General features: G+C 44.9%; 1 protein-coding gene and 1 pseudogene across 1 annotated transcript; one reads left to right on the top strand and one right to left on the bottom strand.

The window, feature by feature from the left end:
- Window positions 1–25,127: 25,127 nt before the first annotated feature.
- LOC118356902 lies at window positions 25,128–119,024 on the top strand. The gene is made up of 5 exons (XM_035727154.1): window positions 25,128–25,330; window positions 111,493–111,614; window positions 114,011–114,247; window positions 117,065–117,112; window positions 118,981–119,024. Exons 1-5 carry the CDS (start codon window positions 25,128–25,130, stop codon window positions 119,022–119,024), a joined length of 654 nt encoding a protein of 217 aa, XP_035583047.1.
- Window positions 119,025–141,301: 22,277 nt separating this feature from the next.
- Window positions 141,302–142,114, bottom strand: LOC113917066 (annotated as a pseudogene).
- Between the last annotated feature and the right edge of the window lie 2,065 nt (window positions 142,115–144,179).

The following is a 144,179-nucleotide window of genomic DNA, read 5'->3' as shown; positions in this document are numbered from 1 at the left end:
TGGGGGGTGGGGGGGGGGGGGCGTGAGAGCAGCCTTCTGTCTTGCAGAGTGGTGAGGCCTCTGCGGTGGGCTTAGACAGGGAGGGGAGGAGGGCACAGCTACAGGACCCTTGTATTTGGGGTTCTTTGCTAACACCGTGAATCCCACTGTGCTCTTAACTACATGCCCACTGTCATCCCCAGCAGAGACTTCCGATGCTAATGCTCTTCGGCTCTTCTCCTGGTCCCCCTTCCCCTTCTCCAGGTGGTAGGAGAATCTGAGATCTAAGCAGATGCTATTGCTCTGCAGTGCTTTCTACGATGGCCAAACCTTCCCCCACTCTGGACAGCAGGACCACCTGCTCTGTCTCAGGGAAAGGTGGTACTGAGGACAAGGCCGATAATTCTGAGGATTTTGTGTTTCAAACTTTATTTTTTTAAAATCTAGAATAATATAAAATGAAAGGGAGAGGTTACCTTGTTCCATGTACCCCCTGCCCTTTCTATAAAGTCCCTACAGCCTGGGCTGCAGTGTGAGGAAGTATAGGAACCGGAGGGGAAGAGCCGGCTTAGATTCTAGGCGTTCCTGACCCCACAAGAGAGCTGAGTGTTATTGGAGAAGGGACAGCAGGACCCCCTCACGGAGACGGGTCATCTGAAAACACACGCTTGTGTCCTCCTCCTGGGGAGAACACAGGCACGTGCCAAGGACCCAGCGAGTGTCCCAGGCCTGAGTAATTCAGGGAAGGGACACAGCACAGAGAGCTGGCCTTTCCTTTCAGGAAAGGCACTGTGGTTAGACAGGGAGGAGGACCTGCCGTCCAAGGCCAGACAGAACTCGCATGTCAGCGGACACCCCAGTGCAGCTAGAGAGAGGACAGCAGTGCCATCCTGCCTGTTGGTCTCACCCCAAGGAACGTCGAGGCAATTCTGCACCAAGAAGAGACAGGGCTCTGAAGTGACAGAAATAGAGTGGGATGGGGGCTTAGCATAAAGTTGAAGTTGTTAATCAGGCATAAAGAAGGTTATGTTTCTTACAGCCCAAGTTTGCAGTTTGAGACTCACACGCACTCCATAGGTCTTGTCTTCCTCTTCCCTTCCACTCTCCCATCTCTGGCATCCCCTTGTTCATTTTCACCTCCTGTATCAGTTAGGCTTAGGTTAGCTGCATGTAACAGAAAAACGCAAGTTATCAGTGGCTGACACAAGAAAGAAGTCTATCTCTCTCTCTCCCCGAGAGAGATCTTGAGGTAACAAAGGCTGGCAACATTGTCCTCAGGAAGCCCAGCTCCTTCTGGGTTTGTGCTCCATCATCCTCAGCACTGACTTCATCCTCCAGGTCAACCTATCATCCAAGATGGCTGCTGGAGCTCCCGCTGTCACAACCAAATCCCGGGGTGGTGTAAGGAGAAAGGAAGCGAGGACAAAACAGCATGATGAGTCAGATGAACCAGCATCCTTTCAGGGGCCTTCCTGAGAGTCCCACACTCAACTCACACTCTTTAGCTCATTGACTAGAATGCGGGCTACACCCAACTACAAGGAGAGTTGGGTCATGTGGTCCTTTGCTGAGCACTGCATTAAAAATTGGGTCTGTTATTAAGTAGGAAGGGAAGATGGATATTGGATGGTACCCAGCAGTTCCTTTCAAGCCACCCCTCTTCCTTCCCTACATTTTCTTTCTTCCTCTCCTTTGTATCTCTCTGGGCCTCATCTCTTCCTGTCCTGCTCTGAGTTCCAACCTCAGTGCACAGCACCTGAAAGAGCCACCAACCTCCCAGCCCTGGTGTACGTCCCTAGCTCTGCACAAACGCGCATTGTCTGCATTGCTTTCGCCAAAGCTGGCAGAACTCACGGTGCTGTCATGCTTGCCTTGCCCACATTTGTTCAGTTTCATGAGGTTGCAATGGATACGCTTCCTTCCTGACGCCGATTAAGATTTCAGCCCATCTCCTATTGCCCATTGTATGGGGTAGTCTATGTGTGGACGCGTGCCAAGGAAGTCATTCCAGAACCTCCAGGAAAGTGACCACATGGCCCAGTGAGCCAGAGCTGACTTTGATACAGAAAGCCTGCAGTGCAGGTATCCTGGAAAATGCTGAAATCTCCCCTTTGCTAAAGGAAAGGGAGAAGAGGGGAAGGGACTGACATTTTTAAGGGACTGTCTCATACCAAGTCTTGTGGTAATAATTCCCAAATGTGATCTGATGTGTTTTTCTCTTACACCAAGACTATGAGGTAAGTAGGTACGTCTCTTCATTTGGCTTCCACCTAAAGCTGACCTGAGGTAAGGATAGGGGTGTAGGTGTTTGTTCCAGCAGAGACGCCAGGAAGGACGAGTGAAGAAGTGGTGTGTGGTAAATGTGTATCCACTGGTTCTCCACCAACAACAACCTGCTGTGTCGCGCTTAGTGACCCCCATGGTGTAATATGCCGTCATAACCTCACTAAAGACAGAGTTGGAAAGAGATGCGCACTTGGCTCTCAAACCCGTGCAAGGTGGCTCCAGCGAATCAAAAATGAGGTAAAGGAATAAAGCCAGTGACAGATGCCATAAATGAGCAGGTCCCCGCTGTGGGCCAGCAGAACACATTGCAATGGTGTGTTCTGTGGACCAATGTGAAGCGCACCTTGGCATCCGGCCACAGGGTCTCTGGGACACTTGTCAGACTCCCTCCTCTATTGGTTGTGGTTGCCCCCGAGTTCTTAAGCCTGCTCACCTGCAGGTAGGCCTTCAGGCCCTCGAGCAAGCTCGAGCCTTTAGACAGAGAAGGGGGAAGCACAGGGCGGTGAGGCGGGAAGTCGTCACGCTGGAAAAAGCCTTTGCCCATAGCTGCAAGTGAACTCAGGGGGGCCCGGAGTACAGGGGATGGGGCAGCAATGGCAAAAGCATGTGCGACAGAAGGAGCCCGCACACTTTGGGAAAGGACCAAGTAGTAAAAGTTTACTCTCTGGCTTTGCATTCGACATGTGGGCTCTGTTGCATATTCTTCTTTGTTTCTTTTGTTTATTTTATCACCCTTCAAAAATGTGAAAAACATTCTTGGCTTGTGGGGCTGAATAAACTTAAGCTGAAGAGCAGCACCTGCAGGACCCAGAGCTGGTCAGAAATGCAGACTCTGGGGGCTCCATCCCAGGTCAGAAATCACAGCCTGTGCACAGGAAAGGTTTGAGAACCCCTCTGCCACTACACCACTATATTCGTTATACCGGTAAGGAAACCTAACCCCCAGAGAAGTTGAGTCACTTAATAAAAGTCACACAGAGCCAGGACTCAAGCCCAGGTCTGACTGATCCCAAGGCTAGGTATAGTTATAAACAAAGCATACACTAATCATTTTTAAATTACCATATTTAAAGTAAGCTGGCTGCTTCGGAACAATGCGACAGAGATTTATCAACTGATGTCATTGAGGGAGCCCTGGATGGGGGGGTGGAAATGAGTCTTTTCAGCATTCAGTTTGCAGGGAGACAAGCAAGGTAGAGATCCAAAGGGGAACTTCTGTGTCTGTGATGACCATCTTTCTTATACAGGTTCTCAGATCTCTTAGGAGTATTCTGCCTCCCTCAGTAGATTGGAACCCCTTTGAGAGTGGGAACAGGGTATTCGTTTCTCTTGATGACCTCACAGAGGATCAGTATATTGATCTACAATGGAATACAGACAAAAAGGGGTTTACAGACTCCCGCTGCTGGATTGACCTCAGTGATACCCTTTCGGCAGGATAGAGACCAGTTTAAGAGAATCAACCTCGGGACTAATTCTTCACAAGGCACGTGCCGATGGTGTCCATTCTTCTACAAGTGACTGATGGTGCAGAGGTGAGAGCGTAAGTCAGGCCCTCAAGTTGACTTCCAGATAGTCTGATCTGTTTTCTCTATCTAGAGGTTCTATTATATGTGTGTTAGATCTTATGGTCTTATCATTTTTAGTTCTCTTTACCTCTTTAATCTTTTTTGCAGAATGATTAAAGAGAAGTTCGCAAACATATTTATCTGATCTTGGTTTTCTGTAGTATCCCAGGAAAGACATCACTTCAAGGGTGAGTGTGTGTGTGTGTGTGTGTGTGTGTGTGTGTGTGTGTGTAACAGCTTTATTGAAATATCTTTGATGTATAAAATCTCTTGCATTTTTTAAGTGTGACACCCATCTTTGGTTGCCTGGGTGGCTCAGTCCGTGAAGCGTCTGACTTCAGCTCAGGTCGTGATCTCAGGGTCCTGGGATGGAGCCCTGTGTTGGGCTGCCTGCTCAGCGGGGAGTCTGCTTCTCTCTCTCCTACTCCTCCTGCTTGTGCTCTCACTGTCTCAAATAAATAAATAAAATAAACAAAAAAACAAACAAATAAATAAATGTGACATCCATCACTTTCATCTCCATCCAGTCTTTTTCAGATGTTGATTTATGTTTTTAGTTCATGACTATCTGCCCTCATTTCAGAGATATGATATTCCTTTGAGTCATGTTGAAAATACTAATGATAGGGACACCTGGGTGGCTCAGTCGGTTAAGCGTCTGCCTTTGGCTCCTGTCATGATCTCAGGGTCCTGGGATCGAGCCCCATGTCAGGCTCCTTGCTCAGCAGAGAGTCTGCTTCTCCCTCAGCCTGTCGCTCCCCTGCTTGTGCTCTGTCAAATAAATAAAAATAAAAACTTTAAAAAAAAAAGACTAATGATAAATCACCTCATGTTTAACTTTTTGTCTTTCATAAGAAAACATTTGCTTATTGTTTCAAGTTGGTCCTCTTTTCACTGCCACAAATAGTAATCTCTGTTTCTTTGTTTTCTTGTTCTTATACGGAGTAGTCTCTCTTTGTGAATTATTGGGAGCCAGGATGGGTTCTTTCAGAGACTTTGTTAACCCATGTCTGAAGCATGGATACTCAGATGAAGGGAAAAGTGCATGTGAGGTAGAAGCAGTAGTGTTAGCAGTCTGGACTCTTGCCCAGGGTCAAGTTCCGGCACTGCCACACCCAACTTGTGTGATTTTGAGTCATTTGCTTACTTGCTTCAAATCTCAGTTTCTTCATCTGTTAAATGGGGATATTAATAGTACTGACCTCCTGGGTATGTCATTAAGATGAAATGAGCCCAACACATGGTGGTTAGAAGAGTGCCTAGCACCTGGTAAATTCTGAGAAAGTGTCATGCCATGTCATTGCCATGGTGCTGGTGGTGTTGGCGGTGGTGGTGAGGATGGTGAGGATGACATCAGCAGTCATGGTTATACCTCATTCATGCAGACTCTTCGGCTTTCTTTCCAAGTTCATTGTTTCTTTGTACTCAGGTCAAGCTGGTCCTTGAAGCATCTCATATATTCATTGCATTTTGTAGAAGTTCTTCAGGGTTTCAGGCATGTGGATCAGGGCCCACTCCCTGGTGTAATAATGTGGTAAATTTATTATTTTTATTCAGAGCAAAATCTACCCGGCTATGAAGGACCTATTTTTCTTGGGAGATATTTTAGTCCACATTCCATAAGAAATAGATCCCAAGGCAATGCTTCTTTGGCAATGCTTTGTGGGAGGATGCCATCCCAGATCACAAGAATGAGGGAGAAAAGAAAGGAAGTAGAGAAGGAAGGAAAGCAAGTGCAGATCTGCATTGCTGAGCCAGCCCAAGATGCACAGTGAAGCCCAGCAGGTGGATCATGGGGGGTGTATGTCCACAGAGGGGTGAGCAGGCAGATCATGGGGGGGTGCATATCCACAGAGGGGCGAGCAGATGGATCATGGGGGGTGTATGTCTGCAGAGGGATGAGCAGGTGGATCATGTTGGGGGTATATGTCCGCAGAGGGGCGAGCAGGCGGATCATGGGGGATGTATGTCTGCAGAGGGGTGATGTGGCATAGTGCAGCAGGAGAAGGAGGTACAAAGAATTTAAGAGCTGGCTCCTTCACTCCCAAGTCTCTGATTGGTCGGCGTCAGCCCCACGGGGCACTGACCGGTTGTGTTATCCACACCCAAGCGGCTGTGGAGGAAGTCAGATTCCACGCCAGGCTGAAGCATGCTGCTTCTCCTGCACCTGGAAGCAGTGGAAGAGCCAGAGCCTCGGTGGGGCAAGCCAGTCCTGGACCCCCCAGTGGGTGTGACGGAAGCCAGGTGACAGCTTTGCCTTCCCTCCAGGGGTGACGGGGCCACTGCAGGGGTTGAAGGAGGGAGCCCTGCATATGGATGTGGGCCTTCACGGTTAGAATCATGAGAGGAAAATGGTATCTTCTCTGGTACAGCACATCCCCAGCCATTCAAAAAATATCTGCTTTCACTGGGACATGTTTTAGCTTGGGTTGCCTAAAGACTGAAGCTTTAGAATTGTGGGGCTGAGCGAACATAGGGAGGCCCATAAACTGGATCCCACACCATTCAAGTACCCAAGGAGGTTCACATATGTTTATTGAACTGTTTTTGTTTTTTGGTTTTGTTTGTTTTTAAGGATTAAATTCAGGGCTGTGTTTTTTTGTGGAGTAGGGAAGGTAAACAGAGGGCCAGAGTGGAATTGCCAAGAATGGTGGGAGTTGCAGGGTGGAGGTGGTGACGGGGAGGGGGCGAGGCAGCCATCTCCTTAAGACAGACCCCAGGAAGGACAAAGAGGCTTTTCCAGGAATTTCACGAAGTTCTGTTTGTTTTGTTCTATAAATGTTCTTTCTTGTTTTTCTCGAGGTCATGAGAAACATCTACATTATCTGCAGTGTGTTTCAAAGTGGACTTATTTGGGGCAGAAGCATTAGTGAAAGGGCTGAGTTCAGCCTCCACGTGGGCACAGGGTAACTTTCCCGGCTTTCACTGGGTGCCGCCTACCCACTCCCCTGAAGCGGTTGGGTTCTTGCTTTTATTTTATTTATTTTTTTAAAAGACTTTATTTATTTATTTGACAGAGAGCACAAACAGGGGGAGCTGCAGAGGGAGAGGGAGAAGCAGGCTCCCCACTGAGCAGAGAGCCGGATGTGGGGCTCGATCCCAGGACCCTGGGATCATGACCTGAGCCGAAGGCAGACACTTAACTGACTGAGCCACCCTGGTGCCCCGGGTTCTTAATTTTAAACAACAGAAATTAACTCTTCATTCCTTCCATGGAAAAACGAACCTGGAGGACACTGGGGACTGCGTGTTTGAACATGGGCAGGAACCAAGGCAGCGCCCACAGATAATCAGCAGGAGGGCCCGCAGTGGGTTTTAACGGGAAGCACCTGTCTGGGATGCCACCGCTGCCAGGAATGAATCAGCCACCCTGTGGCTTTGCCTTACTCCCCACAGAGGGAGAGTCCAGCTAGCTTGGCCGGTCCCACAGGTGCACATCCTGCTTGCAGAGGGAGAGCAGGGAAGCAGCCCAGTCCAGCCAATGCGACCACGGGTGGAGAGGGGCAGTTTCTTCTTGTGATTCCACGTGCAGAGGCAGAGACTGCATTGGAGAACACGGTCGTTCAAGAAGTGGATTCTAGGATCAGATGGCCTGGATTTGAAGCCAACATCTGCCATTTGTTCACTAAGTGTGCTTGGGAAACTCACTCGAATTCTGTTTCTCCATTTCCTTGCTTATGAAACGGGGGCAAAATGAGTCCTTAGCTTCAAGTATCCTTATGAAATGAAACGGTTAGAGCTCGCATTTCTAGGGCCAAATTTTTAGGGCCAAAAGTTGTTCAGCGACTTGTATTAGTGTCCTGTGGCTGCCATGACCGATTGGCACAAACTGGGTGGCTTAAAACAACAAATGTATTTAGAAATCTTGGTGATAACGTTTGACAGCAAAGTGTCAGCAGGGCTGCACACCCTCAGGGCAAGTCCGTCCCCTTGCCTCTCCCGGCCCCTGGCAGATCCTGGCATTCCTTGGGCTGTGGCCACATCACCCCCGTGTCTACTTTTTTTTCACATGACCTTCTCCTCCTCTGTCTTCTTTGTCTGTAATGAGATCATTTGTTATTCAGTTGGGGGCTCACCCAGATAATCCAGGAGGATCTCATTTTGAGATCCCAACCTAATTACATCTGCAAATACCTTTTCTTCAAAAACGTTCCAAGGTCACACTCATGGGTTCTGGGTGGACATATTTCTAGGAGGCCATCATTCAACCCACAACAGGACTCTTTATCCTTTTTCTCAAAAATTGCGGAAGGAGTTGGCTCCCGGATAACCAAAGCAGTAGAGCCTTTATTTATGTGCTGATAATCCCAGCGCAGGGTGGCTGTTGGGAAGGGAGGGGGCTGTGTGACCCAAGTTCGTCACATGGATCTGTGCCATCAGTATAGTTTTGATGAGAATCCAGGAGGGTGTTTTTGGAGCTCGTGTAAGAAAGGAGTGAACACACAGAAATGACAGATCATTCCCAAAACATACTGTTTCCTGCCTTAAGACCCGAGCTGTCACCTGGATAAGTAGCTCGGTGATTGAGAGCTTTTCAGCCTTTGTTAAGATGACTGAAAGGCTTAAGACTGGAAGATAAACTCCATGGTAAGACTTCAGTGACCATGGGCCCTCCCAGGCCGCAGTAAAACTTCACTTTCTTGCAAAGTGAACCCTGTGTTCTGGAAAAATAGGATTCCCTTGGAAGAACCTGAAAGGGGGGAAGGAAAAGTCCAAAGACCCCAATTTTGTTCTGTATGTACCCTCTCGGGTGGTGGCAAGAGAGAGAGAATCTGAGATCTTTCAGCAAAAAGGCAGGGACAGTGAGATTATCTGTGGATGTCTTAGCTTTGTACCATCAAGACCCGGCCTGCCTCTCAAAGGAGTCCAGGTGCACCACTGTGATATAACAATTTTTTTGAGCAGAAACCATTTGAGTGCCTGAAATTTCTTATTGTCTCAAAGCAGAGCCTCTCAAAAGAACTCAGTTGTTGTAAATCCCCTCCCCAGGAGTTACCAGAGAATATTGACTCATCACCAGAAATTAGAAGTCTCCATACCACACCAAACAGACGTTGTGACAAAACTATTATATCTCCTATCTGTTCTCCTAATAGCCCACTTATCATTTCCAAAAAGTCATTTGTTTTTCAGCAGGTGCCCTGGAACCCCAAATTCTAACCACACCTTTGAGTCACATTTTTCTATGAACTTCCATATATACAGGATTAATTCTGTTTTTTCTCTTGCCAATCTGTTTTTGGTCAGTTTAATCGCAAGCCCCCAGTCTCTAACCTAAGAAGGTAAAAGATTTTCCTCCCTGTCACTTTCATACACAGTGCAACACAGTTCTCTCCTCAGGAGAGACTCTTGGTTTTTTCTCTCATGTCCACGTGTGTGTGTGTATAAGACAGCCCCAGTGGGAGGTGTGATTCATTATTCCATAAGAATTTATAATATTCTTAAAGAAAACACACATATATGCGTGCGCGCGCGCGCACACACACACACACACACACACACACACACACACCACCCCCAAACAGACTCTGAGACAGGATTTAAGTACAGGTTGTTTAATTGGGAGCCAATCCCACTAGGAAAGGGGGCAATGAGACAGGGAAGAGAAGGAGGCCAATTATGTGCGTTGCTGAACATCCTATCACTGTAGACAACTGGGTCTCAATCCTGCTGGGACTTTCAGAGAACGGGGTAGGTCATCCCTCAGAGTTAAGCCACCCAGGGGGGCGAGGAAGCTGGGTATTTATCCTCCAACTCTCATTCATCGTTGACTAAGGGCTGCTCTTGCATGGCTCTGTTCCCCAGCACTTAGAGCCCCGCATGCGGCAGGTCACAGGTTCTTGCAGGGACACCACAGACATGTAGGGACCGTGACAGCCCGCAGGATGTGGGTGGGGCACCATGCTCATGACTGTGGGCTTTGCAGTTAGAAGGTCCTGGCTCCAAATCCTGGTTCAGCTAACCATGAGATTCTGGCGAGTTCCTTATCAATCTGAACCTCATTTTCCTCCTTTGTGAATTGAGGATAATAATAGCTACCTCACAATGTTTTGCTTCAAAATGAAACACTGATATGAAATGTTTGGCATATGTCTGGTGTGAGGGAAGCAGTCATGGCCAGGAACTCCTTTGTACTGTCATAAGATGAACACAGCACCAACACTATCGATCTCATTTGAAGGGACCCTGAAATTCCAGAGAACCCTGGCAGAGGACATTATGTGGTGCACACGTGTTGGTACGTCATCATTTACATGAGTCCTGGAATAACTACATTCTTGGGTATCAGATTGGGGGTGAGTACCAGCATGGTGTTCTCCAGTTTAGCTCAATTCAAACATTATCTACCTGCAGTTAGCATCAAACCCCATGGGTTAAGGGGTCAGTCCGACAAGCCTGTCACCCATTTCAGATGCCAGTTGCAAGTAGTGGGTCCCCAGGGTACTCACATTTCTGTCTAACTGGACTAGAAATTGGGAGGTTCCATGATCCCTTCCTCAAGTTCAGTAATTGGCTATAATGGCTCACGGAACTCAGGGAAACACTTAACCTCCATTTATCAATTTATTCTAAAGAAAGGATATGGTAAAGATACAGATGAGCAGCTACATGAAAAGTTACAGAGAGTGAGGTCTGCAAGGGTCCTGAGTGCAGGAGCCTCTGTTGCCATGGAGGGAGAGTGTGCCTTCCAGCATGTGGGTGTGTTCACCAACCCGGAAGCTCTCCAAACACCATACTCTAGGAATTTTTGGAGGCTTCATCATGTGAGCGTGACCAATTATTAACGCAGTCTCTAGCCCCTCCCCCCTCCCCAGAGGATGGGGGATGACGCTGGAAGTTCTAAGCTTCTAATCATGGCTTGGACTTTCTGGTGACCAGCCCCCAATTTAGGAGCCCACCAAGAGTTGTCTCGTTGGAATAAAAGACACTCCTATCACCTCTGAAATTCCAAGGGATTTAGGAGCTCTGTGGCAAGAATTGGAGCTAAAGACCAAATATGAGAACAAAACATGCTTCTAGCACCTTTATCATCTCGGAAATAACAAACTTTTGAGGAGCTCTGGCCAGGAGCTGAGGATGAAGACCAAAATATATATTTTTTATGTATCAGAGTATCACAGGGAGTATGGTACGTAGCCCCTTCCCTTTCCGGGTCCTGGTCTGCAACAAGTTAGGACAAAGCAAGGAGGTATTCAGCTATTCAGAGGTTTAAAAGGCCAAGGAGAATGAAAGAGGAACCACAGAGGAGACTGTCAGTGTGGCCATCTGAGGCTGTCCATCAATGCGGACTGACAATTACCATGGAGGCCGAGCCTGAATCATCCCGTGGCTGCTCTGAGCGTCTTTGCCCTGCTAGACGTCAGACTGTTTGAGAAAAGGACTGTACCTTCCCTCCCTTCTAAATATTAAGAGCCAAAGAGAAGGGCTACATGCGAAAGGCTTCCTAAACAGAGCTAGCCTCAAGCATGGTACAAGTTTAATCCTAACTTAATCCTGCATCACATAAGGTTTCTGCTGGCCATGAAGTTCTTCAAACATATTATTCTTAGGATTCCAGTCTCTTTCGGGAGTCCTGATGCTAGCCGTCTTAGCCCAGATTCTTTAGAAAACAGAGCCCAAGGCAGATGATTCTATGCTAATCTTTTATGGGGCAGTGCAATCCGGGGGCAGCTAGAGTGGGGGAGAATGGGGATGAGGCGAGGAACAATAGACAGCAAATAGGAGAAGGTGTGTACCTAGTTGGCTAGAGGAGAAACCAATTGCTCTGTCTCCAATCACCATCGTCCGAGAGACAGTGTGAACATCTCCGAGGTCAGTGTGCTCGCGGGGAAGGACAGGGAAGAATTTACCCTTCAGCTCCTGTCTCCCACTGGTCAAATGGTTACTCCATGGAGTGTTAACCCCCCGGAAATACACATTTCCAGGGGTTGCACATGGGGGGGTACAGCGGGGGGCATAAGGTACCTCAGCAGCAATAGTGATGCCCCCAGCAGGAGGGCAGAAGAGGGCCCTGTGAGCATGAGGCAGGAGCTTATTTAAGTTATGCCGTGTTGGTGGTGAAGACTGTCCTTGACCAGGCTCTGATCCTCTGGACATTTTTTTTTTTTTTTTGACTAGACTCCGTCTTTGGGCAGGTCCTCAACTGCCCCATTTTAGCAAGAATCCTGCCAAATCAATTTTGCCAGAATCCCTCATCCGTTCCCCACTCCAGGTGATACCTGATCCCTGTGGCCTGCCTTCAGCCAGAATCTTGTTAGGTCAGTTTATCAGAGAATTACCTTACCCTCTTAGTAATTTTCCATCTACTAATGCCCCCTTTACCCCTGCTCCTTGGATATAAATCCCCACTTTTTCTTGATGTATTTGGAGTGTAGCCCAATCTCTCCCCTACTGCAAAGGCCCATTGTAGCAGTACCCTTGGATAAAGTCTTTCTTGGCACCTTTTTTTTTTTTTTAAGATTTTATGTATTTATTTGAGAGAGAGAGAGCACATGAGAGGGGGGAGTGTCAGAGGGAGAAGCAGACTCCCCGATGAGCAGGGAGCCCAATGCGGGACTCGATCCCGGGACCAGAGGATCATGACCTGAGCCGAAGGCAGTCGCCCAACCAACTGAGCCACCCAGATGCCTTTAATGAGTGATGGAATAAGTTTTTCTTTATCAGACCACACAGAAGTGGTTGCCCCGGTGAGTTCAAAGTCCATGCAAGGTGCCTGATGCACTAGCTTAGAATCCATTGCTGTAGGAAAGAACGGACTCTGGGTAAGAATTTAAAACCAATATTTGTTGAGCCTCTTTCAGAAAGGAGATCTGAACACCAGGAGTTCTAATTAACGAAGCCTAGATCACTTGGCTAGTACTACCAGAGCCTGACTCTGAACCCAGGTGGACTAGTTCCACACCCCACCGTCCTACCTGTTGCATTTAACAGACACAAAAGAACCTTATAGCATACAGAAGTATACGTGGGCTCCATCTCTTATCAACCATGTGATCTAGGGCATCTCTGTGGCCTTGGTTTGTTCATCTGTACCATGCAAGTGGACATGCATTGGGATCTTATGGGAATAAATATTTTGAAAGAGGTCACTGAAAGCATTCCTTTCCATGCCCAGCTCCACATAGACATACACTCAATTGTCTGTGTTATTATTATCAAATAACTTTGAAGCGTTTTTTCCTGAAATGGTGCTTACTGAACACAGTACACTTTTTTTTTTTTTTGCACAAAGAATCACAATTAGCTTCTTTCAAGTTTTAATTTTGGCCACCTTTACCTCCCCAAAGTGTGCCATGCATGCATATAATACGGTGTGTTGGAAGGATTAGTGATTGAGCATGCGGTGACCCCATCTACTTTCTGTGAAATCCAAATTGAGTGAGCTGACACACCACAGGGACAGAAGAGAGCTGTTTGGATAATTGCTGATCATTCATGAGGATAAAATAAACCTTTGCAGGAGACCTCATCCTCAAACGAGATTATTATAATGCTTAAGCAAAATCTCTGCCTTTAAAAATGTCTTATAAATTTAGCTTGAATGCTTGTATTAGGTTTAATATCATCTTATTTTTCTGTTTTATGAATCATGTCAGTTTTTCTCTGGAGCTTGAAAGAAATGCTATCCATTAACAGAAGGGAAAGTCATTAAATGACTCATCCTGTCACATCAGTGGGAGATGTTCACCCCAGGTTTGTTTTATGTGCTCATTTGGGTGTGGGATACAGAGATACTAATCCCACAGCTGACCCTCAGCCCTGCTCCTTTTGAAACCCTCCTGAGGCTATTTCCACCGTGTTCCTTATCAGCACACACATCACTCTCCTCTGGCTTTGGTAGGCGATTTTGCATAGCCACACATCAGTAGTTCATTGATCGGCCGAGTAGGAAAAGGAAGAGTTCCCCAAAAGTAAATTGGTCAACTAAATGGAGCTTATCCTTTGCAAACAACACATTTAAAAATTTTAATCATACTTGAAAGAAATGCTTCTAGGAGGTATGTGTCCTAGTCAGAAATTATTTGGTAGTAAGTCACCAAAACCTAAGACTAGCTTAAGCAGAATGGGGGATTTATGGAACAGATACAGAGGCCTCTCATGGGATCCAGGGCAAAAAAATGACCAAGGCTTCCTAAGGGGCAAGTAAATTAACACTCCGTCACTGGTCCAACTCATACCCTGGGGGACCGTTTAACTACTGATCTCTGATTCTCAACAAACTATGATGGACACATCCTGATCGAGGAGGTGGGGAGCTGGGTTTGGGTACCAGCTCTGGCTGCAAACAACACAGTCACATTAAACATTTGCTAGTAGTTCTTAGCCAAAGAAGGGCATCACTCCCCTCTACCCAAAAGAAGTATTAGAAAATAGATTAGAGCATTATTGATTGTCACAGTGACTTGGAGAAGAGATAATATGGACATGTAGTGAGCAGGAGTCGGGATGCTTGATGTCCTCCTGTGTACATACCAGCCCCACAAGTGAAGAATTGGTCTTGCTTCACACCACTCCCTCCCTCAAGCCACCAGATGCCAGTGGTGTCCTGAGAAACAGGGAATTCCTGTGAACGTTGATTTCGCTTCCTCAAAATGAATGGGTTTCGCTCTTGGGTCCATTAAATTTATTTATTTATTTTTTTTTTAATTCTGTGACCTAACCACGACAGTATGATATCTTAGTACAGAGAGGCCCTCTGGTAGTGATTTGTGCTGTTAGGCACACATTCCAATCATCCCCATTCTGAGCACACAGAAGGGTGGGAGCCTGTGACCAGCGCTGGCCAATGAGCTATGACACAGAAAGTATGTCCCTTCCAAGGGGAATGATTAGTTGTTGATGAGTTATCTATGAAGGTGCTCTTCTCCCTTTGCCATGGTGACATTGTGATAGATGGTGGCTGCTCCGTGAGCCAGGGGTCCCAACGTGAAGATAGTCCTGATTCAGAGTAAAATCACCTGCTTGTTGTTGATGGACAAGAGTATGAGTGAAAAATAAACCTCATTATTTCAAGTCATTGAGATTTGGGGGATTGTTTGTTACTGCAGCAAACGCAGCCAATCCTGACTGATACAGGCTCTCAGAATTGCTATGTGCCAGGAATTCTTCTTAAGTACTTTACAAATATTAACTCATTTGATGCTTACAGTAACCCTATGAAGTAGCTGCTGCCCTTATCCTCATTTCATAGATGAGAAAAGTGAATTGCAGCTTGAGTAACATATGCAGGTGGCAGTAAGTGACAGTGCTGGGATTCAAACCCAGGCCACTGGGCTCCAGAATCCAATCTTAACTATAGTGCTATACTGCCTCTCATGTCTCATGTAGCAGTTGCCCCTACACTAAATGACCTTAAACTAAAGTGCTTCAGTTATCTAACGTCCCCTTTGAATATTTTTAAAATTATATACTTTATCCCTGTTATCTGTCACTTTTTTGCCGTTGCCAACATACCTGCCTCTAGCAATAACCACCCCTGCTCTTCTAATATGCCGTTTCTAATCCATTATGGACTAGGAAACCAGATAATTAAGCTTGTTACATATGTTATAATTGTGACTAATTGAGTCTGGCCACCTTGAGAGTCAGCATCGCTCTGTTCCACACCGACTTGCCTTGCTCACTCTCTGGTAATTGTGTGATTGGTGGCTCTTGTATCTGTCGCCCTCTAAACAGCATGCTCTTTCGAGGGAGGGTAATGAGCTTAATTCACCTCTGTGTCTTTTTGTTCCCTTTCCCCAGCACCTAACACAATGCTTTGCATATGTTAGGTAACTAATAAATATCCGCTAAGACTATTAAGTAATTAGGTCCTGAGTAATGGCCTAAGAGCTTGCCTATTAGTTAATTAGATGGGCTTTGCCACTAGCCTTTGGGACATCCGTTTTAGCTCTCTAGAGGCCTTTGGGACTTTTTTATTTGTGTCTTGGATACTTAAGATTATGGGACCGAGAGATCAATGCATTCCTTCATTTAGTCCCCCAGTAGATATTTATTGAGTTTATAACATAATATTAAAAAATACTAGCAGCTTGTACATCCTGAATATTTACCAGGTGCCAGGGAAATGTTTGAAACACCTTATAAGTATTAATTCATTCAGACTCAAAGCAGCCCACTAAAGTAGGTGCTATTATCATCATCCCATCTGTCAGCTGAGGAAACTGAGGCACAAAGAGCAATTTTCCCATGGCCCCATAGCTAGTAGGAAGTGGAGTTAGCCTGGTTATTAGGTGCTAGGGATACAGATGGACAAAATAGAAAAGGTGCCTGTCGTCATGAGGTTGGCATTCTAATGGGAAAGCCAGAAAAGAAAGAAAGAAGTATCTAAGTCTATAAAATATTTATAGGTTATAATAAATGCTCTAAAAGGCATAAACAGAGTGCTGTAATAGAAAACAAAGCAGTGGCATAAGAGTGTGATCCAGGAGGGCATCTGTGATAGAGCATATTTGTTCATTTATTCCTGTATAAAAAATTACCCCAGGGGTGCCTGGGTGGCTTAGTTTTTAAGCATCTGCCTTCGGCTCAGGTCATGATCCCAAGGTCCTGGGATGGAGCCCCGCATTGGGCTCCCTGCTGAGCAGGGAGCCTGCTTCTCCCTCTCCCTCTGCCTGCTGCTTGCCCTGCTTGTACACACTCTCTCTCTGTCAAAAATAAATAAAATCTTAAAAAAAAGAATTACCCTAAAACTTCATGCTTAAATTAATAAACATTTATTATCCCGCATTTTCCTTGGATCAGGAATTTGGGAATGGCTTAGGTAGGTGGTTCCAGCTCAGAGCTTCTCAAGAGGTTTTAGCCAACATGTCAGCCGGGGCTGCAATCATCCAAAGCCTTGACTGGGGCTGATGGATCTGCTTCAGAGACAGGGCACCATGTCAGACACAGCTCCATCAGACAAGCAGGAGAGAAGTAGGTCAGGGACTTGTGGTAGCTGGTTACAAGGCTCTCCCCAGGTCTGATGCGGGAACCTGAAATCCAAAGAGCAGCACCAAACTGGAAGATCACAAGCAGGCTAAAATCCCACGAGCCCAAGCCAGACCCCACAAGCACAGGCTGAAACCTATGTTCGTTCCCGATGACGACAGAACACTACAGTAGCCCCGGGCCCTTCAAGACAGATCTGAACACACACATTCGGCCCAGCTCCTGCTTCACGCCAACCAAGATGAGCCAGAAGACCAGCAACAAAGCGTATATGGTACCAAATTCCTGCTTCCCACCTTCCAACCCACCCAAGTCTCCAAGAATCCCTATCAGGAAATATACAGAAAAGGGACTTCATTTGTTCACCAGAGTCAGGTTGACACATTGCAAAGCTGTCACACCATCCCACTCTCTTCTGTGGCTGTTCAAGGGTCTCTTGACAGGAGGCCTCAGTCCCTCGCTGCAAGGGCCTCTCATTAGGGATGCCTGAGTGTCCTCAGGTCATGGCAGCTGGCCGCCCCCAAAGTGAGTGATCCAGAGAGAGAGAGCAAGGAGAAACCTGCAGCATCTTCTATGGCCTGGTCTTGGACGTCCCGTGTCACTCCTGCCATATTCTATTCATAAGGGGTTCCCTGGGACCAGGACACACTCAAAAGGGGGATAATGAGGCTTCATCTTTGGCATAAAGCAGTGTCAAAGAATTTCTGGACATATTTTCAAAGGCAGCAGCTCAACCAGCACAGAATATTTGGGGCAGAGGTGACATCCAGAAGCCCTGAAGAGCTTGACGTGAGCAGGTCCCTTCCTGAAGGTCACTGTGGCCGAAACTTCAAGGGCAAGCCCCAGGGAAGAGCCGCCTAACCTGTGGCCAGGCCTTCTCAATCACCAGGCAGAGTTTGTATTTTATCCTAAGTGCCATGACTAGAAGTCATGGTGAGGTCTTAAGAAAAGTGTCCGATTTACATTTCTGAAGCGCTCCTGGGTCCACTCAGGTGTGGGGTCTGAGTCGAAGCAGGAGCCCACAGGAGCATTGAAACACCCGGGTCTGTTCTTGCCCTGGCTCTGCCATTGATTTGATTGGTTCACTTCATAAGCTTTCTGGACCTCACTTTCCTCCTCTGTAAAATGAAGTGACAATTCCCCATCCTTCTCCCAGCACGACAGCAGGACACACAGAGAGAACGCACGTGGAGATGTTTCATAACTTCGAAGTGCTCTGCCGTCAGGGAGATTGTGCCTGACACGCTCTGGGTTACCACCACTTCCAGAGTTCAGGGATTTTAACTCCACAAGTGCACAATGGTCATGAGAAGACTATGTTAGCTTCACTAAGTCTATTTGTACAGTTGCTACTCAGTGTTTTAACAGAGTTGATACCCACTGTGCTGGTTAATTTTATGTGTCAATTTGGCTGGGTCATGAGCACCCAGAGATCTGGTTAAACCTGACTCTGGTGTGTCTGTGGAGGTGTTTCTGGGTGAGATGTGGTAAACTGAGTAAAGCAGATGGCCCTCCCCTCTGTGGGTGGCCCTCATCCAATCCGTAGAGGCCTGAACGGAACAAAAGGGGAGAATTCTCTCTCTGCCTGACTGCTGAGCTGTGACGTCAGTCATTTCCTGTCCGCAGACTGGAACTAACACCATCGGATTCAGTCTAGAACAGTACTGCCGGCTTTCCTGTGTCCCCAGCGTGCAGATGGCGGATGGGATGTCTCAGCCTCTGTAGTCATGGGAGCCAGTTCTGCTTCTCTGGAGAACCTCGCCTAGTCCACCCAGCCAAGTATTGAACTAACCAAAGACCATTATGTTGTGTGTAGTGCCTCCAGGTCATAGCAGCATCCCTGCAACCATCCACAAGGACTCACACCACCCTGGCCACGTGGCATCTGCTGTCTTTGTTCAGTGTCCTAGAAGCAGAGCCTAAGATGGGGAGTTTGGTGCAAGTGACACAAAAAGGGGGTGCTCTCAAAAGACACCTGTGGGGAAGTGAGAGAAGATGATAAAGCAGAAGGAACAGGCAGATGTGGATTCAGAGGCCCGGCCTGTGCATGATCCCACAGGGAGCTCTGGAGCAAAAACCGTGCCTCATTGTCTTGTCCAGAGGTGCACAGGCCTGGCTGGTATACAACATCCTTGCCACTTGAGTCACAGGTGACCCAAGACATTGTGTTTTTAATCAACGGTAACCTGTCTGCACACCCATGTTCATAGCAGCATTATTCGGCCCAGCCAGAGGATGGGAGCCACCTAAGCATCCATCGATGGGTGACTGGATGAACAAAATGTGGTCTGCATGTACCATGGAGTCTTTTACGGCCTTAAAAATGAAGTTCCTCACAATATGGATGAATTTTGAAGATGTTATGCTAAGGAAAAGAAGTCACACAAAAAAACAAGTACTGCCTAATTCTCCCCGGGGTAGAGGAAGTCGTAGAGACAGAAAGTAGAATGGTGGTTGCCAGGGCTGGGGGAGGGGAGAGTGGAGAGTTGTTTCCTGGGTACAAAGTCTAAGTTTTACAAGATGAAACAGTCCCGAAGATTTGTTGCCTAACTAAGTGGATATACTTAACTCTACTGAACTGTATACTTAAAAATGTTTAAATTGGTAAATTTTATATTATGTGTTCTTTACCATGATTAAAACTAAAGTAAATTTTAAAACAACAGTGAGCATTTATTAATGGTCACTATGTCTCTAGGTCACACATGTGGGAGTGGCTTGGCTGGGTTGGGCTGTTCTGACTTAGGGGCTGTCACAAGGTGGTGGGGGGAGGGCAGCTGGGGCTTAGGTCCCGTCAAAGCTTCTTTCCTCACGTGTCTGGTCCTTGCTAGGAGAACACTTGAAGGGCCAAAGCTCCTTCGCGGTGGTCTCTCCACACAGACCCTCCCGTGTGGTGGCTTCAAGGTTGCTGGACTTCTTACACGAGGCGTCAAGACGTGCAGTGGCGCATGTTCCGAGACAGAGACAGAGACAGAAACAGAGGGCCAGACCCAAGCTACATCTTTTCTTATAATCTAACATCAAAGGGTGCACATCTTCAGGCTGCCATAACAAAGTACCACAAACTGGGTCACTGAAAATGACAGAAATTGGTTCTGTCACAGTTCTAGAGGCTAAAAGTCCAGAATCAAGGTGTTGGGCCACACTCCTTTGGAAGGCGCCAAAAAAAATTCCTTTCTAGCCTCTTCCTAGCTTCTGGTGTTGCCCATGGTCTGTGGTGTTCCTTGATTTGTAGACACATCACACCAATCTCTGCCTTTATTATTCATGACACTCTCCCTGTGTGTATGTCTGTGTGTCTGAGTCTCTGTCTCTCCTTATAAGGACACCAGTCATTGGACTTAAGGCTCACCCTAACCAAGTATGACCTTATCAGACCTTGATTATACCTGCAAAGACCCTAATTCCAAATAAGGTTACTGGGGGCTACTAGGGTTGGGACTTAGACATAGATTTTTGGGGAATACAGTTGAACCCAGAGCAGAAGGCATGCATCACTTCTACCTCATCCTGCTTCTTAGAAGTAAGGCATTAAGGCTGGCTCATCTTCAGCAGGGAAAAGAATTTGGAATCTGCCTTTGGATAGGAGGAATGGCAAAGAACTTGTGGGAAGTGTGTCATCTGGATTGTGTCCAGATTTGGATTTGGACATCCATTTCTGGATCTGCGTCTCCTGCCAGCCATGGGCCAGGCTTCAGGGTGGGTACAGGTCTGTTCCAGCTGCCTGGTGGGCACTCTGGTCTGGAAATGAAGACCTGGGAGCAGCACCAAGAGCACCTGCTACAGAGATGTGACCACCAGCCCTTTGCAGACCGCACCTCCCCTTGAATGATGTGCTACAGCAAACTCTTCTTCCATTAGAAAAATGGGACAGCCTTTGAAGTGAAAGAACATTTTAAAATTCTCTTCACTCAAATAATAATACTCTCCCTAGTAAAGCATTTTGAGTGGATTGGATACTATTTCGAGGACTTTTTAGACATTAACAGGTTTAATCCTCACCACCATGGGAGGTCAGTACCACTATTATTCTCATTTTACAGATGCGGAGACTGAGGTCCAAAGAGGCTAAATAGCTCGTCCAAGTTCACATGGCTGATAAGTGGTGGAACTAAAATCAGAAGTTCAGCATCTGGATCCGTAACCTCTGCTCTTAGCCACACTACCGTACCGCTGTTCTATAATAGAATCCAGTGAGAACACAATAAAGCAAAAACAAACTTGATCTTCTACGACATAATCACTTAGATTTATAATTGAGTTGAAACATAATTCCAAGAAGTCGAGGACCAAACAGGTTTACGACTCCCCTTCCCAAGAAACTCCATGCACTCAGGCATGACCCCAGCATAAGCACTTCTTCCAGAAGAAAGAACCTGGATCAGTCAAACCCAAGACTGTGTGGGCTGAGGCAGAGGTGTTTTGGAAGAGCACATCTGATGGAGGTTCCAAATTCCAGCATTAGCAAACCCCTCAGCTGTAACTAATCTGCAACAGAGACATGATGGGGGAGGTGGGTGTTTTGCAAGCAGACCCTGTCTCTGGTAGTCAGATGAAGTAAATCAACTGATTTCCCCAATGAGATATGTTTTCTGTTGGGCTTGTGCTTTCAATTATCCAGATGAAGAAAAATTCCCTTTTTTTGGCTCTTTACCAGATCTTGATTTTCTTGCTCATTTCCCAGCTCCTGGACACTTCCTCTTCCCAAGCTACTTGGAACTAGAGATTCTGATATTTCTGCTTAGTGGACTCTGTGTGTGTGTGTGTGTGTGTGTGTGTGTGTGTGTGTGTGCATGTCTTTGGAGTGGGGTAGGCAGGGGTGGTACAGCACTTAAAGCAGTCACGGACTACCAGGTAAAATGCCCTTGATCTGATAGGTTTACTTCAAACCATCAAACTGCATCACTCAACAATCCAGCAGCCTCCAGTTGATGGCATTTGCAGAAGTGCTCAAGGATAATTGGCATTTTAATGGGAAAATGCCATGTTCCCAAGTGTCAGAATAGCAATAAGATACCCCAAGGGCCATTAACACAGTTCTTGGGTAATTAAAGTTGCTCACCCGTCCGTCTTGGTCTCGGAACTGATCCCATGCTTGCAGTGGCCTTCTGGGGACACCCCATTCTCACAGACCACTAAATTGGAACTCTCATGATCAACTGGCTTGCGCATCCAAACACACGCATGCAAGAGGCACTGAGGAGCAGCTGTCGCTCTGTCTGTCCCTGCCTTTCTTCTGCCCTGTCTTCGGCCCGGGTTAAGCTCAGGTGAGAACTTTGAGAGCTGCGGGTGATAGAAAGAAAATCCTCCTCTCTAAGTCTTCTTGAATCAACTTACTGAAGCCACATTTCAAAAGGGAATTTTGGTCTAATGCAGCCACCATTTTGTGAGGGTTTCCAGATGCCAGGTACAGTGTGTATGATAGGCCTTGGCTTGGTGAGGAGGACAGTTTCCCCTCCATCCACCCCCTTGGCTGGGCACTCTGGTGTCTGCACCGTTGCATATGCTGGTCTTTGCTAATGTTGAATGAGCATTTATTATGCACCCAAGCATTACCTCACTCTACCACTGTCATTACCCATGTTGATGAGGAAGTAGAGGTGGAGACAGGGAAAGTGGCTTGTCCAGGACCACACAGGAGTTGGAAATCAAGCTCAAGCTGACTCCAGAGCCCAAGGTTTTCCACACCACACCACCCTTCTCTCATTCACTTTTCAAAATTTGCAGGTGACTCATGTCTGTTCTTGTTACAGAAGGACACCTTCGTAAGAAAGAATTCTTAATTCTCATTTTGCCCAAAGGCCCTTCCCACCACTATCTTGGGAGTGCAGATGGGGTTCAGGTTAGAGCGTGAGGACAGACTGAAGGCTTTGAGAAGAGGCTTACGTCTTAGTCCAGTCAGGCTGCTAAAACAATAATACCATAGACTGGGTGGTGTAAACAACAAACATTCAATTTCTCACAGTTCTGGGGACTGGGCAGTCCAAGATCAGGGTGCTGGCAGGTTTGCTGTCTGGCCAGGGCTGCTTCCTGATTGATGGCTGTCTTCTCATGGGATGGGATCCTCACATGGTGAAAGGGGTGACAGAGCGCTCTGGGGGCTCTTTTACAAGGGCCCTAGTCCCATGCACAAGGGTTCCACCTTCATGACCTAATCACATCCCACAGTCCCCACTTCCCGGTACCATTATATTGGGAGTTAGCATTTCACCATGTGAATTTGGGCAGGGGGGAGACACAGACGTTCAGTCCATAACAGCTGGTGCAGTGCACTGGTGCATTCTTTCCCCCAGCAGGGACAGTCTCCAGTAAGAGAGATGCAACAGTCAGAGTTCAGACAGGAAGCAGATGACTCACTCCAACAGGGTAGTTTGTGGGCTGTTTAATAAAGGGACTCTGCAAAACTGAGGCTAGGGTTGAAGTGGCTCAGGAAGAGGTAGGAGAAAATTCTAAGTCGGGCAAAAGTCAGAACTATTACCTCCTGTAGATATGAAGGGAAAGGGGAGCATCGTTTCAGATCTCCAAGGAGGGTGGTGCATGGCGATGGCTGCCTGATAGGAGCTATGGCCTGCACTAGAGGGACAGAGCCAAGCCCCTGTGAACTGGCACAGAGAAACAAGGGATAACCCCTCCCCACCAACCTCCTTCTCTTCGCAGCTTGTGCTCTCCCGCCAGTGCCTGCCATTTGACCAAACCCAACCCAGATCCAAAGGGCACAGGAGCCCCCTTCGCAGGGGTGCTCTTCATGGGGGCAGCCCCCCTAGGCACACAAACAGGTGGGCCAGGATGGAGCTGGATCTGGAGTGGGAAACAAAGAGACCCAACAGAGGCGTGTAACAGGACACGGAATAGGACTAACTTGTTTCCTCAGAGCTTACTGCTGGGGAAAATTCTTATTCCCCTGCTTATGTTTTAGTTGGTCGGTTGGTTGGCTTTTTGTTCGTTGTTATTTTTTTCAATGAGGAGGACCTTGGCTTCCTTCTCCCGCTTCGTTTATTCATTAGAAGAGGAAGAATTAATTGAATGGCCAGCTTGCAACAGACCAGGCATGGTAGGCCAGCCCCTTCCCTATATATCCCCCTTGGGGACCTGCCTGCCTGCAGAAAGTATGCATTCAGGTCTGCTGTCAGCCAGGCCGTTATCTTAGCAATAAATCCCTGCCCCTGAGGAGAAAGGCCTATGATTTTCAGTGTTGTCTGAGACTGGCTAGGTAGATACATCAGATTCTAGGGTGCAGTATTAGTGAGTCATTTGGCCAGATCTAAATACATCTCTGCTCTAGCTTTATCAGAAATAAAACTGGTATTTTAATCTTTACTTCCTTACATGTTTGTCATTACTCAGTTTCCAACCTAAAGTGGAAAAGAAAAGGCTATATTTATTTAACCTCAAAATTAGCAACTGGAGGGGCGCCTGGGTGGCTCAGTCTATTGAGCATCTGCCTTCAGCTTGGTCATGATCTCAGGGTCCTGGGATGGGACCGGGTTCAGGCTGCCTGCTCAGCGGGGAGCCTGCTTCTCCCTCTGCTGCTCACCCTGCTTGTGCTCTTTCTCTCAAATAAATACATAAAATCTTTAAAAAAAATTAGCAACTGGGGCTCAAAGTTGAAGACAAAGAAGTGTCAAAGAGGTACCAAACAGACACATCACCAGGGCTTATTAAGAAGCAGATGACCTGGTCTGCCACCAAGCAGCAGTGCCCTTCCTGTGCCTCCTCCTCCTGCATCAGCCTGGGGTCTTTGGAGATGTCCCTTACTGGTGGGTACCTAGAAGGCAGCATTGCTGCATCTCCCATCCCTCCCCACGGACGACAGAAGGGTGGTGCTTCATTCCTGAAGCCAATAAAGGGGCGTTAACAAAAGGTCACCACAGAATTGGGCAGATGGTAAAGAATCGGAGAGAGATGGGAAGAGAGGAAAGTCCACCGTGCAGCAGTGGGTCATGTAGATGCCAAAAATTGTGGCTCCATCTGGGCCATTTTGCCACTAACCCACCCAAGGAATGACTCCAGCACCACGGACAGGAATCAGAGGGGGAGGGGCTGGTGGTGTTCGCTTATTACCTGTTGCTCCGTAACAAACCAGCCCAAAACTTAGGGCTTCACACAACAACCATTTTATTCTCTGTCCTGACTTTGTGGGTCAGGAATTCAGGCAGGACTCTGCTGCTGAGGCTTCATCGGCTCCCCGTGGTGCTGACTGTGATCCCCTGGTGGTATGCAGTAGGTGAAGGGGCTGGTCCGCTGATTTGGTGGGACAGCCGGGTGGCTGGACTCAGACTCTTGCTCTGAGCACCTCCGCGTTGCCTGGCCAGCAGGGCAGCCTCAAAATAGACTTCTCACGTGGCAGCTGCGGGCTCCCAGAGAATGTTTCAAGAGACCCTGGCGACAGCTGCAAGGTTTCTTATGACTGAGCCTGAGAAGTCCCAGCCTGTCCTTTCTATTGTGTACTCTCAGCCCAGGTTGAAGGCGAGAGGAAAGAGATCCCTCCTCTCCAAAGAAGTTGTAGGAAAGATTCTGCAGCCATCTTCATGTACCCTGGAGACGTTTGGCAGATGTCTAGCCAGAAGGTATGTCTCAGGTCAGGGAAATGCGGGTGGGGAGGCTACTCTCCCAGGGCCTCCTGTATAACTTAGTTATCTGCCCCAGGAGAAAGCCTATATTGGCTGCCAGCACAGCAGAAGGCACTGCCAGAGAAGCCAGGAGAGCCTTAAAGAGAAACGAGGGGACCAGTTTAGAGACGGTTGTCCCTTCTTCCCCCGTCTACCTCTCAATCCTTGCCGCACCAGCGGAGGGAGGGTAAGAGATGGGGGAAACAAGCGAAAGGAGAGACCATGCCGCCGGCCCTCGCAGGACCTCCTGGGTGAAAGCCATGCATGCCTGGGGCTGGAAAGTGAGAGTTAGCATGGAGATGAGATGGGAACTTGAAGCTAGCCTGGACTGGACTTTCCAAACCTGAAAATGGCCTAGACACGGAAGGGACATGTTGAACTTTCATTAAGCGAGATTAGACATAGCACAGTTTAAGGGGGCAACTGGAGAAAAGAACACAGTTGTTTGTCCCCTTCCCGAATCCAGACTGTTCGGTGAACTGGTAACATTTGCTTAATAACACATGGGCGTTAGGCAGCTAGCCAGAGATGGGTTTATAAGACAGGATGGTGCTCCTTTCTCAAGAAGGTGCAGGACTTACGGCTCTCCCACGGGAGCCACGGTGGCGGCCGCACCACCTCCCTGAGATGGAGCAGGGACATGGCGGAGGTGAACTCAGACCCAGAGCAAGGCCACTGGGAGACGCTAAGGGCCACGGGACAGCACAGACAGAGGAAGGACTCCCGGATGCCTGAGGCTGGCTGCCTGGCCGGGAGAAGGAAAGGGCTCACGTCGCTCATCATCTCCCGGGCTTTGTGTGTGCTTCAGATGGGCCCTGAACAGGAATGTGGCCTTCTGATGAGGGACATGGGTGGCAGACCCTTCCTGTGCTGCTTGGCAATGCTGGGCACTTCGGTCTAACACAAACCAGGAGCATACATACCGGCTCCGAGTTTCCGGGCGGCCCAGAGGAGCAGCGCTCACTTAGGAAAAGAGATGAACGCAGAGGAAGGAGTACCAAGGGTGTTAATAACTGTGTCGGTCGGGGTTGTGACAGGACACAGATGGCACGCTCCTTGTGGGTCATTTGAGGAGTGTTTAGTCAAGGGACTATTTATAAAGTGGTGGGCGGGAAGTAGGGACTTGACAGTGGATAATGAGCCCTCCAGGGGCAGTAATAGGGAGCTGTGACCCTCACAGAACGTCACACCACCCTGGAGGTGGCAAGGGCATCCTGGCATGAGCTGGGACCTTTAAGGGATGCTACCAACCCAAGACAACTCCAGAGAGGGGAAGAGGGGATGAATTAGTGACACCCACCCAGAAACTGGAGGACAAGGAAGTCAGCCTCCTGGGGGCATGGAGCAGGGAAGGGTACTTGGTGAACAGTGGATTGAGAGCAGAAAATGGAAAATATCTAGCACAGTGACAATAAAATATAGTATCAGTGATTGCTAGTGGCCAGATACTCATTAAATTCCAAATCTAGGGCTGATTTAATCCTCATGATGTTATCAGGACAAGTTTCTAGGAATATGGCCCAGATCCCAGATGATGGAAACAGGTCTCAGAGAGACGGAGTGAGCTGTGCAGTGTCACACAGCTAGGAAGGGGTAGAACTGGACCCAAACCAAAGCCTGTGCCCCTGACCCTGAGCTATACTGCCTCTTCTGTACAGGGAAGCAGGGAGTCCTAGGCTTCAGGACATAGCATAAGCCCCAGGACTCCTAGAGATCGAACATCAGCTTCCAAGAGGAAAAGAAATGGAAGCAGTTACCTCTCCCCAAATTCCCTGGACTCCCAAAGGCCGAGACCAGTCAATGAGAGGACAGGATGTGCAGGGCGGGAGTAGGCGCGGGTGGCCTGTGTGAAAGGGAAACACTTTTGAAAAGTCAAAGTCATGATTCTTATGCACATAAATCATGAGCACAGGTCAAAGATTTTATTTCACTCATTAATTAATGAAAATAAATAGTTAAGTATTTCAACCAGTTCAAAGAAGAATGAAAAAAAGCAGACCAATATATAGGTAGGCAGAAATGCTGATGTGGGTTTCTGTTAATAACACCATCCACTTCCAAGCGGGGGACGGAGGGGGGGCAAGAGGGGGGATCACTTGCATCTCCACTGGACAAAATTTATTTGCATTATAGCCATATAATTGATTTCCTGCAATGTACAGATTTTGAAATAGCTCATTAAAGACAACGGAAGGGACAGACCCCGACAGAATCTGATAATCCACCCAGAAAAGTGCATCTTATATTCCACTGAAGGAACATCAAATGATTTTATTTTTCCTTCTTAACCTGTATCAAAGGCTTTCCCAGCCATTCTTGATAATTAAGATGGCGGTCCTCTGAGACTTCGAGCAGTCATCTCTGTGCTTACCCAGATCTGGGGGTGAGTGCCTCACGGGGGAAGCAAGAAAGCCAGCAGAGGGGAACTTCACTGCCCCTCGGACTGCTCCCAGACTTTCCTTCTCCTTCATTTCTAGGGAAAATCCCACCCTCTCTTTCCTTTCTCTGGCTTCTTCTCCCCTCTTATCTTGTAACAATAAACCATGATGTCTAATTCATTCACAACCCAGAAACTTCTTTTCTCCAGGGCAGCTTAATCTTCAAACTTTCTGGGGAGAGTGGAATTCTTTGCATTCCATTCTTCAGAGCTGCAAAGGAAAAGAAAAGAAACAACAACAACAAAAATTTAAATTTCCATATGAAATTAAAAAGTAAACTAATGGGTAAAATTGAAATTGAAATTCCACACTAAAGCGCTCCTCCCGTCCAAGTCTTAAATCAACGTCACGGTGGACGTCCCTGACTCCTGTTGCGGTTGTGACCCCACCATGCCCACTCATCTTGTACCCCCTCCTCAGCTCTAGTTTTTGTCATCTGTGAACTCAGGACTTACTTATTTTTGGAGGGACTCGGAATATGCCACCTCAAGATCTGCCACTTTGGCATAAGGAGTATTTTGGGCCAAAGGCAATTAAGAAACAAGACACAGGAAGAGTTCTTGGTGCTCCTGCCATCTGCCTAAAAGTAGGGCAGTGATTTCCCTTTTGTAAAGGGAAATTTCCATTTGCAAATGTTACCCCCCCACACTCCTGTACTGAAAAGAGGAAGATAACTCTTATCATTAGAGATGGAACCTAGATGAGTATGCATAAACAGCCCTCATCAGCCATAATCTTCCCCCCAGCATGTCCTAGTCACCTGCCCACATTTATCGCCCCCTACCAAGCCCAGACCCCCTTTTCTTTTGTCTAGTCACTTCTCCACAATTCCGCCCTTTGTTAAAATGATGTATAAGCCCATAGGTCTAACTGCCTCTTTGGGTTTTTTTCATTTCTTTTTTGTGAAGCCTCCCTGCCTCTAATAATATTAACATCTGTATGACTTTTGTCACTTAAATTTGCAGGCCCCAGTGAAATCACCTAAGAGGATAGAGTAAAAGTCTGCCCCCAACACATTGTCTCCCCTTTCTAGAATATCACTTCCTTGAAGATAGTGATTTTTATCTCTTTTGTGTGGTACCTCACCCCCAGCACCTAGAACAATGCCTGCCACATAGTAGATGCTCAATGAAGAGCTGAATGAATGAATGAATGAATGAATGAAAATAGTCTGAACATTCAGATCCTTTCATACCTGTTTCAATGGCTTGAGGGTCCCGGGCTCACACTGCCTCTCATGTAACCATTGTAGTTCCTTTCTTCAATTTCTCCCTTCCTCCTCTGTTTCACTTGGGCTCTAACTTTGAAAGCTGCCTGAGATCCTGGAGGAGGACATAGAAACTGAAAGTTCCAGAACTCCTGTTATACAAATCAAGCTGCATGGGGCCCAGATTCTCAGAGCAAGATTCTAGCTCTCTCTCAAATACTCTCAGGGAAGATCCAAGTTTTGTCAGAGCTGAGGCTTATACATTGGTAGGGGAGGCTGGTTGGGGGCAGGGGAGAGGGTCCTTGAAGAAAAAAATAAAAAACTAGATTTGAAAGTGTATAAATGAAAAAGCATCATGGGGCATTACTAGTGCCTTGGAGAGGCAGGTGTCCTTCTGAGATGGCGTTGGGCAATTTCCTAGGAATGCTTACACAGAAGTACTTATACAGAAGTGGCTTACTCATTGCAACCTGCCCACTGTTCTGCTCCGGGTTCAGTGGCCCAGCAGCAGGGGCACCACCTGGGAGCCTATTAGAAATGCAGAACCAGGGATGCCTGGCCAGCTCAGTCGGTGCAGCATACGACTCTTGATCTGGGGGCTTTAAGTTCGAGCCCCATGTTGGGTGCAGAGATTACTTTAAAAAAAGTGAATTAAAAAAAAAGAAAAAAAAGAAACAGAACCTCAAGCCTCACCTTAGACCCACTCAATCAGAAGCTGCCTTTTCACGAGGCCCTGGGGGTTTGGTTCATATGGGTTGTTGACCCTGACTCAGAACCCTATAGTGCCCAGTCAACTGACCAGTACCTCACAGGGCCCGTGCATGCGTGAGAGCCTTGGAACATTCCATCAGCTTCTGGGTAAATCCTCCTCTGCTCCCCAGGCTCTGGGGTCACGCTTGCGGCTGGCTAATGCTGCCCTTGTCAATCTGAGGGACCAAGACACCGGAGTTCTGACCAGGACACTGACAGTATCCACCTGTCCTTCATTAAAGCACCGTGGTGCATGACATGGGAGCAAAGGTCCTCAAACAGATGATGAGCAGCCCTGCATAGGATTTCTGACACTTGTTGGGGTCACAGGGAGGCGGGGGGAAGGTAGCAGATGTGGGCTATCTGTGTAACACACTGACCATCACTATACATCTCTCCCTGAAGACCTTCTGTAGCAGCTGGAGCCCCTCTGCCCCCAAGGCAGGCTGCAGTCCCAGCGAATGAACACCCCAGCCTCCCCCTCCCCACCTCAGCAGCTTTCAGTCAATGAGTGATGAGACTGGCAGTGTAGGGGCCCCACTCCCTCCCTTCCAGGGGGTGACCCTGGAGTGCATGATCTGTGTGGGCTCCTGGACCCCTCAGCGGGATCATGCTCACACTGCCCACGGCGGTAACTTACCTGAGATCACACCTCACCCTGGCATCCTTCCCTTCCCTTCTCCCATTCCCCTAAAGTGCGTCCTGGGGCTTCTTTTCAGATCAGCTACTTGTGCTTCTATCCTTGTCTTGGGGTCTACTCCTGGGGAAACCCAACCTAGGACAGGGAAGAAAAGGTTGCAGTGAAGATCCCAGGCTCATTTTTCTTCCTCTGTTGACTATGACAGCATCTGGAAAACCAGACCACTTCCTGGGGCACAATTCAATTCTGCATAGAACAGCAGCTATGGAAAAAAGTAGAACAGGGCGCTCCTGCACACTGAACGGGGCAGGCCTTAAAATCCCTCTTGGGTTAACCCAGAGATTCCCAACCTGGGCATTTCAGACTAGATAATTCTTTACTAGGGGCAGGGGACATTCTGTACCTTGTAGCAGGTTTAGCAGCATCCTGGCCTCTACTCACTAGTTGCAAGTAATGCCACTTTCTCCCCACCGTGCGACAATCCAATATGTCTCCAGACATTACCAAATGCCCCCCACACCCCCCCCCCCGTTGCCAGGGTGGGGAAACAAAAATCGCCCCCACTGAGAACCACTGGATTAGCTGAACCCTTTTTCTTCTGAGCAGTGGCAAGCAAAAGTCAGGCTCACCATTTTCCACCTGCAGTAAAACTTGAAGCAGTTTGGTTCACCTCCGCCGCTTCTGCCCTCTGCCCCGCCTCGCCCCAAGCCCTCATTATAAAACCCATTTGTCACTGCTCCTTTCTGAGGATGGATTTCCAGATTGTCTGCTGATGGTTAACTGGCTCGTGTTTCCGGTAAAAAGGCCCAACAAATCCGCTCCCTCCTTGTCTCAGGATTCCAGAGTGCCCTCAAGTGGCAAGAAGCCGACATTACCTCAGGCTCCCCTTCAAATTCTGGCCACTCTGGAAAGAATTGGGGGAGGGGGCAAGGACAGAGCGGGAGAAACAGAGACCGTCTCTTTGCTATGTCTTCTGGAAAATCTTCTTCCTCACAGCGTCTTCTCCAGGCTGCTTTGCCCTAGAGCTTGTTTTTGAGTGTCTCCGTGGAAGGTTTATCCTGTGGGATATGCGTGTTCATGGGCATGGGCATTCTGAAAGTCTGGTCAAGTAAGGGAGGAGTGCAAATGAGGTTAAGTCCGGAGAGAAGAGCCTGCAGGCCACACTGGATTGACCTGGGCATGTGGAAGTCAGCTGGGGGTGCAGGCAGAGGACAGCCAGGCCCCTGTCAAACTGTCGGGACCACGTGGGCTGCCGAAGAGAGCTGGCCTGCAGCTTCAGATGCCCGCAGTTTGGGGCTGCCAGGTCCCACGGACCCTGTGTTCTCTCTCGATTTGTCAGTTTGAGCACATGGCAGCTGTAAGAAAGAGGCATATCCGTTCTAGAATTTTCCAGGCCTGCCTCAGTTCATCAGAATGCCCCTCCAGGAAGGAATCTTCGGAGGATGGGGGACGAGGGGGGCATGCCCAGTCGTGAAGCACACACCATCTAGCTTGTAGGGAGCAGGCGTGTGCAAACTGAATGAATATTCCGAGCTGAGGAGCGAGTCAGGCTGGGAGGAGGGAAGGCTTTGGGCACAGCATGGCATCCCCACCTGCCAGTCAGTCCTTCCAGCACTAGGTGAGGCTCACTCTGCTCTAAGGAACATCTTTTAAAACTGCTACAGCTTGGAGAACTCAAGGCGAGCTTTTCACCTGCGTGACACCCCCACAATGCCAGTGCATGTGGGCAGTCAGCCTGGCCCGCCATCACTTTCCTGTGGGTGCCCACAATCAGCTGCCTGGAGACTGAGGGGAAGCCTCACAATACGGGTGTCGTGCATCACTGTCCCCGGATCCCCAGTGCACACACAAGGAATGGCCCATAGAGGCGCTCCGTCTCTGTGTGTTGAATGAATGTGTGAGTCAGGCATGAGTAGCATTTTGAAATGCAGAAGGGAAAGGAGAGGGAATTCAGGGTAAGGATCCAGCATGATGCAGTGCGTGTGGAGAACAGTAAGAAGACTCATTTTGACTACAGGAGAGCACTCATGACATGAGGCAGCAGGAGATGGTGCGAGAAGCTTGCCCAGGTAGCCAGGGTCAGAACAGCTGTTCTGCATTTCCTAAGTCAGTAAAGGGTTCTCTAGTTGTCAGCCAAGAGTTTCACCTTTTTCTTAAAAAGTAACTTGTAATGCCCCTTCATCACCCTGAAATGAAATTCTTTTTAAAAATATTGCTTACATCATTGAAAAAAGTATGATGGCCCAGCTCTGACGCGAAGGAATAAAAGAAATGCTATTTATAATATCATGTGCATTTCAATATGTAAACCTCAGGCATGGATTCATATGAGACATAAGGAAGTAGTCAGAAGCTTGCGGCTTATAGAAAAGTTGGGGTATAAGAAATGTAGGACAGTATTCAGCCGAATATTCAAATTCATGAGGAATCACTGTGGATGCGGCATCTGCAGATGTAGACTGTTATGGGTGTTTGCTGACTCAAATACCTTGAGAGGTCTTCTACGGGTGATTATTCTTCGGCAGAAAACAACTTTTGATAAAGGCTCAAACAAAACAAAGTGCAACTCTCCCTTGATTTACACAGTAGTTGGATTTCTAGAAATCCAACTATAAACAATTCATCCAGAAACATCCATATATATTAAAACCATGCAAAAAAACAAATCTGTGCTTGTATGTAGGTGGAATTAAATTGTTTGCTCATGTATTAGTTATCTCTTGCTACACGACATTAGCACTCAAACTTAGTGGCTGACAACACAAATAACCACGTATCATCTTTCACAGTTTCCCAGGGCCAGGAATTCAGACAAGGCACGAAAGCGACAGCTTGTCTTGAGTCCGTGATGTCTGGGGCCTCGGCTGTAACACTGAAGGGTGAGGGCTAGAATCGCCTGGGGCTGGGGCATCCACTTCCTTGGTGGCTCACTCCCATGACTGGCAGGTTGGTGGCGGCTGTTGGAGGGAGGCCTCCGTTCCTCCCTGTGCAGATTTCCCTGCAGGGCTGTCTGAGTGTCCTCACAACATGGTGACCAGCTTTGCCCGGAGCCAGTGATCCAAGAGTCATAGGGACAGACAGAAGCCATCCGTTTGATAACCCAGCCTCAAAATTCACATAGCATCACTCCTGCCGTATTTGTCTCCTCAGCACAGAGTCACTAAGCCTGATCCCCCTTCAAGGAGAGGGGCATTAGGCTCCATGCTTTGAAGCGAGACGTGGCAACCAATATTCAGACATCAGTACAACCACTATGGCTCCGGTCACACCGGTTTTTCACCTCCATGAGCCCCCCTTAGAAATTGTGTGGGATGGGGCACAGAATCCGTTAACTGGAACAATCCCACATAGTACAGGATGTCTGAGACTCTGTCACCCACCAAAGGCCAGTAGCACTTCTCTATTGTTGGGACAATCAAACACATCCCCTGCATTTCCATTATCTCCTCACCTTGAGAGCCACCTGATGGGATCACTGAGAGCAACAGACAACGGGGGGCAAGGAGGCAACAAAATCAGACCTAGGCTTGATGATGATTCTAACAAAAACACACAGGAAAATCTCCCAACGGCTTATCAGATGCAGGAATCACCCTGGGCCACTGCTGCAGGCTCACTCCTCCTCTGCCCTTCCCCTGGCGCTCTGCCCTCCACTCCCACCAGCCTCCTCCGGGGCCGCCCCCGCTGCTCAGCTCCCTCGCAGCTCAGGGCCTTTGCACCTGCTGCTCTCTTCTCTAGAACATCATTCTCGTCCTCTCTTTCTGTCACCCCTCTTCACCTCATTCTCGGCATTGCTTTGAATCTCCCTTCCCTTTTCCCTCCAAAGACATCAGATTCCGCTGCAGGTACAGCTTGCTGACTTGAGCACTCCTTGCTGCTTTTCCTTACGGATTTGTGTGCTTATTCGTTCCGTTTCTGTCTCGCACGCACACACGCAAGCTCAAGAACAGAGGTGGCAGGTGGGGAAGGGGGAGGGAAGGAGGGGAAACTTTTACAAAGGCCATGGAGCTGGACGGCCTCGGGTAGTAGAGAAAAGTTGACTCTTCCTTTTGGGCTCCCTGAATGAGCAGCCCCACATATCACCGGGTGAAAGGGAAGAGTGGGGAGGGCCCAGTCCCTATTGAAATATCGGTGAAGATATGTATCTGACTGAGCCTGTGCACACATAAAGAGGCATATTATCTCCCCAGTTCGCAAGGAAAAACCACAGCTGCTAATGGTGGTGTTGCTAGGTTGTTCTGTGGAGCATGATTTTCTGTTTCAATTACTGCGGTGGTGGTGATTTAGCGGCCAGACCGTCAGAGAGGTGCTCCTGAGAGGTTAGCTCGTAACTGCCAGGAGGAAAGCGATGGCCTGGGTTTCACACCCTCGCTGTCTGTCTGTCTCTTTTTCTGTGTGTCTTTCTCTTACACTCCGTCTATCTCTGTCTCTCCCTCTCTCTCTCCCTCCCTCTCTCTCTTGCACTCTATCTCTGTCTCTCCCTCTCTCTCTCTTTCTCCATCTGTGTGTCTCTCTGCCTCTCACAGAATAACAGGAACATTAGCCTTTGCTGTCCACCCAGATAGACCCTCCAGTTTAGGCTTGGTCAGACCATCACTGTGGGTGAGCCGCGGCTTGTTGGAGGGGCGTGTCGTGGTCGAGGTATACTGGCATTCACCACTACCCTAGAGCGGCGCTGGTCGGTCTGCAAGAGACCTCAGCATAGCGCCAACACAGAGAGAGAATTTAGTGTGCGGCGGGCCCCCTGGGACATGGCGTGCTTCCTGCTGCTTGCCTGGGATGCGGGCTCATTCTAGCCTCACCGCAGCCCCAGTGGCTGCAGGCTTTGGGTAACTTCCATGGTGGAAGGGTACGGAGGGCGCTGACCCTGCTAAGTGGAGGTGAGATGACACTGTCCCACTCCCTGGAGAGGCCTTCAGTAAGAGCACAGGTGCACTCTCCATTTCAATGCCCGACCCCTGAGAGTCCTGTAGAAGGCTGCTCTGGCCTCCTGCCCTAGGAGGACAGACCCCGCCCCCCCTCCATTGGAGAGAACTTCCATATGGATCTGCCCAGGAAATGAGGCTAATGACAACAGTCTCTTCCTCATGAGAGCCCTCACATAGTGCTTCCGTGGGCATTATTTACTCATGGATTGAATGTTCTGAGTCTACTCTCCGGCTTCCTGGGGCATGAGTGGCGATTATGGTGGCACCAGAGGGTGTCAATCACTGAGGCTCTCTGAACCCTGGACCACACCCTTGGTAATGCCCTTGAACTCTGGTGTCCAGTTGTGCCCCTGACCTTGCTCTCTAGCCCTCGCACTCCCAGTGCAAGCTCCCAGGGCCTGCATTCCATCCTTTGCTGCTCCAGATACCTGGAGTGGTTCTGGTTTCCTGAATCCTAACTTAGAGACTCCATTTTGAGCCCAAGACCTTGGCCCTGCAGCAGTTCCTTCCTTTCTGAGAGTGCCATTCCCATTCCTTCCTTCTCTGCCATTCCCCACAACATACACCAGAAGTTTCTCTTTCTCTCTCTCGTTCCTTTTACAGTTTGAGTTTCTTTGCCTTGCAGCTAAAGAATCAGGATAAATCACTTATATTAGCTCATTTAATTCTCTTAAAGTAGGCATTATTAGCCCCATTTTGTAAATAAGGAAATTGAGGCTCAGAGCATTTGAGCAGAGGGCTCTGTTAGCTCTTCGGGTACCTTGTGTGAATCGGGAAAGGGAGCCTCTTCTTGGAGAATCAATTTCAAAATGGCACCCACTCAGCAAATGCCTTACAAAAGGGCACTCCTTCCAGGAAGATGGAGACTGAGCACCAAACAGCTCAGCTTAGGGAGTGGCATAGGGGCTGATTTCAGCCCTACATGCCTTCTAGGCCAGGCACAAATGATGGGACAAAACCTGCCCAAATGTGCTTGGGAGTCCTCATTAAGTGTGTCACCCAAGGTCACACGGCTCTGAACCGTAGGGCTGGGCTCCAGACCCAGTTCTCCTTCTCTTCACTACTACACTGTGTTTCTGGATGATGGCCAACTTGTCACTTAGCATTTGTATGTTTTTGTGTCGTTGCTTAATGAATGCTTCGGGTCTATATATGTACATTTATGGATATCTCTTCTTACTGCCTGCCTGGTGCTGTGTTTACCCTTAGTAGATACTCAGTGCTTATGAAAGGAATGAATGAACAAATGTTGTGTTTCCTCAAATAGATTGTAAACACGTGACAGGTAGGGAACTATGGTTTATACCACTTTGACAATTCTGTGCCTAGCACTGTGCATTTTTTTAAAAGATTTTATTTATTTATTTATTTGAGAGAGAGAGAGAGAGAGTGTGTGTGTGTGTGTGTGTGTGTGAGGGGGAGAGAGAATCTGAAGCAGACTCCACACTGAGTGTGGAGCCCAACCAGGGGCTCAATCCCACAACCATGAGATCAGCACTCGAGCCAAAAGTCAGAGTCAAGACGCTCAACCAACTGAGCCACCCAGGCGCCCCTGTGCATTTTATGTATTAGTCACTCAATAAAGATATTTTGTTAATGATGAGGATGATTGCACACTATAAGTGCTAGCAGAATTTGTGCTATTGTGTCAGAGAATTAACTTGAGAAAGTTCCATGTAGGATGTGGATCCTGATCCAGGCTTACAGAATAAGATTTCCAGAGAAAAATGGGAAGGGTATCCCAAGTTGAAGGAATGGCCTGGACAAAAGTGAGAAAGAAGGTCAGGCATGATGAGTTTAGAAGTAACTGTAAGACTGGCCCAAGTAGGAGAGAGGATGTGTGTCGGGGGAGTGGTTGGAAGTTAGATTGGCTGATATTAATCCCAATCCCACATCCAGCTCCACCATATGCAATTAACCCAGACCTCTGTTTACAGAGAGGAATTTGAAGCAAGGTCACAAAACCAATATATCACAGTTCCCAAGGGACTCCAACCACAACTGATGACATGAACAACCATCAGTGTTCTTCAACTCTAACTTGGAGAGACCAATATCCATAAAAGACATCCTGTAATTAAAACTGTCAACCACCACTACCCATCCGATATTTCAGGCTCTGTGGGAGAGCATGGGGGTTGGGGAGGGGATGTATGCCATGTGTTTGTTTGTATGACTCATTTTACAAATTCTAACCAGCCTCTGGCCATCCATTATACCCCTGACACTAACAGACTTGTTCTTTATCATACATATTTGTCACGATATAAATATGCAGGATAAGATCAGATAAATTGGTTGGGACCCTAACTGCCAAAATAAAATCCATTTGGAGACCAGATTAGGTCCTGAAAGATACAAACTGCCAATAAAACCAAGGAACTCATCTTCCCAGTGTGTAACTTCTGTGGTTTGGTGCCCAAAAGGGCATGCCTAAATGTTACCCATTATTGTCCCCTCAATTTGCCTGTCTGTGAAAAAGGGGGAAAGTAAGCATTATTCTAAATGAGGTAGACATTGCAAGGCTCTTAAAATAGTTTCTATCGTACAAGTGACAATTCTGGAGTGACCATAGTGGTTGTTCTTTTCTTACTTTTCCATTCTCTAGCATGGCAATCTGGCCATCTTCTGGCTAAGAACCTATTTATAAATGATGGGCAAGATCGGGGAGCAGCTAGGGATGAGCAGGGAGCTCCAGAAATGCCAGGAGTCTGGCATTGTGCGTCCATGCTTTGGGAATGTGCTGCGTTCTCTACCTTCTATGGTACTTCTGCTCATCTTCACTCTCTCTGCCTCAGGTCCACTCCTTGCCCTTCCTGGGCTCCGATTTGTATCTCAGGGAGGCTGATGCACAGGGACTGTGTTTCCCAGGCTCCCCTTTCAGGTGATTTCACCTAAAAGTCATACAGAGGCACAGGTGGGATACTGTGCAGAAGCAGAAGGAAGGGAGAAGGCAAGGTACTTGGCTCTGCTCCCTGCTCAGGCTACAGCTTCTCTCTCTCCTGACCCTGCCCCTGGCTGCAGTTCCCACCAGCATACCTGCCATGATTCCAACTTCTGCTGAAAGATCCCGGAGCCAGGTCCCACTAGCACCTCTCCTCTGTGTCCCTGTAGCGTAACAGCGGTGGTGCCTTCCTGCACCTGCTCATCTCTGGGGCTACCTCACTAAGTCCTGATTGCCTCTTTGTCCTCTTCTACGTCCTGTGGATCAAGTCCTCCTACTAAATGGCCTCTGTTTTAAATACCTGGAGTGGAGGGGTGCCTGAACAGTGGGTTAAGTGCCTGACTCTTGGTTTCGGCTCAGGTGGTGATCTCAGGGTCCTGAGATCCAGCCCCACGTCGGGCTCCACACACAGCAGGGAGTCTGCTTGTGTTTCTCTTCCTCTGCCCCTCCTTCCACTTGTGTGCATGCCCTCTCTCTCTCAAATAAATAAATAAATAATTAAAAAAAAATACCTAGAGTGGAACCCCACCTGATCCAGCCCCAATGGAGAGGCTTTAGTGCAGCATCTTCATTAGGACCTCTGGTTGCAAGCATAACCAGGACGGTTTTGCACCCCAATTCTGAGGTTGGGGCGGGTGTCATGTTTTTTTACAGTTTAATTAATTGGCTTTAAACTAACTCAATCTCCCACCTGCATGGCTAGAGGTCCCTTATCAGATATCACTGGGATTTATCTCCGTTCTCTGTATAAGAATCTCAGTCTCACTCTGTCTTTGGGGAACTGGTGGGGATCTGGTCCTTGATCCACCAAGCCCCCTATTGTTACCATCACTCCTTCTGCTTCATGACCACACTGTCAAGTTCAGGGTCTCCATCACTTATCAGACTGCTTTTCTGGGTCAGTCACAGAAATGCCCCTCTCAATAGTCTTCTCTGCCCACAACAGCCTCAGCTACAAGGGAGCCATGACAAAACATTCAAGACTGTCGGGTCTAGGGTCCCCCCTCCCTGGCACCCCCTTCAGAGTAGCACCCCCGCTGCATAGGACCACCCCAGCTCTCATGGAAGCCACCACCCTCCATCCCATCAGTTTCCTTGGGTCAGGCCACACCTCCCACTTGGCCTGAGTCCGTCCACCTGACACACTTGCACACTGTCCCAGCTCCATCATCCAGGGGCCTAGAACACAGGCCTCAAGCCAGAGGGCTGCAGACAGGTCAGTGCCCAGGGACGTGCTCTGTTTGGTGCTCAGGGTGTTTGAAACATGTTAAAAATTATCTGTAACATTTTCAAATCAGTAAATTTTACACAGAAGTTCTGGCTTCCCTCTTCTCCTGAAAAATCAGAAAAATCCAGCCCCAGTAATCCCACCCTGATGCCGAGAATCATGCAGAGCTGAGTAGCCAGTGTCCCTTCAGAAGGGCCCTCGCTCCTGGCTCACTGCTCTCGTGGAGTGTGACCTGTCTGCTCCTAGCCTCCAGGCTCGCGGGCTCCAGCTTAGCGCTTCAGAGCAAAGGCCTGTTCGTTCTTTCCTGGCGCAGTGCTCCAGGACCCAGAGTTTGGACAGTCCTGGGGAGAGGGAGAAGAAGCCCCTCTCATTTTGTCTGTGTGATTATTTTACTAGTTTTTAAAATCAAGACATAATAACTCATCAAACTGGTGAGTTTATTATGGAAGAAACAATAAACCCATTCATACTAGTTTGGCAGAAAATGGAAATTTATAGGGATATACCGGTGTCTCGGAGAACTCAGAGGTGAAAATGCTCATGGGTACCAGGAAGGGACTGGAACTGGCCTTTAGAGAATCTGGATTGTCTTCCCATCTCTCATCTCTGTTCCTACATTTCTGCTATATCCTTTCCTTCTCTCACCAGAAGATTCTTTTCTACTTGTCAGCAAAAGATAACCCACTCACAGCTGTCAGGCACCCCAAGGGAAGGACTCTCTCCCAGGGTTCCATTTCAGCAGTGCCAGGGAAGGGACTTCAACAGGACTCACAGCCCAGTGTGAGTCAGGAGCCCACTGCAAACCAATCACCGTTAGCCAGAGGAGGGGCTGCATGTTATCACGTGTGACAAAATGGCTTTGAACTAAGGGGTGGTGCCTCAGGGGAGTTGTCGTGAATGGGGCAGACACTTGGAAGGTGCCCACTATGGATGACACTGAAACAAGTGGAGAATAACATCATGGTCCCACCCTCCACCCCAGCCTGTCTCTCAAAACATGTGTGCCAAAGGTGAGGAAGCCTTGCTGTTGAAGTCTTGTGGTCTCAGAATCTGGCATGGAAAATGGCACCATGAGCAAGCCATGAAAAATTCATTAAATGCCTGCCTCTCTGTGAGGGAAGTGATGCCAAACCTCATTCATGCTCATCATTAATTCAGACTCAGGCTGGACTCTTTGGCTCAGTGCTTTCTGTTTAAAACGAATGAGCTTAGATATACCGTCGGCCCATGGTTATCTGCAGGTGATCTATGCCGATGCGGGCTTCTCTCTGGCAAACCCTCCTTTCAAAGTTATTGCCAGTTAACAGATTCCACGCAGCCCTAACTACCCCTCGGAGGACATTTGGGGCTCCAGATTTGCAGTTAGCACCTTTCTCTGCTTAATTACAACATTATGGATATCTCTACACCCTCTGTTTATTTTGCCTGCTGAGATGCTTGCTGAAAGCCAAGCGCCACCTGCCTGGCTCCAGGGAAGGTTAGAGATGAGACCTTTCATCAAGCAGAGAATAAATTGTCTACCCCCAGGGAGAAGTGGCTGGGGGGAGTGGAGCCAAGGCCAGGTGGGAAAATTGGCTCTTGGTTCTCTGCCTCTCCAGAGTCAAGTCTTTACTGAAGCGTTTTTCTTTTGTTTTGAGAATATAAATAGTAGCTCAAATAGAGCTCTCATAGCTCTTACTCACTTAGCTCTTACTATGTGCCTGTCACTTTGTAGTGGCCAGGTCTCCAAGATGGCCCCCAAAGGTCCTTGCTTCCTGGTACCCACGCCCTGGGGTTGTCCCTTCACATAATGAACCAGAGCTGATCTGCATGACCAGTAGAGTCACACAGAAGGGACCATATGTGACTTCTGAGGTTAGGCAATAAACGACAGTGAAGCTTCTGCCTTGGCCTCTTGAGAGCTTGCTCTGGGAGAAGCAAGCCGCCATGTTGTGAGGACACTCGAGCAGTCTTCTGGAAAGGCCCATGTGCAGAGAAACTGAGGCCTTCTACCAACCCCCAGCACCAACTTACAAGCCATGTGTGTAAGCTGTCTTAGGAATGGATGCTCCAGCCCTGGTCCAGTCTTCAAAAGATTCTAGCTCCTAGGCTTCGGGTCTTTTGACTGAGGCCCCACACATCATGGAGGGGAGAGAAGCTGTCCCAAGTGAGCCCCATCTGAATTACCCACACAAACTGTGAGGTACAAGAAATGATTATTGTCACTTTAAGTCGTTAAGTTTTGGGGTGGTTTGCCACATAGTAATAGACCACTAACAGGTTCTATGGGTGCACTCTAGCATGATTTCACTTAATCATCCCAACATTCTATGAGTTAGACACTATTGTCAGTCGTTTCACAGGGAGGGAAGCTGAGGCAGAGAGAGTCCACGTAGCTAAATACCAGGTGGGCTGGCAGCTCATCCATGTCCCCTCAGTACTCATCCTTGTAACCCTTGCCATGTCCTCCTGTAAGCACCTGCAACTCTCCACCCACCCCCACACGGGGCAGGCTGGAACTGCCAGGAGTTAATGCTTCTTGGAGCAGGTAAAGGATATGACTTAAAGGATTAAACACCCCGGCTTCATTGCTTTTTTAGGTAGCATCACTCTGAGTTGTGTTTCCCATGGTCTCTCAGATTCCCCAATGGGATGGAGCCCCGGTTGCCCAAAGTGGGAATTTGATCAATAACACACCCTTTATCAGCCACCTTCCCTTCCCTGTTTTACTCCCTGCTCTCCAACAGTACTCTTGGGATCACCTCCCAAATTAACTACTTGCTGGCAATCCTTTATCTCAGGGTTAGCTTCTGGAGGGACCCAACCCAAGACAGCTAGGTAGTGGCAGTGCTGACTTCCAAGCCAGCTCGCTGAACCATGACACCATCGAGCTCATGCAAGTCCAACTCCTTAGCATCAGAGATTCCAATTTTCAAATGCAAATAGACCCAACACCTAATAAGACTTTGAAATTATCTGCCAGTTGGGATTAGCCACATTTTTTAAGTTTCTCCATTCATGTAAATCATTGAGAATTCACTAGGTAAATATGAGGCAGGAGAGATTTTATTCAGTGCATGTTTGTGTTTTCCTCCCTAGCATTGTTCAGGCTTGTACCTGAACTCTGGCTTCATGTTTTCAGGGCCAAAGGGATGAATTAGCCCAGAGAGCAGAGCCGGTTCCTCTGAGTTTCAGCCAGGGATTCCTCCTGTCTTAGAGGGTTGTGAGCTGGAGCAGCCCAAAGCCCTGGAGAGCAGTGATGAGCGGTTGCCATATCAGTCATCTGGAACAGAGCTGCCCAGGCTCATTTTTCTCCTTCTCATTTGCTCTTTTGAAAGCATCAGTGCCTTTGGCAGCCTCACGGGGGTTGACCAGGAAGCCACAGGCTCTGAAAAAATCCACCTGGCTCTGGAGAAGACCCCAAGCTTTTCATTCTCCTCTCCCCAGAGCCCTCTGCCCCCATCCTCCTGCCTACCTGCTTCCCCCCTACTGAGCTCTGGCCTCTCCTCCTTAACTCAGGACTATTCTCACACTTCACAAACGCCATCCCCACCTGCCTACACCTCTCCCTGCCAGTGAGGCTCAGAGGCATGAAGTCTCCCCATCCAACACCTGTCCCCTAATGCCACTTCCAGAGCCTACTCAGGAATACCTTTCCCTTTTTCCCCCCGGATGGAAAGAAGTAAGTAGAAAGGAAAGTAGTAGTGGAAGAGATAACTATCTAGTGGACCTGTCCTCTAAGTTAGCATTTCCACAGGCCCCCAGTGCCTGTAGAGATGGTAATAAATGTTTTATAGTTAAGTTTCTTTGGGAAACACTGCACATAAAACCTCTTCTTGAAGATTAACAATGCACATTGGCACATTAAAGGCTCAAATATGTCCTGCAGTCAAGAGTTTTAACCTAGCATTTAAAAAAAATATATATGACTGCACATCACTCCCACTTTTAAAAACAGAACACCTATTAACATCTGGTGGAGCACTCATTCTTCCGTGAGACAGCTTGGCAGTCGTTATCCTAAATCTTACAATTACTGCCTACAAAAGGATGTTTCTGATACCTGTTCATGTTGGGCATCTTATGTTTGCAAGATAACAAAACAGATAAGGCCATTGTTCTTTGAGTACCTGCCAACCTTTCCAGATTGCTGAGAAGATTATGTGAACCTCTGTGTGTTGGGCAAAGTATAAAGCATCACAGATGTCTCTTATTATCACTGCTTATAAACTCTCAATTGTAGTTTTGTTTGTAAGGATTGATAATAAGTGAACTTCTAACAACTGTGGTAGGTTGAGTACCAAAAAGTAGACTCTGAGATGCAGGGTGTGCCAGGTGTGTATGAGGGAGTGCTCCTGGTACCACCACCTGAGGAGAAGAGAAGGCAGCAGCATGGGGCAGAGGGAGAAGGCGGGCCATGAGGCATCCCAGTGATAATTTAAGCCGACCCCATGGGGCACAGTGGAGCTGGGCTGGCCTTGCAGACTTGGCCTTAGTTGGGCTTGGGGAGGCAGGTCTTTATGGCTGCATATTGATCAGTCACTGGACACAGCCACCTCTGGAAAGCAACATGGCCTTGGGTTAGGTGGCTCTATTCATCAGAGGCAAGCTCTGCATTGGACTGCCAGCAGTTGGGGGAGTAAATTCTTCATTCCGGACGGAGGACATGGGTGGCACACACTCATGTCCACTCAATAACATTCCAGGAGATTCAAGGAGATTGGTGTTCCACGTCTTGACCCCTTTTAGAATACCAATTGGCAATCCCATCACTGCCCCTTTATTGATTGGGGGAGTGGATTCATGTCTTGCCTTTTGGAACTGACCTTTCAATATTGAACAGGCGAATTTGCGGAGAGACTCCAACTCAAAACCTCCCCTTGATGTATGGTCATCCAGGAATGCCAGAGTGCCCCTGTCAATGGGGCCATTTCCCCCTCAACTAGCTAAGGGCCTCATGGCATCTTGCTTCCCTCCCAATGGGTTTCTGTCCCCTTCTTCTTTGTAGGTAGTTGTGCTGGGTATTCTCCAACTTGTCCCACCCTGTTCTGGGCCTCAGGAGGGGCTGACTTCCATGGGCTGTATCAATGGGCTCCCTTGCTTGCCTTCTAATTCTATCTGGATTCAGCTAATGGGAAGCACCAATAGGAAAATGGAAGTGGGGGGGGAGCAGACAGAGGTTGGGATGCTTCCCCCTCCCAACACCCCATTCATAGCCAAGAGCAGTGGCTACATTCCTGGTTCCAAGGCCACAGCTCCTACCAGCCTTTTCTCTCCTGCTATTTGCATTCCTTCCTCTACTTCCCCCGACAAGCCTTGGCATGGGTGAAGGGAAGCCGCTTCCCTCTGCTCTTAGCTGAGGTGTGCCTCCTTGTTCCCTCCTGCCTTCCCTAACACTGCCATTTGTTAGCTGAACCTTTAAGAAAGTCTCCCCAGCCATCCCTTTTGGGTGTTTTGTTTTGTTTTGTTTTTCCTGCCAGAACCCTGACTCTCTAAATAACCCCATTCATTTTTCTCGTACATCCAAACCTGTTGTCCAGAAATGAGGTGGCTTCGCCCAGATTCTCCGAAGACTCCTGAAAGTGCAGGAACCAGAGAGGATCCTGATGTCGTGGGTCTTGGAACCCCACACTGAGTTCACTGCAACTCACTACTCTTTATTTCTCCTGTCCCTCTGCTTTATCTTTAATCATCAACACAGTGTTTCTCAACCCTTTTAAAAAGGCATGCTGCCCAATAATAATCATTACAAGGTCTGCTTTACATGGACTTCCTCCTTGTCCTCCCATCATATCATTCTTGATAAATGTTTGTGGGAAGAATGAATGCCTTCGAGCCTCAGTGTCCTCATTTGCAAAATGAGGGTAATAACCTTCATACAAAACCTTATAAAGTAGGTGTCATTGTTACCACAATTTTGCAAGGGGGAAAGTTAAGGATCAGAGAGGTTGAGGAACTTGCCCAGGGTCACACAGCTAGGAAAGCACAAGATAGCAACACTCTAGGGCTCTTGATATTGCCCCCCCAGCCCACTACCCTTCCAGTGTAATGTGGATAAATCAGTGCACCCTTGAGCAGTAGGAAATTGAGATTTCTGAGACCGGAAAGGTATCTACCTTTTTCTCTTTTTAAGTATCCTTTGAAAAACCACAGCAGAAGTCTTCCCTGAAGCTCCCCTAGGATCTGGGCGGAAACATTCCTCTTCCCATTCCCATCATGGCCCCCCAGAAGTCCATTATCCAGTGGACCTTGTGCCTGTTCTCGAATTGTGCCAAGACCTTACCTTACCTCCCTGCAGCTGTGATTAAAAGGGTGAGTCACTGGGCCATTTAGAGGTGACAGAACATCCGTGGGTTGCAGTTCGAGCTCCACCGCTTGCAAAAGGACATGTTCTTAAACCTCACAGAGCTTCAGTTTCTTCCCTGGAAAATGGGTAAAAATATCTATTTCACGAGGTGATGGTAAGAGTCACGAAACGCAAATACCTAGAACAGTGCCTGGTGTAGAGTTGCGGCTGAGTGAGTATGACATCCCATCTGCACCCTCCCCGGGGTCAGCAGAGTATCCGAGTCTTGGGTGGGGTGTCGGAGGGGAAGCAGGGACCGGCTGCTGATTTACAACCTGGCTTTGGATGTAGCATTACAAATCAGCCAAGGTGTGGAAAGAAGTTATGTCAGGCCCTGTTGTGTGCCGGGGCATGTTCTGTTAGGTCAGGACACTGTGAGCAGGGCTTCAGATATCCCAGTGAGCGGCTCACCGGTGCCTTGTCAAACCCGACATCCACCATCTGATATGAATTACCTCGAGCCACCAAGAGAGAAACCACGCTCAGGAACTCATTCTGCAAGGGAGTCAGGAAATGGAAATGATCAGGAGAAAAGCGGAGCGTTCGGGGGGATTTCATAAGATGAATGCCAAGCATTTCCTAGTCCACAGGCCCTTCGGGCTCCGGGGGTGGAGGCAGAAGGATCTCGAAATTGTTTGGTTGTAAATGACCTGCTCACAGTGGCTCCTTGGGTGCAATTTAAGGAAATGCTAAACCACCAGACCTACCACAAGGTGGGAACCAGGCACATCTCAGGAACAAAAGTGTAGAGAGTCTTAAGTAAACTTCCAACTCTCTTACCTCCGTTTCTTGTTTCTTAAGAGAGAGAAATATTTGAGTGGCAAGAAGCCAGCCAGTATCCCCCTTCCCTCCTCCCGGCCGGTTAGCTCTTGCCAAGGGGGTGGGTTTGTGGAGGTTCGGGATGGCTGCAGGGGGCTTTCCCGGGGCTGAAGGAAGCCAATTTTCAGAGACTAATGTGGACGGATTGGCCAGAATCCCAAGACTTGTCTGCAACAGTAAGCAGATTCGTGGGCTTTCCCATTTACACCTGGCTTCTTTTCTGTTTAAAGTGTGTGAAGTACTTCAGCATTTGCTAAGAGTTTTCTAGAACATCTTTTCATTTCCTGATGGTGCCCCACTTAATTCTGCCTTAGGGTTTTTGGACACTGTCCACCCTGTGTGGAAAGTCCTGTCTCACCTTTGACCTTTTTCTTCGATGGATTTCCTTCATCTTCAGATCTCACATGTCATATAATCCGTGAAAGTCCTCATGCTTGCTGTCACCGTCCAGTCATATTCTATGCTTTTTTCCCTTGCTGAGCTTATTGCAAATAGAATAAATGGCCTGTTCATTTGAATAATTATTTCAGGTCTGCCCCACTGACTAAACCGGAAGTTCTGAGTAGTAAGGATTGAGTCTTATTCAACACTTTATCCCCGTTTCCTGTCAGATTGCCCAGAACCAGGTAGGTGCTTGCCATGGGTTCTTCTGTTGTTATTGGACTGAACTCGTAAATCCTCCAAATAACCTTTATCTTTGTTATCTTCATCTGATATGGATACAGTCTCAGAGAGTACATGTGACTTACCTGAAGCCACACAGCTGGGAATGTCAGACCTAGAAGCCTGGGCTCTTTGTTCTTTGATCATTCCATGCTGCCTCTTTTTTTTTTTTTTTTTTTAAGATTTTTATTTGAGAGACAGAGAGAATGAGCAGGGGGAGGGGCAGAGGGAGAAGCAGAGTCCCCGCTGAGCAGGGAGCCCAATGCGGTACTCGATCCCAGGACCCCGGGATCATGACCCGAGCAGAAGGCAGACGCTTAACCAACTGAGCCACCCAGGTGCCCCCTATGCTGCCTCTTGGATTCAAATCCCCGCCAGTGCTCAGGATGTCCACACATATACACCGTTTTGCTTTTGATCCACTGCCCTTAGGAAGGGAGGTTCTCACAGCTAGTCTGCAGATTGGTTCCAGGCACCCAGGGAGCACAGTAAAAGCCCCAAGGCCCAGCCCCACTTGCAAGGCTTTGTCTCAGAAGGGCGGGGTGAGGCTCCGCTACCTGAAATTTTAACAAGCGCCTGCAATTGATTCAGATGCACAGCCAGGATGCGAAACCAGGGTGCCTTAGGTCATCTAGTGCCTGTCTGTATTTTTCTGTTTTGACTGTGATTACCTGGAGGGGATCCGGGGAGGGAGTGTTCAAGTTTGCAGTGAAGAAAAGCTAAACCAACTTTTTGTTGAAAAGGAAACTCGTGCTGACCCAGAGACAGCAGGAGGGCCTCTGAATAGTCCTCTGAATTGCTGGGCTGAGGACTGGTTCTTTCCTGCTTGCCTTGGCGACCTCGCTTGGGCAGGTACCTAGGAAGAGGTAGACCTCACAAGGAGGCTTATGGGCTCAGCTTGTAAATAAGTCAAACAGCACAGCTGGGTCTCTGGCCTCGTAACTATTGACCTGCTGTGATTAAACTGTCCGCTCACGTCACATTATCTGGTGGGAACACTCCTTTATTAGGGTACTAAATAACCATGAAGCTGTGCCTGCTCCTACGACAGCTTTTCCCTGTGAGGTACAACATTCTGGCCAGATGACGTGTAACCTGGCAGGTAAGAGAACCATCATTTCTATTAAGCATGTTACTAATTGAGCACTTACGACATGCCAGGCTTTAAGCTAGGTGTTGGCGTATTCCGGAGAATGAGATATTTTAATTAGTCAGAAAATATGTTGAAAATAGGTTCACCTCTCTAAAACGACCTGAAATGATGTCACAGAAGGATGTGAAAGAGAGGGAACCAGGGAGCTGTTAGCATAAGCCTTTTTTCAAAGACACTGGGTGTTTCCGCTCAAATTCGAGCCTGCTACATAGCAAGGCAATCAGCCCCCGTCGCTTGCACTTGACAGACTCAAAGAGGAGAAGGAAAGCTTTGCAGTGGAAAATAGGGAAGCCTTCAGGTGTGCTCTGATCGGAGGTTGGTGGCATAGAGAAGCGCTAGGCTTCTGGAAAGCTAACGGGAAGTCGGGCATTCTATGGAATTGGTTAGGGGCGCATGTTTGGCTTTCTCTGGTTGGTTGTAAGTTGGAAGCAGGAGCAAAATGGAAGGAAGGTATGAGTAATCACGTCCTGGCCTTTTAGGGCTGACAGCCCCAGGGATTACTCTTCGGCATCCTGGGCTGCTTGCTTCAGGTTGTGGGTCAGAGTTCCACATTTATATAGAGCCTGGCCACTGTCCATTTGTATACACGGCCTCTCATGGGGCTGCCATACAAATGCTCCATGGACTGGGTAACCGGAACAGACAAGTATTCTCTCACAACGCTGAAGACGAGGGGTCCAAAGTCACAGCATCTGCAGGCCAGGCTCTCTGAACTAGCAAGCGGTTGTTCAGCAATCCTTGCCATTCCTTGGTTTGCAGCTGCTGACTCTGGGCTCTGGCTCCGCGGTCACATGGCCATCTTCCGTCTGTGTCTCTACGTGGCATTCTCCTCTGTGTGTGTGTGTGTGTGTGTGTGTGTCTGTCTGTCTGTCTGCGTCTTCTCTTCTTACAGGGACACCGGTCATCCCGGATTAAGGACCCACTGTAATGTAGTATGATTGCATCTTAACTTGATTACATCTACAAAGATCTTATTTCCAAATCAGGTTCCATTTACAGGAAGAAGAAGTTAGGACTTCAGCATAGATTTTGGGGGTGGGAGGGACACCATCCAACCCATAGCAAAGGGGGTATAGGAAATAATACAGGGTTCCAGGTGCTGTGATAGGTGCTTTAGGGAAGATCTTGGGAGCATTGTGGAGAAGAGGGCTTAAAGGGACGGTCAAGACTTCCTAGGGAAGGTGACATCGAAGTGGAGACCCCACGGATTAACGGGCGTTAAGCTGAGTGAAATGAGTTCCAAGTAGAGGAACAGCACGTACCCAGACCAGGAGACAGGGAAGAGCGTGGTATCTTTATGAAATTATAAGTAGTTCAGCCTGGCTGGAGCATAAAGAATGAGAAAATAATGTCAGGTGAGGAGCTTAATGGCCGAGAAATGGGACCATGCAAGTTGAGACTTTTCCTAAACAGCAGACACTGGGGGAAAAGAGGGTACACCAAAGAATTGATAGTTGTAGGATTTTTTTTTTTTCTTTAGCTCAAGGGTCTGAGTGTCATAGTGCCTAGTGCTGAGCCTGGAGATCTAAAAGAAGGACCTAGTGGCAAGCTTCCGGAGCTGATCCTAAATGAGAGTGTATTTGTTCCAGTACTTAGTAAGTACCTACTACACCCTGGTCATGTGGCAGTAAGCAAAAATCCACACTGCATCTGCCCTGTAGGCCATTACCACCTAGCATAGAAGAGAGACATTAATCAAATCATCCCTCAAATAGATGTTTAATTACGAATTCAGATAAGAATATATGAGTAAGATTAGATATTCAGGGTTTTTCCCCTTTAAAAAAATCACAGTGGTTTAAACACATTAGCAGCTATTTTTCTCTGTCATAAAGTCCAGAGATACCTGGTATGATCTCTGTACAGTTACCAGGGACCCTGCTATCCTTCCGTCCTTCTGGTCTACAACCCTTCGCCTGTCATCTCACAGTCCATGGGGGCTTACAGGAGCCTAGCCATCAGGTTCACATTCTAGAAAGAATGAAGCCCAGAAGAACATACCCCTTTAGAGAGCTTTCCTGGAAGTACAACCACATTGTGTTTACATATCCTCCATCAGAACCCAGTCACATGGCCATACCAGCTGCAAGAAAGGCTGGAAATACAGAACTTTAGTTGGGTTCATTGTCACCCAAAATAAAATCATGTTTCTCAAATCACAGAAAAGGGGCAGAATGGATATTGGGTGGGCAGCCAGCTGCCTCTGCCACACCAGGCTATGAAGCAAAGAGATGCACGATTAGGTAGGGTTGACTAGTGAAGGGGGAGGGAGCACAGGGCCCCCCATAAACTAATCAAAGGCTGGTATGGCTGAACCACTGATGCGAGGACCAAGTGCTAGGAGACAAAGAAGGCAAGGAAGGTGGGGGCCTAGTGACATCAGGCCTTGTTAGGATTTGGTGCTTTGTTTTAAGGCCAGTTAGAGCTGCTAAAGGGTTGTCAGCAAGGAATGGGGTGGCCTGATCATATACCTGGGTTTTGAGTTCCTGCAATGTACTTGGTGCCGGACGCTGGTGGAGCCCGGATTTTCAGGGTGGGGAGGGCAGCCACATCCTGGATTAGTAATCACAGACCCCTGTGTCCAGACCCTGTGTGCAGGGAAGTGCGGGTGTCAAGAAAGGGTTAACAGCAGAAATGACTCCTAAAGGCTGAGATTCCAAAGTTGGAGGTGTTGCTGGTAAGGGTTCTTCCTGGAGGCAAGCCAGGAGATGAGACTTACCGCTGGGGTAGGGGTTCGTTCACTGAAGGCTTTGTGCATCAGGCTGAGGGCTGAATGTTGAGAGTCACAGAGGGGTGTTCAGAGAATGACATGATGAAAGCTGAGGTTTTAGAGCATCATTCCTGGCAGCGGCATGCAAGAATGCGGGAGAAGGCAGAATTACGTGGTTGATGAAAGAGGAGGCTCTTTTTCATGTACTTGAACTTCTGCCTATTGGGATCCTGACTCCCATTATCATTGCTGGCAGGCACCTACTCTGTCCCTCCTCCTCTCGGTGGAATACACGAGTTCACGTCCACAAATCGCGTCTAAAACCACCATTTCAAAATTCAGAAAGCTCTGAAAGCTGAACTTTGTTTTTGGTAACTCATTTGACAGCCAGGCTTGAACCCTACCTATGCGTGCTGAGCGGCAAAATCTTGAACTCATCTTTCATGAGTGATTCATGGTCTATTGAGCCCCTTTTAGTGTGAATATTTATGTTTTGCTATGCCGAAATATTAATGGGTTTGGTGACAGGTATTAAATAATAGATGGTATATATATAATACCATCTTTCTAATATCTAAAAAATCCTGAATGTCATAATATGTGTTTTTAGATAAAGGATTGTTGTCTCTGCCCATAAGCAAGAAGGTTTGAATACTGCCAGAGAGTTTGCTCTAGGTAAAGGGTTGCACTTTTTAGGGATGAAAGGAAAATCCAACCCATGTTTCAGTGGACTATAGAGTTTTCCTACCTTTGTGGATGAGGCATTGATGAGAACTTGGAGCCACCCAGGACACATCTGTTAATTATATGAAGTTAGTGTCACAGAGAACAACCAGCATCTACTCTCACGAGACCAGTGATACTATGGTTATTGTTATTAATAATAATAATTTGCATGTATGTAATGCTTTTGAGTGTGTCCGATGCTTTTGGAAACGCTTTCTCCTTTAATTCTTGTAACAACCATGATGGATGGGTAGGTTGGCATTCCCAGTCTACAGCCAAGGACCCCAGGCTCAGAGCAGGCAGTCAGCTTGTTCGTGGTCGTTCAGGCAACAGAGGGCCCAGATTACGTCCCTCTGATTCTGAGATCTGTGGTCTTATTTTCAACACGTAATAACATTCTTGGTCGAAGAGTGCCAAACTTTTAAAGACACGTATCTGCTGCCAAGGGCCAGCACGATAAATTTCATCTTACGAGCCCACTCTAGTTCACTGGCTGTCGCTGAAGGACATGCTCAGTTGTGGATTTTGAGGCTGACTCCAGAATTCACGAGGACTTTGGTAATCCATCAGCCATGACTACTAAGGTGGAAGGCAGAAGCATGGCAGGTGGGTGTATTACCATCCATTTCTAAGAGCTGACTTTTCCTTTCTCCATTTCGTCATCAAAAGCATATCGATTCGCTGTGAACTGAGTGCCAGACACTGTACAATGGTGAGGCTATCTCCATGCAGGCTCAGCTGCTGTCCTCGGGGAACTCAGAAAAGTCCCTGCACTGCCCCAGTTGCATACTAAGAGTGATGTGTGATATATCAAGGCTACAGACCCACAAGCCTGAAGAGTGATTTGGATAAACAAACTGAAAATCGGGTGGCCCACACAGCCCTGACTTTAGAGGACAGTGTGGTTTGCAGTTACGGGGATGATGGCTAGGAGTTTGGACTTCAGAATCATTCAGGCCTATGTCCAAATCCCTCCTACCTGGGTAACACTAGGGGCAGGGCTTAGCCTACCTAAGCTTTAGTTTCTCTCTCTGCCCAAAAAAGAAAAAAATAATAATTGTTATTGCAGGGGCACCTGGGTGGCTCAGTTGGTTAAGCATCTACGTTCGGCTCAGGTCATGATCTCAGGGTCCTGGGATTGAGCCCCACATTGAGCTCCCTGCTCAGTGGGGAGCCTGCTTTTCCCTTCCCCCCTGCCTGCCACTCCCCCTGCTTGTGCTCTCTCTCCGTCAAATGATAAATAAGATCTTTTAAAAAATTGTTATTGCAGATGATTGTCATGATACTTAAGAGAAACTGAGGGTATTCCTAGCTACTATTTGCCAAGGCTTTTATGTGCCAGACATGTTTTAAAGCCATTATATGTGTTAACTCCCTGCATCTCCACTACAGCCCATGAGATAATGCATGGAAAGACCCATGCCTGGCAGATACTGAGCGCTCAGAATGAGGTTGTAATGGCCCCGGTGTTCTTGCTGCAGCCTCTCATGCTGTTTTTAGGAACTGACCTGGGACTGGTGACATGGATTCTGGTCCAATCTTTACCACTGGTTCTTTGTGATGTTGAACAAGTCACTCAACTTGTTTCTAGTTTCCTCTGTAAAAACAGAAGCTTGGATTAGATGAGAGGCTAGAACCTGGGGATCTTTTCAGGAACACAGATGCCTGGGCTTTATTCCCTAAGAAGTCTGATTTGATAGGTCTGAAGCCAGGCCTCTGACTCTGTGTTGTTTTGAACTTAGTAATGAAAATGTCCAAACCAACGCAAGTACCCATCACCAGTTTCAACAGCCTTCAGTGTTGGCTCATAGTTGTTTCATCTCTCCCATGTGAGGTATTCTCCGACTGCCCCTCCGGGTGCACTCCACCATCCTCTTGGCGTCCGGTGGATGGGCTCCAAGCCTGCACTCATCAGCTTCCCAAGCCCTCTGGCTCCCAGTAATTTCCAGCAGGGACTGGGAAGTTGGGGGAAAGCAAGGCTGGTCCATGTATCTCCCTGGCTCTCTCCCTCCTGGCAGGTTGGCAGGGACTATGTGTTCCTCCCCTCCAGCTACAACTCATGGCAGCCTGACCTCTCTGTCACTACACCCCTATCTGCAGGTGCTTGTCCACTCCCTGCCCTTGCCACTGTGCCCAGAGCCTTCCCTGCCATTGCTTGCTCCATCGCTTACTGGTTTCCCTAGACCTGGGACACATCCTTATAAACAGTAAATGCTCCCTCCCCAATTACCTTCTTTGCTTGTGCCATTATTTCCTGGGGGGGGGGGGGCACCTGATACACCAGCTCCTCTTTTTATTTATGCCTGAATATTCTAAAGCAAATCACCATGCATCTCCAATAATGCTACCACCACAGTCAGCAAAGCAATAACTCTTTAACATCTTCTATGAGCAGGCAGCTATATATTTCAAATGCCCCTTGGGTATCTCAGTTAGGTTTGAGAATCACTGGAGTAGCCCCTCTAGGAGGGTCTTTCCAACTCAAATAATCTGCTTCTTGAATATGCAAGGACGATCCCAGTTTATAGATTAGAGTCAGTCTCCACCTGGTGGCAGGAAAACTCATCAGGACTGTGGGCTGGTTAGTTGGAACCTCATCCTTGTAGGTGAGGCGACGTCACCAAGGACACTGCCCTGGGACACTTAGGAAAGTGGTTTGTACACCTAGATGTGGCCGTACCAATAGACCGAACGGTCAGATGGACACTGAACTCAACGTTCTACCCACGTATGTATTTTCCTCCAGGACAGGATAAGATGCCCATAGGACCAAAAAGACAAGTCTTTATTGCAGCGCCACCATGGGAGCAGGCCTCCCCTCACTCTCTCAAAAGAAATCTCTCCTACTACTTATCCTAGGGAGTAATTCCCCCCCCCCCTTTTTTTTTGAGTCTCACCTTAGATCACACTTGTAATTACACATATTTCCGCCTTTGAATATTTGATTAGCTTTTTCAGGTTTCAGATCAAAAAAAACATCCATTAGCCACACTCCTTGGGCCTCTCCCAGGAAGAGGCAAGTGGCGGAACCTCTCCAGCTGGAGAGGCGGTGGGTTGGCGGGGTGGGACGGCCGGGCTCAGATCCGCAGCTGAGTCTTACACCTCTGCCCTGAGTCTTGGCGATTCAGAGTCTCTCTGTGAGTTTCAAGATCCCATATCAGCCTCACCGTACTAGATTATAATCCCAAATGAAGAGCTTGGCCAGGAAAATTCCATTCCGATTTCCAGCAGCCTAAGTTGGCTGCGGATCCCAGTGCCTCAAGTCTTAAAGACCGTCGCCAGGGCCATCCGACTGGGTATTTGGGGGGTCTGTTCCAGGAAACGTTTTCCACGATCGCTTCTACACAATCACGCTTTCCATGGAGGCAGGTGACTCTTGTTACCTCGTTTCCAAAGCAAACTCTTCAGGGACTCAGCAGTGAAAACCTAGCTGACCCACAGAGCCCTGCCTGGCCGCCCAGTCATCCCACCGTGCAGTTACCCCCAGAGGACAGCCTGGGCCGGCCATACAGACTGTGGCATGTAGGTCCTCAAACAAGGAGCACAGGCAGGACTCAGGCTGCAGAGGGTTTTTCTGGGGAAAGGAGAAAGGATTCCCCCATCAGCTAAGAGCCATTGTGGTTGTTCCCTCCATCCCTCCCTTACTTCTTCACCCATAGCTTTGCAATTCACATTTCTACTCCCAGGGCTACAGGTGACTGGATCTGCTGAATAGTAGCAGACACGGGAGACAGGAAGGCTCCATGCCAAGAGCTGTAGCGTTGCAGGCTGCTAAGGGAGACCTCACACTTCAAACCTGCGCACACAGGATCCTTAAGCTTAAGAGGATGTGCAGAAAGAAGCAGAAGCAACAATTACTTCAGGAAAACCCCTCCTGGTGAGCCAGGACCCGAGCCGGCTGCCTGCTCCAGGCTGATGAGAGTTAGGGGAAGCTTCTATGGTGCAGATTCCAGAAAGCACACCTCAAAGATCCTGATTCAGGAGGCCTGGCTGAACCTGGGGAATTTTCATTTTTAATAAGCCCTCTCCCCTGTGGCCAGGAGTTGCAGGAAAGCAGCTCAAGGCCTTCCATCGTGTCCTGGTGGTCGGCTTGGACTTTAGAAGTTGACTTTTAAAAAAGCCCTTGAATTTGCTGTGCAAGTCAGAATGATGTACTGGGGGCAAGTTGTTTTTATACCCTGAGGCTGTGCCACTGGGGCATCAGACAGCTGGATCAATTAGGAAAAGTGATTGCTTTCCTTTAAGGAAACAGAAGGCCCCCATTAAAATGCAAACATTAGCTGAGCGACCAGTGGTGCTAGCAACCCCAGGATGCAGTCAGAGGCAGGGAGGGGCAAACATTTAATGGTTAGGAATGCTGCTTTTGCTGAATTGGAGCATCCTTTAAAACAGCCCAGAGGCTGCTTCCTCCAAGAAGCCTCTCTTGCCCTTGACCTCCCCCTTCACCCAGGCTCGGGAAAGGCCCTCTGCTGGGCCCCTGGCATAGCTCTCTCTCATATTCTATTGTAACTGCCCATTAATGTGACCTCTGCATCAGTGGGACTCACTTTTATGCTCATTAGAATTACCTGGAATCTCTCTAAGGTCCTATAGTGCCCTGGCCTCAACTCAGGTCAGTTAAATTACTCTTTGGGAAGGGGTAGGACTTGGGCATCAAGAGTCCTTAAAATTCTATAATGCATTTAAGTGAATCTATAATGCATCTAAGGTTCAAAACCAATGCTCCAGATGGTGAGCGCCTTGAGGGCCTCAAATGTATGTGCAGAAATGTCTGCTTATGACCCTACTGCATGTAGGAAGGTGGGTTGTTGTATTCAGGGACTTCCAGAGCTGTGTCACCATCTGGGAGAACAGGCTGTGCAGAGATGTTGGGGAGTGTGGCTCTTGGACACTAAGGGGGGCCCCAAGCAGGCACGGAAATCAGAGGCTGGGGTGTGAGGGGCTGAGAACAAACTCCAGCCACTCTGAGGTCTGCCTGGGACTACCCTGGGGAGTGCGGGACAGGGAGTATCCAGTCAACTGGGCTGTGACCACATCCAGCTCATTCAGACATCTTTGAACCTCTCCAGCTTGGGATGCTTTCAAAGGAAGTGTGTCATAAATGATCAGTAGCTCTGACAGGCTTTTAGACAACTCTTCTACTCTCTAAGAGACAGCAACAGGGTCTTGAAGTCCTGGCAGATGGAAGATATGCTCACAGCTCACTGTCCTGGCCACACACGCTAGACTTGCTTGGGGACAGTGGGAGATGACAAGTGAGTTTTGTCCCTGAAAGAACATGTAGGGCCTCCAAGAGCCCTTTCTTTTTATTTTTTTTTTAGAAGTCACTTTCATATGTTTTTTTTACTTAAATTCAATTAATTAACATATAATATGTTATTGGTTTCAGAGGTAGAGGTCAGTGATTCATCAGTCTTATATAATACCCAGTGCTCATTACATCACATGCCCTCCCCAATGTCCATCACTCAGTTACCCCATCCCCCTACCCTGCCTCCCCTCCATCAACCCTCAGTTTGTTTCATATGATTAAGAGTCTCTTATGGTTTGTCTCCCTCTCTGGTTTCGTCTTGTTTTATTTTTTTTCCTCTTTTCCCCTATGATCCTCTGTTTTGTTTCTTAATTTCCACATATGAGTGAGATCATATGATAATGGTCTTTCTCTGACTGATTTTGCTTAGCATAATCCATGTCATTTTAAGTGGAAAGTTCTTTTGTTTTGTTTTGTTTTGTTTTGAGCCCTTTCTAATCAATCCTCTTCAAACCTGCTTTCTTCCTGAGCCCTCAATAGTTGAATCTTCTTTCTTGGTAAGAAAATTTGAAAATTAGCTGAGAAATTAACCAGCTTATTTTCCTGTGGGCCTAAACCTCGAAAACAAGCTATTTTTTCCACTATTCTTCTCTGAAGAGGACAAGCTTGTCTTTGTGACATGAAACCTCATGTTGCCCTTGTCCCAGAGGACTGGTTAAAAAACAAAGAAACAAATCCTTCAGAAGTACAGAGTCAAGCTCTAGTTGGCAAAGGGCTGGACTGTCTACACTGGGGGGCACCTGACAGTTGGGGAGTTTGGATTTTCTGCAGCAAGGGCAACTGAGGGTTTGGGTTCAGTGAGTTGTGGCATCTCCTCTGGCTGCCACTTGAGCCCTGGGAGTGGCAGGACCCATGCGGGATGCAGTTGGGGGAGGGGGTGCTCTCCTCATCCCCGCCCTGAGCAATTTCTTCACAGATGGTGGCTTCTGAACCTTTTGAATCATTTTATTTTTTTTTAAGATTTTATTTATTTATTTGAGAGAGAGAATGAGATAGAGAGAGAGCATGAGAGGGGAGAGGGCCAGAGGGAGAAGCAGACTCCCTGCCGAGCAGGGAGCCCGATGCGGGACCCGATCCCAGGACTCCAGGATCATGACCTGAGCCGAAGGCCATCGCTTAACCGACTGAGCCACCCCGGCGCCCCCTTTTGAATCATTTTAGACTTTCTTTTTTTCACGTAATCTCTACACCCAGCGTGGGGCTTGAACTCACAACCCTAAGATCAAGACCTAAGCGGAGATCAAGAGTCAGACACTTAACTGAGCCACCCAGGTGCCCCTGAATCATTTTAGACTTTCAGTCTCAGTCAGACCCTGCAGGGAGAGGAGGTGGGGTAGGATGGGTGGGAGATCTCAAATTCTGTCTTGGGCATGTCTGTAAGGTACTGTGGTGGAGGGATGCAGTGACTACAGTTACTAACTTACGGACTTGAAAAAAAAAAAAAAACATTTATTTGAGAGAGAGAGAGAGAGAGCGTGCGCGCATGAGTAAGAGGGACAGAGGGAGAGGGAGGGAGATAGTCTCAAGTAGACTCCCTGCTGAACATGGAGCCCGATATGGGGCTTGATCCTAGGGCCCTGAGATCATGACCTGAGTCAAAACCAAGAGTCTGATGCTCGACCAACTGAGCCACCCAGGCGCCCCCAGGTTAGGGACTTTATATATACAAGTCATTTCATCCTCTTCACAGTCCTAGGAAGTTGGTGCTTATCACTCTTTTTTAGATTGAAGGAGCCTGAAGAAGAGAGAGGTTACGTGAGGGTTCGGGGTAACATAAGCAATAAAGGCAAGTAGCCATTTTGTTGTATAATCCTGGAGCTTTTCCTTTCTTTTCTTTCCTTTTTTTTTTTTTTTTTTGTGGTGACTGCGGTGGAGGTGGAGGCTAGGTGGGAGGGAAAGGGATGCGAGAGCCATTGGTCCAAATCCTGTTCCCTGGGGAAAGGAGAGGTTCTAGACTAATAAGCCCGGGGGGCTCCCAGGTGTAGAGATGAGAGTACAGAAGAGCGGGATGGGGACCTGAGGCAGGCAGCCAGTGGAAGAGGGAGCCGAGGCCTCGGGGTGTCGTGGAAGTGAAGGAAAGGAAGTGTTGTCAAGAAGAGGGGCAGGCCATTTTGTGTGAGGCTTCTGGACCACCAAGTAAGACGAGGTCTGAGGAGTGATTGCCTGGCATGGACGGAGGACACGGTGGTGTCCTCGACAAGAGCAGCTTCTCTGGAGGAGAAGGGATGAAGTCCACTTGTGGAGAGTAAGAGGTGAGGACGTGGTGTCAGGGAGGCGACTGAGCTGCGGGGGGCGGGGGGGGTGGCCTGGTCTCCTGGTGTTCTCTCCAGCCCCCCCCCTCAACAACTTCATTATATTCCCATGGACTCTGTAGAGCATTTTTTTTTTTTTTTTTGCCCACAAACAGGGTCGTGTCCCATTTGGTCAGTAACCGAGATACACCTGCAAAAAAGGACCGAGGAGGGAAAAGCGGGAAGCAAAATATTAAAAAATAATAATAATAGGATGACAAGAACAGGACTGGCACACAACAAAGATCAATGAAGCCAAAACTATCTGAGAAAACGTATCTCCCAATGAACCTCAGCCTCCAAGAAATCAATCAGCAGCTCTTGAAAAAATGTATCTCCTGTAAAAGTGTCGTTGGAACTTTCAGTGTCACAATATAAGTGCTGATGGCTGGGCACTGAATAGATGGCCCATTAATACCCATTGATGGGTTTATTGATTGGTGTGTCTGGTATAATTAGCCCCAAAGATCGTCAGTCAATGCAGCAGAGGGAGGTGATGGAGCAGATGCCGCTTGAACACGGAATGGAGAGACGGGCTCAGTGGCTGACTTGCTGTGTGGCCTGGATGCACCCCTGGACTCCTCAGAGGCTCAGTTTCCTCTCCTGTAAAATGGGAAGAGAACAGTTCCATATTTCCCAAAGGGATTTCCAGCAAACTTCAGTTCTGTGGAATGGTAGTGGGTACATTTTTTTCCCCACCAAAAATGTTACGTGGTTAGATTTGGGTTAACACAGACTTCAAACAACTTAAGCAAGATTTCTCAGAGCTTTTGGTATGCTGGACGTGGTGAATCTCTCAGAAGCAGAAGAGAGTATATGTTTGTTTATTCATTTGATCTGCATTGTGGAGCACAGAGCATATGCCAAGCACTCTTCTAGGTGCTGGGGACCTAGCAATGGCCAAAAGATTCAAGTCCCTCCTGTCAGAGTGTCTGCATTTCAGTGATGGGACACAAATAGACAATCAAGAGAGCTAATATGACAGATGGTGCTCAGTCCAGTGAAAAAACACAAGACTATTGCGGTGTGGGGGGTAGAAGGTGGTGCTGTTTTATAGAGAGGGGAGGTGAGACTTTTCCCTTTCCACGAAGGGGTCGTTTGAGCAGAGCCTGGTAGGAAGTCCAGGAGCAAGCTGTGCAGCTGTCCGGACTGAACTACATGTGAACGGGCCCTGAAGTGAGAGCACATTTGTCCTCGTCATGGAAAATGAATATGGCTGGGGGTGGGGCAGGGGGGTGGAGAGCAGGGACATGGTCAAGTCAACAAGAGCAGCCTTTCCTCTTCATATCTACATAGCCCCTGAGTTTGGATAACCAGAATTCATATTACTAGGGCTAACTGTGAGAGGTATATTGTGTTTTCCCAACTCACGTCATCAAGAAGGTGACCGTGTGTGTGTGCATGTGTGTGTCTGTGTGTGTGTGTGCGCGCGTGTGTGTGTCTGTGTGTGTCTCTGTGTGTGTGTGTGCGTGTGTGTCTCTGTGTGTGTCTGTGTGTGTGTTGTGATTCTCAGGATTAGCATCCCACTGGAATAGATTATTTCTGAGAGCAACACTAATGATAGGACATGGGATAACATGTGTAATGATGTTCGATACTGGCCAGTGGGGAAAAATGAATAACATGAATGATAAAATCATTTTAGAGAAATGCTATTTCATGGTTTGTTTTTTTTTCCCTGAAGACCAGATTGTGATTTATTTAGGAATGAGGTCACTAAATCAGAAAGCAAGGGGCCACCCCATTAAGCCCACGAGTGACTCCCTATATAACCTTGAGGAGTTAGTTGGCTTTTCTATGCCTAGGCTCCCTCATCTGCAAAATAAGAATTAGATTACTTCCTACTACAATGATCAGAGTGAAGATTGATGTAGTATATCAATATCTATTATACCAATATTGGTATAATAGGAATAAAGTACTTAGTAGAGTGCTGGGCATACAGTAAGTGCTCAGTAAATGCTACCTGGTATGAGAATTAACGTTACTAAACCAAAGGAATCTCCTAGGTGGTACCGACCAAAATACCCCCTTTATATGTGGAAAAGGATGACACTGAGATGATGTCAGATGCTGGGGTACCCTGAGTGCTTTCAAAGGGCTCAGTGGTGTGCTTCACGACTGTACTATGTTCGCCACCTACTGTGGTTGCCACCCCAGCTGCCTCCAGAGCATCTATTCCTCTGCTTTCACAGAGGGTAGCATCCCTTGCCATGTTCCGTGCCAGTTGCCTGGACGTGGGGCTCGTCATCCGGTCCGAGTGAACTCAGGGCACTCAGCTGGGTAGCTGGGAGAAAGGTAGCTGTCCTGGTCTCCACGGTGTGGAGGAGAAGCCATGCATCCCAGGAACCATACACAATTCTCTCTCAATCTTGCAGGGCAGCCAGCCTGGGTACGAAGCCAACACACAGAGGAAGTGAGAACCAAGAGAATGTCTGAGAAACGAAGCCTCATGCTCACTCCCCACTGACCTCTAGTTCAGCCCAATCCTGAAATCCCTCCATTGTGGACTTTCCTGGTCCAGGAGCTGATAAATTGCTTTATTTTAAAGCCATGGTAAATTGGATTTTTCTTTGACTTTACAGCCCAAAGCATCTTAACTGATAACCACAATTTATCTCATCAGATCTCCATGACAACCCTGTTGTAAGATGCTTTGATTCCCACTTTACAAACTCAGAACGGCTGACCTGCTGTTGACTAGTTAGAGACAGAAGTCTGGTAGAGTGGATTTGGGGTTCAAACAGTGGGGTTCCGGTACTAGGGCCATTATGTCCTGGCTGTTTCCTCATCTGTAAAATGAATATAGTTCTTTTTTAAAAAAATCTTTTCTCCCAAGGTTGATACGGGGAGCTGAATCAAGTAAGATCCCTTAGGAGGAAGATTTTACAACTGTAAATTGCTGTGCCAGTGTTCGCCATTCCTACAGCCAAAGCCCACCGCTCCAGCCTAGAAGTTCGGGGTCTTTCCTTATGTGTGTTTTTGCCTTAACCAGGTCTTGGCTCCAGCTTGCTCTCTGAGGCAGGTGAATACTCTGATTTCTTGTTTATACTGACAGTTAGCTTAGCAAATTCTTCCTTCATGACTAGTAAAGATCTAATATCATGTCAATATCAATATCAATATCACTAGTAAAGATCTAACATCTTACCCCACATGTTACAAATGGAGACTCACCTTTATGCTTTATTTATCGGTTGGTAGACTTGGAGCACTCATCCCTGCGTGCACACCCCTAAGTCCCCCGTTTCTTGGGTGCACAGGCCTCTACCATTTTCCATGATTGGTTGGTAGGTTTTCCATGTCCCGTTAGCCTCCCAAATGTATATTTTGCATCCTATGCCTTCAGAGATTAAAAGGATAAACATATATCATTGTGCAATGTTCTCTTGTTAGGGATTACTTTGAGGTAAAAGTCCCTGTAGTTATTTAGGGTAATGGAAGTGTAAAACTGTTTATAATTCAGGTAAGAGGGTGGAAATTTGTCCTTACCATGAATATACTGGACTGCTTTGCCTAAATGATTCAGAGTTGATTTCCCAAATATATTAAGCATGAGTTAGAAGAATTGTGTTCATCTTTGTACTGTTCATGTTAGAATAAAGTGCTTGTCAAGGAAGACCCTAGTTTGATAAGCACAGTATACAAGGGAAAAAATGAAATAGATTTATTCTTGTTATTCAGGGAGTATGTGGTTTATTATAAACACTTTACTTCTGACCATGGAGAAAATAATTTATCTGCCAAGTCTTTTCCTTTCATTTGCCTTGAATATAAAGATTAACTGATGGTTTAACAATCTTGTTCAGGCCATATTTATGTAGGGTAGCCATTCTCACTCAAATAACTCCCAGTATTTAAGTTGTAGCATTATTCATAAAGATATGATGGTAAGACCTTCCGCCATAGAAGTGAGATATTATCTCCTATTAACAACTTGAAAGGAATGTGAGCAGGAATTTCTTTTGTATTAATTTACATGGAAACGGAAAGTGGCAACCACCACAAATTGGAAAAATGCATTTTGGAAATCACACTGACTTCATTTGAACCTGTCAGATGCCCATGTGTATGGGGGTATGTTTAGAGTGATGATCTGTGGCTCACTGTGGTTACCCCTGCCCCCCAGGGCAAAACTAAGCAGTGGATGTGACTTGTTCTCTTCCCTTTGATCAAAGACCCTTAAAATATATTCAAGGTTTGTAGCAATGTCCTTGCAGTAGAAGGCAACCTGTTCATGTTTTCTTCATCAGTGTCAACCGTGGCGTTCCAAGGAAGAAGAAATATAATCCAGGTTCAAGGACAACCACCATTTAGAAATGCCTTCATCTCTGAAAGAAAACCAGTGTCTCTCAGTTTTGTTTACAAAATGCTTAAGTAATTTTTCTCTGCTGCTGGAAAAAAAAACAAAAAACAAAAAACCACCCCACAGCTGGAACCACTTACAACATAGGTTTGATTGTTTTTTTGCAAATTGAACGATTAATTCAGGCAAACAACCAAAGATTTAATTTAATTTTAAATTGAAAGGGACGGACAGCCATGCTGGTTGAATTCCTCACTTGGCAGGACTTTGGGGCCATGGCAATTAGTTTAGACAATATTGTGACTCTACCAAGTCCATACTGGGAGGCGGGTCAAGATTTTTAAAAAATGTTTTAATATCACTAGCCTGTCTCTCTTTTTATTAATGTTTTCCTTGCTTTAAAATAGAGGACTTGGGATCATCTTAATCCTCTTTCTCTACCCCAGGGGTCTATGACTTTGTCATTACATTTCACTGCCACCCCAGGATGACAAGTGAAGTGATCAAAAATTGTTGGTAACCATGGACGGGAATTCTTAGGATTTGGGTTAAACTTCCTGCAGTTGGCCCCAACATAGACACACAGCAGGTTTGGTCAACTTTTCTGCGTTCAGACATTTCCGTGGCAAAGCTGGACTTTGCATGAGCCGTGGAAGGACACACTTACTAGAAACGTGAGCCCGAACCATCCCAAGGGTCAGGCTAAGGATGACCCAGGTAGTGAAGTTATACATGTGCTTCCACCTTTATCCAGCAGCTCTTTGTAAAGGAAGCCAGGATCCCAGCTGCAGGTGTTTCTGCAATGTACTTGCACCTGATTACAAAACCTAGTTGGACAGTGAGGCAGAGAACAGTTAGCAAGAAGAAAGATAACACCATTAAGGAAACTCTGAGAGTTTCCTTCTCTCAGGGAAAAGAACTGAATTGCATAGAATGCATGGGATTCTAGAACTTTCAATGGTGTCTTTCCATTATTCTAGAACTTTTATGTCTTAACAGGTCTGGCTGCTTAAAATGGTACTGGGATTTCACCTCCTGGCTTTGGTCTTTGTTGCCTCTGTCCCTCCTCCCCGTGTACCTCCCCCTCCATAACCCGCCACCTTGCTCCTTTCCTTCCTTCATAAAATAAATCTTCTAGAATACTGACATCTTTCTGTCATCTCCTCACAGAAATAGATCCAAATGAATACATGTTGCTTAATGAATGTATTTCTAAAAACAGACTTAGGCGGTGCTAGACGTGTCACAATGCAATACCCCTTTCTCCTGAATTCCCACATCCTCTCCTTGACTGGACAAGTCACACCCAACCTTCCAGTTCCAAATAAATAACCTTTCCATGAACTTTCTGCCTCCATTTCGTCACTGTGTGATGATGACTCCCTCCTCTGAAAATCCACACCACCTGCAGGTTATTCCTTGTACACTGCCTGTTGGCAATTTTTTCTCCAAAACTTTGTTTCATTACACAAGTAATATAGGATAACATGCAGGATATAGGATAATAATGAGATAATGCAGAAACCAAAATGGACAAAGACTCCTTTACACCCGGAAGAAATAACTTGAGAGCTCTGGAGATACCTTTTAGCTACATACACCCAAATTCATGCCTATCTACAAATGTAGACATAGGTTATTTTATATACACTTACATGAAATCATACTTGCATATCTTTTAACACCCTTCTTAAGATATAACTCATGTAACATCCTCTTCTGTTTTTAACCATATAAGGATAATCCACATCTTCATCAACACTTGTTATTATCTGTCTTCTGGATGATAGCCATTTTAGTGGGTGTGAAGCAGTACCACTTTGTGGTTTTGATTTACACTTTCCTAGAGGCTAATGAAATACTGGGCCTTCTTTCATGTGCTTCTTGGCCATGTGTATCCTCTCTTTGGATCCTTTGTCCATTCTTTTGATTGGGTTATTTATCTTTTTATTATTGAGCTCTAAGAGCTCCTTATATATTCTGGATACAAGTCGCTTGTAGCAAATATTTTCTTCAATTTTATGAGTTCTCTTTTTCTTTCCTGATGGTGTCCTTTGAAGCATAAGTTTTTAGTTGTAGTGAAGTCCACTTCACCTTTCGTCTTTTGTCACCTGCTTTTGGTGTCCTATCTAAGGAGGCTTTGCCTAATGTAAGCTCATGCAAGTTTCCTTCATTATTTTCTTCATGTTTCATAGCTTTGGCTCTTCCATTTAGGTCTGTAAATCCATTTGTGCTGATTTTTTGTGTATGGCATAATGAAAAGGTCCACCTCCATTCTTTCTCATGCAGGTATCTAGTTGTTCCAATATTTTTTGTAGAGACTATTTTTTTCCTCTTTAATTTTTCTCTTTAATTATCTTGGCACCCTTGTCCAAAATCACTTAGCCACAGACATAAGCGTTTATTTCTGGACGCTACTGTATTCCATTGGTCTATATGTCTTTGCTTATGCCAGTACCAAGCTATCCTGATTACTATAATTTTGTAGTAAGTTTTGAAATTAACTGTGAGTCCTTTTTCAAAAGTGTTTTGACTATTCTGAGTGTCTTGCATTTCCCTTATGAATGTTGGAATCAGCTTGTCATTTTCTGCAAAAAAAGACAGCTGGGATTTTGATAGGGATCTACATATTTGTCATCACTTGCTTTTGACTCGACTTGATGAATTGTGTTTACATACGTAAAAAAAAAAAAAGACATCCTTGCATACATGCAGAAAATCAACATGTGAGAATTTTGACTCTGTGACCATCACTTGGATCAAGATATAGAATATTCGCAGCACCTTAGAAGGCTCCCTAAAGCCCCTTTCCAGTCCCTACTGTTCTGTGAAAGTAGCCACTGTGCTGACATCTGTCAACATTTATCAGTTTCCCCTCCCTTAAACTTCCTATAAACTGAATTATTTAGTGTATACTCTATTGTGAGTGACTTCTTTTACTTAAATATCCATGTTGTTGTTTGTATCCTTTTTTTTTTTTTTTGCTTTTATTGCTAAGTATTATTCCATTGTTTATCCATTCATCAACTGGAAGACATTTTGTTTGTTTCCATTTGGGGGCTATTATGAATAAAGCTGCTATAAACCTGCATGTCACTGGGTGTGGACATATTTCTGTTTGAAGCACTCATTTCTGTTAGGTATATATTTGGGAGAGAATTTGATGGATCATAGGTTAGGTAAATGTTTTGCCTTGGAAGATGCTATCAAACAGTTTTTTTTGAAGTTACTGCACCAGCTGACCTTCCCACCCGCAGGGAATGAGCCTACCAGTTTTTTACATCCTCACCAGCACTTAGTATCAATTGGTGGCATTCTGCTTCATGGGTGGTGACAATTTACATTTCCCTGATGACTATAGATGTTTAAGCATGTTTTCATAAGTTGTGGCCATTTGTATAATCATTTTGGCGAAGTGCCTGTTACAGTCTTTTGGCAATTGTCTTAAATTGGGTTGTCTTTTTCTTTTTGGTTTGTAGGAGCTCTTTATATATTCTTGATTCAAGTCCTTTGCCACATATACATATTATAAATATTTTGTCACAGTCTGTGGTTTGCCTTTTTACTCTCTTATTATTGTCTTTTTAATGTAATTTTAAAAAGTGAGATATAATTAACATACCATAAAATTCATCTGTTTAAAGTATATAACTCAGTGTTTTTCACCACACTGACAAAGTTTTGCAACCATCACCACTATTTAAATCCAAATTATTTTCATCGCCCCAAGAGGAAATCCTATATCCATTATTCCCTCCTTCCCCTAGACCCTAGCAGCTACTAATCTACTCTCAGTCTTTATGGATTTGCCTATTCTGGGTGTTTCATATAAATGGAATCATACAATATATGGCCTTTTGTGACTGACTTCTTTCACTTAGCATATGTTTTTGAGGTTCATCCATGTTGTAGCATGTATTCGAATTCCATTCATTTTTTATTATTAAGTAATATTCCATTTTATGGATATACCATATTTGATTTGTCCATTCATCAACTGCTAGACTTGTGGGTTCTTTTAATGTTGTTTTTTGATGAATAGAAGTTCTTGATTTTAATGAAGTTCAGTTGCTCATCTTTTCTTTTATGGGTTGTGCTTTATTGAGATCTATTTAAGAAATACTTGTCTACTTCTGCGACTTACTGTTTAAACACTGTCAGTGTCCTGGAAGTCTACCCACATTGGGATATGGAGGTTTATTTCATTCTTTCTACTGACTCCTTGTAGCAGCTTCTCCATTGCTGGATATTTGGATAATTTTCAGGGTATTAAAGCAATGCTGCAATAAAAATTCTCACATGTTGACCTTGTGCATGTATGCAAGGGCGTCTTCAGGTAACTTCCTAGAAGAGGAATTGCTGGATCAAAAATTTGCCCATTTTCGGTTTTTTTTTCTTTTTTAACCTTTTTTAAGATTTTATTTATTTGACAGAGAGAGAGAGACAGCGAGAGAGGGAACACAAGCAGGGGGAGCTGGAAAGGGAAAAGCAGGCTCCCTGCTGAGCAGGGAGCCAGATGTGGGGCTCAATCCCAGGACCCTGGGATCATGACCTGAGCCAAAGGCAGATGCTTAACCGACTCAGCCACCCAGGCGCCCGCCATTTTCAGTTTTGATAGAGCTTATTGAATTGCCTTCCAAAAAGTCTGCACCAAATTTACATGCCCACCAACAGCTGGAGAAGTGCCCACCCATGTGGGCACATCCATGCTATCACTTGATATCATCAGTCTTTAAAAATGTTTGCCATTCTATAAAAATTTGAAAAAGAAAAAAAAATGTTTGCCATTCTTATATACATACCAGTATGTTCTCTAGAACTTTCTTGATTTCACAATAGCTGATAAGTAGGGACTCCTTTTACAATTATCCCTTTCAGTAAGCACCCCTGAAGTTTGAGGTTAGTACTGTGGCACTGTCAGGGAGGAAAAAGTTTCCTTCTACCCTCTTAGGTTCAGTGCTTGGGAGCCAATGAATTAAACTAACAAAGATTAACAGGAGAAAAGACAGGCAATTTTTATTAATATTTATGTGCATAGGAGTTCACCAAAAGGAAGTAGAGCTCAAAGAAGTGATTAGGCTTGGAGGGCTCATATGCCATTTTAACAAAGGAAAGGGGGCTTGGACTTCAAAGGATGATAATTGTGGGCCAGTGCTTGGGAAATATAAGGGAGAACTAATGGAAGGTACGGGTTAGTTTAGTAAGGTCTCTTTAGGCACAGTCCTCCAGTGTCAACTCCCGTCTCTGGTGATGAGTCGCTCTTCTCTTTTCTGGTCCTGGAGAGGCACCTTCCAAAGAGAAATTTATGCCCTGCCTTAGGCAGACAAGGATAGTGCAGAGAAAGCCTTGCCCTGCATCTGTTGATTCTCACTTGCCTTCAGCTCAAAATAAGTGGCATATTTTGGAGTGGCATATTCTGGACCCCTTTAGCAGGAAAATGAATATTTATTGTTTGATAATTTAACAGATGAGGATAATTCAGACGCGACTTGACTTAAATCTTTAAGTTTGAGATAAATATGTATGTTGTTGGGGGCTGCTTGGCTCTTCTCTCCTGGGGGCAGGTTTTCTAGAGTCTTCTGTCACAGGCTGCTGAGCTTTGGTCTGGGCCTCAGTGTCCATCTATTTAAGGGAAGCCTCTACAGACCTGAGCATTTACATCTGGGAGAAGATTGTCTGCACTAGGGCTGAGTTCACACCTCTCCAGCCACTGAGTTGTGGATGTTGCCTGGCTCTCAAGGCAACCATTCACATGGCTTTCATTTAGCGAGTTTAAACTGGACAAAAGGATGCATTGGCCACCTGGGTGTCTTCTCACCCTACACAGCTTAGAGAAAAAAAAATGTTAATCCCAGTGGACTCATTCATTTGGAAGCTGTAAGTCCCTTCTGATTTCTGAGCATTGTTCATATCTTTCTACCCATTCTCAACAGTCCATGTATATTGTATTGGGTTTTGGTTTTAATCCACACTTCTGCCATTTGTCTTTGAAAAAGAGGCAATGTTGGGACATGATGAAATATATTTATCTGCTGGTTCTGGACTGAATGGGAAGCCAAAAAGACCAATTGGTGACTTCATGAATCAAGGTTCAATTGGCACTTTGCTTGTAAAGGAAGCAGTTTGTTAGTTTCAGCCTTATGAGTTAATTGCTGGCTTCAGTTCTTCAAAGCATAGGCTGAATGTGAGTGTTTTTACTCTAAAGAGTTAGATCATGAAATTAACACCCTTAACTTACATGTGGCTTTAATTCACCAAGCACCTCAGTTGAAATAAATGATTAGCCTTGGCAAGAGAAATGGAAACAGGATGCTCATTCTTGTGCTTGCTAATTATTCTCTCCTTTTCCCATTTTCCTCTTGTCCTGAAATATATACATTAACTGACATAGCAAGCACCCTCAGCTCAGTGAGGTGCTCACACAAAGCGAAGTTCACGGATAGGCAGGGTCATGTCTCCCGTGACACATTCAGGCCAGGGCTTACACGCACGCATGTGACACCAGCCACAATGACTGAATTGTTATTTCTCTCTTTGTCTCTTCTTTGGTTTGGCTGAGACAGTACGGTTGAATTTGTGTGAGTCAGTGTTGCCTTCCCAGATCACTCCTAGAGTTTAGTTAGACTCTTTGTGTTGTTCGGAACAGAAAACCACTCCACCAGTTCCAGTAAAGGTTACCCATTCTAACTGATGGAAACTTATGGAAATTCAAAGAAAAAAGCCAAATATAGCCATGATCCAAGGGAACAGGACTCTAGAACCAGTCTAAAGCTTTCACATTAAGGTAGGTCTATCCCTCTGCCTGTGTGTGTGTGTGTGTGTGTGTGTGTGTGTGTGTGTCTGTCTGTCTGTCTCTCTCACTCACATATTCTCTCAGTCTTTCTCCTTCACTCTGAGCCTCTCCTCTCTTCCTTTCTTCAGCTTTCATGATCCATTAGAGGTTTCATTCCCACACTGACTACTAAAGATTCCTAAAATAGTCCAATTGGCCCACTTTCCTCTTAAACACACGTCATGACGGCAGCTGCCCTGAGTCCAGTGCCATCGTGTCCTTTGAACACGCATGGGCAGGCGAGGGTTGGCACTCTGCAGTGGCTTCTGCCCCCCTCCCTACCCCCCAATCTCCATCCCAGGTGGTGGTGCCTACACGCTCCGCTGGGCCTCACAAAGCTACTGTTGCACCTGGCATGCTGGATGCTAAGTATTTGCTAATCTGTTTGTCTCCCTCACCTGTCATGAGCTCACAATGAACAGAAACTTCTTGTCCTGACTGTCCTGTTTTACTGTAGTCCCTGGAACATCAGGGTTGAGACAGGTGGCGGGGGTGGGGGGGGTGGGGGAGGGAGAGCTCAAGAAATGTTTGCACAGATAAGTGAATCTGAATAATCCCTTATCTGAGAAATACTGTGAATGTCTCTGTATGTCTTACTCAGGTCAGGCTACTGTAACAAAATGTCACCCACTGGATGGCTTAAATGACACATGTTTATTTCTCATAGTTCTGGTGTCAGGGAGATCCAGGATCAAGGTGCTGGTTGATGCAGTTCCTGATGAAAGCTCTTTGTGGTTTGCAAATGACCACCTTCTTGCTGTGTCCTCACACGGCCAAGACCGAGCTCTAGTCTCTTCCCGCTTTGTATAAGGGCCTCCTCTCATGACCTCATCTACACTCAGTTACCTCCCAAAGGCCCCACCTCCTAGCACCATCACAATGGAGGTCACAGTCTCAGCATATGAATTTGGAGGGGGACACAAATATTTAATCCCTAACAATGTACTGCATTGTCTGTCCATGTTTTTAAAATGCAGCTGAAAGTTAATGCTGGAAGATGTGATTTTCCAGGCTCTGGCTGCACTCCTCTAAAGGTCGGATAAATAGAACGGCACTGTGTTGGGGGTCCAGGTCTTATTCCTCAGACAACCTCATATTCCCTGTGTGTATCCCATATCTATGGGACGGCACCAGACCAGGAGGCAGGACTTCTGCCAAATTACAGGCACCGAGTCCCCTTTGCCTGGACGCTCAGCACACTGCTGTTCTGAGGATTCCCGCCTGGGCTGTCGGCCTGCTCCCAGCACGGAGACACTTCGTTCCTGGCCTCTGGCCCCACAGTCAGTTTGCTGTCAGCTTCCCCATTGATTTTAAATTTTATTATTGGCTTTTAGAGCACTTGAGGACCTGAGGCTTTCCTTCACCATCGATTTGCTTATTCCCAGTAGAGGGGATGAGCTTTACCATCTTCATCCCCTGGCTGGTGATCAGCCCCTCTGCTTGCACTTGGAGATATCCTTGGCTTGCTCTCGGTCAAGTCTGGGAGACTGGGCTCACTTCCTCAGACATCTGTGGTGGTGAGACACTTTGCCCCCAGCCAAGTCACAAGCTCTGTCTGTTCACCATGACCGGGTGAGAAGAGCTGTCTTGTGTTTACTGCACACCCTTTGTCAGCTACTATGCTAAACGCTTGACATGTACTACCTCATCTAATTTTCCAGAAGTCCCTAGGACGTATCACTGGTTTACAAACAGTGAAACTGAGGCTTAGGGAGGCACAGCAACATAGTGACCGTAGAGGTAAATAAATAATCTCTTCAGTAGTGTTGTCAAACTCACAGCCCAGGATGTGGTGTGACTGTGCATGAGTAATACACAGCTCAGGCCATGGGCAGCTTGCCCTACAAGTCCATGGTCATCAACACCCAAAATTGTCTATGTCAGCATCTATGAGACAAGTTCGGTGGTCACACAGAGAGCTGTCTCGGCAGCATTAGACCATGATAAAAATCTCTAATCGTGTTCTGTCAGTGCTTTGCTTATATTATCAGCAGCTGGTAACCCAGAATTCTCAGACCCGCAGCAGCCAGTGGCCCACACTTGCATGGCACTGCCCCGACAGTGCCCCCGATAGAGGTAGTCATATAGGAATTGTTTCTGTAGCCAAAGGTGGGAAGAAAAGGGTCAGCGTTGCTGTGTGGAATTCTGACTTTTTCCTGCCACAGTGTCTCCACATCCTTTTGCCTCATCATAGCTCCTACAGGAGTGAGCTCCGTCTGCAAGCTTGCTGCCCTCCTTTGACCACAGAGGAAATGTCCCCTCTGCAACTGTGAGTTATAATACTCCAGCTCAACTCAACGGTTCCTACTTTTAAAGGCACAGGAAGGGGGCAGAAGCTTTTACAGCCTCTCCCATGAGATATGCCCTGCCTCTCTCCCCTCCCTGCCTCATCCCTCCTTCTCGCCCTTTTTGTCTCTTCTCCTTCTTCCTGCCCTTCTTCCTTCTCTCTTCTCTCCTTCCCCATTGTGTAGTGGTCTGTGTTTTTCCCCATGAAACACATGTCTATCGGAGTTAGATCCCAGGGCTATTTGGGGAGCTGATGCCTCCAGGCACAATATATCCTGTGACTGATACCCAGGCAGGTGATGTGCGCTGGCAGCCTAGAGCTAAAAACACAGCCAGCGCTACCAGGGGGATGGGTTTTTTTCCATGGCCTCATCAGCATCCTCAACAGGTGGGGGAGCCCTGCTAACAGGCCTCTGTGTGAGTGCTAACGGAATCGGAAGGGAGGAAAACCCTTTTGAAGGCTAACATTTTTCACGGTGCAGTAATCACAGGGAAGTTGTCATTCCCCCAGGCGGGAGGCACGTGTTTAATTTATACACCCTGGACGTCAGGTTTTGTGGTCTACCCTGGTTCTTAGTGCTCCTTCCAGAGCTCAGTGCTGAGGATCAGGCGGGTGCCACCCCTCAGTGGGCGTGGCCAGAGGGCCCAGAGCCAATCACGTGCAGCGCATAGGTGTCCTCAGCCGTCACGCACCACCTGCTCTCCCCTTTGCTAGTAAGTAATGTGACCTCCTAAACCTAACTTGCATCCATGTCAAATGGAGATGATGAAAGTAACCACTTCCCGGGGGCTTGGTGAGCCTGCGAGGAGGTAATGGACACACAAGAGCCCGGGGCTCAGCCCTTAGTAAAGACACAATAAATGTGAGCTGTTCTTCCTGTTGTCCTCATCCTTGGTAACTGAGACATGAGGCCTAGAAAAATCCATCAAACTGTCCACAGTCACATCTAGGTACAGTAAGAGGTGGGGCCCACATTTAAACCCCGGCAGTCTGACTCCCAAGCCCAGACTGTTAACCACTGTGCTTTCCTACCATGTAAGATGTGAACTGTGTTAAAGAATGACTGATGATGGATTTCTGGAACCCTCAGGGACCAGATCATGTCATTTTCAAAAATCTTTGCATCGAGTTGCCCCTCACAGTATCTGGCACATGGCAGGAGCTCAGTAAATGTCGATTCAGTGAATGATTGAATCAGGAAAAGCTTGGGTTCTGGAAGAATGAATTGGGTTCAGTAAGTCAGGGAAGGGTGTGGAAGGGTAGGGGGCCCTAGAGTCTGTTACTTAGTAAGGTAGGTATTAGCACTAACACACGATCGACTCAGAAACCAGCAGCATGAATAACTTAACACTAAACCAACTGCATTTTGGATCTAGGGACTCCTATGCTTCTTAGGCTAGGGATTATCTGGTCCTAAACTTGCCCCATCCTTACATAAAGCTGAGGTTGAAAGGTGAGGGTTAGGGGCACCTGGGTGGCTCAGTCGGTTAAGTGTCTGACTTTGGCTCAGGTTCTGATCTCAGGGTCCTGGGATTGAGCCCCACTTGGAGCTCCCTGCTCAGCAGAGGAGTCCACTTCTCCCTCTGCCCCTCCCTTCACTCGTGTGCTTGCTCTCTCAAATAAAATCTTAAAAAAAAGGGGGGTGGGGTGCCTGGGTGGATCAGTCAGTTAAGCATCTGCCTTCAGCTCAGGTCATGATCCCAGCATCCTGGGATCGAGCCCCGCATCGGGCTCCCTGCTCAGCGGGAAGCCTGCTTCTCCCTCTCCCTCTGCCTGCCACTCTGCCTACTTGTGCTCTCTCTCTATCTCTCTGTCAAATAAATAAATAAAATCTTGAAAAAAAAGTGGGGGTAAATGAATGAACTAGAGATTAGATAGGGACCAAAAGTCAGACATAGAATTTCAATACATGGATTCAGAAGTTCCTCAAATTCTAAAACCAGTAGCTTTATCCTTTATTTGATTGCCAGCCAGGACTAGCCAGCTAACAAAGGCACATTGGCTCTACTTGGGAAGGATACCTGGTGCAGATGTGCGTTGAGATTTTTTTTTTTCTTCTAAAGAAGACGTTGCTTTATGTTTTGTTTTAAAACATGTCCTTGATCATTATAGGAAATCTGGAAAACATAGCAAAGAAGGAAAAGCTTTTTGACTAATTCAGGTCCCCAAATTCCAAAATAACCAGCGCTAACACATTTGACTGTACTTCCTTCTAGAAGAGGATCATTTTTTAATTAGAGCACATTGAGTAGTTAATGCCTTTTCATTCCTACAGATCTGGTGGAGTCTTCAAGGTTTCTTTTGGAGGAAAAAAAAATTCTAGGCTTCTAAAAAAGATACGATGGAGAAATGGGAAGGACTCTCAGTAGGAAGTCAGGTGACCTTGAGTCTATTCTGCTATCATGTCAATGTCAGACCTCTGCTAAGACCTTCCCCTGTAGACTTTAGGTTCCTGTACCAGCCAGAACCAGCAGCCTCACGTACACTGTTTAGACAGATCTTCCAGTTGTAAAAGGCCAAATCTCTATAATAAATCCCTGTTAATGTTTCTTTCTAAAGGTCCTGCTTTTCTGAGCAAACCCTGATCAGTATGGCCAGCAAGGGGACCACCATATGAATGAAGTCCTCTCCCCGCTACAAACTTAGCACTAAAAAAGTCTTTTGTGACTCCTCTGGTCCTCATAGAATCTCGTGATCATTGCCTGCTCCCTCTCTCCGAGAATGTCGGTTCCCTGAGGGCAGGGTTGTAGTAGTTTCCTAGGGCTGCTGTAACAAAATGCCACAAACGAGGTAGTTAAAGCAACAGAAATCTATTCTCTCACAGTTTGGGAGGTCAGAAGTCTGAAGTTAGGTGTTGGAGGACCCTTCCTAGCCTCTTCTAGTTTCTGATAGCCTCTGACGTGCCTTGATTTGTGGCAGTGTAACTGCAGACTCTGCCTATGTCTCCACACGCATTCTCCCTGTGTCTATGTGTCTTCACATGGACATTTTCTCTGGGTGCCTCCTTCTTGTTATGAGGACACCAGCCATAATGGATTCCATGTCCTCACATGTGTTCCTCCCTCTTGTGATGAGGACACCAGCCATATTGGATTAAGAGCCCACCCTACTTGAGTAGGATCTCATCTTAACTAATTACATCTTCAATGACCCTGTATCCAAATAAGGTTACATTCTTAGGTTCTGGGGTTAGGACTTCACTAAATCTTTTGGGGAGGACACAATTTAACCATGGTTAATATTGTGATGGTTAATATTTCATGTTATCTTGGCTGGCCCATAGTGCTCAGTTACTGGGATATACATTATTTGGGATATTTCTGTGAAAATTGTTTTTGGATGAGATTCACATTTAAACTGGTGACCTGTGAGCAAAACCATTTGCCCCCCACACACTGGACGGGTCTCATCCAATCATTTGAAGGCCTGAATAGAAAAAAAGACTGACCTCCCCCAAGCAAGAAGGAATTCTGCCAGCCAACTGTCTTTGACCTTGAACTACAACTCTTCCCTGCCACAATCACATGAGCCAATTCCTTAAAACCAATCTGTTTCTCTCTCTATTTAGAAACGTGGATGTATATAATCCTGTTGGTTCTGTTTCTCTGGAGAATCCTAACAAATACAGTGGTTAAGAACATGAACCCTGGGGGCACCTGGGTGGCTCAGTCGTTGGGCATCTGCCTTCGGCTCCGGTCATGATCCCAGGGTCCTGGGATCAAGCCCCATATCGGGCTCCCTGCTCAGTGGGAAGCCTGCTTCTCCCTCTCCCACTCCCCCTGCTTGTGTTCTGTCTCCCGCTGTGTCTCTCTCTGTCAAATAAATAAATAAAATCTTTAAAAAAAAAAAAAAGAACATGAACCCCGGAATCCTCCTATTGGAGGTCAAATCTCTTTTCTCCCACATACTGGCTCTGTAACCTTGGGCACATTAACTTCACAGAGCCTTTGTTTCCTCATTTGAGAGAGAGAATGAGAGAGAGAGAGGGAGCACGAGAGGGGGGAGGGTCAGAGGGAGAAGCGGACTCCCGTTGAGCAGGGAGCCCAATGCAGGACTCGATCCCGGGACTCCAGGATCATGCCCTGAGCCGAAGGCAGTCACTTAACCAACTGAGCCACCCAGGCACCTTGTTTCCTCGTCTTTAGATGGGAGATGATAGTAGAACCCACTTCACAGCATGCTGTGGGGATTAAGTGGCATTCATAGATAAGAAACACTCAGAAGCATGCCTGGCCCATAATAAGCACTGTGTAAAGCATTAGCTGACTGGGCGGGGCTCTGTCTCTGGCATCAGAAACCAGAAGTGCCTGTAATAGATGATGAATAGACGTTTGTTGACTGACTCTGCTCCCTCTAATGCTCTTCTTTAAGTTTCAGGCCAAATATGTTTAGATCTAAAAGCCTTAGGCATCTCTAACTCTCAGACCAACAACACAGATAGTTGCCAACATTAGTAGCTGATCTTGGAACGATAGGTAATTTTAGGCACACTTAATAGGGTTACATGGACAAACCAAGCACCCGTCTAATGCCACCCCTGGTTATATGCTGAATACCCTCTTTCTCTCCTCTCTCCTCCCCTCATTCCCCTCTCTCTGGATCTGTACACATTCCCTCCTTCTCTCTCCTTTCCCCTCTATCCTGCGGTAGTTAACAGGATATCCAAAAGGCGGCCTTACCCAGCACAGGGGGGGCACAGAATAGGTCTAGATAGATCTTGTATCTAACAATTAAGGAGGCAAGAGAGACTCCCTTTCCCCACAATACCATCAACTGTGGTCACCAGACAAGCTCAGAAGCACCACGCTGCCCAGAGCTGAGTACCTCTAATTCCACTCTATTAATTTTCAACAGTGAAAACTAAACCAATAAACCATTACCAAAACCTTCTCATATCAACCTGAAGGTGGAAAAGTTAGCGCCCCCTCCCCCCAGGCCGTGTTTCCGTAGAACCTGCCCTATGTGGTGCTTCAGAGCTAATGAGAGCTTCAAAAAAAACTGCAATTAGGAGGCCATCAGACAATATGGTGGGCCCCATTCACGTAAGTTATCTCCATGGGTGGCTTGCTTAGGAAGACACATATGCGTTTCTAATTAAAGGAATATTAGAATACTACATCCATAAATTTCAGAGCCAGGCTTAATTTTCTTGTTTTGAAAACTGCCAGGGAGGAGAGTGGATTGCAAATATATGAAATATGAGAAAATGAGACTTACATGAATTCTAAGTTTATTCACTGAAGTATTTAACTATCCAAGCCATCAAGTGGGAAATAAATTTGAGTATGTCATAAGACTGGCCCACTTTAATTCACATTTGTAAAAAATGAGCTATAAATAAAGGGCCTGATTCAGTGCTTAATTTTTAGAGGATACATTAACTCATAATGCCTGTGCCTACAAGATGCCAAGCCCTGAGGGGAAGCGGAAAAGCCTTCACTGTTCAGGAGGGCAGTGGACGGCCCTCGTGCCTGCACAAAGGGCCAAGGACTGGCTTTTGACAGAAGTCAAGTTTCAAACCGGAGTCAAGCACCTGCTCGGGAAGAGACAGCCCACTTGCAGGGTAATTAAGGAGAGTTTAATAAAGAAAACAATTTAGAAAGATGAGGGCAGGGGCTAAAGGAAATCACAAAGCATGGTGAAGCACCTGGGGCTCTTGACCCACCTGCACCCCCCACCCCCAGGTTCAAGGGAAGCCAATAGACCCCCTGTTGAGAGCCCTCCCCCCGCCCCCCCCACCCTTAGGGAATCAACATTCTTAGGGGTAGGAGGTACAATCTATAAACTCAGAAACAAGCAATGTATTTTCAAAGATCTTACGTCCAAAGATGGAAAACAAAGTAGAGAAAGAGGTATAAACCATGGGAAAGAGGTGGGGAGAGACCTGAGGAAGGTGGAGAGGGAGGCCTTCCTGGGAGTGGGTGACGTTTGGTGACTTTCTAGCTGTGATGGACAATCATGGGGGGCTTTAAGCAAGGAAGTGGAGTGATCTGATTTCATTTTACGTGACATGCTGGCTGCTGTGAAGGGGGCACACAGAGGTAGAAGCAGCAAGACCGGTTACAAGAGCAACTGTGGCCGCCTGGTGAGAGGTGCATGGGGTCTGCCCCAGGGCGGGAGGAGTGGGGACAAAGGGCAGTGACAGGTCTAAGATCCATCCCATCCACCCTGCTTGCTTGCTCCTCCTGCAGTTAGTAGACAAGGGGCCTCCTGGTCCTTGAGAAAGTCACTACTGGAGAATAAAAGTAGTTTAAAAAAATTGGGGTGGGGGCATAGTATCCTAAATATTCTGCATGCTGCATTTATTAGTTTTGAAATTGGAAGAAAATAAAAATCTGTGAGACATCCACTGAAGGAAAGAATTGGTGGAGGGGGCAGTTGGCTTACTACATATAGAAGAAGAAAATATAAAGGGCTTTGGAGGATAATAGGCTCACCGTGGAGTGGGAGAAGGCCCTCCCAAAAAGTAATGGAATTTTTGGTTGTGTAATTAGAGAAATGGTATCTAGAATGCGGAAGTTGATTCTTTAAGCTCTTTGAGGGAATAACTGTATCTTATACATTTATTTGTCCCCCATTCATAGGTACACACTACCTGGTGCCTAAAAGGCTTGGAAGGTATGATACTGTGTTATACTAGGAAGTATGTATTTGGGGGTGCCAAGGTGGCTCAGTTGCTTATGCATCTACCTTTGGCTCAGGTCATGATCTCAGCGTCCTGGGATCAAGCCCCATATCAGGCTCCAAGCTCAGTGGGGAGTCTGCTTCTCCCTCTGACCCTTGCCCCTCTCATGCTCTCTCTCTCTCTCTCCAAATAAATAGATAAAATCTTTAAAAAAAAAAAAATATATTTGCCCTTTGTCCCTGGTTCTTGATACAGAGCCCCTAGATCCCTTGGAATTTCCTAAGTGATAGAAGTGGTTTTTGTTCTAATGAGGTGACTCTTGGTGGGCTCCTGGATGGGGGGTGGTCACCAGAACATCCAAGCCATGAGTAGAAGCTTGAAGCTTTCAGCCTCACCCTCCATCCTCAGGGAAGGAGAGAGGGGTTGGAGATTGAATTGATAATCAGTCATGCATACATGCTGAAGCCTCTGTACAAATCCCTGAACTAGGTAAGGGCTTCAGAGAGCTTCCAGGTGGGTGAACACATTCACGTGTCAGGAGGGCGCACAGCCCAGCTCCATGAAGATAGAAGCTCCTATGACTAGGACCCTTCCAGACCTCACCCAATGTACCTCTTCATCTTGCGGTTCATTTGTATCCTTTATAATGAACCAGTAAGTATAAGTAAAGTATTTCCCTGACTTCTGTGAGCCATTATAGCCAATTTTTGAACTTAAGGAGGTGGTTGTGGGAATCCCTGATTCGTATAGCCAAGTCAGACAGTAGTGTGGGTAACCTGAGGACCCACTACTTGTGATTGGTGTCTGAAGTGGGGGCAGCCTTACGGGCCCAAGCCCTTAACCTATGGGCTCTGTGCTAACTCAGGTAATTAGCGTCAGGTTTGAATTAAATCATAGGATAGCCCGTTGCTATCTGCAGAGAATTGGAGAATTGCTTAGTATGGAAAACCCACATATTTAGTGTCAGAAGTGGTGTGAGTAGAGAAACAGTTTTCCTAGAGAAGAGGGAGAAGAAAACCTAGTTTTTTAAAGCCTGTTGTTAATAATGAGGTTGAACATCTGTATAAGATACCTTAAGAGGTAATCTATAACTGGGACAATGCATGATTTGGTAAATACTCAAGAGGCTTATCACAAAAATCAGTGTTTTCACAAATAGAACAAGCATTTTATCCACTTTGGGAAGATAGGAAAAAGTCATTTACCAGACTGACCCACCACTTGGGTAAAATCTCCCTCAAACTATTCTGTGTTCTTCAAAAAAAAAAAAAAGTATTCTAATCTTCATTCGTCATCCTAGGTGAACTATCTGGGAAAGATGTGTCTTAGGTGAAGAGTACAAGAATTCCAGTTGCTGGAAAAATATATCCCCCCTCCCTTGTAACTTAATTTACGTGGGTTTATTTATCAATTTCCTGAAGATATAGTAAGGAGGTGAGACACCCCCCTTGCAAAGATGACCTATTACATGCACACTGACCACATGATGTTTCTTGACCTGCAAAAAAAAAAAGAATGAAAATTTAAAGTATGGGTCCCAGGGCCCCCCACCTGTGAGGTACCGTCTAGGTGCCCTTTTGGCTCCTCACTGCCTGCCAGCTTACCTCCTGCAAAGGTTACACCTGGGGCTTGCTTGGTAGTGTGTTCATTCTTGCCACTTCTTAGCAAATTCTTTACCCATCAAAACTCAAAGTGCTGTGTACTCATCATTCCCTATCATCCAAGACTTTGTTCCTAATTGTGATGCCAAAGTTAGAGTTTTTACCGGAATTCTGATGTAACTGGTAAACTGAATTACTATTGGAACTGTTGCTGAACTAGGTACTTCTAATGGTCGGGCCACTTTCACTTTTAAGAGACAGAAACCCAATTCAAAACCAGCATCAGCCAAATAGTTTACGTTACTGGCAATCCTAGGGGAAGTTACAGCTTCAGACCTGGCTGGATCCAGAGGCTGAAATGCCATCATCAGGGCTCTTGTTCTCTCCCCATCTCCCACTTGGGTTCTCGTCATAGAGCCGGTACAGCTGATTTGTTCGGTCCACTTAGCGACGCAGGAACTACTTTTCCCCCAAGTTACTTGTCTGCCTAGTCCCGGGTTAACGTGAGCCACAGAGACATTGTCTATGAGATTTGCAAGCGGAACCAGTGCAGCAGTCCTATTGCTTCTCGTGCTCGGAAGGCCGGTGCCGGCCAGCAGGTGCTGTCATGGCTTGCTCATCTCGTCCCTTTTCTGCTCCCTCATGTGTGGGCTTGGGCTCACAGCATCGCCAACATCTACCAGATCCTCCTTCAGCCTCTCTGACTCCTGGGCCAAGTGCATGGCCAGCTCCATGCTGAAGGAGGCCAGCATCACCTCCGGCTTAATCCCATCTTCTGACGAGTGGGTGGCTTGGAGGTGAGAAGAGAGGAATGTGGGTCCTCATCCCTCCACATGGACTCCTGCCCATCCTCACAGACTTCAGTTATCATTGCTTCCCTTGCTTCCTGTCCATCTTTCTTCTTGACAGGCCACCCTGCAGTCAGTTTCCTGTACCAGACACAGAACAGCCTCACAGAGTGTTGAACCATTCTTACAACTGCAAGAGGCCACATCCTTGTAATAAATCCCCAGGGATACATATCTTCTACTGGTTCTGCCTCTCTGAGCAAACCCTGACAGATTTGGCAGGAAAGGGAGCTGTGAGCTGCACAAAATTCACATTCTGTAAGCTCAGCATGGAATGGATCTCTTATGAGATCGCCAACCAGAAAAAAGTTCCAGGGAGGACTCAGGAGAGGGGCAGCCTGACACATGGGTCCATTCCTGCACCTCTCATGGCGGTTGGGGCAGGTTGGAGTTTGGGCGAAGCCTGAGACTCGTTCTCACCTGGCTGGGGAGAAGAAAGGCAGTAGGCCTCACTCAAGACATATAAAAATGGTTATTGTTGGAGAAAAAGGAAGTGGGTCCTGGGAAGGAGGAGTAATAGGTGGGCAAAAGCAAGTGTCCACAATCACCTTCCTGCTCTCTTGTTTCGGGTGATGCTGCATTTACTTGAACAAGATGAGATGAGATGTAACCAGTTTACAGGAAGCGGTGACTGTTACCCAGGCACTGAGCTTCATACTTTTGAGGTATGTTATCTCCTTTGAATCCCTCCAATGACTGTATGAGGAAACCAAAGCTCAGGGAGGTACAGTAACTTGCCGGAGGCCCCTCAGCTGGAGAACCTCTAGTTCAGCTAGAACTTGAACTCAGGCCTGTCTGCCTGCACTCGTGGCATTTCCTGCCTTCTGCCCACGCATCCGGAAGTTGTTTTCAGTTTCATAATAAACATATTGTCACTCTGTTAGCTTTGCCTCACCTTGGTAATTTTGTACAAAATGATCAGAAACCTTCTTTCTCCCTCGCGGCAGAAGTCAACCATGCTGCCCCTAGGAAGTGGATGGAGAGCCACAGTGTAAGTCTCATTAGTGCTGGCAGGACAACTCCTGTTTTAGAAACCTTGAGGGGTGAGCTGGTGGAAGAGTTTCCATTTGAACAATCTAGAAAGGTTGGGACATTTTTAGAGGGCTGGCAAAGAAAGTTGCTGCTCTCTGAGTGTACCCGTAACACCCTGTATTATCAAACATCTACTGTAGGCAGCTTTTTGTGACAATGGAGAAAACTTTTCATACTGTTACCTCATGAACAGATTTTGAAATGCACCAGAGAAGGACAAAGGCTTCTGTTCTAACACTGTATATATTCCATAGCCTAGAACTGAGTGAGGGTTTAGGGGGAAAGTGGGCAATTTTTTGTTTGAGGAGGGGTGGAGGGTGGTTCCTGCTTCTATGCACCAGTGACGGTTCCAGAAGACTCAGTCCCTCCCAGGGGACTGTAAGATCCTTCGCATATTGGAGTTGCAGAGAGGGGTTTATAATAACCTGAAGTTCTTTTCTACATAACAAGGAATGTTAGTTAGTTGAGCACCTGCAAGATGTTCAGGATTATTTAATGCATCAAATAGATGTCTGGTTATGATATACCTCAGCGGGGATATGCAGCTCTTTAAATGAGAAGCAATTGAACTGGAGAGGTCCAGACCGAAGATGCTAGGTTTGGAGGGTTTTCTTTACTCGCTTCTGCTCTGCATGTTTAGCTGGAGCAACCCGGTGAGCCCAGGCTGAAGCTGAGCTGCAGCGATTTCAGCGGTAAACTGGATATGATCCTCTCGCAGGTCTAGAACAAATTCTGCACCAGTGTGGTCTCTCTCTGCCATGATCATACCCTCCTCGAGGAATAGGAGCTCTGAGTTATATTGCAAAGGACGCCTCCCAGGGTTTTGGAGCCACTCACATCCTTTCACATTTACTGGAGGGCAAGTTGCATTCAGAGCACGCAGCAATTTGAGTTGAGGCGAATCTGATCTGTACCACACTTGGCAGAAACGAGAGGCAGAGCTTGGGAAATCCCATTTTACAGACTGCTCTTTAATGCGTGAGGGTAGATCAGAACAGCGGATGGGAAGCAGGGCTCCTGTTCACGCCCCCTCTCACTCACTTCACAAAGTGACCGTCTGGTTTAGGTTGCCCCAGGCCGTGACTCCTCTTGGCTCTGCTTTGGGGGTAGGAGGGAAGTCTCCACCCTGCACAGCCACCTCTTATTTGGCAGTCTCTTCGGGCCCTCACTCTGTTTCTGCTGCGGACAGAGGCCGACTTGGCCCACACCCTCTTTAGACACTCTGAGAAGTAAGTTCTCTCCAACCTCACTGAGAACAGACAATTAATTATTCACTAACAGCTTAGTTTTGCTGATAACTGTCTCCTTGGCAACCTAAGGCCCAGTGTAACAGAAAGGAAATACATTTCAAAAAATACACACACATATATGTATTAGGTTATGAAAAGTATGTGAAGGGTCTTCTGACTTTTTCATAGAAATGCCTTTAAATATGGCTTTTGAACAGTGATTCAGCATAATGGATTTTCCAGCACCGTATCAAGGAGTCCTTATCAAATCAGCCCCTTGTTGCTCTAGATCCATCTCTGTGATGTGTGTTTCTAGGATACAGGCACAGATGCTTCATTCCAACTGAGGTGCTTGCTTCGTTATATAGCAAATGACGCACTGCCACATGATAGCCCCCAAGAGCACTGCATTGCCAGTGACAACCCTGGACTGTCTTCAGCAACAGTACTCACTTGCCCTGTGACCTTGGGCAAGTCACCTACCCTCTCTGTGCCTCCATGGCCTCATCCTCGAAAGCCCTCAGCTGGACGGATGCTCTTACAGGTGTCTCTCTAACCTCAAACAAATTCTGCCTGACTGTGTTGTCTTTCTGCCTTGATGTTCTACCTTTGGGAATATAAACTCTGGCTTCTCTTTCAAGGACTCTAGCTGTTTCACACTCTCACAAGGTTTTTGAACTTTCACATCTTTTTGTGTTTACCGGAGGGAAATCATTCTTCCGCCTTCCCCTGAAGATATCTGAGTGTGATAGCTAAGAAATAAAGCCCCTGCCCACACTTCCTTTTGCTGCAGCGCAAGGAGCCGGGTTCCTACCACGGTTCCCGCACTTCGCAGGCTGAGCGATTGGGACAAGTCCGTTAACCTCACCGAAACCCAGCTTCCTTGTCGGAGAGATGGAATAAATAATTGTGCTAACTTCTTAGAGTTACTGGAAAGAGTGAACAGAGGTAATCTACGTAAAGCTACTCAGAAAATGTTACCTTCAGAAGGAAGAGAAGGACTGTAGCATCTCAGGGTCCTGCCGCTGCATCCATCACCACTTCCCTGCACCTGCTCTTGGGAATTGCTCTCCTAGGATTTGGGGAAGCTTTCTTTTTATCTCCTCCAGTGATTCTGAAATCTCTACACTTCAATTTTGTCGAGGACAGCATTACAGTTCTGTTTGTTTGTTTCTCGTGACAAAAGGAAGACATACTCACTGTAAAGTAAAACAAAACAACACAAAAACAAGAAAAAGCATAAAGGGATAAGGAGGTAGGGGGGACATAATATGCCACCCGGAAGGCGGCCATGGTTAACGGGCATATTTTTCTGTTTACCTTTTTTTGAGGGGAGGTAAGTACATGGCAGATACTTGTCCTGCCTCTTACCTTCACCATTACTGTTTTATTCAGCCATTAAAACGTCTTGATGATGGTCTATTATGGGTATGTGTTATCATTACTTAACCAGTCCCCTGTTGTTGGATATTTAAGGTAGTTTTATATTTTCCCCTTTAAAAATAACACCCAGGACTCACTCATAAATCCCCCAGCTCACCCTCTTTTTAAGCCCTCTGTGGCAGTCATGCCATGGTACTTTTTTTTTTTTAAGATTTTATTTATTCATTTGAGAGACAGCGAAAGAGCATGAGCAGGGGGAGGAGCCGAGGGAGAGGGACAAGGAGCCTCTACACTGAACACAGAGCCCAACGTAGGGCTTGATCCCACCACCCTAAGATCAGACCCCAGCAGAAACCAGGAGTCCAGCGCTCAACCGACTGCACCACCCAAGCACCCCGCCATGAGCACTTCTATTAAGAAATCTTCCCAAAGTTGATCACAGCTGTAGGAGCAAGTTCACTGTATCTGCTCTCGGCTACCCCTCTTTGCTGTGTCCTGAGGCAAGTTTAGTTTAGTTGGTTCTGGGTAAGTCTCTTGCCCCCATAATGGATGGTCATAGCTTTTGCTGCTTTTACCAGTCCAGCAAGTATTAGCACTGGCCTTTTTTTTTTTTTTTTTGGAAGGACCCATATTGTTCTACCTGGGCCAGAAATGGGCATATGAGTCAGGCCTGGCCCATCGTCATGTCCCACCCAGCCAGCAATGCTGATTGGTCCAAGGAGTAGTGGTAGAAACTAGGAAGGACCAATCAGAGTCCCCCCCGGAGATAAACTGTAGATTCTGTGAGGTAAAGGATGACAAGGGTGGGAGGGCTGTGTCAGCCAGAGCTACATGTCATCTTCCCGCAGCGTGGAGGAAACCTTTTGAAACGGCAGCCTGAGAGAATGAAATAAGCAAAGACAGCCAGTAAGGAAAAGGAAGGGGCTTGGGCTTGGGAACAGGGAGAACCAGCTCTAATCCTGAGGTCCTGCCTTAAATTTTGAGGACTGCTTCCAGACCCTTCCCAGCCACCTAAGTCAATGACCTCTTTTTTCCTACACCAACCAGTTTAAGTCATGATTGGGCTCCTTACTCAGATCCATCCCTCAAAATGGCCTCCCTAAATGTTGTCCAAGAGACTGTGATGTCTCCCAGGAGCGTTCAAGCTCAGGCGTCCATGGGACTTGGCAACAGCTGCCAGTTGCTCTTTCTGGGCTTCCCCAAGGGTGGGGGCGGGGGGAAGTAACCTGGGCAAATAAACCCAGGAACCCCAGAATTCCCCTGAATAACCCAAATGCCCCTGTCAACAGTGTCTCATGGTGACATGACCCTTCAGTCATGGCGAAGGTAAACGCCCCAGCCAAAGATAAGATGGGCCCAAGAAATGTGAGCTTGACTTCTACTCATCCCCATTTCTAAAGTGTGAGTTTCTCAACTCTTTCCTTTTAGACTGCTGTTAACCTTTCTCGTTATTGGATAAGAAGAAAATAAAGGGCTATTTTTGGTGGCATGAGGCATAGGAAAATTCTCTGTAACTGTTTTCTAATCTTCTCCATTCAAAACGAGGCAGGGTGGCTCTGAAAGGTTACCCAGGGTGTGAGAAACTGGCTTTGCACGGGCTGGGCTGACATCACGAAATATCTCAGATGTGTGAAAAACTTCTGGGAAGTTATTTTTTGTTGTTGTTTTACCAAATGAATTCCTGAAGCACAGGCTCATTGAAACAGAAATCCCCTCAGCAGGACCTGTCTTACGTCAAAGAAGGGTAGGGGCCCTCCTCAGACGTACTCTGCGTCAGAATCTTTGCAGGGGGTGGAATAAAATTAAGCTTTTCTGCCACACCCACTCACCCAGGGAAGGAGCTCTCTGGGTGATTCTAAAACAGGTTGTCCAGTCTGCACACCAACCACGTGGTGGGATTTGAAGGCCTCCAAGAGGGTGCCCTTCTTCCAATAAGACCCCCATTTACTGGCCAAATGCAGGAAGTCCCATGTTTATTCTTATCTTGCCTCCAAAGACCCAACCTGTAGGGCTCTCTCAAGTGAACTCTTAGTTTCTTTTTAACATGCAAATGTTTTAAAGCTGGAAAGGCATATTTTGATTAGTTGTGAAGTCCTGAGATTAAATCCAAACTACCGTTGAGTCCCACCCATGGTGTTTTTCATACCTTACAGGGTAGTTAAGATAAGATTGTCCCCACTTGGCAGAGGAGGAAACTAATACCCCTTTAGGATAAATGACCTGCCCAAAGTCTCAGAGCTTAGTGGGTGACCTTGCTCTGATCTGAGTAACGGACACCTGACTCCAAAGCCCTTTTCTTTCCAGACTGACAGCTAGCTGCTCCCTGGAGTAAGAAGCTCGTAATGGGTAACTTTTGCTGTATGGGAGGAGGTGGAGGGAGGCTCTGTGTAGAAGATGCTGCCTGGGGTCGCAGGCCTGGGAGGGTGCCAAAGGGAGGTGGCCAGGAGAACTGGGTGTGTCTTGAGTCACACCGAGCGAGGGGCAGATGGAGAACAGTGAGAGCCAGGCCCCCTGCCTTCAGTTCTTGGCCTAGGACCACAGACACCACTGTGGACTGGCCAAAGCTACAAGCCTGGCTATTGTATCCAGAGCCGTAACAGCGCTGGTACCAGTGGGTGCCCAGCGATTGCCCGCTGCTGTTGGCAACAGAATAGCAGTGTTTTACCGTTTTATTGCCCTTCCTCCATTGGCACTCACACTAGACTCCCTTGTCTTTTCTCGTAATCAAAGAGAGGTCCTGTTCATTAATCCCTCTGCCCGAGGCACCCTGATAGCTGAAATATTGCTCTCTTGGCTTCCATTGGCAATGACCCAAGAATGGCCTATTTCTGGTTGAGTAGATTGAAAGACCTGTTTCTACATTAGTATGGCCATGCTACCCTCTGTTGGGTTCCCCAAAGTGCCTCTACCAGTCCATCTAGAGGGTTCAGAGTTCCAGGATCCTTCCCACTGGGACATCTGCCATTTCTGTTTCTTGCTGCCAGTTGAGCTGTCCAACTGGCAGTTAGGATGAGTGAGTAAGGACCAGCTTCCTAACTCTATGAGAGGGAGACACTCTTATTCAGTGCTTCCAATGGCAGCAGGTAAGAATCATCCAGGGACAGCTTCTAGATAATGAAACACAAAAAGTCTGGGTCCCTCCCCCAAGGATTCCTATTCCCTCACGCTGGTGGGGAGTCTAGGTAACCATAGCTTTTGCAAAGAGAATCATTGCCCTAATGAATGAAACCTAATCTGCAGCCATTTGGCACAGGACTCTGGCACAGGACCAAAAATGTTGGACTCGGTGGCCTCAAACTCCCAAGTTTGAGTTCAGTGCTACTGCTCAGTAGCCAGGTGATCTACCACCTTCCCCAGCACCACTCTGAATGGAGACTGCTGAGTATGGGGGATGGGTGTACACTAAAGCTTGTCACCAAAGGTACCCCCCCTAATCATTTTTATCACCTATTTTTCTACATAACAGTTACAGGTCATAGAGTACAGGTCCATAATGCAATGCCTACCAAGTCATTTGCATGAAGTGAGTCAACTAGTCAAAAGGGAGTTACTCAATGTGTACATCTCACCTCATGTTGTTTGTTAATCAAGGATTCAAAGTGGAAATAGGGGGGGGGCGCCTGGGTGGCTCAGTTGGTTAAGCGACTGCCTTCAGCTCAGGTCATGATCCCGGAGTGCCGGAATCGAGTCCCACATCGGGCTCCCTGCTCGGCGGGGAGTCTGCTTCTCCCTCTGACCCTCCTCCCTCTCATGCTCTCTGTCTCTCATTCTCTCTCTCGCAAATAAATAAAAAATCTTAAAAAAAAAAAAAAAAAACAAAGTGGAAATAGGTTGGGAGATACTCAGGACCCGAATCTCCAGAACACTAATTTCCCTGCCATGCCTGTAAACCATCCCACAGCAATACCCTGGAATGAAATGGGTGCCCACAGTGCTGTGTGAGGTGTGGTAGATAGTTGCAGGAATGGCAGCCATCCTGTATTCATGCCCTCTTGTGGACCCATCCCCCCACGAGCTCTGGGCTTGGCGCAGTGACCTGTTTTGGCCAAGGGGACAATAACTAATCTGACACAAGTAGCCCTTGGGCATTAGGTCTTGCTCTCTCTTGTTGTTCGTTGGAACACTGAAACCACCATGTGAAGAAACCCAAGACAATCTAATAAAGGCTAGAAGGCCACATGGTAGCTCTCCTCCCTCAGCAGAGAGCCCCTCAGCCGCCTGGCCTGCCAGTCACCAGTCTTGTGAGTAAGGCTACCCTAGAGCAACCAACCCCAGCCCAGCCACCTGCTAACCTCAGAAGTCAGCCAAGACAGCCTAGACCAGAAAAGCCACCCACTGACCCATAGAACTGTGAGAAATAAGACATGTCATGTTAAGCTACTATGTTTGAGGATGGTTATTATGCAGCAAAAGCTAAGTGATACACTAGGCAAAGGCATATATTGAGACTGCTTACTTCTTAGTAAGTAAGACCCTTAGCTCCAACGTAGTGTCCTGGTGAACTAGTGCTGGCCAATGAGCTGTGAATAAAAGTGCTGTGTGCCAATTCTGGTTTAATACCCTTTAAAGAAATGTGCAGGTGCTCCTGTGCCCTTTACCTTTTCTGTTGTCTGGTGCGAGGGCAACAACCACGTGACCCTCTTGGGATCAGAGATGGAAGCCATGTGTTCAAAGATATGAATGCGCAGCCAGCCTGCACTGTCTCTCTCAGGACTGATCGGTGAGAGAGAAGAAAACCTCTGTCTCATTTAAGCCAATATGCTTTGGGGTCTTTTTGTTACAGCACCTTAGCCTACTCCAATTAATATACCCTCTTACTAGCTATGAGAGCAACTTGTAAACACTTCTCTGCTTCATATACCTCGAGGAATAGAGCTAATTATAATTCCTTCGTAGTGTTGTTGCCAAGGTGAAATAAGAGCACACTTACAAAGCACTTAATACTGCCTCACACAGTGGCCTCTTTCATTGAACTGCAGCCCTCACAACCTCTCCAACACTGGTTTTGTTTTTCAAATGTTTGTAGAGTGCTTGCTTTGGCAGCACCTATACTCAAATGTTTATAGATCCTTGGCTAAACCAGTTTCTCAGTTCTACCTCTGGACCTCTGGACACTGGCTGGAAGATCAATAAGGTAGATGGATAAGATTTTCTTTTACTAATCCTCTTATTCTATTGGCTCTCCTTTGCCATGCATTGACCATACCTAATTCTAGCTCTGGGAAATCCACAGATCTTGTTATCTACTGCTATGTAACTCATCACCCCAAAACTTAATGGCTTTAAGTACCAGTTATTTTATTATTATCTCATGTTTCCGGAGGTGGCCTGAACTCTTAAGCTGGCTCTCTCATGCAGTAGTAGTCAGATGGTAGCTGGGCCTGGTGTCATCCCTAAGATGCCCTTTCTCTCGTGTCTGGGGGTGGATTCTGGCCAATTGCTAAGATCTGAGTGGGACTGTGGATCACCTTACCTTCATATGGGCTCTCCCTGTGGCTTAGACTTCCTCATAAAATGGAGGCTGTATTCTGGAAGCAAGTGTACCTAAAAACGAGGCAGAATTTCTATTGCCTTTAGTGGCTTGGCATCAGAAGTCACAGGAACATTACATTCGTCTCTGGAAAGCCTCTATAGGCCTTCCAGATTTGAAGGAGGAAGCAGACACCATTTCTCAAGAGGATGTCAAAGAGTTTGCAGACAGTACTTTAAAACTGCCATGTCTACCCAAGAAGTTGATGAAGGAAAGCCACAAGGCATAGAGGAGATAGAGTGACAGACAATACAGAACAGTCACTAATCGCCTAGATCCTGGAGTCTGGCTACCTGGGTATAGGTCCTAGCTTTCCCGATTTCTGGCCACGTGACCTTGGTCAAGTTATCGCACTTGCATGATTTTCAGTGAACCATTCTTTAAAGTTGGGGTAATAATAGTATCATCCTCATAATGTTGGGTTATGAGGGTTGAGTACAGCGCTCACATGCCTGATGTGTAGTATGAGTTCAATGAATATTAGCTGCTGTGATGAGATTGCTCTTTTTGGCAACCCGAAGTGCATTTTCTAGTGGACCTCTGGCTTATCCCCAATCAACCGAGAAGGAAACCTCCACTCTTTGGACCTCAGTTAAAGTAGTTCCCCTCCAATGGCTGGCATTCAAGGATTCTAGGAAGTATAGCTGTGTATTATTTTAAGTCAAAACACTACTATAAGGATAGAAGAAATCACACAGACTTTTGAAATCTCAGGGCTGCCTCTGCAACCATCTTCCTGTTTCCCAGGAGCACATTTTCTCTTCCTTCACTTGACCTTTCCTTCTTGCTTCAACCCACTTTTCCCAAATGGTCGTCGACTGTGGCATGGAGTGTGATGACAAAACTCGCCGTGACCCAGAAATACAACTCATTCGTGTTTCATCAGGGGAAGGGGAACATGTGGAAGCCTCTTCAAATCATTCTGGAGGCAAACATTCATTCCCAGCTGCAGTGCACAACAACCAAAAGCTGGCTGCCTTTCCCAAGGAAAGCCACAACTTACAACATCTTGTTTTATTAATTTTTAATTAGACCACCAACCCAACTGGGAGAATGTGTTCTCCCAGTAAATAAAACTAAAACTGTACCAATAAAGCTAATATCTCTTTGACCACTCCTGTAACAAACACCCAGACCCATACCACCCCTGAGTTCACCACCATCACTTTTGTCTGTATCTTTTCTATGCCTTTATTTACATATATCTAGAGTCATTTAAAATATGTTGATTCATGTGTGTGAGAGTATTAGTTATTTATTGCTATGCAACAAATATTGCTATACCCCAAACTTAATAGTTAAGACAGCAAACATTATCTCCCAGTTTCTAGGTCAGGAATATGGGGAGGAGCTCAGCTGATTACCTGAGGCCTGGGGTCTCCTATCTAGTGACGGTTAAGCTGCGCTCATCTGAAGGCTGAACGTGGGGGTAGGACCTACATTCAAGCCCAGCAACATGGTTGTTGGCAGGCTCCATTCCCTTGTCATCAGCCCCTCTCCCCCGCCACACACACACAGAGTTGCCCTGTGACATGGGAGCTGGATTCTGCAGGTCCAGAAATCTGAGAGAGAATGAGAGAGAGCACCCCAGATAGAAACTACAGTCTTTTGTAACCTAATCTCAAAATGGCGTCCTATCATTTCTCCCATATTCTGTTAAGCAAGTCCCATAGTATTTATGGGGTCCCAGGCAAGAGTTCAAATGGAAGCCTATTTACCATATGTCCAAATATTTAAAAGTTATAAATCAAGCTAATAATCTGTTCAGCAAGGTTCTATCTTCCTACCCTGAAACTGATTTTCCTCATGACCAAAAGACTTTTCCAGACTGCCCAGAATTCTGCACCCAGACATGGCAGGATATGTAGAGTAGACCCAGCCCCACGGCCCTCTCCCTTTCTCTTCCCGTCCAAAGCACCACAAACAGGTGCCCTGTGTGGCTAGAGGTACACACGGCGGCCAGCATGAACCCAGGGAGGAGGCCTACCTAGGCTCTGGGGGTGGACTCCAGGGTCCAGGATGCCCAGAGTATGATCCCCAGGGCTTGCCGACTCCACGTGGGCACCACTCCTGGCTCTGTAGAATCCTCACCCCGTGGCCAGGAACACACAGCCAGGGCAGGCCAGGGCAGGATGCTCTCAAGCAGTGCTCCCCAGTGCCGTCCCAGAACCTGTGCCGTTCCAAAACCCGTCTGTTTTCTCTACACAAGGAGGTGTGAGAGAAATTGAGAGTAGACACTGAGAAACTGGCATAGCAGTTTGACTTGCTGTGACATCCAAGGGTTTATGGGCACTGGAATTTGAGTTTCATCAAATTGTCACATATCACAGATAGTCTTCTTTTTAAAAAATTTTGTTCCTGAACCATTTAAAAATGTCAAAGCCATTCTTAGCTTGCAGACAATAGAAAAACAGGGGCCACCTTGATTTGACCCAGAGGCTATGGTTGGCTCAACTTTGGTCAAGAAGACAGTGCCGAGGGCTGCTGGAGCCATGTCCTTGAAGGCGAGAGGACATGGAGCCCAGTGTAGGTGTGAGAGGACCGGCTTTGTACTGGAGTGCGGACTGTTCATCTGTGATAGCAGGAAAAAGGAATGGAAACAATTAGGACTTCAGTCACTGAAATATTTTGGTTTAAATCCCCTTTTGAACCTTTAAAGCTATTTGCTTTCAGAAAGGCACATTCTCCAAGCTGAAATGATTTCCATAAAATAAGTGCATATTTACCTCAGAGACCATGAGACAGAAAATATATACTCAGTATGTTCATTCTTCTCCTCTCTCTCAGCTTCAGTGATTAAATGATCAAATTAAAGATGAAATATTTATTATCGCCTCTTAATTTTTGGAAGAGAAATGCATCCTTTGCCACCATGGATTTTCCTCCTTTTTTGGACCTGATTCTCCCCCTACTCCCACAATAAATCTGAGGACCATCTTCTTGGGGAAAAGAAAGCTTGAATATATTCTCCAAACCATTTCAGGCAATTCGCCCGATACAATGCTCCAACAGCCAAGGTTGGCCTCAAACCCCCAGTTAAGGAATCCTGACTTACAAGCTGACCAAGGTTCTGAGAGTTGTGTTTTTCTTTCAACATTGCCCTTGAGTTTTTTGGAAGAAAAGAGCTACATGCATGCAAAATGATTATTATAATTACCCACACGGTCATGCTGATTCCAAACAGCCTACCATGGAGTTCTATTCAGAAGACTAGAGAAAAGGGCGGAGAAGCTTCCAGGAAGAAGGGAGAGGGTGGGTGTCACCAAACTCCATGCCTTTCAGAGCCATTCTACTGGGGATCCACCCCATTCCTAGTCTTCTCTGTGACCCAGCTAATCTTTCCTCCCTTGAAAAGGAGAAGGAGATAATGCTTTGTGGAAATACATCAGTTCTTTGATTATATACACTTTGGGGGTTACACCATGAATAGAAACTTTCCCTAGTAATAAATTTTTCCTTTCTACCATCAAGAGGGCTTGGTTTCCATTTGTCCAGCAATATCAGTATCTCGTGCCCCAAATGTAATGCTCTTAAATCTACCGCACAGCACTTATGAAATGTGCAGAATGAATATCAAGACCTAAATCAGAAGAGAAAATGTAAGAGGTGTTGCCTCAAACAGACATGGAAAGTGAAGGAAAAGTCATATTCTAAAAACTTCTCGTTTTCTTTCAAGTATTTACACTAGCAGGCAAGACACTTTGTCAATTCTAATCCTTTCATAAAATGTAAGTTGGAATATTTCTTAATGGAATGTCACCACAGGAGACCAGCTAAGGTCTTGGCTGGAAGACTTTCCTGGAATATTTTGTTTCCCTTGGAATTTACAGTACTGTCTGGTTGAATCTAATTTGACATTCTAACAATTGGAGCATTGTATTAGGCACAGTGAAGCAGAAAATTTACCCTATCCTTCACCACATTCATCCTTCCTTTGCCCTTGTGAAAATTGCCCGCTGTTTAATCCCACTGAATCAAAGTGTTGGGGAGAAGACAAATGTCACATCTAATTCAGTCAACAGTTCCATAAAAGGTATGTTTTTAATACCTAGAATAAATCTTTCACTTATTTAACAAATAGTCTTATTTAGTGGTAGCTCTAGGGTTTAAAATATCATTGGTGACTCACTATAGTCTACCTTCAAATAACATTACACCACTTCACATATAGTGTAAGAAACCTTCAACAATATCCCTGTTTCCCCCTCCTATCCTTTGTGCTACTGTTGTCAGATGTTTTGTTTACTCACATGTTTAACATATCTGATACGTTGCTGTTAATTTTTACTTTAAATAGCCAATTACTTTAAATGTAAAGAATTTAGAAATTATTTAGAAGTTAAAATGTATTTAATGGTACTGATCATTTCAAGTGTTCTTCATTTGTTTGTGTAGACTTCAATTTTCATTGGTTACCAATTTCCTTCTCCTAAAGAACTTCCATTTTTGTGAGGTTCTGCTGGTGATGAATTTGGTGAGTTTTTGTCAGTCTGACAGTGAGTTTATTTCTCCAGTTCTGAAGGATATTTTCACTAGACATAGAACTCTAGGTAGATAGGATTTTTCTCTTTCAGTACTTAAAAATACCATCCCACTGTCCTTTGGCTCAAGTTTGTTTGTTTTTTTCTTTTTTAAATGAGAAGTCAGCCACAATTTCTATGATTCTTCTGTATGTAATGTGTCCTTTTGCTTTAACTGCTTCTAAAAATTTATTCTCATCATTGGTTTCCAGCAAATTTCTTATGACATGTCTTAGTATAGATTTATTTTCATTCATCCCACCTCAGGTTTGTTGAGCTTCCTGGATTTCTGGGTTTATATTTTTCATCTAATTTGTAAAGATTTTGGCAACATTTCATAAAAATACTTTTTTCTGCCCAACTCTCACTCTCCTCTCCTTCAAGAACTTGAAGATGTATGTTAGGCTTGATGTTATCCCACAGGCTACTAAAGTGTTGTTCAGTTACCTTTTCTTCAGCTTTTTTTTTTCCTCTGTATGCTTTAATTTGATGAGTTTGTGTCCCTGATATTTTCTTCTGTAGTATCTCACCTTCTATTAATGCCATCCAGTGAATTTTTCATGGTGAATACTGTGTTTTTTAGTTTTTAGATTTCAGTTTGGTTCCCTTTTGTATTTTGTCTATTTGTCTTTGAGACTCACAATCTATTCTCATAAAGTTTATATTTTCCTTTAATATCCTTCTACATTTACAATAGTAGCTTAAAAAGCCTTCTTCCCTATTTCTATCACCTCTGTATTTTTGGTCTCTTTCAATTATGGACTGATTTTTCTTCCTTCACATTTTCCTGTTTTTTCATGTGTCTAATCATATGCTATTATGTGCTAGACATTGTGAATGATGCACTGTTGAACGTCTGGGTTTTGTTGTCTTTAAATAATGTTGGGTTTTGTCTGGAAGGCAGTTAACTTCCTTGTGAATCAGCTTGATCCTTTGAAGCTTTTTAAAATATTTGTTAGGTTAGGTCTAGTATATTCTTAATTCCAGGATGATAGCAATCCTTCCCCTAATGCATAGTCTTTCTTGTGTCAACTGAGTGCCCAGAATTATCAAAGTAGCCTCTCCAATTACACATACAACAATATCCCTCAGTTTTATTTAAGCTCCAGAATCTCAGTTAAGCTCATAGCTCCACAGTATTTAGTCTTTGCCTACCTTTGTGGATTCTGGTCCTGTGCACATGCCACTTGGTATTCAGTCAAAGATTCTGAGAGATTCTTATACAGATATCTGAAGCTCCTCTGTATGACTTCCCTTCTCTAGAAATCTGCCCTGTAAGTTATAGCCATGGAATCAGCCCTAACTCCAATCTCATCATATCTACTCGGTGAAATTGCCATTCTCGGCTTCAGTTTTTCCTCCCTGTGCCATGATCTGGAAAGAGCTTCAAAGCAAAAACGAGAAACAAAAACAACAAAACAAAACAAAACCCCAGGGCAATCAAAGGATTCAACTCATGCATTCGAAGTCCAGGTTATAATGTAAGCAAGTCTCCAACCGTGCTATGTCACACACATTAGACACATTATTTAAACATATTTATTAATAAGCAGGCATAATATGGTCTGTACAAGATGTTTTTGCAAGCTGCATGAGTGGTAGATCTCTGCCTTTTTAACCCCAGCTATCGTGGAAGTTTCACATGTTTCAGGTGGGATGCTAATCTAGATACAGCATCCGGAAATCAAATCTCTAGGATCATCCTAAGAGTACATGCTCCGGGCTTCATTAGACTTCGCACTCTTTCCATATAAGGACAGAGGACTCTCTCTACAGGGCTCTGGCTAAGCCATATATCTTGAATACCACTGACTTACCCAGTGAGAACCCATTTATAGCATCTAATGTGTTTATTTAAAACCAGTTATTTTGCCAGTAAAAACACATTTCTGATGTTTGTTTTGTTAATGATCAAAGACTCTTCACTTAAGGATTGTCAGTGCTTCTGGGATTGGGCCTTTATGATTCAAAGTAAGTGCCTCTGGTATATACACTTCTCACTGGGGCAGCCATCTTCACCTAGACCATAGCTTAAGCTAACACATGCAAGCTAACACTGTCTGTGCTAAAGTCTTTAAACTTCCTGTAACCTTGTCCATAACAGAGGTGACATCAGAAAAATCTAAAAGCTGTGCCCTTCTAGCATCATGAACTAGGGACCAAAGGAGAACAGAAGAATCCGTGAAATCTTCTCTCACGAGATACTCTGGCTTTCAGGGCTACTTCTCCCTTCGTAATCTGATTTTTGATGTTAGACCAGCATTACCTCAGTCTTTCTCCATCTGTCCTGAGCTGAGGAGTATAAAGGTCTCAGGGCTACATGCTGGGGGAGTGGGGAAAGGCTTCCACATCCTATGGATCAGAGCAGGTTACTGTGGCCAGCTCCAATTCAAGGGGTGTGAAGTGGACTTGATGGGAAAAGCTTCAAAGACTTCATGGCCACATTTCAGCTACCACAAGATAAGTGCCCTGAAGACAAAGAGCAGGGTTCTTTAGAAAAGGGATCAGCAGAATCTCATTGACTGAAGGCTTAGCTCTACCCCCCAAAAGTAATGTAGCTCAAGATGTGTGTCAAGGATGAGGAGATGTTAACTAGAAGGAAGGTAGTGTTTAGACAGCAGGACCATCACGTGCAAATGTTTGGGGCAGGCCATACATTTGATAAACCTGAAAAATGCAAGGAAGCCTTCATTTGCCCAAGACACCAGTCTGGAAATCTCATGAGACTGTGGAAGGGTACTTCTTTGTCAGTAAGTATGGTGAACTGAGACTTCAGGCAACAGGCATCCCTCCCAGCTCAGTAACTCGGTAATTGCATCCTCTAATGGGAAAATGGTAGAATAAAAGGGCCATGGAATGATCTAGTGCTACATTTCCCAAAAGGTTTTCTGAGCACTGTCATTGAAGTGGTCCGATGGTTTGAGATGTTTGGGAAACACCAGTTCAATGAGTTTATTGTTAAACTTCTCGGAGACATGAATAAGCTAACATGTATTCAGACCAATGGTGTGCTGGTAAATGCTGAACAACAAGCTGTCTGAGAAAAAAAGTAGCCCCAATTTTGAGCATTTGCCAATGTCTGGAGTATAAATGCTCTGTGACTAATTTGAAGCTTCCAGTATGACATCACTGAAAACACAGTTGGTTCAGAGAAGTCCTGAACGCTTCATCAAGAGCTCCAGCGCATTCCTGGTGGGACTCTTAGAGATGGAGTGAATGAAGCTCTGCCCAAAACTTCATGGCCATGGCACCCTTCTTACAGGACATCTAAAGGGATGAATACTTACTTCATAGAGACACTTATGAAATCCTTGTTTGGTTATCCTATAAACGGGGAAACTGAGAAGCTAAGTACCTTCCCCAAGAACTCAGAGCCAAACACAAATTAAGCTCTTCTGAGCTCATGTCCTCTAGCAAAAATGTCAATGTTCCTCCTTTAAAGGTTCAAGTGTCCTCGAGTCACAGCTGCCATTTCCTTGCCATGAACCACATCAGGTACTCTGCTAAATACTTCTAACTCACTGTGAGATGTATAACATTATTGTCCCCATTCTACAGATGAGAAAACTCAAGTACTGAGATGTGAGATGACCCCACAAAATGAAGCGAAGGCCTGGTTTGTGACGAGATACCCTGCTCCCCATAAGACACCATGGTGCCATATTGTCCCATACCATAGCCAAATAAGGCTTGCCATCTTCCTTTCTCAGCAAGAGGAGTGTCAGCCTGTGTCTGCCCCCTTTCTTGCTCTGATTCTTAAGCCAGGACATCTCTCCTGGCCAGCTTTGGGCGCTGTACATACCAGCAGCCCAGTCACCCCACCAGCATTTACTAGTGGGTGATGTTCAGGACTGAATGTTTGTATGTTGAAGCCCTAGCCCTCAGTGTGATGGTGTGTGGAGACGAGTCCCGATCTCCAGAAGTGTGAGAAATACATTTCTGTTGCTTACGTCACCCGGTCTATGGTATTCTGTTTTAGTGACCCAAGCAGACTTAGCATCAGCTTGTGGAATGTTGAGTTTGAGGGCTGGAGCAGGCAGGGGGGAGAAAATAAGTTCAATGGTCATAGCATTCAGGACCATACTTCTAGAAGTCCATGTGGTAGTGGTAGTAATAATAGCTTTCTACTTAAACTCTTCTCTGATGCCATTTGATCCTCAAAGGACGCTGTGTTTCCTATTTCAGAGAGGTCTGACTTTGTCCAGGGTCACATAGCTCCAAGGTCAGCGGCACTGAATCATCTTCTGCCCCTGTGTCCTTCCCAGTGTATCAAACTGATTTATGCTCAACTATTAGAGTACAGCGAAGCTCTTAGTTCTCCTGGAATCCAAATGTGGATGGCGTTGAGAGGCCTTCAAGATTTCAAGAAAAAGTTTAAAAATGTGGCGTGCATATCTTCAAAAGCGAGTTTAAACAGAAGGAATGACAGTCACTAACATGTCACAGTTGCAAGCACTCAGTGTGAAGGCCAACCTGGTCACTAACACCGTGAGCCCTTACGTAGTGCTTCCTCGATGGTGGGCACTGTGGAAGAGTTTGACATGTACTAACTCCTTTCACTCTCCCAGTGACCCCAGAACACCCATGACGATGAGGATGCCGTTTTCCATATTAGCAAATGAAAGTAGAGAGAGAGGCAGCTTAGCTCTGACTCAAGGTGTCTGTAGCTGTAGATGACCGGAGAGGAGCGTGTGTGTGTGCGTGTGTGTGTGTGTGTGTGTGTAGAGGTGGAGGTGAGAAGAGTGTGATTCCCAGTTACAGTGCATCACGTTCTAGAAGCTCCCTGCTTTCCCTCAGCTTCAGAGCCATCTGCCTCTCAGCTGCACCTCTATAGCAGCAGCCCTTTCTTCTTGAAACCCCCTCCATTCCTCACTCTTTGAACTTGAGGCATTGAGAAATTCTGTTAAAATGCAAATCTTACCCTGAAGGGGAAACACATTAAGCCACTATTTTCCATTTAAACTTCTTTAGTGAATTCATTTTCTTGATTGGTGTTTGATTCATTTGAGAGAGCCCACCCAGAGTGCCAAACCAAGGGATTTTTATTTCCGTGGTTGTTCTGGGGCAATGCGAAGGTCAAGACAGAAGACTGTCCTGAGAAAGCATAACACAACTGACAGAGTTTACCGAGCATCACCACCATGCTGGGCACTGGACTCTTCTCTCGAATGTTCACAGCAGCTTTGCCCTATAAGGTCAATATCATTCACCCATGTTACAGATGAGAAAACTGAGGCTGGGGGAGGTCAAGTGATCACTTAAGGAATAAACTGGTAAATGCTGAGGAGGGATAGCCCAGCTGTAGTATTGTAACTCTGAGAGCTCTGGTCAGCTGGAAAACCCCAGAAAAGTGCTGAACATTCAGGGTGTATCTGAGTGCAAATCAAGAGGGGAGGAAACCAGTTATTGTGAGAAGGGGACAGCCAAAGAAGTATAAACAAAGAGGGACACGTACACACTCCATTCTGCAGTGGCCTCATGGGAGTGGTGCACATCCACCCCTCTTCTAGGAGGTTCTGCAGCTGCCCTGGAGATCCTGCTTCTGCGAAACCCCCAGGGTTCACCGGGGTCAGTCCCTGCCAGGAGGCCAGAGTCAGTTTCTGAGTCAGCCTCCCACAGTTTTCCTGGTCTAGGCCTATTTCTGTTTCCTGTGTCATTATGTCACCTTCCCCACGAAGGCACCTGAGCATGCACACAGGTGTGCGGCCTGCAGGCTATGCAGGGAGGGGGCGATCTCTCAGAACCCCTGCAAGGCTTGGGTCCTGGCTCGCCACCCTCTCAGGAGACCACCTCTCCAGCCTCCTCCCTGGGGTGAACCCTGGGAGCCCTCTTTTGATAGACTTCCTTCTCAAAGCGAAGGAAAGATTTGAGGTTCTGCCCCTTCCAGCTTAGCGACTCTGAGCAGATGGCTCAGTGCCCTTGATTTCCACATGTGTAAAATGGGCATGGTGGTAATACTCGCCTGGGCAGGGAGGCTGTAAGGATTCAATGCGTTATTCCACAGAGTGCTTAGCCCGTGTCTGGCACCTGCTAAATGCCCGCCAACGTCGTCTGCTTCTCGTGCTCGTGTCCTCATCTGTAACGGCCGAGTTACACCAGGCGCAGTAATCTTTGGGCTACGCTCCCTATTTTAACATATTGTTTGCTTTTCTTCACACACACGCGCGTACACACGCGCACACACACGCACGCACACATGCACACCCCAGTTTGCGGCTATGGGTGTAGCCGCACAGGCAGAGTCAGCAGATGGAAACTCTGCTCTGCACTGGGCTGTGCCCAACTCACCCGGGGGCCTTGGGCGAGCTCCCCCCACCCATCTCCGACCTCCGGGCGGCCATGCACAGTAGGAAACTCTGAGGTGAGCCTTCGGGCATCACACGCTGGGGGACTCAGGCAAATCCAGGGGACAGGTTCTTGTGGTGCCACTGTGCTTTGAAAACGTGGTACTGTCACACTGAAGTCCAGATACGTGGCCTCTCCCAGGACTTGCCATGACTGCACCTCCCCCCCCCCCCCCCCCGCCACCTCTTGCAGCCAGGTAGAGCTTTGGAAGGTGTTCATTACTGCCTGGCCCCAGGAGGCACTGGACTTGGCAAACCTCTGAACCTCCGAATTCTCAAGTCTCTTCCAGCTGGAGAATTCGGCCACGGAGAGCTCAGGTTTGTCTTTCAAGGCCGAGAAGGATCCCAGCTGCAGAGGGTTAAGTGACTGCTTTCGAAAGGACAAAGCAAGAGATGACGATAAGATAAGAAGCTCTGTTTTCACCAGACACTCCTCGGAAAGAACAGGCTTTTGTTGTGATCCAGAGGATAAGAGCCTGAGCCTCGCATCCATCAGGCCGTCCCTCCTCCCCTTGTAGCCACGGCTCAGGGCCGCCAGGGATGTGTCTGCAGCTGCTGCCACCTGCTGGCGCCCAGAGCCTCTGCAGCCCGCCTGCGCCTTCCTCCAAGCCCCCAATTCCAGCTCTCGCCCCCACGGATGCCATGGCCTTCACCTTGGCAATTGCTGGCATTTTTTTGAGCACTTACCATGGATCAAACACTATGCTTAGAACTTCCTTGGGTTGTCTCATTTAATCCATTCACTGCAGTGGAATCCCACCCAGGCAGGAACTTTTGTGTCTTCTTCCGGGCAGTATCCCAAGTGCCTAGAACAGAGTGTGGCCCGGAGGAAGAACTTGGTAGCTATGGATTGCATGAGAACAGCTGTAAAGATAGACTGTGTTATTACTCTGGTTTTACGGAAGAGGAAGCTGTCCCTTGGTGACAAGACATTGTGGAGCCGGGAGCCATGAGGAAAGCCAGAAAGATTCTTGCAGTAGGAAGACTTTTTTTTTTTTTTTACATTGTTAATTTAAGTCCATAGTTTATTTACATTTCCTTAGTTTTTTATCTAATATCCTTTTTCTATTCCAGGACTCTGTTTAGGATGCCACATTATATTTAGTTGTCATGCCTCTATAATCTCCTCTTGGCCGTGATAGTTTCTCAGACTCTCTTTTTATCTGAGAACCTCGGCAGTTTTGAAGAGTACTGGTCAGATATTTTGTAGAGTGCCCTCCTACTGGAATCTGTCTTAGATATTTCTAATCTTTAGACTCAGGTTATGGGTTTGGGGGAGAAGACCGCAGAGGTAGAGTGCCATATTCATCACTTATCAGGGGTGCATACTATCAACACGATTCATTATTGTCGATATTCACCTTGATCACCCGGGTGAGGTTTCTCCACTGTAGAGTTACCCTTTATTTATTTATTTGTTTGCTTATTTATTTATTTATTTTTACCTTTTTCCATACTCTCCTTTTTGAAAGGAAGTCACTATGTGCAGCCACACTTAAGGAGTGGGGAGCTGTGCTCCACCTCCTTGAGAGCAGAGTATCTACGGAAATTGTTTGGAATTCTGCGCAGGAGATTTGTTTCTTCTCCCCCATTCATTTATTTACTCAATCTTACTAACTTTTTTTACTATATTTCTTTAAGTTATTTTGCATAATGAGCATGCCGTAGGAAGACTTTGTCTTTCACCTGGGGTGATTCTGAAGGTGGCAAAGTCAGGCGGCTCTAGGAACGAACATCTCAGGCAGGCAGCCAGGGTCCTCTGGAGCTCAGAAAAGTCAGGGCTGCAAACCACCAGGGAAGCAAGCCAAATCAAAATGTTGCAGTGGGGCCCGGTAGCCTTGAGGAGCACCCAGGGCTCTGGCCAGGGCAGGAGGCCCCCGACAGATGTTTTGTGTTTTGTTTTGTTTGTTTTTAAAGCAATTTTAGGTTTATGGAACAAGTGACCAGAAAGTACAGAGAGTGCCCATCTATCTTCTCACACCCGAACCCCCTCCACCCAGTTATAATTAACACACACACCCCCCCACCCATTATTAACATTTTGCATTAGGTGGGTACTCTTGTTATGGTTGAGGGGCTGATACTGATACATTATTATTAGCTGAAGTCCATAGTTTATATTGGGTTCACTCTTGGTGTCTTACATTCTGAGGGCTCTAACAAATGTGTAATGGCATGTTTCCACATGGGCAGTATCATCCAGAAAAGTTCCACTGCCCTAGAAATCCTCAGTGCTCCCCCTTCCCCTACCTCCCTCTGACTCCCTGAGCCCCCTAACAACCACTCATGTTTTTACTGTCTCCGTTAATTTTGCCTTCTCCAAAGTGTTACGTAGTTAGGAACTTACAGTATGTAGCTTTTTTCAAATTGACTTTTTCATCTAGGATTATGCATTTAAGAGTCTTCTGTGTCTTTTCAAGACACGATAACTCTTGTTATTACTGCATAATATTCCCTTGAATGGATGTACCACAGTTTGTCTATCCATTCATAGACTCAAGGACATTTTGGTGCTTCCAAGTTTGGCAATTATGACTAAAGCTGCTATAAACATCAGTGTGCCTGTTTTGTGTAAACTTAAGTTTTCAACAAATTGGATAAATACCAAGGAGCGCAATTGCTGACTCATATGGCAAGTTTTGTAAGAAATTGCCAAACTATCTTTCAGAGTGGCTGTCCCTGTTTTGTACTTCTGAGCATTGCTCTTAGTGACAGGCATACTGGCCTGCACTTTTCCGTCTCTGGGCTGGCAAGACTGAGAGAAGACAGACCTATGTCTCCTCCCTTCCTGTCTGCATCCACCTCCCTTGCTGAGCCAAACCCACTTCCTCTGCCGAAAGGTGAAGAGAATAGAGGATCTTCTTTTTCATCCTACAAAGAGGGACACATTTCAGACAACATGTGATACTGTAGTAAATCTGGTCACTTGAAATCCCCAAGCCATGCCCTTAGGGTGGAATGGGCCTAGCTCTCTGGAAGGTCAGCCTGTGGACTTTTGGTTTCAAAATTCTTGCTGAGCACAGCCATGTGAGCTGGAGAAAACAGTTGCCGTTTTGATGTATAGAGCTTTGGGGGCCTATGTTCATGAAACCCTCATGAAACTGGGGCTCTTGGAATCAGAACACCCAGCTCCTGCTCACTTTTCCACTCTTTCTTAAATGTTGGCAAATTAGATAGTTTAATTCGCATCATCTCAAAACTTAGGGTAATTGGAATATTCTGGAAATAATGGAACTATATGCAAGCTAGGCATTTTATTTCACTTTTCTCTCTCTTTTTAAAAAAAAAGCATGAAAAATTAGATATGACCCTTCAAAGTTACTTTAAAAACAAAAATTTTAAGGCTAGGTTAACATCAAACTGCAACCGTAGGAAAGAGAGGGGGCCTTTTTTAGTCATGTTTTTGTATTCAAAATTCCATGTTCGGCTACTTCTATGCCATTGGCTCTCCTTTGCCTGCCCCAACGAACCAACCAACAACAACAAAACTCTAATGTTCCACCAATAACGTGGAGCAAAGTCATGTAATCATGGATTCACTTTTTAAGGCTCATGCTCTTCGGTGACTGCCTAGGAAAACTCAGAGAATCTCATTGAACTGCCTCAATGTGTAAAGACAAAAAAAAGCTTTAGTTCTACTGGTAGAAGGAGGGTTTATTTATGTGTCTCAATTTACAAGCCTAAGCACTGTAAATGTAAACGCTCTGAAGGAAAAATTTTGTCCTAATTACTTAACTGAAACCAGAAGCATCTGCTTTGATTTATTGCAAGTCCAGGTGGGTCTTAATCTGGCATTTTAAAGCATGCTGAGGTAACTTAACAACTAGTACCTTTTCTACCCCAGCCAAGTATTTCTCAAAGGGTAGAGATAGGGTGAGGTCCAGAATAAACAATGTTAACAAATTCTCCAGATGATTCTTATAATGACTGAAGTTTGAGAATCACTCACTGCTCAAGGCAATTATTTACTTCTTTTTAATTTTTTTTTCCTTTCAGCTTTACCTACAAAATGAACCCATTCTGAGAAAGTTTCTTCTTCTGATAAGTTTGATTACCTCACTGGAAACATTCCACTTTTCTAATTTCTTAAAATTTTACTTTCTGAATGAATTTACAGTAAAATTGACTTTTTGTGTGAATTTGAACACGTGCATCGATTCATGTAACTACCACACCACAATCAGGACACAAACAGTTCCATCACCCCAGAGAACTCCCTCATGTTATCCTTTTGTAGGCACACCCTTCCCGCCCCAACTCCAGTCCCTGGCAACCACTAATCTGTTATCCATTACCAAAGTTTTGTTTTTTCCAGAATGGTATATAAATGGAATCATACAGTAATAATAATTCTTTTGAGACTGGCTTCTTTCACTCACCATAATGTCTTTGAGATTCATCCAAGTTGTTGCTTGTATCCATAGTCCATTTCTTTTTTACTGCTGAGCGAATTCCACTGTATGAATGTACCCAGTGTTTTTTGTTTGTTCCCCCATTGGAAAGCATTTGGCTGTTTCCAGTTTGGGCGATCACAAGTAGAGCCTTCTATAAATATTTGTGTACAGGTTTTTGTGTAAAGATAAGTTTTCATGTATCTAGGCTAATACCTAGGAGACTCAAGGACTCAACTAGTAAGCTTACCTTTCACTTTATGAGAAACTACCATGCTGTTTGCTAGAAGGGTTGTACCATATTATATTCCCCCACCAGCAAGTGTAAAAGTTCTAATTGCTTTATATCCTCGCCAATACTGGAGGTTGTCAGTCATTTTTTTTTTTTTTATTTCAACCTTTCTAATAGGTGCGTAGTGGTATCTCATCATGTTTTTAATTTGCATCTCCCTAAGGGCTAAGAATGTTGAACATTATGTGCTTTTTTGCCATGCACACTCCCTCTGCTCAAGTCTTTTGCTCAAACTGGATTGTTTGTTCTCTTAGGATTGAGTTTGTGAGTGCTTAATATATTCTGGATACAAGTCTTTGGTTGAATATGTGGTATGTAAATATTCTCTCCTACTCTGTAGCTTATCTTTTCATTATTTTAACAGTGTCTTTCCTGGAATAAATGATTAATTCTGATGAAACCCAATTTATCACTTCTTTTTCTGTGATGCATCATGAAGATTTTTCCCTATGTTTTCTTCTAAATGTTCTATAATTTTCTGTTTTACATTTAAATATGTGATTTCATTTGAGTTAGTTTTGGGTATAAGATATGAGATTTATATCAGGGTTCATTTTCTTACCATATGAAGTCCAAATGTTTCAACACCATTTACTAAGAAAAGAATCTTTTTTCTATTGAATTGCCTCTGCACTTTTAGCAAAAACTCAGTTGGTAAATTGAGTGCAGGGAAATTTTCTAGAGTAATGGAAATGAAAATATTTTTTATTGGGTGTGTGTATATGAGTATATGCCTTCGTCAGAACCTTCAATTTGCACACTTCAGGTCTACTGTATATGAATTACACTTCAATTAAAATGGCATCAGTTTGTCTATAGCATCAGGTCTATTTCCAGAGTCTCTTCTGTTCCATTGAGCTACATCTTTTTGCCAAGAGCATGCCTATCTTGATCCCAATTACTGAGCTTATAGAAGACTAAAAATTGAAAAGTGTGTTTCCTCCAACTCTGTTCTCCTTTTTTGAAATCATTTTGGCTATTTTTTTTCTTCGCATTTCCATATCCATTTAGAATCAACTTCTATCTGCCTACAAAAAAATCCTGTTGGACTTTGATTGGGATTGTGTTAAATCTGGGAGCATTTGGGGAGAACTGACATCTTTTATAGTGTTAATTTTCCAGTCTATGAACACTGTCTTTGCATTTCTTGAGATCCTCTTTGATTTCTTTTATCAACATTTTTTGTAGTTTTCAGCACACTGATCCTCTTTGCATGTTTTACTGGATTTATATCTAAATATTTCCATTTTTTTGAGATATTTTAAAATAACATTTAAAAATATTTGATTTCCAATACTTTTTGCTATTATATGGAAATAGAATCTTTTTTTAACTTGTATCCTACATTGCTAAACTCACTTAGTTCTAAGATGTATATGTTTGTGTGTATCCCTTGAAAATTTTTCATGTAGAGAATCATTTCATCTGTGGGTAAGGGCAGTTTATTTCTTCTTTTCCAAATTTTTATTTTCTTAATATTTACTTATTTATTTATTTAGATTACACTAGCTAGGAATTCCAGTATGGTTTCAAATAGGAATGGAGATAAAGGAAGTCTGCCCTGTTCCCATTCTTAGGAGGAAAGTATTCATCTTTCATCATTGAGTGTAATGTGCCCTGTAGATTTTTCAATCATATCCCTTATTGGGTTGACACAAGTCCCTTCTTTTCATAGTTTGCTGAGAGTTTTTAACCATGAATGGATCTTGAATGTTGTGAAATGTTTTTACTGTATTAATTGATATGATCCTGCACTTTTTTCTTTTTTTGACTTTTAATAATACATTGACTGATTTTCAAAATATTGAACTAACCTGGCATAACTCAAGATAAAAGGTCCAATGTGGTCTGAGAGCATACTTTATATATAATATATATATATATATATATATAAATATATATATATATATATTCTGTTTTTTATGACCATATCTCTTTGTATAGTATTTTTAGTGATTGCTATAGAGTTTGCCAACATACATAACCTTTCACTTTTAAATATTTTAGCATTTCAAGTTGAATATAGAAACCTTACCAGTAGATAGGTTTTTTGCTATAGTTATTTTATGTACATCTACATACAGTGAAAACTCCATCAGACAATGTTTACAATTTTTGCTTTAAGAAACTCATGGGAGAAAAGGAGTCTGTTATATTCACTCAGAAATGTACTATTTCCATTTCTCTTTCTCATTCTTGATGTTCCAAGTTTCCTTCAGATATCATTTCCCTCTGCCTGAAGAATTTGCTTAGAAATTCCTTTAGAGCAGGTTCTGCTGGGAATGAATTCTCTTAGTTTTCGTTCACCTGAGAATGTCCTTATTTCAACTCGTCCCTGAGGCTGTTTTCACCAGAATAGAATTCTGGCTTGACATTTGTTTTACTTCTGCACTTTAAGTGTATCTTTTACCTCATCCCAGACTCTGGTTTCTCCTGAGTAATCTGCAGTCACTTCAAGTGTTGTTCTCCTATAGGTAGTGTGTCCATTGTTCTCAGATTGCTTTCAAGATTTTTTTTTCTTTTTCTTTCATTTACAGGGGTTTTATTATTATGCATGAGGCATGGATTTCTTTAGGCTTATATTATTTGAGATTTGCTGAACTTCTTGACTCTGCAGGTTTCTGCCCTTTTGCCAAGTTCAGGACGTTTTTAAGTTGTTATTCTTCAAATATGTTTTCTGTGCTCTATTCTTTCCCTCTTCTCAGACTGTAATGGTAGGAATGTTAGCCCTTCTGGTATTGTCCACAGGTCCCTCAGGATCTGTTTATTCTTTAATCTTTCTTCTCTCTCTTGTTCAGATTGTATACTTCTTTTCTCTCTTGTTCAGCTTGTATATTTCTATAAATCTATCTTCATGTTCACTGACTCCTCCATCATTTCCTTTCTGCTGATGAACCCATCCAGTGAGTTTGTTTTGGTTATTGTATTTTCCAGTTTTAAAATTTTTGTTTGGTTCTTTATATATTCTTTTTTCTTTCTGAGACTTTCTACTTTTCCATCTATTTCAAGAGTGTCCCAGGATTTCTTGTGGGAGCGTTTTCTTTCATAGCTGCTTTAAAGCTTTTTTCTTTTTTTTTTTCCCCCCTTAACGATTTTATTTATTTATTTGGGACACACGCGTGCACGCACACACACACATGCGCGCGCAAGTGGGGGAAGGGGCAAAGGGCCAGGTGATAGAGAATCTCAAGCAGATATGCCTGAGTGTGGACCCAACACGGGGTTGGATCCCATGACCCTGACATCATGAACCTGAGCCCGAAATCAAGAGCCAGACACTTAACCCACTGAGCCACCCAGGTGGCCTGAAGCCTTTTTTCAAAATAATTCTAACCTCTGTGTTATCTCAGCACTGGCGTCTTTTCCCATCTGAGTTGAGATTTCCCTCATTCTTCACATACTGATGTAATTTTGGTTTTGTGTCCTGGACATTTTAAATATTGTATTATGAGACTCTGACTCTTAAATCCTCTGGAGAGTGTTGATATTATTGCTTTAGCAGTTAATCAACCCAGTTGGGTTCAGGCCTCAATTTCCAACCAGTTTTCTGTGGGTTGTGGTTGCAAGGTCCAGTTCAGTTTTCAAATCCTCCGCAGTGCTATTTAGATCTGTTCCAGATGTTCACCACCTAGGGCCCAGCCTGGGACTTGGGCGTATTCTGGTCCATAACTCTGTTCTAAAGTCCCTGTATGTCATTTAGGGTCACATCCAGGAAAGAGTAGCTCAGAGGTTTAGACCCAGGAGTCCTGTGGAGTAACTCTCTCTTCTCTCCTGGCTGTCCCTGACACTTTTCAGCTCCCTGAACTCCTCTTTTTTTGCTCATTTGGGCAGAAAACTGGGGTTTTCTCTACCCGCTCTGGCATACACATCCCATAGCTATGCTCAGGTCTGGAGCCAAGTTTTCAGGACAGAGAAGGTCAGAAAGGCAACAGGAGTTTCCTTACCCTCTGGGGACCACAGGTCCTCCTATTGGAGAGGAAGATCCCTTCCTCAGAGTTTTCGGCTCCTGTGGGCTTCCATTGCTGCCTCTGACATAAGCACCATTGGTATGCGAAGACTGCCCGTGGGCCGAGGTACAGGAGATGGAAAAAAGACAAGAAGAAATGAAAAAAAGGAAAACAAGGTGTTTCCTTCCCTCTCTCTCAGCACCAGGAAATATCTTTTCCTGTCTACAAGCCAGAACTAGAGGGCTTCTCCTGGATTTCTCTCTTCACTTCCAGGTTTCAGACTGCGTGGAGTTCAGGCCAGTGGACACCGGAGAGGAAGAAGAGTCAACTCTGGTTTGACGGTGCTTCAAATTCTGGTCTTCTTTTCCAACCACCTAGCTACTACTTACTTGTCAGAGTCCTCAAATGGCTGATGGATACAATCTCTCCGGCTTGTATAGCTGCATTCAGTGAGAGACTATATGCACTCTATTTTTGTATTTTTCTGCATTCTTGTTGTTCTGGCATCTAGGGTCTTCCTAACCTAGGAGGAAGTACCCCTCCCTGGATTAGCTAATCCCTAGAGATTGTAAAGGAACTCACCTGGGAGCAACACTTTTCATATGCAAATTAACTAATCCAAACCCATACCCCCCAAGCACCTCTTTTATGGAAGTTGTATACTTTGGGCTACCAGATCCAGATCCACCTGCTATGATCACCCCCAGGGCGGGATACCAGACAATTCAGGACAGTCCCGCACACCCTGGAGCCTACTGAAATTATTCAAACTAGCCAATCGCATGCGTGCTTACCCTGCCTCTCCTGTTCCTTCCCACAGAAACTACAGTGAAGTCTCCTGCCAAGATTTCCCCCTGCGGCCTCTGCCTGTGCCTGTCGACCATCCCAGGTGCTTCCCCGTGTGGCCCCCATGGAATGGCATGCCCCCTCCCCTTGGAACCTGTGAGTAACAATCTATCACTGTCAGTGACAGTGATCTCCTAATCTTTTGGCCTCACCATAACTAAATAATAATGAAACATAGATTTAAAGACAGAGGGACAGGTTGAAATGTGCTTATTTCACCTCACTTAGAACCCTACATATATTTATATATGCATATATATATATGACATCTATTTGTCAGCTACAACTGTTTTTAGTCATAAATCAGAGGAAATTGGCTTTCCCAAAAGATGGAACTTTATGCCTTGAGTAACTGAAAAGTTCAGTTTGTTTTTGCTTGTCTTTACTTTCTCATTTTTTAAAAGATTTTTTTTTAATTTTATTTTATTTACTTATTTATTTATTTGTTTATTTAAGTAATCTCTACAGCCAGCATGGGGCTTGAACTCATGACCCCAAGATCAAGAGTGGCATGCTCTTTCTGACTGAGCCAGCCAGGCGCCCCTGTTCTTTTTCGTAACAAGGTCTGTTTTAGTGTTGTAGTGGGTCATGCTTCTCTGGGAAGTAACCTTCCCCTTCCAACCCTGAATTTCCTTTAAGGAACCACTCGTGAGCCACTGTGAGGCTGTTCAGTTGGGGTCGGGATCTGTAAAGGGGTCACACATCCAGCCTGCCCAGGGGCATATTCCAATGCTCTGACCACAGCTGTTGGTTCAGGAATGAAAGCCAAACCCAAGACTTTGCGTGGAACTCTTGAGAAAGAGCAATCTCTGTTTCTGCTGGTGTTACTTAGTGAATGGAATGTAAATCAGAAGTTGCCTCTTCCCACTCTTTTTGAAGATTTTACCAAATGGTAAACCAACCAAGAGGAAAGCAGAGCTGCAATAATCGTGGTAAACAGATTTTTGGTAAGATTGATACGGGCCCATCGCTGCTGAAGACCTTCCTCAGTTACACAAACTAGTGAATTCCTGCTTTGCTTGAGCCGGTATATGTTCGTTTTCTGTCACTTGCAGCCCAAAGTGTCCTGACTAATGCAGAAATGAGCCCTTTGTCTATTATAGTTTATTGTGGCCCCAAATCTTGAGTTGATTATCTTTAATCACCAGCACATGGAAATTTTTCCTGAAGTCATTTGTTGAAATCCACTGGAAGGAATTGTAACTTGCTGGGTGAATTTTATCTGTCCCTACCCTCTTTCTTGTTGGTTTTTTTTTTTTTTTTTTTTTTTTTTTTTGGTCAACCAAGGCTTGGTCTGTGTAGCATAGAGTGCTGCTCAATTTGAGTTTTCCCCAGAAGCAGACCCTGGGTAGAGGATTTGAAAGCCAGTGGTTTATTTCAAAGGGTGATCCCGGGAGTATCAGTAAGGATTGAGGGAATAAAAGTGGAAAGAGAAGAATGTGTTATTGAAAAGGTTCCTCCAGAGTGCTACTGGCGCTCATCCCTGCCTGGGAATTCTGGGCTACAGTGTAGAATAAGCCCTAGAAATACCCACTCAGGGGTATTTATCCCCCGCCCCACATCTGTCATTGGCTGAGGGGTGTTTCCGGGGCTTTCATTCCCCCCAGCACATCTGGCCTGCCCTGCTCAGGAGCTGAGAGCCAGCCTTTAGGTGGAGAGTTTGTAGGGACCTGTAATAGAATGTGATAGGCATGTGCTTGGGGGACCCCAGGGGTTCAAAGGGATGCGGGAGGGGCACAGCCAACATCTGCCACCCGAAGCTTGAGTGTTCTTGTTTTCCATTCCTCTGCTTCTAGCTTAGCCTCTTTTCATAATAGGAAGGTGGATCGGTTGCATGTGTGCATTGATTCATAAGTAATGACTCTTTGCAAACACAGTAGCTTTAAAACTTATCAGGCTTTCTCTCTGTTTGGGATGATGAGATTGTAGTCAAAAGTGTGATGTTCTCTAGGCTGTTTCAATCATTCATTCATTCATTCATTCATTCCTACAACAGATGCTTTGGGGGAACAGAAATCAATAAGCAAAAGTCTCTGTCCTTGCAAAGCTCAGAAGCTGATGTCAGGCAGACAGAAATGTAATTACTCATCGAATAAAGTCATACTTGCTTTGATAAAGGTGGATAAAAACTATTAGAGAATGGGGTAGAGACACAAAGAAGGCAGTGTTTGTATCTTTAAAGATGAGGAAGGGCTTTTATTCTCCTGGCACTTACCTTGGAGTAGCAAACCACCCCAAAATTGTGGCATGAAATAGCACCCATTTTGATTAGGCTCATGCTTTTGTGGGTCAGGAATTTGAAAGGGAGTACAGGGGAGTCAGCGTGTCTCTACGCCTTAATGTCTGCAGCCTGGCGCGGAAGACTGGAAAGCTGGAGGCAACACGAGGCAGGGTGTGGAAGGAACCATCTGAAAGCTCCTGGCAGTGGATGTTGATGTTCGCAGAGGCTACAGAGGGATTGCCAATGGTTACTATGCTTGGCTTCTCCACAGGGCCGCGTGGGCATCCTCAGAGCATGGTGCCCAGATCCAAAAGCCAAGTGCCCCAAGACAACCCGCAGAAGCTCGCCTGCCTTTTAGGGCCCACGCTGCAGAAGTCACGTAGTGTCGCCTCCACTGTGATCACAAGCCTGCCCGAACTCAGGGGAAGGAATCTTAGATCCATGCCTCCGTCGGGGGACTCTCAGAGTCCTATGACACAACGAGCAGCATTTGAGAAGAGAGAGATGGGTGCATTCACTTTACAAAAATGCTGTCTCCCACGGTATTAAAGGGATAAGATCATTTTGTCTCTCTGGTATTTAGCATATCTTACCTAGGCTGCATTATTTTCTGAGAAATACCTTTTTAAGTTACTTAAATTGCCTCAGTCAGATCATCACATAAAGATATGAAGGAGGGATTTATTATTTGATGCATTTGTCACCCCTCCTTTGCCCACAAAGACTTCCTCCGTGGCCCACACTTGGAGAACCAGCGCCACAGAGCCTGGGCGGAGCGGAGAAGAGGGCCACAGAATTAGCGGACCAGACTCTTTTTAGAGGTCAGGGCAAGGGCAAAGACTGTGAATATTCTTATCTTAATATTAAAGTTGGTTATAAACATAGACACTCATATACATGCTAAGTTCATTTCTTTTCTTATTGAATCTAATTCTCAGAAATATTTTTTAAAACTTGCATTTAGTTAGCATGTAGCATTATTACCCCCCAGAATAACATTCTCATTTATGTTACTTTTTGAATAAGTGCGTGCTGAGTGTCTGGGCTGGTTGAGGCTATCTCTTTTGTCCATTACTTGGACTTTTTTTTTAAAGCTGAAATGTAACAGTTTTCAATATTTTAAAGCCATATTTTAAAACCTTCACAATAGACATCTTGTAATTAAGGTAGACAGCTCATGGAGACGTTTCAACACTTAGCTGAATGAAGTAGCTAGGAGGCAGTCTTGTACTGTGGTCTGACAGTTGGTGGATTGAATCCCAAACGTGCTACTTATTCTTCTGTTTTTGGAGCAAGTTACTCAACTTCTCGGAGTCTTGGTTTCCTAATCTGTAAAATGGGGGTCATGATAGCTCCTTTTTAGTATGGCATTGCAGAGGAAGTAAGACAATTCAAGCACCCAGTTCCTGGGAGAGACTGCATTGAGTATTGGGGCATTCTAAGAGACATGCAGCTACTGGATCCTCACTTGGTTCTATCTGCAGTTAGAGAGCAGGGCCATATCCACATCATCAACCTTCAGATTTTTACCTACGTTCCCGCCTGCCTGGGCTGAGAAAAGGCAGAGGATGAGCTGAGGCCGGAAGCTTTCTTGTTACTCGTGGGTGCCCTGTGTGTGTGTGGAGGGGTGGGTACAGCTGCCAGAGCTTTGGCTGGAAGAAGAGCTTCCTTTTTCAGCCATTTCCTCCTCCCTCACCTTGTCCCCTCTCAGCTTCCACTTCATGAGACCACAAGCTTCACACCTTGTCTCCTCTCGGCTTCCACTTCATGAGACCACAAGCTTCACAGACATTTCTTGGTTATTTCTCTATGACACATATTCACTGAAGAGGAGGCCAAGCCTTGTAGGGGAAAGGCAGCTCAAGTCTGAAGGGCTCACTTGGCGAGGCGTCCCCAGCCCTCTGAGCAGTCTCTCTCCCCTGTCCTCATGGTTTAATTCCGGAGCCAGCCTGTGGTAGTCTCTCGCTACCCCCGGTGGTTGTCAGGAAGCGCAGAGCCCGAATCTGCCCTGCCTGAAATTAAAGACCTGCTCCTCCACCCTCTCCCCCACCGTGCCTGTGTGGAGACAGCAGGTTCACTTTAGTGCCCCTCGGGAAATGGCAAGAAATCAACATCTTGCTTGATCTTCTTCCTGCTTGCTTTTCTTTCCTTTTCTTTAATTTTTAAATTAGAAAGCCAGGAAGTCACCGTGACATCACTGAAAATGTCAACCAAATGCCCGTTTTCATTTGGGCCCCTCTGTGCATGCGTGTGTGTGTGTGTGTGTGTGTGTGTGTGTGTGTGTGTGTGTGTGTTTATCTTATTATATCGATGACATTCCACCTTTCGAATTAAATCCCTTTCCTCATTATCTGGGTTTGCCATTATTATTGTGTGAATTGAAACGGATTTCATGACAACTCTGAAAAACCAGGATGGGCTAAATTTAGCTTTAATTAGGCATCATCGTAGCCCCGTGATTATTCCTCATTTCGTTCAGATTCTAACTGGAATGCTGAGCGAGGGTTTGGCATGGCTTTTGTGCAATTTTTCACAGAATTATCCCCCACGTTTCTTGTGATCGTGGTAATTGTTTTGTGCCACAAATGGTTTTTGCCGATAGAGCTTTAATCCCCTTTTATAACCGGGAGTTCATTAGGGATAGTCAAGCTATGTGCCACAGCTGGACAGCCAGTCTGGGGGGGGAACCCCCGAACAAAATATCAGGGCATCTCTGCCTACTACTGACCGTCCCCGTACGTAGCTCCCCCAGTGGAAACTGGACACTGGCTACTCCAGTTCGGGTGTTGCCCAGCACCTCCGAATAGAGGGATCGCCACGAATGAGGCTCAAAATGGAATTTTTTCCAGACCTTGGCTGACCCCTCCCTGGCCTGGGAGACAGCTGTGTGTCCCGGGTTAAGAGGTATGTTCTGAAGCCAGAATGCCAAGTTCAAGTCTCCGCTTGACTTCTTACCAGCCCTTCGACTTGAGGGAACCTTGGCTTCCTCACGTGTCAGACAGCAGTGTGGTACTACTGCTTCCTAGCAGCATCGTCAGTACTCACTGAGATAACAGGGAGCATTTAGAACAGTGCCTGGCCCAGGATAGGACCCGTAACTGCTTGTTGTCACTACTACTTCTGTTACTGCAGGTCTCTTGGGAAACGGCACCCCAGAGCTATGTTAGCAAGTTGCAGTAAGGCAGGTCCAGGCTGGGATTAAGGGGTACAGTTTCATTCCCTGGCAGAGGAACTCACAGGAACTAGACAGAATGTAATCTGTCGTGGACAGCTGTTCATTTTGCCTGCCAGACATGTTCACCCTCTCCTGGATTTTCCGCTGTAGGGAACTGGATGAGTCAGGATCTAGTTGGCAACATAGATACCATTCCAGGTATGTCAAATAGAGTGAATTGTATTCTGGAACTAGTTCTGCAGTTGGTGGCAGGGATGGAAGGCCAAACGGATGGTAGGGCTGCCCAGGGGGTTAGCAACAGCAGGATCTCTCTCCCCCCGACACATAGGGTGGGAGCCCAAGGGAGGAGGCCAAGTCCAGGGCCATCTGGTGGAAGCTAGAACTATGGCGGGTCTGCCCAGCTGGAGCTGACCCTGAAGGGAGGGGCTTTGCAGGGAGACACAGCCATTGTCTGTGACACCCCCTGAAGCAGAGGACAAGGTGGATAAATACCTTGGCTTCTGGTCTCTTCCTATCCTCTCATCTTCTGTCAGGGCCTCCAGTTAGCAGAATCCACCCGAGCGCCAGCAAGGCCATCAAACAGAGTTCTCCGTGCTGCTGAGGGGAGGGAGATCTGACAGCCCACAGGCAAACGTCTGGCCCAGAAATGATCTCTCCTCCCACCACCCCACTCATATGGTTCCTGCGCAGCTTGACCTTTGGCTCTGAGGGTGCTTGTGTGACCTAGACTTCACCAATCAGCATTTGCCCCTCTGCTAGCTAGAGTGACCCAAGTTGGTCCAATGAGAGTTACCTCTGGGATTCTGGGGAGAGAGGAACCTGCTTTCTGATCGGGTTTCCAGCCATATGGAGTGTAAACACCGAGTCGCTAATGGTCATGTTGTTGCCATAGAGAAAAGAATGGCTTAGGATGAAGCCAGCATAAGGGAAAGCAGAACAATGAGAATGGAAAGATTACCAGCAACCAGGAATACCTGGATCCAGCCATCACTGTGCCTGGACTTCCCAGCTGTGTAGACCAACCATCATTCATCATTTCTATGCTTCCTTTTTTTTTTTTTTTTTTTTTTTTGGTTAAGTCAGTTCATTTGCCACTTTCAGGCAAATGCATTCTAACTCACACACAGTAGACCTGAAATGGATCTGGGGTACTCAGAGATTACTACAATAAAAGCTTGTGAACACTCAGAGGGTGGGGTCAGTCATGGGGTTGGACATTTTTGTATAAGTCAGAAACCCAGCGATCAGAAGAAGGGCCCTCCTCAGGGTCAGACACCCTACTTCTCATGCAGAACCTAGCTATAATAAACTTCCTACAAATCCCTCAGCTGCATTTTTTTCTCTTCCTTATCTCCAGCTGTCACACTTGCTAGTCCTTCAATATTGAGAACACTGACTTACTTTCATCCTTAAAAATTAGTTTTCTGGTGAAGCCTTCTTATATGTCAGATACTGTGATAATGAGCTTATGTATATAGGAACTTATATAAATATAGGATCTAGATATGAATATACATTAGTGTATTCATATGCATATATGTATATATCACCTATTTATTTTTTTTTAAGATTTTACTTGTTTATTTATTTTAGAGAGAGAGTGTGAGTGGGGGGAGGGGCAGAGGGAGAGAGAATCTCAAACAGGCTCCGCACTGAGCACGGAGCCCAACACTAGGGCTCAATGTGGGGCTCGAACCTCACAACCTTGAGATCATGACTTGAGCCGAAACCAAGAGTTCTGACGCTTAACTGACTGCGCCACCCAGGCCCCCTACCTCTCCTATTTAATCTTTACCTTTGCGGACGGTAACTTAAGAGGTAAGAATTGTTATTATTCCTATTTGCATTCTCAAAATGTGCAAACTTAGGCTGACATGGGTTGATGACTTTGCCTAGGACTTGAACCTGGGCCATCAGATCCCATATCCCACCATTCTAACCATGAAGCCTCCCTCTTCTCCGAGTACCCTTATCTATCCATCTGGTCTCAGCTCACATCTACGCTTCAGTTAGGTTTAGTCCCATTGCTGTGTAATTCCCCAGCCCCCGGTTCTTCCTCCTCATAGTTGTCAACAGTATTGCGCACAAGACCATGGGCCCTGACAAGTGAATCTTGCATCTGCCTTGGGCTCTGCGCTGTCCTCAATGTCTAGCACATCACAGACTTTCAGGGGCCATTTCCATAACTAAAGGAATAATGACTGTTGAACCACAGGTGTTGGTTTGAAGGAATTCTTTTCATTCAGGATTAATCTGAAAATTGAATGAGAAGTGACTGTTCTAAAATAAGGATCAAGGACTTGGGCTGTGAAGGAGCCAAGGACTGCTGTAGGAAGGAATCAGATACAGTTTGATCTAGTTCCAGAGTCTGAGGAATGGGAATTCCAGGCCTGCTAGACAGATAAGGAGAGACTGTTGGGCAAGGGGAGTCTTCCATACTCCCAAATCATACCATGTATATCTGCCCTGCTTACCCCACAACAAAGATTCTCTCTTCACCTGCCTTCTCCAGCAGGCTGTGAGCTTTCAAGAGAAGGAATTCTGTCTTTTGGCCTTGTTTCCTGGCCTCAGCCTGGGGTCTGGCACCCTGTGGACCGTTCCTGGATGCTGCTTGGTTAGTTGTTGATGCAATGTTCCCCTCCAAGTCTACCTTCATCACTGTCTCAGGCTGAGGTGTGATGGACAAGGCCCATGCTATACTGTCTGTCTGCTGTGGCTGTCTGCTCTAGACAGCCTTGCTGGGAGTCTGCCTGCTGTTCAAGGGACCAACGCATTGGTGTTTCACAAATTTCTCATGCTTCCTTATTATTTCTGGTAATGTTATCTGCTGGCAGATACTGTTCTTCATTACTCAAAGTCTGTGATGATTGGCTTAAATGTATTCCTGTAGGCATTGTAGGCATATTCACTCATTTATTCAGGCATTCATCATTCAGCAAATATTTACTGAACCTGGAAATGTATCAAGTACAAGGAGACATGTGGTAGGTTCATGGCCGTTGGTGGTGGGGTAAAGGGGTGGATAAAACAAACATGAATCTTGTTCTCAAAGAGCTGAGTTGAAAATACAGGAGATCCTATTTCTTTTTTATTTTTTTTAAGATTTTATTTATTTATTTGACAGAGAGAGACACAGCGAGAGAGGGAACACAAGCAGGGGGAGTGGGAGAGGGAGAAGCAGGCTTCCCGCCAAGCAGGGAGCCCGATGCGGGGCTCGACCCCAGGACCCTGGGACCATGACCTGAGCCGAAGGCAGACACCTAACAACTGAGCCACCTAGGTGCCCCAGGAGCTCCTATTTCTTAGGCACCTACTTTGTGCCAGACATGTGTTAAATATTTTCTATATATCATTTGACTTACTCTTTACCATCGCCATAAAATGTAGGTAATCAATGAAGCAATAAGGATCTGTATGTTAAAGCTCGTTGCTCGAGATCACATAGCTGGTAAGCAGAGCGGGGGTTCCTTTCCCCATTTCTGAGAAACCAAAGCCTCGTTCTTCCCTGTATGCTGTACCGTCTCTAAAATAAGGACAAGGTAGGAGGTGGGGCTGTGACCTTTGGCAGTCAAAGTGCCATAGAAGATCAGGGCAGCTACTTTTAGCCATGGGACTCCTGACCACTTCTGGAATGTGGAAGCCATCCACGTGGACGTCTGTAATGCCCATCGCCTAATCTGGATGGGAACTGAAAATTCATTGGAACCTCAGGTACTTGTGAACCCCAACATGAAATCCCAGGTATTTGGAATCAACTTTCCATTTCTATAAGATGGTCCATGTGTGGCACAAACAGCCTTTGGGGTTTTTCCATTTTGACTTGCTTGGCTCCAAACATCTGTGTAGCTGTGTTCCATATGGAATGGGATTCTGGGAGCAGGCAGAAGTTAATCCTTTTTGCCTGTTTGTTTCAAAGTTAGAAACTGTAACTTTTAAGATTTCCAATGTATGATGTTTAAGGTAGAGATTTTCTTGGGAACAAAGCCCCCTTTGTTCTAGGAGGTCCCCTGTGGTGGGCAGTGCTAGTCAAGACTAGTGAGCCCATCCCTAAGTCTGGGGAGTGACCCAAAGGCAAACTATCTAGCCTGTCTGTGTTCCATTGAGTCTTGTAAAGTGAGACCACATCAGAGCTGTGTGCGAGAATTCCTTTCTTCCTAAAGCTAGATTGAAAAAACTTATCTGAGCTATTTATATGATCCTCATAAAGATTGTGAGTGTTGGCCAAGACAAGTTTCTTTCACATTAGCTTGAAGAAAATATGGATTGGGCTTAGTAGAGAGCTACCCACTGGGTGATGGTTTCACACACAGAGTGAGCAACCCTAACTGAAGAACCTAGACCAGTTCACTTCAGTGGTTTTGTCTTGGCCATGTGAGTAGGACCATAGAGTGTGTGGGGCAGGATAGGTATGAGTTGTGGTGGGCTTCCTTTCAAACAGATGGATGTTACCCCTATCGACCATCCTGGGAACATAACAGGCACCCTGGGAACTATAGTAGGCTCAAGCATCCTTTTCTTCCCTTTAAGGGAGACCTTGACTTGTCAGGTGGCTTCAGTTGATTCCTGACCTGTGGGGGTCTCCTAGGAAGCTATTAAAATCCCTGAGGATTAATTCAGGACCACAGGCTCTGGAAGTAACAAATCTTGGAGCAGATGTGAGTTATCCTCTGTGGAGTATTTCTGTGATTTCCAAGTCTTTAGTAAATTCTCATTAGAAAAGGAAAAGTAGAAGTTCCACGTGTAAATGTTGGCATCATCCAGGTTTTACATTCTTTCATTTACTAGCTGTGTGCCTGTCAGCTTACTTCACCTCTCTAAACCTGTGATTCTTTATTTGTAAAGTGGTTAACAATCACACCTAATCCATAGTATTACTGCATACTAGCTGAAAATGTTAGAAGTAAATCAGAATCTCACTGCAATTTTGATGTCTCCATGACTAATTTCCCAGAGGCAAGTTGGCTGTAAACTAAAGAGAATTATCATTAGACAGTCAAAGCAACATACTTATGCTTTTAGTAAAAAAAAAAAAAAATACCTTTCCCCAGAGAAGTTCCAATTAGATGTTGATAGGATAGAGTATTTTCTTTCTTCCTTTTTCTTTTTTAGCGAGGATTTTGAAAAGCATTAACGCTTCTTAATGAGATCATCATGACAAAGGTGCTATAAAGAAATGGGGGGGGGGGGAAATGAACCTACAAGGATAACATCACTTTGGTTAAACTTACTTATTATTAAGCATATTTAAAAAGAAAAATGGATAGTAATTGAATTCAATTTATAACACTTAATGGAATCATTTTCATTAAGTGGGAAGGAATTCATATTTTGAAACATGCTGTTCATAGGCGTCTGTGAGGAGGAAATTCCATTGCTTCAGGAGCCAGAGAAAGCTGAACAGAGGTTCCCCTCAACAAACAAGGAATTGTCCTTGAAATCTGATCTTCCTTATCTCACCAGGTCCAATTTTTCAGGTCCTCTGCTAATTGTTTCTACTGGCAGTTTTCAAAGGAATCAACAGGAAGAGTCCTGCAAAGTGAAATTGGGCATTTGGTTATAAAATCTGGTATGAAGTCATTTTAGTGCACTATTGGGAGAAGATCAGAACAGCTCGTAACTTCGTGAGCCATTAATGAAGCTTAGATTCCAAACTCACAGGCATATTTCTTGACTAAGCACAATGTTACAGGTGATTTTCTGGCTGCTTTCGGTTCTGTGCCTACACTCTTTTTTATTTTTTGAAAAAAAATGTATTATGCTTTCTACATTTCTCCATCACTTCATTAGCACTCCAAGAAGCATCTAAGACACATGAATTCATATTTTGAAGAAAGGAAAGTGTATAAAACTGTATATAAATTTAATTTTTTTCTTTGCTTTGCTTTTGGGGCTTTTTAAAATTTAATTTATTTAAACTAAAAAAAAAAAGAAAACAATTCACTCATTTCTCCTCCCTTCCTCCCACCTCTAGAAATCACCAATCTGTTCTCCATATCTGTGAGCTTAGTTACAATATATATATGTTTTGTATATATATTTTTTAGACTCCACATATAAGAGAGGTCATGCAGTATTTGTCTTTTTCCGAGTTATTTCACTTGGCATCATGCCATTGAGGTCCATCCATGTTATCGCAAATGGCAAGATTTCATTCTTTGTATTGGCTGAATAATACTCCATTGTATAAATATATGCCATGTCTTCTTTATCCATTCATCCATTGCTGAACACTTAGGTTGTTTCCATATCTTGGCTATTGTAAATAATGCCTCAGTGACTATATATCCTTTTGAATTAATGTTTTCATTTTCTTCAGATAAATACCCAGAAGTGGAATTGCTGTATTCATATGATAGTTCTGTATTTAATTTTTTCGGGAACCTCCATACTGTTTTCCACAGTGGTGGCACCCATTGACATTCCACCAACAATGCACAAGGGTTCCCTTTTCTCTACATCCTCACCAACACTTGGTTTTTCTTGTCTTTTTGAGGACAGCCATTCTAATGGTATGAGTTGGCATCTCATTATGGTTTTGATTTGCATTTCTCTGATGATTAGTGGTGTTGAGCATCTTTTCATGTACCTGTTGGCTGTCTGTATGTCTTCTTTGTGAATATGTCTTTTTAGACCTGCCTGATTTTTAATCAGATTGTTTGTTGTTTCGCTATTAAGTTGTGTGATTTTTATATATATTTTTTGGATATTAATTAGCACATCACCAGATATATGATTTGCAAATATTTTCTCTCATTTCGTAGGTTGCCTTTTCATTTTGTTGATGGTTTCCTTTGCTGTACAGAAGCTTTTTAGTTTGATGTAGTCCCCCTTGTTTAGTTTTGTGGTTGTTGACTTTGCTTTTGGCATCAGCTTCAAAAAAGTTAACACCAAGACCTGTATCAAGGAGCTCATCACCTAAGAGTTTTACAGTTTCAGGTCTTATGTTCAAGTCTTTAATCCATTTTGAGTTAATTTTTGTATATGATGTGAGATATCGGTCCAGTTTCATTCTTTTGCATGTAGCTGTCCAATTTTCCCAGCACTATTTGTTGAATAGACTATTCTATCCTAAGTGTGTATTCTTGCTTCTTTTGTCATACATGCATTGATCATGTATGCGTGGATTTATTTCTGGGCTCTATATTCATTTCATTTCTCATATGTCTATTTTTATGCCAATACCCTACTGTTTTAATTACCATATCTTTGTAATATAGTTTGAAATCAGGGAGCATGGTGCCTCCAGGTTTGTTCTTCTCTCTCAAAATTGCTTTGGCTTTTCAGGATCTTTTATGATTACATAAATATTTTAGAATTTTTTTGTTCTATTTCTGTGAAAAATGCCTTAGGAATTTTGATAGAAATTTCACTGAATCTGTATATTGCTTTAGGTAACAAAGACAATTTAACAATATTAATTCTTCCAATTCATGATCATGGAATATCTTTCTGTTTGTGTCTTCTTCAATTTCTTTCATTAATGTCTCGTAGTTCTCAATATATGTCTTTTACCTCTTTAGTTAAATTTATTCCTAGGTAATTAAATAGAGACCAGAAACCATAAAAACCCTAGAAGAGAACACAGGCAGTAACCTCTTTGACATCGACCATAGCAACTTCTTTCTAGATATGTCTCCTGAGGCAAAGGAAACAAAATAAAAAATAAACTATTGGGATTACATCAAAATAAAAACCTTCTGCACAGTGAAGGAAACCATAAACAAAACTACAAGGCAACCTATGGAAGGGGAGAAGAAATTTGCAAATGACATATCTGATAAAGGGTTAGTATCAAAATTAGAAAGAACTTCTAAAACTCAACACACCCAAAATGAATAATCCAATGAAAAAATAGGCAGAAGACACGAATAGATACTTTTCCAAAAAAGACATCCAGATGGCCCATAGACACATGAAAAGATGCTCAGCATCACTTATCATCAGGGAAATGCAAATCAAAACTAAAACGCGGTATCATACTCATACCTGTCAGAATGGCTAAAATCAACAACACAAGAAACACAAGGTGTTGACAAGGATGTGGAGAAAGGGGAACCCTCCCGCACTGTTGTTGGGAATGCAAACTGATGCAGCCACTCTGGAAAACAGTATGGAGTTTCCTCACTAAGTTAAAAATAGAGCTACCCTACAATCTAGCAATTGCACTACTAAGTATTTACTCAAAGAATACAAAAATACTAATTTGAAGGGATACATGCACTTTGTTGTTTATACCAGTATTATCAACAATAGCCAAATTATGGAAACAGCCCAAGTGTCCACCAATTGATGAATGGATAAAGAATATGTTTTATATATATATATATATAACGCAACCATAAAAAAGGATGAAATCTTGCCATTTGCAATGACATGGATAGAGCTAGAGAGTATTATGCTAAGTGAAATAAGTCAGGAAAAGATGAATACCATATTATTTCACTCATGTGGAATTTAAGAAACAAAACAAATGAGCAAAGGGGAAGATTTTTTATCACTGGTTCAATCTACTTACTGGTCATCTATCTGTTCAGATTTTCTATTTAATCATGATTCAGCTCTGAGAGGTTATATGTTTCTAGTAATTCATCCATTTCTTTGTTGCCCAGTTTTTTAGCATATACTTGCTCATAGGAATCTCTAATAATCCTTTGTATTTCTCTGGTATCAACTGTAACATCTACTCTTTCATTTCTGATTTTATTTATCAAAGGAGAGTCCACTCTCTTTTTTCCTTGGTCAGTCTACCTAAAGGTTTGTCAATTTTATCTCTTCAAAGAGCCAGCTCTTAGTTTCATTGATCTTTTATATTATCTGTTTAATCCCTATTTCATTTCTTTCTGCTCCAATAGTTATTTCCTTTTTTCTACTAACTTTTGGCTTCATTTGTTCTTCTTTTTTTAGTCCTTGAGGTGTAAAGTTAGGTTGTTTATTTGAAACTTTTCATGCTTCTTTTTTTTTTTAAGTAGGTTCCACACCCAGCACGGAGCCCCACACGGGGCTTGAACTCATGACCCTGAGGTCAAGACCTGAACTGATATGAAGAGTCAGACACTTTACCAATTAAGCCACCCAGGGGCCCAAGTCTTTTCTTGTTTCTTGATATAGGCATTTATTGCTATGAAATTCCCTCTCAAAACTGCTTTTGCTACATCCTGTAATTTTGGAATATTACATTTCCATTTTCATTTATCTCAAGGTATTTTTTTTATTTCTTTTTTGATTTCTTCTTTGACTTCTTGGTTCTTCAGTAGCATGTTGCTTAATTTCCTAAGTGCTATACTTTCAATTATTTCTAAGTCATAAACAATATGTAAGCCATTTGGAGCTTGGATTCTGGACTCAAACTGCTAAGGTCAAAATCCCAGATCTACCACTTTTTTTTTTTTAAGATTGTATTTATTTATTTGAGAGAGAGAGAAAACACATGAGAGTGGGGGAGGGTCAGAGGGAGAAGCAGACTCCCTGCCGAGCAGGGAGCCCGATGCGGGACTCGATCCCGGGACTCCAGGATCATGACCTGAGCCGAAGGCAGTCACTTAACCAACTGAGCCACCCAGGCGCCCCAGATCTACCACTTTCTATATGACCAGCTCCCTTAAAGTTCTTGAGTCCTCAACTCATTTTTAAGTCTTTAAAATGGGAATAAGAAAATTTACCTTGTGGCTTAAAGTGAGGACTTAGTGAAATAACATGTAAAGTGCCTAGTACAATTCACAAAAATCATTGGTATTATTTTCTTTGTTTTTATTATTATACTTAGAATGACAGAAACCTAATTCAAATTAGTTTTCAAAACCAATAATGATAGCGTATACTGGGGACACACCATTCAGTAGGATAAGCACTTCATCTTAATTGTTTTATTTAATTAAAAGGACTTTTCAAAATTGCATTAATGAGAAACCTAGGTTTGGTTTGGATCCAGGTAAGGCCAGACCCAGGCGTTTGAATGAGGTCCTCAGAAATCTGTCTCTCTCTACCTCTTAATTCTCTCTTCTCTCTTAGCTTTGGTCTCAGCCAGATTCTCTCCCTGAGAGAGCCAGATGCTGTGAGCAGCCCCACGTGTTCATTCCTGCAGCTACTCTAGCCCACTGCTTCCAGCAACGGTTTTTGTTTAGATAGATTTGGGTCAGTGTCCCTCCCTGACCAATAACCTTGATGAACCTTCTGATTAACCTGAGCTGGGTCAGTGTGTAAATCTTTCTACTCTCGTTTCCGAAAAGCAGGGAGACTGTCACAGGCAACAGAAGTCAAAACTCAGTGGACCACATCTTCAGATGTGGTAGGAGACAGGAAAACCCCAAACCCAAAGGTGGCAGAACTGGAGTGAAATCAACAATGATGCAACAGGAAGGAAGGGGGACTCTGAAATGTCCTGCATGCTGCAAACCCACCAAAGGCCAAACACAAGAGAGGGTTGCATCCTGAGTGAGAATTGCTGTGAGCAGATTTGAGAGCAAAGAATAAAATGAGGGAGCTGAGAAAGGGGGAAGCACTTGTACACTGCAAATTACATCTCTATAAATGGAATGGCCTGCAAGCAACGTCATCTCTAGATCGATTTAAGCACCCAGATTGTGTACTTCAATACATCCCCAGGGCTTCTTAGAGAAATGGCTTATTGTAGGTCTGGGGCAGGGAGGAGGCAGGGTGAGCTTGAGATAGCTTGTTTGTCAGAAAGCAAGGAAACAATGGGAGATTAATAGATTTGCATCAAAATGACATAGAAGGTGGTCTGAAGGGGCTCCCGGTGGCCATAGTTGGGAAAATTTGGACATCAAAAAGAATAGTGCTTATAGACAAAATGTATTTGATGTTTAAATTCATGACTTCATAAAGATACCCAAAAAAGAGAACACCAGAGAAGCATCATTTGAGATGGCCATTAAACAACTCCTTACTTTTTAATTTGTAATTAAAGGAAAAATGAAATATTTGGTTGGCCTTTCCAGTAGGAACCAACTGTATGACAGAATAACCAACTAGCCCATTTGATAAAGAGCTCTACTTTACAAAGGAATGCCAGTTAATAAATGTAGAAGGAATGACAAAAGTGGAAAACGTCATTTTGCAAAACCTGAAACCTAATGGCGGTATGGATTTAAGCAAGATTTCTGTGTTAGGCGAGTGTCGGATGGAGGACAAGACATTGCATAGGGCCAGAGCAATGCTATACTGATTCCTTTCTAATTGCATATCAGTTATTTATTGCCAAGTAACAAACCATTCAAAAAGTCTAGTGGCTAAAAGCAGTAATCGTTCATGATTCTTCATTCCTCTGTGGGTCAACTTTGCTGGGCTCTGTGTTTCAGCTGGTGACTCACCTGGCACTGATTAATCTCAGAGGGCCTCACTCACATGTCTGGCAGTCAACAGGGATGGCTGGATAGCTGAGGCCCTTCTCTACAGACTTTCCCAGGATGACGTAGCCTGGCTTTACTCACATGTCTGGGACCTCAGCTGGAACAGTTGGGGCACTCTCCATGCAGGGTCTCACGTTCCAGTAGGCTAGTCTGAGCTTCTTTACAAGACGGTCTCTGGGTTTCAGCTGCAGAGCGGGGACACCCATGGTGCATATTTTCTAGGCCTCTACTTACATCATGTTCACTAGTATCCAGTTCATCAGAGAAAGTCACATAGCCACGCCCAGATTCAAGGGGTGGAGAAATGGAATCAATCTCTAACTAGCAATCCAGTATAACTTTCTGCAGCGAGGGAAGTGTTCCATATCTGTTGCTGTCCAAATGATAGCCACCAGCCACATGTGGCTATCGAGCGGTTCAAATGTGGCTGGTGCAACTGAGGAATTTAATTTTCAATTTTAATGAATTTAAGCATAAATTTAAATAGCCACGTCTGCATACTGGAGAGTGCAGTTCTTGATACAGAATCACCTATGGTATATTTTAGCCAAAAATCCTTAGCATGAACCCATCATTCCTTTAGATCTAACTTCATGTTCAAAAGAGATAGGGGGGTATAGGAATCAGCTACAAGGTACAACAAGGAAGCAACCAGATACATCTAGAAGGTGAGACATTCCACAGGAAAACTGGCTCTGTGTCTTCAACAAGCCAACATCATAAAAAAAGGATCACAACAGATTGAAGAGACATAGGGATATAAAAATCAGATAATGTTTCTTGATAGGATCCCTGCATAGGACCAAACAGTTGTAAGAAGTTTTTTTAGCTTAATTGGAGAAATTTGAATATGGTTTAGCTATTCAATGACATAAGAAAACGTACTGAAATGGAAAGGTAAAGATCACTGACTAAAAAAACGTTAATTTTTAGAACAGTATGTAGAGTATAATCTCACGTTGCCAAAGAAAAATATATTCAAATAGGTGTGTGTATAAATGCAAATATATATACAAACATACTATCCAGAAGCACATGCACTAAGACATAAGACATGGTAATTCTGGGTGATGGGAAGGTGAAGTTTTGTTTACTTGTTTGCCTGAGTTTATGAATTATTTGGTAGATATAAAATGTGCTGCCTCTAGAGTAATAAAGGGGTTATTTTTTAAAAAGGTAAAGACACTACTAAGTGCCTAGGAGGTACCAAGATAAGCAGCCATTGTACAACGTGTGTGCTTGTGTGTGTGTGTGCGCATGCGGGTGCGTGCGCTGAGGAAATGCTTCATCATGATAACATTGCAAATATTTCCTGCAGATACAGGAAGACTCTAGGGCTCTGCAGCTGCTAGAACTGGCTTAGCTAATCTCAAGGATCTGGTAAATGGATCACTTCCTCCTGGCACCACAGAAATGTGAGCCATCAAGTTAGATCAGTCATTCAGCATATCCCATTGACTAGCATGTTCTAGAGTGTTCTAGTATGAATCATTCATGTGGGCTTCTAATTATGTTGCTTGGTTTCCCTCGGAAATAATAGCCCCAGGGACCAAATGCGTGTAACAGAGAAAGTGAATAAATTGATGCAGGCCCTGCCAGGTGTCAAACAAATAGGAATCTACCACAGGAAAACTGCTCCATCCATAATTAATGACAACGTTTTAAAGTTTTACCAGAAATTGATAATACTGTGCTTTGTTTTAATGTGATTTTCCCTTTAGTGATAGGTACATATTTTAAAGTAGGTCTAATATTAGATATACATTAAACTTTTCTTATTGAAAATGTAATTGCTGAATAGAAAAATATATTTATAAACATCTCATTGTCACCTTGTATGCAATTATTCACTCCAGGTGTTCAACATAGAAGTTTCAAGAGCATGATGTTTTTCACAGAAAGCACATTCAGGACTACTAAGTAAAAAGTGAATTGATGGCTGCCGATTTTTTTCTTTTACAACTTTTTACATAATTGTCAAATTGTCACTGCCATAATAAAAATCTAGATTGACACTAGTTTGTTTTGGAATTACATGGCTATCTTTTAAAATAAACATGTATTATCATTTCTGAGTTACAAGCCCATTTGGGTAGCGAAATCTTTCTAGCAGTCAACTGAATAATTAAATAGCAACGCAAGACTTTTATTATCCCCCAAATCTGCACTTGAACACTTGCGATGGAACAAATGGATACATTTCTCTTTGGGACCCATTAAGGAGAAAGGAGAATTTTAAAACTCTTTTAGTCTAGCAAACAGCAGTTGTTCAAGTGTTGAGTTCTATCAAATAAACTTAAGCGAAATCAAATTCTCTTCCCATTTGTATACTTTATGTCTTTGTTGAAATTACTTATTCTGAGACACAATAGGCTGTCATACCTGTCCCCTAAATTTCCAAAGCATTAAGTCATTGCTCTACTGTCTAACTTCCCTTAGTGCCATATGCATTTTCCGTTAAATTTGGGAGTAAACACAAGCTTTTACAAGTTCACAGAATCACCTCCTTTTCTACGGAGCGTCCTACTGCCAGCATTGGTATCAAGTCCCTGAGAATGCTCATGTTTCATTATAGTTAATTTGCAAATGATACACAATATGATGCCTTGGTTATAGATAAAGAATGATAATGATTTTGTAGCATTTTGCCCTTCACCTTTGTAGTTACACAGAGCCCTCTCAAATTGCTAGTCCAGGGATCTATCCACAATGTTTATTGAGCATTGTTGTTTCCATATTATTTCATCTAAATGAGGAGAGTGAAGGATATCACAGGAGGAGAAATGCAAAGCCTTCAGAGCTGGAAAGTATAGGTTGCACATATTCATTTTTTTATATATAGAGTGCTTGCAATATGCTAAGCATCATCCTAGGTGTTAGGGATACATGGGTGAACAATATAGGCTCTCATGTACTTTACACCCTACTGGGAGTAGCAGATATTAAAAATGTAATTAATCAATTAATGAACTATAATCATGAAAAGCGGTATGAAGGAGAAAACAGATACAACAGGGCACTGACCTTTAGGGTTTAGGGATTGGAGCCTGGGTAAAGGGAAGTCAGAAAAAGCTTAACTAAATGCCATTCAAAATGAAGGAAGGAGGCGGTGTTACTAAGTGAAGAAGAGAAGAGTATTACAGACAAGAGGAAATAGCACATGCAAAGGCCCTGAGGTAGAAGGGCATGACAAATTTGTTCACAAACACAGTTCAACTGGGTAAATGTGAAGATCTCATTAGCTTTATTAAATAATTCATGAGTTGGGTGGCATCCCATCTAGGAGGCAGAGAGATGCTCAGAGGAGTTGTATGAAATGGATGGTTTATAGGCAGGAGGGTGAGACAAGGACGTTATTAGCAAAAGAAAAAAAAAAGATTGCTTCATGCAAAGTCACCTTGCCTTAAGGGGAAGGGCGGGGGGTCTTATTAAGTGGATTACCTCATCTTCCTTTGTCAGGGACAGAGAGGGCCCATGTGCTACCTTACTGCACTGGTTCTGACCAGAAGGTTCCTGACTAAATGGTTAAGACTACATTTATGGGGGAGGTTGAAACTACGATTGGGTGAGGGATTAAGCCCCTATTTGGTGATCTGGCCTAGCATAAATGAGTCCATTTGGGGCCTGTGGTGTGTGTGGTTTGCTGTTATTGGTTTTAACAGGCTTAAGGATCAAAAGAAGACAAACAGGGCCAACATACAGAGAACAAAGGGAGAATGGCGTGGTGTGGCTGGAAGGGGCAGAGGCCAGGGAGATGACACAGATCACACAAAAGGCATCAAGTAGATTTGATTACCTGGGTTAAAGTTGGCTAAACAGGAAAGATTGTGCCAAATAGTTTGGCTTTAATATAATAAGCAACAGTGCCCCACGTGAGCAAGAGGGAAAAAAAAAAAAACTTTCTGTTCCTGGTGTTGGAACCGTAGTGCATGGCCGAGGGGGCATCATTGTGGAACTAGAGACAGGGCTTCCAGCTCAGAGGATGCACGGAGCTCTGCCCAAGGGGCTCGGGAGGGAAAAAGGAAGTGTGGAGCTGAGATTGAGTAGAGGGCTAAGAACCCATCCGCTGTAATGAGAGAGTAGATGAGAAGAGTGAGAGAGAGCTGGAAATAAGGCTGAGAATATGAGCCTCTTGCCAATGGCACTGACTCACCGCTCCCTGATGGCAGAGTGTGAGCACGTGCTCCAGCTCCTTGGGGCATGTTCTGCCCTGTCCCCCAGGGGTCACCCATCTTTTATCAGCTTCCTTTCCTTCTCCATCTCACTTACCGGGTCCCTTACTTCCTGAAAATATATCCCAGATAAACCATTTGGCCTTACATTACTGGTTCAGGAAATAAAAACTTAAGGCAGTATGAGTGGAGAGAAGAAAATGAAACACACACACACACACACACACACACACACACACACACACACACTTGCACACACACCCGTTTTCAGTTTCAAAGCTTTAGCCGAGTGAAAGCTTGGGATACAGCTCTGGATGTCATTTCCACACACATGATTCCCAGCACAAGAGGCTGAGTTTCTTAAAAAGAAACAGGAGTTTCAGACACGGTTGGAGGATATTGGAGATAAACTTACGGTGGCAGAGGGTGTTGTTATAACTAGGAGTGACGAAGAAGTTTGGCTTTGTGGTCTTTATCACAGAAAGCTTTAGGAATGGCTCCTCAGAAATTTGGAAGAGAATTTACACCCTTGAGAAGATTGTGTAAGTACGGCACACGTGATATACGAAAAACTTGTGGGTTTGTGTGTAGTTTTTTTGGTCATTAGTTTGTGGAGTAATAGGTTACTTCAGTAAGAGGTCACAAAATTTATTTAACACAATAGTTTTAAAAAAAGACTCTAATTAGTGTGTACTGTATAAGATTCTTTTGAGGATACTTCTACATGTTATTTCCAAAGTTTTTTTCCCCAAAGTATTGGCTTAGAAATTAAGCCAATAAGAAAAACGCTACATGTAATACTGCCTTAGACTCATCTAGCCCATTGTTTTTCCAAATATTTCACAACTATTTGCATCACTTTAATCACTTACCAAATATTACTTAGGAAATGCATTATTATCCTCATTGTCTGGAGGAGGAAATTGACACAGAGAAATGTGACTCACCTAGTTACTAGTTACTTTCACAATTAATGATGAAGCTGAGACCATAACCCAGAGCGCTTCACTTCTGGCATTTCTGTAGTTTGAATTTAATTAGAAACTAATATAATTTAATAGGCTTTTGCTGTGGTTGGATATTTGATGATGAATTATAAAGGAAGTGTTCCTGGAGCAAACATTTTGAAATGAAAGCACACATATTAACATGGGCATGTTAACTGAATGAAAGGGCACGGGAGCTATGTAGACAATGTAGTACAATATGTCCGTATTATAGATTTGTCTTTTCTTACATTTCCCATGGTCCAGTAATAGGGAAAGGTCCCACAAAGTGAAGGACTTACCTAACCACAGGTTCAGAGTTCAGTGGGAGACACCATTCTAAACAATTTTGTCTAATGGAGTTCATGCTTATTTTTAAAGATCTTACTGTCAGTGAATTCGTGTGACTTTGCGCCTTGTTAAGTTACAGATAGAGACTGCACCAGGTGGGGTCATCACACAAAGGAAACTTTATTTGCAGCAAAAAAGGGAGATCAAGGAGGATAATTCCAAAAGCTGGGACTCCTTGAGCAGGGGAGAGTGGGTCCCTTTTATTTTGGGGTAGGGTGAATATAAAGAAAGGGGAGGTGTATCATTGCCCAGAGAGGTGGGCATAAGGTTGCGTGCATGTACATAGGAAATATTCCTATACATGCATCATACGTTATGTTAATGAGATGAGGTCTGTGCTCCCCCTTGGGCAGAGGTTTTCACATTACAATGAGGTGGAGGTAACTGTCGCACACTCCATGGTCCATCTCTCAGGTTGGAGTCAGTGGTCAAGCTCAAACTGGTCTAGGCTGGCTGGAGCTCTTCCCATGATTTGCCTCTAGAAGATAAAGTTAGGGGCGCCTGGGTGGCTCAGTGGGTCAAGCATCCGACTCTTGGTTTCGGCTTAGGTCATGTTCTCAGGCTTGTGGGATCAAACCCTGTGTCAGGCCCCATGCTCAGTGGGGAGTCTGCTTGAGATTCTCTCTTTCTCCCTCTGCCCCTCCTTCTGCTTGTGTGCATGCTCTCTCTCTCTCTCAAATAAATAAATACATCATTCAAAATAAATAAACAAATAAATAAAATAAAAGGTTAACATTCCTGTGAAGAAGAAGGGGGTTTGTCAGTGGGGGTCTTGCTGGTGACGTTAGTAAACCTAAATTACTCAAACTGAAAACAGTATTTTCCAGGGTTTTTTTCTTCCTCTTTCTCATTTTAGTTGGACAGAAGCAGGTTTTTACTTGGGCTCTTGAACCATCAGACATGATCTTGGGCAAGGAATTTTCACACTGTCAGCCTCAGTTTTTCCATCTGGGAAATGCGAATCAGAAGAGGCCCTACCATAAAGGTTTCTGATAAGGATTAAAGAAGACAAGGCAAGCGAAGGACTCAGTACATAGTTGGCACTCAGTAGATATTAACTCTCATCATCATTAGTAAACATCCAAGTCAGTGCCTGAAACAGATAGATTAAGGGATCCAAAGCTTGATGTCTGATTCTGCCCGGTTGACATTTTTTCTAAATCCCTTCTTCATTTCCAGGCAGCTTTTAGTTTATCTGCAATCTAAAGGGAGAACAAAGGCCTAGAGATGCACCTTGAAGGCCTGACATGTATCCGAGGGGCTTCTACATGTGCAATCCAGCTCACTTTGTCTAAAGGAAAGCTTAAAGCAAAGGAACCAAAAGGAAAAGTGTTCCTCTTTCTCCTTACTTTAGCGAAGATGGTAGTTACAGTTAGCAAGTAACATCCACGGAGGAGCTCAGCAAGGGTTACATCTCTTTTAAAAATGAATAAGAACTCAAATTCAAACATTAATGGGGTGATTTTGACTTGGTATTCTTTCAAACATGTAACCACTTTTCTCTTTTTAAATTCAAGGCCAGTCGCTTTATTCCCTTAGGCCTTCATTTAGAAATGAGTGGCTCATTAATTATCTTCTTGACTGCAGAATAGATGTTTCATTTCATTTTCACATCAGATGAGTCCACTAAAAGTGGTCTCATTGCTAAAAATCATGGATCACAATTTCTTTGTTTCTCCTCTGTTTGGAATAGCTCAGACCTATGCCCTGCAAAGAAGCATACGGATTCTTCCCAATTGCATTTAGCATGTTTGTTAATTCTCATAAATTTGGAACCCTGAGATGTTGGGATATAATTTCGTCAGAAATTTCATCTACATCTCTTGCCGTAACAGCATGCCAAGACAATCAGACATTGGAGACCCGTCAAATAAAATGGTTTATGAGAAGTATAGATTCCACTCTTTTTTCCACACAGATATTTACAATTGGAAATAACTTTCCAAATAAAAGAAATATGAAATCTGCCTTTATTCTCGGGTATCAGAAGAAAGCAGATTGTAAATATTCTCTGGATGAACAAAGTTTCAGGCACATTTGCTTGATGTGCATATTACACAGACCTGAGCTTTCTCTATTTTACTTAGTTTCCAGACTTTCAAAGCTAATTCATAGGGGTTTTTTTTGTTTGTTTGTTTTTAAGCTAATTAACAGGATGGCCTCCATGAACGCTGCAAAAGACAGGAAAGAAGTCTCACCTCCCCTCCGCTTCTTATAGCCAACATTAGTTTTTCTGACTTCCAGCATCCTCTTTTAAATGAGGAAATGACGCATTCTCTCTGTTGGAGGCATGATTGTTTACCATTTATTTCATTTCTCCCTAAAATGCTTTTGCTCCCTTTTGTATAATCACTATGGGTTTTTAAAGGTCTTTTCTAAACAGAATTGGCGTACTTTTTCTCCTCACTTGAACAAAAACTGTGTCTTCAGCTGTCTTTTGCTTTCTTTTCTTTCCTTTCAAGAGAACCAGTTAAACATTAGCAGCCAAAGGAGAATAATTTATTTATTAGGGTATACACCTTTGAATGAATTACCCCCAAATCCCACACAATTATAAAACAGAAACACTTAAATGAGTTCAATACAATAAAACAGAGTGAACCAATGAAAAAGAATATCCAGACAATGGGTCTAGATTGACTGTTTAAAGTGTGGACCAGGAAACCCATTTCTAAATGGCTTTTGAATATTCGATTAGACCAATCAATGGTGGTCCAGGGAAGCTTCCCATTACAGGGGTGGGTAATTTTTCAATGATGATAGATTTGAGGATATTTTTGCATTTGTAAGGAAGCACTCCTTAAATAAACACAAAATCCCCCCAATGATGAACAAAGAACTCTGGAAAAAATAGAATCTGATTGGGTGTGACCTTGGAAACATGGAATAAACTGAGGACTGATGGAATGAACAAAGAATGGGAATGAAAATAGCAAGACACACCCAAGCCCCAACTGTTATCCCCTAAATTTTCACTCTCCCTGCTGGAGGTCTCACTTTCATCTCTGGGCCATCTGCGAATATTGGGCAAAATTTGCTTGTGTGGTGGCAGATCCCTCTGTAGGGCCTCAGAGAAGAAAGGATGAGGTAGCATAGAAGACAATAGGACTAGAATTCTCCTCTGGGATCTATTTATTTTTTTAAAAACATTTCATTTATTTGTTAGAGACAGAGATAGGGACAGAGAGCATGAGTGGGGAGGAAAGGGAGAAGCAGGCTCCCTGCTGAATAGAGAGCCCAAGGCAGGGCTCGATCCCAGGACCCTGGGACCATGACCTGAACCGAAGGCAAATGCTTAACTGACTGGGGCCCCCAGGTGCCCCTCTCCCCTGGGATCTACAGACCCATTCTGCCGTCATTGCCACACCACCACCCCGGGCCAAGACACTCTCCAATCGGGGTCTTAGCTTTCCCACTTGTGAGATGGAAATATTAGTACCTGCCTCATAGAACGATGCAGGTAAAACACTCTACAAATTCAGTACAAACATACTACCTCTGATCAGTTCATCACAGCCACTCAACCATTAGAAAGCCTATGGGTGACTTGGATTTACAGCATTAGGCAAAAGGAAGTTTGCTAATGTGTGAATACAAGAAATCCTCTTTGGTAATCACCGGAAGATGGTAGCAATGTGACAGAGTGGATAAAGTCAATGAGCTCAATTAATTAGCTTTGCCATATTGTAATAGTTCACATAAAGGTTTTACATTTTAAAAAACAGAATATATAGATCAGTGGGAATTTTTCTTACCCCCTGCCCCAAGCAACCAACTAGACCAAGTTTTTTTGGTCATTTTCATTATAAAGGGCCTCAGTTCAACCTCTGTTGAATGTTTGCATTGATACTAGAGGAAATTTCTTATGACTCTGGAAGTTCTGTTTCATGTTGTTTTCAGTCATTGAGTTTTGCTCTAGAACTGGTTTTTGGTTTCCCAACCGCTTCTAGAATGACAATACCATCACCTAAAAGCAGCCCCTCCATGGAGGGTGTGCAGGGTTTTCTAAAACATTTAAATACAAGATGGCCAGTTTAATTTAAATTTCAGATCAAACAATGAATTTTTTTTTAGCATAAGTATATCCCAAATGCTTTGTGGACCACACTCACATTGAAACATTATGAGTTGTTGATCTAAAATTCAAATTTAGGGGCACCTGGGTGGCTCAGTCGGTTGGGCTTCTGACTCTTGATTTTTGGCTCAGGTCATGATCTCAGGGTTGTGGGATTGCGCCCCACATTGGGCTCCATGCTCAGCAGGGAGTCGGCTTCTCTCCCTTTTTCTCCCTCTCCTTCTACCCCTCCCCCTGCTCCTCATGCTTGCATGCTCTCTCTCTCTCTCAAATAAATAAATCTTATAAAATAAAATAAAATTCAAATTTAACTGGGTGACCTGGATTTAGTCTGGAAGTCCTACCTCAGGAGTTGGGTGTGGCCTAGAGGGCACTTCTGCATCCTCAGGAAGTTTTATTCCCACCAGAGGCCCAAGCTGAGGGAAAGGGAGAGACCCCATGTATTCCTGGAATGGGGACAGAACATGGCTGCCTCGGGGCGCCTGGGTGTCTCAGTCGTTAAACGTCTACCTTCAGCTCAGATCATGATCCCAGGGTCCTGGGATCGAGCCCCACATTGGGCTCCCTGCTCAGCAGGAAGCCTGCTTCTCCCTCTCCCACTCCCCCTGCTTGTGTTCCCACTCTCTCTGTGTCTCTCTCTGTCAAATAAATAAATAAAATCTTAAAAAAAAAAAAAAAGAAAGAACATGGCTGCCTCAAGGCATGGAATGGGGTTGGTCATGTGGGACTCTGAATCCTGCCTCCTCTGCAAGGAACCACCCAAGCAGGACTGTCTCCTCATCTGAGGACTTATTGTGATTTAGTGCCAATCACAGATCTGGTTAGAGGAAGGTAACCACATTAATGTTTCAGACACTTAAACATTTAAAATTGATAAGCAGCAAATAGTCAAACACAATCTCTTCTTTGATGAGGTCAATGTGTGACCATATGAAAGGAAAATTTTCCTTTCAGGTAATAACTTGAGATTGGTTTATTTTATCCCAAACTCTTTGCAATCAAATAAACCTGATTTTTGAGTTGGATAAGTGTGTTCTCTTTTTCTTTCATGTTTTTCCTGCTTTTTCTGTATGTACTAGTCTAATTTTAATTCTTTATTATTTTTAGGATTAGAAGTAATAAGTACCACGTAGCTCATGAATGTGTTGTTCTAATCATTTTTCAGGTAATTCCTATCAAAATCCTTGACAAAATGATAGTTGTTATTTTTGTTATGATTTGTATCTGATACATTTTTATTTGGCTGCCATATAATTTGAACATTTGGTTGCAAATTGAGGCTGTAATGTTATAAACAATGTCATTTCAAAGATGAATTATTAAATGTTATATAGAAAAATGTTTTCAGTGAATTATCAGTTTATTCCATTTGCCAAATATCAATTTAGGATCATAAACATGATTATGCCCAGGAAAGAATTTCAAGAACTCCTCTCAGTAATTCTTTTGTTTTTTTAAAGATTTTATTTATTTATTTGATATAGAGACAGCAAGAACAGGAACACAAAGAGGGGGAGTGGGAGAGGGAGAAGCAGGCTTCCTGCAGAGCAGGGAGCCCGATGCGGGGCTCAGTCCCAGGACCCTGGGACCATGACCTGAGCTGAAGGCAGATGCTTAACGACTGAGCCACCCAGGCGCCCCATCCTCTCAGTGATTCTGATTATCTTACAACAAAGCCACCACAATAGCACTTCGAAAAGAAAATTACAAAAATTCTTGGTTATTAAATAGGAATAATTTCATTTTTTATAAAATTTCGTATAATGATGATGTCATTTTATTGTCAAAGATGCCATGTAAAAGTACTCCTCGAACATTATGCTGAAGTAATTGAGTGGGTATGTGATCCCATTTCAGAGCTACTTCAAGTTCTAGATGTTTTAGTAAAAATGAATATTTAATATTATAAACATCCTACGTAGGAACGTATGGTATAGTATAATCCCAATGGCACTTTACCTAGTATTCTAATTCTCCTGGCAAGGTTGCAAGATAGTTACTACTGTTTCATTTTATTCATGAAGAAACTGAGGCTCAGTTTCTTGGGTTCAGGCTCAGACAGGTTGAATATTGTCCAAGAGCCTGGTGTTAAGTAAGGGGCAGAGCTAAGATTTGAATCCTGGTCTGGCTGACACCAAACTCATGTACTTTCCCTATACTTGTTGATGGGAGGAGCATTGGACCAAGATGATTAGTGGTGTAAGATTTATAAACTTCCTCCTTTCAAAAAAGAAATAGAGGCAATATAATATAATATAAAAAATAAGACAATTAAAAATGAAAACAGAACAGGGGCACCTGCGTGGCTCAGTCCGTTGGGCATTGGACTCTTGATTTTGGCTCAGGTCATGATCTCAGGGTCGTGAGATGAAGCCCCCGTCAGTGTGGTGTCTGCTTGTCTCTCTCCCTCTGCTCCCTGCCCCCACCCTGCCCTGCTCTTGTGCATGTGCTCTCTTGTGCTCTCTGTCAAACAAACAAACAAATAAATAAAATATTTTATTTTCTTTTTTTTAAAGGTTTTATTTATTTGACAATGACAGAGTGAGCACAAGCAAAGGGAGCAGCAGACAGAGGCAGAGGGAGAAGCAGGCTCCCCGCCGAGCAGGGAGCCCGATGAGGGGCTCGATCCCAGGACCCTGGGACCACGACCTGAGCCGAAGCAGACGCTTAACGACTGAGCCACCCAGGCGCCCCAAATAAATAAAATCTTTTAAAAAAAATGAAAACAGAACAAATGATAGTTTACTTTAGGTAAATCCTAAATTTAACTATGAGTGTACTAGAAACCAGTTAAAGAGGAAGTCAAAGCACTTAGTTCTTTTTGTCTTAAAAAGTTGATGAATGAGTTCATTTGCAAGGACAACCTTTTTCCTTCATGATCTGATGGAGGAATTTGTGAACTGAGTTCTTTATTAAGAAATGCTAGGTAATCGAACAGTTACTCCCTTAATTTTAGGGTTTTATAGAAATCCAATTAGTTTCATGGAATCCTTGAAGCTGAACTGCCTTTGAGGTTGTAAATTATCATCATTTTTTAATTTATTTTTTACCTATTTTTAAAAAGACCCATTTGTTTAGCATCATGATCAGACTATTACATTTAGCAATCAACAGCATGGGTGCAAAAAAAAAAAAAAAATGTACATTAAAGAACTTTGTTAGAATGCTTTACCCTTTCCACAGAACAGAAACTAAAATACACTGTTATACAGTTAGTCACAAATCCAGTCCTTGAGTTTTTTGCCCAAACACACGAGTATTGCCTAGAACCTGTCTTCTTTGTAGCAATGAAACCCTGCCCCCACTGTGCTTGGCTGAGTTCACAAATCTGTTGTAACCTGTAGCTTACCAGTCACTTCTCTGGCTCTCCTCTCCTGCTAAGCCTTGTTTCCTGGCAATAATGAAAACCTTCTGCCACTGCCAGAGCCACGTTGCTTTCATGGTTTGGCAAAGTATTATCCACCACCGCCATAGGGGCCAGAGCTTCTGCCTCCAAAATTTCCTCCTTTCATGGGTCCAAAATTTGAAGATGCTCCCATCATTACCAAATCCGTGATGGCCATCCCCACTGCCACCATATTCACCACCACCTTGGCTGTCACCAAAGCCACCTCACCCACTGAAGTGTCCTCCACGACCAAAGTCATCATTCCCACCAAAACCACCTCCACAGCCACCACCACATTTCCCAGAACCACTTCAACCTCTTTGGCTGGATGAAGCACTAGCCATCGCTTGCTGAGATAGGGCTGTCCTTACTTCACAGTTGTGGCCATTCATAGTATGGTATGTTATAAAAGCAAAGCCTCTCTTCTTGCCACTGCCTCAGTCAGTCATGATTTCAGTCACTTCAATTTTCCCATACTGTTCAAAGTAATCTCTTAGATGATGTTCCTCAGTGTCTTCTTTCATGCCAGCAACAAAAATCTTATTCACAGTCAAGTGGGCGCCAAACCAGGTCTTTGAGAATCTTCTCCTGAGACAGCCCTCTTTGGTTCTACAACTCTCCCATCCACCTTGTGTGGCCTTGCATCGATGGCTCCATCCACGCCCTCCACAGTGGCATGTGTGACAAACCCAAATCCTTTGGGGCACTTGGTGTTTGTGTCCTTCATGACCACACAGTCTGTGAGCATTCCCCATTGCTCAAAATGGCACCTCAGACTCTCATCCATTGTTTCAAAGCTCACACCTCTGATGAAGAGCTTCCGCAGCTGTTCAGGCTCTTTGGGAGATTCTAATTTAGACATGCTTGCAGTGGGAGGGTAGACTTTCATGAGGCTTCTCGGTGGCATCCACAGGCAGAAAGGATCAATTGTCATCATTTTAAAAGATAGCTTTTCATATATAGAAATATGATTGACGTGGATGTTTATTACATAAGCCATTTTTTATGCTGAGGGATTAACATAAAACATTAAAAAAAAAGAACATGGATACCTCAAGGCACGGAATGGGGTTGGTCATGTGGGACTCCTGCCTCCTCTGCAAGGAACCACCCAAGCAGGACTGTCTCCTCATCAGACGACTCACTGTGATTTAGTGGTTAGAGGAAGCTAACTATCTCCACGTTAATGTTTCAGACACTTAAACATTTAAAATTGATAAGCAGCAAATAGTCAAACAATCTCTTCTTTGATGAGGTCAATGTGTGACCACATGAAAGGAAAATTTTCCTTTCAGGTAATAATTTGAGATTGGTTTATTTTATCCCAAACTCTTTGCAATCAAATAAACCTGATTTTTGAGTTGCATAAGTGTGTTCTCTTTTTCTTTTGTATTTTTCCTGCTTTTTCTGTCTGCACTAGTCTAATATTATAAATTGTAATTCCTTAAAGACATTCAGACAAAGGTAGACAGTATGATGGAGATAGTGCCATTTGGTGATCTAATACTGGGGTTGGCAAACTTTTCCTCTAAAAGTCCAGATAATAAATATTTTAAGCTTTGTGAGCTATGTAGTCTCTCTTAGAACCACACAAGTATGCTGTTGTAGAGAGAAAGCAGCCATAGATGGTACCTGAATGAGTGTGGGTATGTTCCAGTAAAACTTTATTTACAAAAACTGGTGGCAGACCACATTTGGTTTATGGGCCCTTGTTTGCTGATCCTCACTCTCACATAATACAAGATTGAGCTTTAAGACTATGTCTCTTTAGCCTTCTGTCTCACACTACATGTCCAAATGAGCTTTGTGTCGCAAGTAAGTCAAGGAGGAATTATACAACATGTATGCATATTCTCTATTATGGCTTCATTAAAGTTTGATTCTGTGACCAGACAGCAAGAACCCGAGTTTATGTTGTGAAGATGTGGGGCTATAGCACACAGCTGGCCAGACTGTACCCCTCCCAAAAGGCTTTCAGCCATGGGAGTTAAGAGACATGGAAAACCAGCTAATGCTCTGCTGCAGCCACCCAGTGGAAGGGGTGTATTTTCTGAATTCTTCCATCTAGAGGAGGAGTCTTTTTCTAATTTGTCTGCTGGGAGGGATGTCTTTTTCTAATTCCTATAATGGTGTATGGAGTGTGTACTAACAGAGGCCCTGTGGAAACCTAGGAACCTGACTCATATCCTTCCCATTCTTGTGGGCTGCCACTTAAAAAACGATCTTTGCATGGTTCTTTAATAAGAATTAATTTGAAGCCATAGGGTTTGGTGCCATAATCCAGGAATAAGATACATCAGGCCTGAAAAATATTAAGGGTAGCTGTTAACAATTGACTGTTGCAACCAGAACATTGTGAGATTGTGTTTACTTTCTGATTTTGGTTTTAGTAAACTGTCATGGACTTTTTAAAATCCTAGCCTTCTGGAACATCTAGGGAAATTATGTAGTTTGCATAATGGGCCATTACTCTCAAGGGGATCAAATGCTGACTTTGGATAACAGACGGTGTAAAGAGTTTCAGATTGTGTATACTTGTTTTCCGGTGAGATCCACCATTAAACTGTGATGAGTTGTGTAATCATCGTGCTTAAAATTTGCTCCTTCTTCATATGACATCAATGAAAGCTGTGTTGAAATTTGTTAAGAAAAATGCTGGCATCGACTTCTTTTGTTTACTTAATGGGGTTAGTTTTATTATTTTTATTATTAAAAAAATCCTCATAGAAATTAAAATAATAGCAAAATATATAAAGGAAAAACTGAAGTCCCCCATGTTTTCTGGCCTTTGTATAATGCTGAGAAAGAGGTATCCCAAGTCAGGGTTATAAAAAAATACATTCTTCTACATTTTCTTCTAGTATCATTTTGTTTTATTTTTGTATTTAAATTTTCAGTGGGATTGGATTCTGTTTTGGGGTATGTTG

This window comes from Zalophus californianus, chromosome 1 (genome assembly GCF_009762305.2).
Source record: "Zalophus californianus isolate mZalCal1 chromosome 1, mZalCal1.pri.v2, whole genome shotgun sequence".
NCBI lineage: Eukaryota > Metazoa > Chordata > Mammalia > Carnivora > Otariidae > Zalophus > Zalophus californianus.
Note: the sequence above shows the minus strand (reverse complement) of the source record. Positions and strands in the feature narration are given on the sequence as shown.

What these genes read in the sequence shown, in the direction of transcription:
- LOC118356902 (XM_035727154.1), top strand. Translation starts at nt 25,128, where the DNA reads ATGTTTCAAGAGACCCTGGCGACAGCTGCAAGGTTTCTTATGACTGAG. An exon ending in GCCCCCTCCCCTTGGAACCT is followed by an intron (nt 111,615 to 114,010) that starts GTGAGTAACAAT and finishes GCTTCTCCACAG; the next exon opens with GGCCGCGTGGGCATCCTCAG. An exon ending in CAACATAGATACCATTCCAG is followed by an intron (nt 117,113 to 118,980) that starts GTATGTCAAATA and finishes TCCTCCTCATAG; the next exon opens with TTGTCAACAGTATTGCGCAC.